Consider the following 144179-nt stretch of genomic DNA (forward strand, 5'->3'; position numbering starts at 1 on the left):
GATCAAAGGAATAAATACAGAAAAGGGAGGCGAGGTGCTGAGGGTTGGGGTAGGTCAGCCAGCCTGCCTCATCATCAGCAAGAGAAGAGAAATGTTCTCTAGAGCTGAGGGGGCTTAGCCATTAAAGGCACAGGCTGCCCTCCTAGATGACCTGAACTTGATTCCCAGCACCCACATGGTAGCTCACAACTGCCTATAGCTCTGGTTCTGGGGGATCTGACACCCTCTTCTGGCCTCCACAGGTACCAGGCATGCAAGTGGTGCACAGACCTACATGCAGGTAAAATACCTATAGACATATAATAATAAAATAACACAACTAAAAAAGATTAGTTTGTGGTTGGCATCCTCCAGTTACTGGGGCTTTGGGGATGGTGCTGATGAAAATGAGAATGTATGTTTTTCTAAGGTTTTATGTTGAGAGTGGTTGCTGGGACTCAGACCTATGCTTGCTCAGAGTAACGTGAGTTCTGTGTTCTCTCTGTCTCTCTGTCTCTTTCTCCCATTTTAACTGTTGAGTCACACCCTTCTATAAGTTTTTGATGTAATGCTTCTGAGGTATATTACAAGAATATTATATACCTTAATCGAGATTCATTATGTGAGGGGCAATAAAATGGTTTTCAGAATGAGAACAGTGGGAAACTGGAAATATTCAGGCCTAGACTAAAACAGCACTATCTCTCAAGCCCCCAATTTTGTTTTTGTTTACCCATCTTCCTTTTTCTTTGCTTTAATTTTTTTTTTCTTTTTTGAGACAAGTTTCCAGTGTAGACCAGACAGGCCTAGAACTCACAGAAATCCACCTGCTTCTGCTTCACTTGTTTTGGGACCACCATGCCTGGCAGTCTCATATTTTAATCTCTTATTGCTCCTGATTCATTAGAGATTTGGGGATCCTTTAGTAAACTGCAGTTCTCAAGAAACTGAGTGAAATTAAATTCATTGTCTTTCTCTGTGTCAAGTGGAGTATCTCAAGAACACAAGCCTAGGACACTGCGTCTGTATGGGGTTGCTAGGACAACAAAGCCCACAGACGAACAGTGGAGCAACTGAGTTGTGGTGTCTTCCATGTGACAGTCCTGGAAAGCCAGATGTGTTTTCAAGGAGAGCATCTATTGGGATAACTTTTGGCTCAAGTCACAGAATGCTTGACCGAGAATCAGGTAGGAACTTGCATTTCTGAGTAGACAGTGTATTCAGAGGCACATGTACAAGAAATGCCCTTTCATTTTTCTGCTTTGAAATTTTTAACATGATGGTGTATTGTCTGAAGGCCAAAAGATGGCTGCTACAGCTCTGACCATGACATCTCCATTCAAGGCAAAGTAAAGTAATGTCTGGCACTGTTTATGTTTCTGTCAGTAATGGGCAAGCTTCAGCAACCAGAACTGAATCAACCTTGCTTGCTACAAAGAAAGCTGGAGGGGACATGTGTATGTTATTTTTCCAGTCTTTAGGGAGGAGGTAGCTGGGAGAATGAGGTAGGAATAAACTTGCCTAAAAATGATGGCCACACCTTGCTAAAATACAGGCCCAGCACAGGGAAGCTATTAAAATCCAAAGGGAAGATCTTGTTTGTTTAACTTGGGCACTTTTACTGGGTTTTCTTATTTAAATGAAACTGCATGGCATGCCACAGCAGCCTCCAGAAAGTGTGGTGCAGCCTAGAGACCCAGAGAGTGACTCCAGTCCTTACGTGGGGCAGTGTATAGGCATGTTGAAAACAGTCTCCAAGAGTGAGTGCATTTACTTACTTCTCTGCTTGTGTTTCTCTGCTTATGCCTACCTTTTCCTAAAATAATTCCACGTGCACCATTACAGGGCGACACAAATTAAAATTAGAGCACAGGGTGTCAGCACAGCAAGGAACAGGCGGGACACAGGGGCCTGGCAGAGACGGATTCCTCCTTGAGGTGGCTAAGTACTGCAAGTGGGTACCCATTTGTCCTTGACAGGTCTCAGCACTTTCACCCACAGTTCTGGGGACCAGGAAGAAAACCAGAAGTGCGGGGAAGAAACAGGCTCCTTACACCATTTGGTTCACTTCCTTAGCTACCTCTTTCCCTTTTCTTTTGCCTGAAGGTTTTTCTGAAGGAGATTTTGTTCTGTTCCTCCAGCTGTCGTAGGACTATGCTTTTCTTGGGCCTGGAGCAAAGCATAGGGCCTAGCAGGCATCAATCCACAGGTGGCAGATCTCTACAGCTGCCTGGCTACTAGGAGCCTCACTTTCTACACAATGCTTCCGCTGCTAAGGGACATACACATATCTATTATTATCATCATTAATTATTATTCACTTAATTAACAGTTTCATGTTGCTTTCTTGGACTAAAGAAAAAGAAAACACACATTTATTGAGAATATATATCAGACATTGGCCCCGTGTTGGCCAGTGGTATTTGATCTGGCTGGGATGGAAAAAGGAGCATATTGCAGTTGGGTTAAACTATGTGTCCAGGGCTGGAGGGAATCAATGGCAGGGGTGGGATCAGCGCTTGAAGGAATTTGACACAATTGTAAAATGGAGGCTAAGCCATTTCGATTCTTTCTGCTTCCCAGCCAGTTTCTCTGGAAAAACACAGGAAGACTCCTAGGCTAGGTATGAGTTCCAAAGCTTGTTCATGACACCGTACTGTTTTACTCCTAACTGTGTAACTATGCTTCCCTTGAGGTTGCTCAAAGCCCAGAATACTCACCTGTAGAGCAGGGCAGTGACTATGACCCCAATAGCTTCACAGTAATAATGGTATTGACATGAGGAATTATGCCACAGTCAAATTATTTACCTTTTTTGTAAAGTGCTTTGGAAAAAATAATATAAGCTTTCATTATATTCAACACATTACTTTTTATTACTGTGATCTCAAGATGTAAAAGAATTCTTCTCCTTTGGATTTCATCCATGGAATCACTTTTGAAGGAAAATCTGGCTGTCTTGGAGGAAAGTGTAGATAAATGCTTCTTGACTTAGAAATCTTGCAAAGCTGAGTGTGGACTCCATAGCACTCCTATCTTTAGAGTGATAAGTATAGTGGATAAAGAAGCAGCTGTTAACATCTGCCTTCTTGTGAGACCCGGGGAGGCTACTTTTAATGAAAGCTGTGTTCCAAGCCTCCACCATGGGACTAGATATAGATCATGATAAATTTGGGGAATTTTAATGTTGAGAAGGCACTTGCAGTTCATTTAGACAACTGGAGTGGCTTTTATCCTAGCAGATACCTCCTGTCTGGTATTGAGATGAGGTAGCTGTGGGTGTCAGAGGTAAATGGTTTTCAAGTCAGACATCTCCTGAGGCCAAGTCTACAGAAGGACTTAGGGTAGAGAAGGAAGCAAAGGAATTGTGTGATACAATAGGTCTCAACTGACAGCGTTCAGTCCCTCTGGAAGGAAGAGAAGATTTGCTCACATGCAACTCATACACTCACATCTGTCTCTAAGGCTCATGGGCTCTTCTGCATTACACAGACCCTCTACTCACAGTCATCTCCGGGGGCTCGTGGGTTTGACTATATGATACAGTTCCATGACTCAGGCACTCACATCTGTCTCTGGGAGCTCATGGGCTCAACTGCATTACACAGACCAGCGACTCACAGGCTCACATTTGTCTCTAGGATCATGACACTTAGCTGGCATTTCAGTTCTTCAGGAAGAGGACAATTGTGAGAGTCATCTAACTCTCACACGGGTCTCACTTTTGTCCTTTAGACATTCATGGGGATGCTAGCTGTCACTCAGTTATCCAGGTTGTGTTTATTTGCCACTCCACATAGCTTCTTGGCCTTCTGTCTCATATAATTTCAAAGTCTTAAAAGTAAATGAGTAAGTAGAGATCTTCCTTCCTTTCTCCCCCACCTCATCCCCTCTTTCTCTCCTCTCTTCTTGTGCAGTTGTGAACCAAACTTGGCTTATATATGGAATCTAAGGACAAACACATTCTTAGCTGTGACTACATGGGAATAAGAAAATTGAAGCAAGGTTCTCCAGGTATGATATCCTAACTACTAAATAGTATAGGGTAACGTACCTGCACAAGAGCAAGAGTACTAGACTGAGTATCAAAAGGAGAATGAAAACATCCAACTAAGACAGTAGGAAAACACCTTTGGACTATTTAAACAATTAAGCAATGGAATAAATTACTTAGGGGTACATTTGTGGCTCCTTAAATCAAGGTGTTTAGGAGAAAGAAAAGTGAGATGGAACACATCCTCTGGTTAAGCAGCATTTATTGAGCGTGGACAGGGTATGAGGGAGCTCCAAAAGGCTTAGACACACCATTCCCATGGAATGATGCAGGAACATCAGTGTATGGCAGCACCATGACTCTAGAAGACCCTGATGGGCTCTCAACCTTTGGCAACTCCAAGGCATGTTTCCAAACATGGAGATGCTCTATGCTCAGAAAATTCACTCAGGCTCATGAATACAACATTGTTATTGCTAGTGTGATTATTCGTGGTAACTAATAATACATTAAATTCACACTTTAATGTATTGCTTTACTTGTTCCCATTTTAGCTAATTATAAATCAGACCCACATCCCGTCTCATGGGTGTTTGATACAGAATAAAGTGATGAGAATGGACAGGTAAACACATTTGTGGTCAACAGAGAATAGTTATGAGTAGTAGGATGAGCTGGAAAGGTTGTATGGGAGACAGAAAAGATGGTAGGAAAGGCCAAGTAGGCCCTTCTTATCTGAATCTCACTGTCTATTGCATTGTGAAAATGCTCCATATCCATCTCTTATACATATTTTTCTTAGAACTGCTCCAAGGACAGAAACTAGAGACACATTTTAATTGCTTTATTCTTTCACGGTGAAGCCATCTTCCTGATTCCCTTTTTTGGTTATTTTCAACCACTGGTGGAAAGCAGAAGTTCTCTGAGAAGCTGCATCTGTATTAAAGGTCCCACTGACTCCTTGGTCTTGGCTGACTACAACATCCCAATATGGAGAGGTGGAATCTTGCAGGTCAAGAGTCAAATTATCTTGAGCTGTCTCAACCCTAGTATAGTTACTTGCAACCTGTGTCTGACTTACCATCCCCATGACTATTAAGTCACTCTGTCACAATGCACTGCAGAGTTTACATTGTGGGCCTGGATGGATTATCATCTTTGCTGTGAGGTAATGTCTGAGACTATAAGAAAAATTTCCCTGCTTTGCTGTAGTATTGCCACATGCCCCTGGCAACATATTTAATAAATATTAACTTATGATATCCTTTCCATGTGGCTATAAAAGGTCATGAGACCTCTTGCATGATAGCATAGACCAATCACGGACACTTGCATATGTGTTTCTGGATAGTCACTCAAACTTAGCTAAGAATGGACCATTTTCTTTTTCTTAAAGCAGAGTTGTTACTTTTTTAGCCCAATTCAACAGATAATTAAGTCAAGCATTTGTTGAAAATTTTCATTAACTGGTGTGCTGGTTCCTACTTGGCCAACCCATATTCAACCCACAAAATAAAACAGCATCTTTCATCTGACAGGAAAGGAAAACATTTTGGGTTAATTTTTATTAACAATTACTGAAACATACTTAGACCTTTTCAATCTATACATTCTGCTATTTCTTTTAGCTTAAGAAAGTTTTCTTGTAATTGGACAGACTTCCTGTCCAATTTTTAGTGTGATATTCAACTTTTTGAACCCACGATGCCAAATTCTCTATTTCTTCTTTCATACTTTCCTCCATTTTCCCATTGTTCATCTCTGGGTATGTCTCTTTCCTGAAAAGATGATGATAATGCTGCTGTTGCAGGTTTGTTTATTCAGTTTGCTCTTATGGATGTCAGCCATATTCTATGACATGTGAAAGTTAGCAAAATGTATAAATCATACACTATGTTATGTGTATAAATTTATGTGTTGGGATTAAGAGTTTGACCATTGAAGGTTAGTGGTGAGTGTTTTTAAGACATTATTTCTAAGGTCAACAAAATTGACACTGTAACTTAAATTCTAACAGAACTGTGTTGAGATTTATGCCCATTATATAAAGAGAAACCATGGATTAATCAGTTCAATGGTGTCTTGGGGCCTCCTCAATACATGTGGGGCCAGGATCTACATTACATCTCTTCATTCCTGGTTCAGAAAGCTATGGTTATGATGGGAATTGGTCCTTTCTGCTCTGATTTAATGTAAGGAAGCTTCTATAATAAAAATGGGAGAAAAAAAGAAAACAGGTTAGAGAGTTGGTTCTGTTGAGATAAATGCCTCTTTATGCCTCAGGATCAGGGTAGTGCCTACATTTAATCAGAAGCCTCCCTTAGATCCTCTTAACTACCTTGTGGTCCATAACAAAAGAAATCTTTCATTAGTAATTGATTCTGATATTTTAGGGTTCTTATGATAATAGCAGACAGTCTTATAGGCACAAAGATTAAGATTCAGAGAAGTAAATCAATTCAGATGGTAAATTTCCTAACATCCAGATATAGAGGAGAGAAAGCAGACCAGGCCTCAAGCAAAAAGCACCCACTCTACTCACAGGACATGTGCCAGCTGTGCAACAGGCACAGTCCACCCCAAATCAGGAGCCACTATAACAGCACCAGGCCTGAGGAAAACCAGAGGTATAGCAGCTGAACAAACAGTTCAATGGTGTGGAAACACAAAGAAATTTCTCAAGGTCAGAAACAGGACTTATTCTCTCCCCTCTAAAATGTTTTAGAACAAATGAAGCCCAAAGACAGAAGGGGACTTTGGACTTATATTTTCAGTTTGTAAGAACATTTGTATTATTCTCTAGGTTAAAAAAAAAGTAGAGGAGATAGATGACAGAATTGAAGTCCCAGGACTCAGAGTAAAGATACAGAAAATGTGAGAGAAAAAGAACATCAGAGACATTAATCCAGAAGATTCAATAACTAATTAGTTAACAGTTGTGATCTATGGTGAACAATGCACCTCCACATGGTAATGGTTATTGTTTCTCATTTATTTTAATAAAATTAATCACTAATGTATGCCAAGGTTTTCATTATGGCAGAACACGAGCAAAGCCACAGGACCTTGTTCTACTATCTATTACATTTTTTTGTGGAGCAGAGAGCCTATATCATAGAAATAATGAGCAGGGGAATGGGCACAGCACTCTTCTTAATTGCACTTAGTAGTAGGGAAGAGAAAACAGTCAAAGTCACAGTGGGGTGGACGCTAATGGGGACTGAAGTTCAAAAGTAGCAATTGAAGAAGTTGATATATTACATTAAAATAGCCTAAAGGGAACTACTGGGTAGTCACAATATGGGTGTTTATAAGGATGAGTTAGAAATCAGTACCTACTGAACCCATAAAGTAGGGATAGTGTCTCAAAAAGAGTTTGAATGTAGACTGAGAAGAGAAGAAAGATGATCCTAGCAGAGAGGGAAAAGGAGCTCCCAAAGACACCACGGACCAGAACATCAAGACAGTCCGGACACAAGGGCAGTTTGGGAGGGGGGCCGAGGGAAGAAACACATCCGCTGAAATTTTCTAAGTGGCAGACTCCTGCTACTATTTGTGAGAACAGTTTTAATGGCTTTCCAGAGACAAGGCAAATTGCTGCTGAAAATTGAACAAGGAGTCAATTCAAAGTCTTCATCTACCTCCTGCCTAAAATGGATCAGAGACATCTATGTAAGGTTGCTGGTGTAGGATTAAAGGACCAAGTACATGCATTCTAGTCTCCATATTATCTTTTTCCCCATATGAATAGTAGACAGTCGAGACTTGCCTCAAGTGCTTCTTCATGGCACAGTCTTCCTAAATCTGAAAATGGCAGTGATGGTCATTTGACATAGGGAACAGAGTGAGGATGATGGATTGGACAGGGTTAAGAGAGGTGCAGGATGCGGGTGGTAAGCCATAACTCACCTCCCAGAAAAGACTAGCAAGAGACTGGACAATGCCCAGAGACAGCAGCTAGGCCATAGTCCCTGTGGACCTGTGCCACTAGAGACACTGGAATCTTAGCACCAGCCAGTGGGCACGTTGGGGAATTTTAGAAGACAGGCTTTCTTTTGGCCAATACTCAGAATACTTTGGGCTGACAAAAGGAAAAAGTATAACCAAAATTTGACTTTTTGCTCACTTGTATGGGTTTGAGGTTTTAAAAAAGCCATTTGTCTTGCGTGTAAGTGTGGATTTTGAAAAATCAGATCGTTACCATCTACCAAGCAATACTCAAAAATTTTCTCCCTGTTGCTTAATTTTGCTCATTATTTGTATATGTACCTATTATAGTTACTAGAATTTAAAAAATAAAAAATCATAGTTATGAATGAGGAACAACCTAGCTGTGATCTGCATAGAGCAACCCAGAAGATATCTTGGTGGAAACATATAAAAGATGACAACAGTTCATCACTCTCCCCATCCCATCAAGACTGAAGAAACTCAACAAGTTCACTCTAAACTCCTAACCCAGGATTTAGGTGGAAGGGAACAGTTGGAGATTTTAGACAGAGTGAAATTTATGTACTGGGTTAAGGAAGATTGAGTTCTAAAGTCACTAACCCTAATTACCTGTGTATGTATATTAAAATTTGTTCTTATTGTCATGCCAGTGCTTTTGTTGACATGTTATCATTGTAGGAATTGGTATGACAATCAAGTTGAAGGTATCATGCTAATGAAGCTCTTCTAAATTTAATTTTCATTTTTAGTATTCTTTTTATATCTATTAGTATATACAAAATAGCATTATATATATACATATGTGTGTGTGTGTGTGTATTTACAGACACACACACATATTTCAGTGTGAAATTGTAAGAACAACTAATGTTTGCTTGTCAGTCTTTAACACCATCCCAATTCAAGGCCTTTTTAGAATCTGCTTTTCCAAGGATTCCTTCCAATAGGTCTAGGCCCTCAACCTTCCTCTGCTCTTTGCACCATCCCTAACACTCCCACTTGTTCCAGCGCCAGTGAACTGTGATTCATTTTCAGCTTTCACCCTGAATTCTTGGTCCACTATCATCTTTCCTGACACTGGATCCCCAGTATATAGTATTTCCTCAAGTCAAGCAGCTTCCCAGATATGGGACACATAGGTGAGCATAAGATCAGAGCCACTAAAGGCTTTTGCCACTGCCACTATGAGATGGCTTATTTACTGAAATCATAGTTCAATTACACCTTTAGTGCATGTACTGGGGACAAGTTCTTTGGCTTTTCTAAGCCTAAGTGGCTTTATCTATAAATGGCATCAATGAGCAAACCTGCTTCAGAAGGTTGCTCCGTGGATGAAAAGGGATTGCACATATATCAAATGTTTCACACGGTGTCTACAGATCATTGGTAACAACAATGATAACACCCACATTGTGTTCCTGCTCACTCACGAGGACAAATTTAGGACTTTGGCTATCATCCTGTACATCTTGGGTGCCTCCTACACACTCTATAAGTTTGATTCATTCCACTTTCCTTTACTTGTCTTTGAATTCCTTAATATCAAGGACTTTCATACCTACCCCATATAAGAAACCCATTCCCTAACCACATCCTGCATGGATCAGCTCTTCATTACCACTTCCCTTTGGCATTTTGTCATTCAATAGGCTCTTTGGAAGCTTCATGCTTCCTAGCTCTCTGTGTCTTCCTCCAGGCAGAGTTAAACTTCATTCCTGTGTCTATCTCCTGTGTTCTTACATAATGATATTTGCACAAACCATTGGTTGCATTCTGGTTTCCTGTCTTTCTTTTACCTCAGTAATAAATTTATCCGTTTTCCATCGACCTTTTTTTGTTTTCCTACCCCAGATAAGTCTTGCTATGTAGCGCAGTCTGGCTTAAAATATTTAGTGCTCCTATCTGAGCCCTTCTACCTGAGTCTTCCTACCAGAGCCAACCTACTTGGGCCCTGAGCACTAGGCTTATAGATATGTGCTGCCCTGCCAGGTTTTTACCTCCTCTGTTGTGCTGTGGGGGCCCTCATCCTACCAGACCGTCTTCAGATGCCTCTACATGCACCACTATGAAACAATCACAATGGCCACACTCTGAAGTGGAAGAAGCACATGCCGTCCACAGCTAGTTTATTGCACAGCATGGGGTGTGGGATATTTTCATCATGGTAGAGTGGACTTCAAGACAATAGTGCTTTATTGAAACAATCAGTTTCTCTCTTGTACACTTTGAGCTAAAAACAAACAAACAAACAAACAAACAAACAAACAAACTAGGCAACACACAAGTAAGTGATTTGATGCCACTGGGAACTTCAGTTGCATTTAATGTCACTGGACTCTAATGGCACTTGGAGCATCCTGACTTTACCTGTGGCAGTCAGCTTTCTATCACTGTGACAAAACACCAAACACATAACAGCTTCATAGGGTGGGGAGGTTGATTTTTTGACCCAGGCTTCAGAGGTTTCATTTCATAATTATGTGGTTCCATTATCTGAGGGCCTGCGGAGAGGAAAAAAGTCTCAGAGGAACATGTGGTGAATAAGATTCTCACCTCACAGCTTCCGGGCAATGAGGTGCTCTGGCCACAAGTCTGCTTCAAAGGTAAGGCTTCCGAAATTCAACTACCTTCGACCAGATCCTGTCTGCTTCAACTGGCAGCAATTTCGGTATTGTCCCCCCTCCAGACAATTTGTACCTTCATTGGCTGACCTGTGTGTCACCTGATACTTCCAAACTTTCTTCTTGGCTTCCTGGAAGGTGATCTGCCCTTAGTTTTCTTCCCCCACCCTGACTACTGTGCCAAATTCTGCACCTTCTACTTTGCCAAATTCCTACACCTTCCTCTTAAATATGCGGCTCTCAGGACTCTTGTCTTTTAGATCGCTTTCATCTCAGTCTCTGCTGCCTCCTGGGAAGGCATTCACTGCTATAAGAAATAGATCTGCAAATGATGATGTCTCAAAATCAGCAATGACAGGAAATAAATGTTCCTGGTTTGTTGTATTTAAAGACTGACATCCTAACTCAGGATCCCATTACGGAAGTCAAACAGTTATCAGAGGCTCGGCTTGGTGGTGTACACCCGCAGTCCCAGCTATTCAGTACAGAACGGGATTCCAAGTTCAAGGCTTGTCTGGGCTATATAATGAGTGCAAGCCTAGCCTGGGAAATATAATGAGACTGTCTCATGGTAAAAAGTAAAAGGGAGCTGGCAATGTAACTTAGTGGTGGAGTGCTTGCTCAGTGAGCATGAGGCTCTGGATTCAATACCCAGCATTAAAAAAACAAAAACAACCCAAACAAAAACAAACAAATAAACAACAACAACAACAAGAAGAAAACAAAACAAATGCCCAACTATCAGAGACACCAGAGTAGGGAATAGTAAGATATTTGAGGACAGATCATTAAAACTACCTATGAGGGCTGTGATACTGAATAGATGAAAGGATTTTTTTTAAGATGCTTTAAGAAGTATCACCCGCCATGACAATCTTTGCATTTTTTTCTTCCTCCTTCTGGAATTCACTCCTAAATACAAAGAAGAGTCATTTTCCGTATGAGTGTTGAGTTGACCTTCAGCTGGATTAGGGTGCAGTGGTGCACCTGCTGAAGTTGGGGGCTCCCTGCATATTCTTGACTCATCAAAAAAAATAATAAATTGGTTCCTGGGCAAGGTAGAGGGGGAAAAGAAGATGGCATTTTTATAAAAAAGATGTACTATTAAAAAAAAATGAGTCACAGGATGTGGGAGAGATTGCTCAGTGGCTAAAGGTGAGAACTTGCAGAGGGTCTAGTTCAGTTCCTAGCACCCATGTTAGGTGGCTCACAAAAGCCTGTACCTACAGCTCCAGGGGGATCTGACACCTCTGACCTCCTTGGGCACTCTTAATGAACACACCACAACCCTAATTTCAATACATACAATAAATCTTAAACAGTTGAATCACCAGGAAAGGAACAAAATGGCATACATTATGCAACTAATAGAAAAGGAGTCAGCAAAACAGAAAAGGCAAAGTGGACCTTTAAAACCTAAAGACTTTTCAAACCAACAATTTACTTATATGTTGAAGAAAATTGTGGAAACAAACAAAAACACTTGTCAAAAATGCAATAGAAGAAGACATTTTAAAAATCAATAGGGTTTTTATAAGCAAAAAAATCTACTTAAATTAAAAATAAATGCTATTTAATGATTTATCACTATTAAATTACAAATTTTAAGTAAGGACAGATATGGAAGGCCAGAGTTTACTTGCTATGAAGCTCTTGGTCTTCATGGCAAATGCATTTTGGATATTCAGGATTGAAGAATAAAATGTAAAAAGGGAAATTTAGAAGAAAACACAGGTGAATGTAAATTGGACTTCCTGATAGAAAAATTTCAACATACATGGAGAAGGCAAGAATGGTCTGCATATATTTAAGTACTCTTTTGTCTGAAATACTGTAAACAAAATTAAACGATAAAGAATTAACATGGGAGAAGTCACGACAATAGGTAACAGAAAGTAAGATGCAGTCTTGGCTATCAAGATTCCTTAGTAATAGTAGAATATGCTTATATTACATTGTACATAATTAAGCTTTATTTGAAATGTGTTGTTTAATCTTAATGAGTAACTTAAAATCTAAATTTAAAGAAAATGTACAATAGATTTATCTAGGAGGATTGGAACTAAGCTAAGACCCAGGCTGAAACACAGGGAAGGGGCCATGCTCTTACACTATTAGAACTTGTAAGAGGGCAACTTCGTAACATGTATGGAGATATTAAATATGTCCACATTAATGGGCCCAATAATTCATTTTCTATGAATTTATCTTAAGAAAGTAATAAGAGATGAAGTAAAAACATTTAAAAAATGCCTACAAAAGTTTGGAACTGACTACACGCTGTTAGTTGGCTGGATTTAAAATAAAGGAATTTATTTGATTTATTATCCTTCACACATTACTTTTCCAAGAAATATGGCCATTGAAAATAGTCAGCATATAATGAATGAGGGATGAAAAATATCAGTTTATCCAATTATTCATTTCCAATTTAGTGAGGATTCTGGGAAGGAAGGTCACACATGATTCACATTTTTTTATATTTGCATGCATTTTCATATTCTGTATAGAGAATATATGTTGCTTTTAAATTCAGGATGAGTGTCATTTGAAAAGCAATCGCCTGGGAGTGGGCCTATCAGCTACCTTCTAAAATTTCTTTCTATGCTAATGCACCAGAAGAGGGCGCTGTTGTCTCTTTCCAAGGGAGTAATAGCTCAATCACCTGGTAAATCTGGAACATTCTCCCAAGTCCAGATTTGATTTTTTTGTTGGTTATGGGTTTTTTTTTTTGTTGTTGTTCTTTTTTTTTTCTGCCTCAGAAAATCTCATAAGAGTTCCAAGTGGCCCCGTGGGAACTTCCTCTAATCACAGTATTAACAAACACAGTGCACATGATTTGTATTTGGTGCACCTTTGCAGGGCATCTTCTGTAACTCAGGAGTATCCCTTCACTGAAAGAGGAGTAAAGTACAGCATAAATTTAGCCATAGAAAGGTTGAAAACTGCCACATGCACGGTTCTCACCTAAGGAGTTTGAATCAGCAACCAATTACCTGGTTGACCCTGTGCCTTCCTGTCGTGGCATTCTTTGCTTAAGAAGCTTCTGATCTGGAGATCTTAGAGTTGCTGGGTTGATTTATCATGTAACATAGTCTGGCATGTCCTTCCTGGAGTAGCCTATCATTCTGAAAGCCTATCCATCTCCTAGGAGACTGCTCATGATTTAATACTGAGCCAGAAAAGGCCCAAGTAGTAAGGTATCTCACCTGATAATTGCATTTGGCAATTGCTGAGTCAATTCTACCATTATCCAAAGCCCCCAGGATTCTAGCCATCTCTTCTGTTCTACCATACATCTCTCATGTGTGTCCAACTAAACTTTAGTTGATTCTTTGGCTCCTTAAAATAACCTCAGGTTAGAACTACAAGAAAGGGAGTGAGTGAGGGCTTCTACAAAGTAACATCTGCTAGATGCCAGTTTATGAGCTTGAAGACAACTCAGATCATGATAAAACATTTTTTCCTGGTGTATGGAATGTGTGTGTGTGTGTGTGTGTGTGTGTGTGTGTGTGTGTGTGTGTGGTGTGCACATCATCATGGGAACAGTCAGTTTTTGTATGGTCAAAAGAAAAGAGGTTGGATGTGGGAGTACATTCCTATAATCCAAGAACTTGGGAGGTGGAGGCAGGAGGATTGCAAGGTCAAGCTCTATCTCCTCTGGCTGTCAGACCTTGTCTAAGGATAAAAAAAAGAAAAAAGAAAAAAGAAAGAGAGGAAAACAAGAACAGAAAATGTGACAGAAACATGATGTAGTGTTCTTGGCAGTTTTTGAGCTAAAGTGGTCTTCCTTCCCTTTCAGTCACCTACCTCTTCAGTTGCTGAAGTTCTCCATTGGGTACGTAGGAATGCATGAGGAACTGGACCACACAAATGTGGGCTGGCTTGTCACTTTCAAGCTAGTATTGAAGTTGAGCATGCAGCTGGGTTTCCCTTTTCCTAACCTACCCTGGTCAGTTACAGAATGTGTGTGTGTGTGTGTCTTTCCAGTGTTCAATGTAGAAGAACAGAGAAGGCTCATTTTAGCCAGTGAAGCTTTTTGAGGAAAAGAAAAAAAAAATACCACCATCGGCTACGTGGCCTACAAAAGAATCATGTTCTATGTGCTGGGCTTTAGTGGTGCCTTCATCTTGAATGCATGATTGTTATTTGTGGAGGACATACATTGTGACGGGTGCTCACTAGTCAGGGGAACCGCACTACTGACAACAGTGATTCCTTCAGAAGTCCTCAAGTCTGAAAACGATGAATGTAACCCCCTGTAGTCTAACTTCAAGACCCATATGGCTATTCATTAACTTTTGCCAGTCTCCCAACGGGATTTTTCACATTTTTGGAGCTCAGTTGTGCACAATCCAAGGCCTAGGTCACCATGAAGACATACCAGAACTGCCTTCTGCAATTGGATGCTGCCACCAGGGTTCGAGTGAAGCAAAGGTCATGTGGAATGCTATCCTTTCAGAGATGGCCTCCATCTGCAGCCCAGAAAGAAGCTGTTCTGGGGATGTTCTTTCCTGGAATAAAGACCCTTAGTGAGACTTGGCTCTTTTGTACCTCCATCTGAAAAACCAACTCTTCTCTGGGAGTCTGAGTTGAAGGTCAGAGATGACTGCTGAGAGGGGGAAAGTGTGAAATGGTAATCACTTTCATATGACACTTGAGAAATGTTATAATAAAGCTGAGTAAATTGGAGCATGAGTTAGCCAGTCCTTTGCCTAATGATGTCACTCACTTTGTGCTTCCTCCAGCCTATGATTAATAAAAGGGGGTTATTACAGTAACTCACTCCTAGTGGGCAGCAGTGACGTCAGCAGCAGCTGAGCAAACTGACTACATTTAGTCGTGCGTGTGTATGTGGGCATTTTTTTTTTCCCTGTGACTAACATGAAGTTAACAGCATCTAATAAAACAAAAGCTCCTTGAGAGTTGAGGAAGTTATTGGTGAACTCTTCTCTACCGGGAGCGCCATTTTAATTGTTCTCATTTCATAGCTAAATGATGTTAGAGTTGGCCAAAATGATATTATTGGCTTTCTAGTCGTTTCATTAAAATGATCACAAATGGTCTGTGAGAGATGAGATTTTTTTTTTCTTTAATACAACGACTGTTCTTCCATTCATCATTTTAGTCCATCTTTCAGGAGGAGTAAGTGTTAAGACAAGGGACTATGGCCATAAATTTAGTGAATTTAGTGACCCAGCTAAACTACACAAGATTATTATACTTTCTTACATGTTGCTTCCCCAAACTGATCAATGCTGACAGAGTCCTGCTTGCTAGTCCACCTTTCCAAACCTGACCTTCCTGAGATTAGAGTAGGACACCTGGAAATAGTTATTGACCAGGCCAGGGTGCTGCCAGGGAGCACTGCCAGAGCATGCATAGGAGAGGTCACAGTGCAGTGAAGAACAGCACCCAAGCCACTGTGGCTTAGACGTGCCTGGGAGCTGCTCCCACAGAAGGACGCAACCTTTGGACTTTATCAGGACATGCAGGAGGCAGCTATTCACTGGTCTAACACACACACACACACACACACACACACACACACACACACACACACACACGAGAGAGAGAGAGAGAGAGAGAGAGAGAGAGAGAGAACAGCGTCAAGCTTTTGATTGGTTTTTACCAAGATCCAAGCTTTTGGATCTATAATTGGAGAACAAATTGTAGAATTATCTTTGTGGATAAGCAAAACTGGATTAGGATAAAAGTCTCTTGTCATTCTAATGGAACCTATACGTTGAATCTCTGTGTCTTCAACCCAGGAACATGGGACTTGTTATCTTAGGGGATCCAGGTAAGGAAAAGAATGGTAACGCTCTGTTCTATGTTCCTTTGAGAATGTTTCCCGTTATCTTTTAGGGGAAATAAATCAATTTATGTAGCAGATGTTTCCTGATTGGGTTTAAACTGAGTTATGATAATTTATGGACATTATGTGTGTTGGTCAGAATTTTTGAGAAGGTATATTTGTGTGGTTTCTCTATAGGTTACAAGTGATTATTGAGTTTCTGCATGTACTAGCCATCCTTGGGAAGAAATCCAGGCATTTATGAATCATTTGGGAGTTGATTGAAGCTTTTGGTTCTAAAATGACCATTTACCTGAGTAGACTATGATTCACATCTTGGAGGAGATGACATGGAGTCATGATGTCTAAGACACTCCCCTTATGGCTCTGTCCATTGACAGATGAACTTTGACTTACCTTCTTCTTTCTGGCTGACCTGAGCCACCCAGAAGCTAAGCCATGAACTTGGGATGTTGGGCCTCATCTTGAACAGTATCCACACCCATGCTAGCTTGTTGTAGGCTGCTTCTGTGTGCGATGTGCATCATTTGTTGGTGATGACGCTTTTTCTGTATCTTTCACAATCACGTCTGGGGCCTCTCAGAGGAGCAGCACCTGGAGGGCCACGGCCTTCCTTTAACAGCCTTACTTCCTTTTAAGAAGGGTGTTTGCAGGACATTATGTTGCTTGGAATGTACATTTGGATTTCAGCAAGAACTCTGCTTTGTTTCTTTGGGAATTTATTGTATGTAATTCTCTTAAGGTACAAGATAATAAAATGAAACTATTTTTTCCTTTTTTTTTTTTAAAGTTAAGATAAGACGAGCACAGCTATCTTATATTTGTAAAATTACTTTTGGGGAATTCTCTGTTGCATTGACTGAGCTGTTACTAAAGAGCTAAAGTCAGGATGCCAGTTCTTCATTTCATTTCTTTTCATTTCTTTTTTTTTCTTTTCTTTTCTTTTCTTTTCTTTTTTTTTTTTTGTGAATCTGTTGTCTTTGAACACTTTGGATATGAATCAGTTCACCTAGATTTGCTGCTTGCCACCAAAACTGCCCTTGGTTTTACCCAAAAACTGGCAGGAAATGTCGTGAGAGAACATGAGAAGATAGGTGGGGACAAGGTTGCCCATGTCAGTTATCTATTGCCTCATGTGAGTTACTAGCCATCGAGTATCGCACACGCATGAGGAAGCAGGGTCACGTCAATCACTAATACTTTGCATAAGTGGATTATTTTCCAGTGTTATAGTCTGGGTTTCCAAGTCCTCTTGGACCATGGATGGAAAAGGAATTGGGTGAAAGCTTAAAACCACGACTCTAACTCGGGGCCTCTCCGCTGTATACTCATTGCTAATTTCTCTAGCGTGGGCACCATCCTGTGCTGCGCATTGTAGGAGGGCTCTCCGCATCCTTGGCCTCTGTTCAATAGAAGCCAGTGGCACCTCCTTCCTGGTTGTGACAGTTGGAAACAGTGTCAGATGTCCCAGGGAGCAAAATTGCTTCATCTGAGAACCGCTGCTCTGGAATGAAGAAGAACAGTTTACTTTTTCCCCCTTCTTTCTCTTTTCCCCCTGTAGCTCTAACATCTGGGCGCGCTGTCCAGTTGACAGTCTTCAATACTCTGAAAGCAGACCCTCTTAGACAGCATGAGGCCTGGAGGGATATCCAGGTAGTTCTGAGAAAAATGTGAATCTTAGAGATCAGGGAGTGTTGGGGTTAACTATTTCTGATTTGTTGTTTTTGATACATCTCAGAGGAATTTCAATGCTCCCCTTCCCACCTCTGTTTTGAAGTATTCATTCTTGATCTAACTTAGAAGCACAGCCTCCCCGCCCCCCCATCCCCAGCTTGATTTTGACTGAAAAGTGTGGCTATAGCTCTGGCCCAAATCCTTGCATCTAACATTTGGCCCAAACTGGCTGCAGGCTGTGGCTGGTAGGAAACAGACAGGTCTGCCAAACCCATACTCGATTGAAGCCATTTGACGGGATGCTTAACCAGGGACTCCCACAATCGACTGCAGCAAATACCACTTAGAATCGTGTCCATGTTTTCTGGACTGCTGAGATGCCTCTTGGGGGAGGCGGGTAACTGCTCATAAAGAGGCAAGGTTTTCCTTCCTATACCCAGAATAATACTCAGCTGCTGGGAACACCCCAAAAGTCATTTTCATTCCCATAGTCACGTTTCATGTTCCCTTTCTCAGTGGGGATGAGGCAGAAATCATGATTTTTTGGAAACAGATTTTTCATGGGAAGGAACCAAACACCCTGAGTTTTCTGTCAGCAGCTTGTCGGTGCCTCAGAACCAGCAGCCTCCTGTCATCCAGTTGAATCAGAGGACACTACTCAGTCACCTGCTGAGGGTGTCCATAGCCCCTGTTTGGCATGTTTGACTGAATCATAGGATGTGTGTGAGCAGCAGCTAACCTCAGAGTCCTGGACACTGGCCCCCTTCCCAAGCCCGTCTCCTCGATTCAGGAATAGTGAGGGAAGAGCGATCAATAGTCTGGATGAATGCTTAAGGACATACGGTTTGCTTGAGAGGAAAAGTGAATATTCTCACTTCTTGATCTCTGCCAACTTCATATGGGCCCAGCTGCTGCGCAGGGCAAACACGCTAGTCCAGAGTTAGCTGTGCCCCTCAGATATGTGTCACCCCAAGCCACAGGCCAGCACCAAAATGCAGGTCTCCCCATCCACACAAAGGAGCTCTATCCTCAAAGGAACTGTGTGTCTTGACCAGCTCACTAATTGTGATTGAAAACACCAGCTCCCCAGCAATGCTCACGCATTCGAGTTAGCAGAAACAAGACAGGCCCTAATTGCTCCATTTACATAAAAGTAGAAACATACAACTTCTAAATATAAATCTCTGGCACATCGCTTCTTTTGCAATTACAGTAAAATAAGGTACCAGTTTCCCTCCGGGCTCCTCCTCACAGCAAGCTGCTCCCCGGGTTCGCTAGTGGCTGCTGCTCCAGGCGAGCACAGGGCCAGCGTGGAGTTGGAGCTTTGTGAAGTAGCCAGTAAATCAGAACGCCTCCGCTAGGTGCAGAGCGCGGTGGCAGCGGGCCACTCTGCCAGTGCGGTAGTCGGTGGGACCGAACTCCACACTCGGGAAGGGGCAGTCTGCGGGCGCCAGGCCTGTGCTGCCGCTCACATCGGCCGGCCCGGAGACCGCCAGCCCCACTGCAGGTCCCGGTCCCTGACATTCCCTGGCACCAAGGGCTGGGATCAGAGATTCCCAGCTGCACTCACTGAACAGTGATTTTTTTTTTTTTCCTTCTTCTTCTTCTTCCCCTCCCTGAATTCTTTAGCTGCCAAAGGGGGGAAAAAATCAAGAGCTGCGCTTTTAAACGAAGTTGCCCTTGCTGGTGTTCAGGGTAAAAATAGAGGCGGCCGCTTGGACCGGCTTGGCCCTGAGTCCAGGCGTCCCGCGAGCCGGGCTGGAGCTGCGCATTCGGGAGTGATCCCTGGAAACTGCCAGCAGGTGCTGCTCAAGGTACGGTGGCAGGCTGAGAAGGGACAGGGCCTGGGTGCAGGGAGTCTCCGCGGGGGGGGCTGGGGGGGCAGGAAGTGAAAGAGAAACCAACCCCGTTCAGAGCTGGGCTGACCAGCGCACGCCCTGGGCCCTGGAATTCAGCAGGGAAACGCTGATCTTGAGCCCAGAATATTCCAAAGAAGCTATTTTAACCTGCCTGCTTCCTCCACCACCCCCAACTTGATTTCCACGGAGAGAGAGGAGGCTTTCCTAGTGTAGTTCAGCTCTGAGGCTGGGGGATCCAGCTACATCATGTCATAGCTGATAGACTGGCTTAGCAGGTGGGCACTTCCGTGGTGTCAAAGGCCAACAGGGTCTCCGAGTGACCGGTGTGAGGTGGCCTCTGCAGTTAGGTTCCTGAACATTCCCATGACACACATGCTTAAGAAACTTACCAGTATGCCCAGAAATAACATTCTTTGTGACCACTGAGTTTTGACCCTGAGATTATAGATCCCATTTTATAGATGGGAACACTGAGGCTTGAGTTTAAATAATGAGGGAACCTCAGAGCTGGGGTCTGATCCAGGCACTTGTCTGTGCCACCCACACTACATTCAGGTGCAAGTGGTACTTTCCCTGAAATCATGTTGAGGCAGGAGGTGAGTTTAGCTGCTTGGAGGTTTTTCTCAAACAATATGGAAGTGCCTGTCTCCCAAGTGTTTATGTTCATCCTGGGTTGGGCATGGGGTTGACCATCTCTGATTTTCTTTATGTCTTTGCCACTCATATTCCTTTCTTGCCCTGCAACTTCGTTTCCTACTTCAGTTCTCTAATGCAGTTCTTAGAATGCTCCTCTCCCCTCCTCCCCGACATATAGCCAGCACCCACACTTTGTAGTCAAGAGATACCCTTGCACAGACAGCTCCTGGTGTCCTAAAGGAACCTTCCCCCACTACACATCAGGAGACCAGAGCCTCTATATTTTGCTTGTGGGCACAGTGAAAAGTTTATTTTATGCATGTTAAATCCGGCACACAAAACAACATATCTGGTCATATGGCTTTCATTAGCTCCCAATTTTGCACATTTTATCCAACTTGTCATGAGAACCTGGCCAGTACTTCAGCTGTGCTCCTTCCTGAGAACAAGGCCAGTCTTTACTGGGCTTATCGGAGTGTACCTCCCCTCTATGTTATCTCCCTGCCAGTGTGATCCCCCCAAAAGAGAACCCCAAAACTAACTTTACTTCTGTTTCAAGAAGAGTTCACTTATTTTCATCACATTCATATTTATAATGTTTGTAAATTATAGGACTTGAAGTTCTAGTATAAAAAAAAGATGTGTGTCTTTTTTGGTGTGTTTTTGTGGTTGTGTTTTTGCTAGTTGGGATGGGACTCTAAAGATCTAGGCAGGGTACTTAGGAAGTTCACTTGCAAAGAAGGACCATTTCCCAAGTCTGGGGTGATAAATGATGTATGAAGCAGGCATTCAATTTCAAGGTGTAAATTAATAGTGTGAGTCAAGGCAGGGAGACCATCAGAACATGGACATACAGATTTTCCTATGTTTTTCCTCAAGAAAATAGCTTATTTTAATCATAATTATCAAATCAGACTTCCTATAAAGAACACTATGACTTTTCTTTGCTGTGGAAAAAGTGCTTTGCAAATAGAGGCAACTTTACGAAGTAACAGATGTTCTTTGTACAGACATAAAACTGAATCTGAATATAACAAGAAGGGAAAGGGTGAGTAGTAGAAAGTCAAGGCTGGACACTCCTGGAGATGTATATGCCTGTATTTGGTTCTCTTAGTTTTTGTAAAGGGTGAACTATTCCTAGCCACAGGCTTTACTGGCTCAGTACATCACCCAGGTAGTGTCTCAGAAGCCAAGAGGGATTTCCATTGGATAATGAATTATGAAATGTCTCACCCTGGAAAAACTAGTCATCTGCTGATGTCATGCTGATTCTAACCAATCCAAACAAAGCCCCAGCCCTCCTCTTTGCGAGGTACCAATGTGTGAGTGTACAACTAAGTACTACAGTATAAAACTTCACAGTGCCAATACCATGAAGAGGAACTCAGACAGCTCTGACCTCATGATACAAGAGCCGGCTGGCAAAGCAGAAGGGACCCGAAAGGTAATGCTTTTAAATTCTTGCTTATGAGCTCTATACACATTAAAAGTCACTATGGCTAAGAGGACTTTTACAACTTTTTGGCACCTCCATAGGCATTGTAATTTGTATCGTTTTCTATTGTGCAGGCAGGTTAATACTGTTTTTAATAGTTCTAGAGCATGCAAATAGATTATGTGTTTATACAACCCACTCAGCACACATATACAAGTACATATGCCAAAGAGAAAGCTATTTTTAAGAGTTCCATTTGCAAACAGTAAATTCAGGGAACACACACATATTCACATGCAGAGAGAATCCAAACATTGATAAGTTGCTCTTATCCAAATGCTACTATTAGGACTCTCCAGTTGTTTAGAGTCATTAAACTTTTAGCTCTGTGTTAGTCTGTCTTGTAAAACTTAACTGCACCACAAAATGCTCCGGGTTCTGTATCTGTGACTCCAAATAGGTGGGTGATGTTATTATAATACAAAGATGTTTTATTGAACCATTATAATACCCATTGCCCTACTTCCCTTATCTTTTTACCACCCCCCTTTTAAAAATGGGAGTTTTAGGTAATGTGGACAGTCTTATCAATAACAGCAGAGCTCTCCTACCCCTACAAGGGTGTCAGAAGGTTTGGAACCAAGCAAGTTCTGAAAAAGGTAGCATTTGTATGGTTGAGAAAAGCATTGTTACCTGTCAAAACTGGAAGTTTAACTGAGTGTTAGGATTTTATCAAGCTCTTCTCCTTGTATGTAGACCTTATGCTTGTAGTTCTGACACCTAGTAACTGTCCTCCTGACCTGCTTTGCTAGACTAGAATGCTATGAACAGGGTAAGTGTCAGGTAGAAGCCGGGTGTCTCTACAGAAACTAAGAGGGCTTACGTGTAGGGAAGAAACTGAGAGAAAGGGGCAGCTTTAACAGATGGATGCTTTAAAGATACTTCTGCAAGATAAAAGCAATAAGACAGAAAATGAAAAGGGGGTGTGCAGGACTTTAAAAAAAGCCCCAGAAAAGCATTGTTTTAAATTGCACATTTGTTTTATTCTGTGAGCACTGTAATCCTCCATGATTTTAGCTGTGCTGTTACTTTGAAGAGAAAGGAAGCAGCCAAGCAGGGTGCCATGAATGATATGGTCAAGACTGGGTGGTGGTGGTGGTGATGTGTGCGCACAGAAAACAAAACAAAACTGGCACATGCCAGAGAAAAATAATTTGACAAATATATTTTAGAGATTCTTTCCCCATAGGCCAGTTATTCACATGGTAAGAGTACACTCTTTTTATGAAAAAATGTGAGAAAGGCCAAATTAATTCTGTGCTTTATCTGTGAAGCCAGGACAAGGGACAGTAGGCTATAATTTGTGAATATGCGTGCATCCAGGGGAGAGAGAGAGAGAGAGAGAGAGAGAGAGAGAGAGAGAGAGAGAGAGAGAGAGAAAGAGAGAGAGAGAGAGAGAAAAGTGAGTACCTTCTCTGATTAGGGCATGTAAAATGCTGCTTGCCCAAGGGAGCTTCCAATGCCCTGCTGTGGTGCCCAGTTGGCAAAAGCAGAGTGTATTAGATGACCCCAGACAAAAGTTCTGCTGCGCTCCAGGTCCCATTGGATCCCCTGCTGGCATGAGGACCCTGGACATTTAAATATGAATGAATGGCAGAAAGGAATGGTTCTGGATTCTGTCAGGCAGAACAACCAGCTGTCTTAGGCAGCTCCTCTGCCCCAGGCCCAGTCCCCTGACCTGTGAGATCTACTGAGGACTTCCCTCAGCCCCATATCAAGGCCAGGTGGGTGCTTACTCCAGAGTAGTGCGAGGTCATGGGAGAGGACTTCGGGGGCACACTTTCCAATCAAGTTATCTCAGTGAATGGAGACAGTGCATTTAGTTGGTTTGGGTTTTCCCTTCCAAAGAAGGAAGGTGAAACGGACAGAGCAGAGAAAGATGAAAAGAAGTTAAAAAAAAAAAAAAAAGTAGAAGAAAAAGAACGAAACCCCTAGACCAAAAGTGAACAGAATTAGGAGCATTTATTGTAGAAAGGACTGAAGAATCACCCCCCCACCCCCACCCCCAGAGAATGGCAGGATTTGAAGAGAGGTGTGCGCGAGGGAGCGAGGAGCAGAAGGAAGGCAGCCTGTCAGAAACGGGCTGTCCCTCCTCCCCAGTCACAGCTCTTACTCACAGCCGCCCGCCCTCCCTCTCCCATTCACTCACTCACTTAGGGCCAATCCGTCTCTCTCTCTCTCTCTCTCTCTCTCTCTCTCTCTCTCTCTCTCTCTCTCTCTCTCTCTCTCTCTCTCTCTCTCTCTCCCCCTCTCCCTCTCCCTCTCTCTCCCTCCCTTCCCTCCCCTCCCCCTCCCTTGCTCTCCCTCTCTTTCTCCCCCTCTCCCTCTGTCTTCTCTCCCCCTCTCTCCTTTCTCCCTGTCTCTCTCCCTCCCATCCTCTCTCAGTCTCTGTCTCCCCCCCACCCTGTCTCTTCCTTCCTCCCTCCCTCTCTCCCTCCCTCTCTCCCTCCCTCCTTCCTTCTCTTTTACTCGGAGACAGTCAGAACTCTCCTCCCTGACAGCCACAAACCTACAGCACTGACTGCATTCAGAGAGGGAACCTGCAAACAAAACTTCACAGAAAACTTTTTGCTCTTGTTCCAGAGAATTTGCTGAAGAGGAGAAGGAAAAAAAAAAAGTCAAAAAAAAAAAAATAACAACCCTGTGCGTGAGGGTGGGAGAAAAAGCAGGGCCTTTAAAGAAGGCAACCTTACGACTTTTGCTGCCAGGATGCCCTTGCTTTGGCTGAGAGGATTTCTGTTGGCAAGTTGCTGGATTATAGTGAGGAGTTCCCCCACCCCAGGACCCGAGGGGCACGGCGCAGCCCCGGACTGCCCGTCCTGTGCGCTGGCCACCCTTCCGAAGGATGGACCTAACTCTCAGCCAGAGATGGTAGAGGCTGTCAAGAAACACATCCTAAACATGCTGCACTTGAAGAAGAGACCCGATGTCACCCAGCCGGTGCCCAAGGCGGCGCTTCTCAACGCGATCAGAAAGCTTCATGTGGGCAAAGTGGGGGAGAACGGGTATGTGGAGATAGAGGACGACATTGGCAGGAGGGCCGAAATGAATGAACTCATGGAGCAGACCTCGGAGATCATCACCTTTGCCGAGTCAGGTGGGTGCTGGCGTTGGGGGTGGGGGCGGGGGCAGGGAAATGTATTTCTCGTTGACAGTCCTAGCAGGAACTTCTTCCCCTCCCGCTAGCGACCGCCGGGAAGGTTATTAGTTATTAGGTGATGGTGGCGCCGGAGAGGCAGAGGAGGGGGAGAGGACTTCTTTGCCAGGGAGCCCTGCCCCGCGATGGCTAGCTTACACTTGCTAAATAAATTCAGCGGTTACCCAGAGAGGAAGCTCTTGGGCCAGTCTGAAGCTGGAAGGCAGTCTGCATGGAGCTCCCTAGCTGCCCTGCCTAGGAAACCAGATCTGAGCAGCCAGATGAAAGCAGGGCACTTGGGGGTTTGGGGGTGCAGAGGCAGCATCTGGACCCCATCCAAAGTTTTTCTGGGGTAGGAGTGAGAGTGCCTGGGGGCCGGGTGCAAAGGCACGGATGAAGCCACTGTCTGAAAACAAATCTCCTTTAAATGTCTGATCTGGGGCCACATTGGAGCCAGTCTCGGGGCATATTTATTAGTGACAATCATTTTCACCTCTGGAAAGCCTGCCTCTGTGCACAATCCACCCAAGACAGAAAAGAGCAACTCCCAGGGCAGTTAGCATTGAATTAGAGATTACTTTCGGAATAGCGTTGCTTTCGGAATAAAAACAAAATAAAAACAAAAGCAACAGCATCAAAAGCCAAAGAACCTCACCCCCAACCCAGTTTCGTTCTTTGTAAAGTTACTAAGAACTTTTTGCCAAGGAATGCAACCTTGACAGTGTGCTCTCAGGCACTATGATGAACGACTCAAACCTTAAGACTTAAGACTTGAATAGATTCTGATCATTGGCTCAGCAACACAGAAACTAACCTGTTGCTGTGTAGAAAGTACCTGTCTAAAGACAAGGCCCTAGACTTGGAACTGGCTGTTCATACCATCAGGAGGACACAGATCTTACTACAAGTCTGTAAGTCTGTGGGAGCTGGCATACAGATGGGTTAATAATACCTTTTCACTTTCATGGTAAATGCCAGGCTAAGGAATAGGATCCCTTGCCAAAGCCATTTGAAAGGAATGCCATTGTTTTGTTTGGTATAGCATATGGCTAGTAAAGTATGTGCAGGGACTCCCAGCATTTTGTTTAAAAGTTTGCTGCAGCAGTATAAACAATTAAGGCAACACTCAAAATTTCCAATCCTGAAAACCTGTTGAGTCAGATGTTCTGTTTTCAAGAAAGCCATGCAAGACCTGGGCATCCTCGGGGGGTGGGTAGGGTGGGATTCCACAGGCTGCTGCCTTGGTGAGTTCCTCCTTGGGAGAAGCCTCACTATCCCAGCAGTTTCCTAGGCAGGTTAGCTCTGTCCATGCCCTTACGTTCTTGCCTACCAGGTCCTTCTTGATACAGTTCCCCAAACCTTGGTTATGGTGACTTTGTTTTCTGAACCTTACTGAACAAAAAGACAGGTTGGACCTTTCAGGTTGCCACTTCATTTTCTTCAGCTTTCATAAAATGAAGGTGCAAGAGAATCACATTGGCTGGTGTGCATGGGATGGGTTCTGTGCTGTAGAAGATTGGTCCTGGTCCTCACATGTGTTTCTATACAACCTTCACCTATATTGGCCCCAGCTGCAGTTTCTACTAACTGGTTTTAACTGTATCATGTGACTACACATATGACTTCCACCGTGTTTAACTGCATAGTGGATGCCAGCACTCTGTCCTACCCTCTGTCTTACTGGGCTTCTACAGAAAATTCATCGCTTGGCAGTTAGAGATTTGGCAAAGAATAGGCCATTTACACTCTTTCTTACTTATGGCCTTCTCAATGCTAATGACTCCCTCAGTTAAATAGGATCTTGTCATTTTTGCCTCTCTGTTGTTTAGTTTGAGAGAAAATGAGTTACTATTTACAACGGTGATTCACTGGACTCACGCACTGAGTGTAAAATTTGTAAGTGGAAACTCCTTCTAGTCCAGGAACATGGTGTGTTTGTTACAGTTACTTACTTCTCATGTGAGAAGAAGCACACATTGACTTCAAGTTGATTTATTATAATTTCATAGATGTAAATAAGGATCATAGTATAAACAATCTATTCTCTAAATAGTGTAGAGTATGATATAAGCATTTTGCCTATGTAGGAAACATATTTATCATCTGATTAATTAGAGAAAATACATGAAAATGAATGGCAAAGATCTGTCTTGTTGCTTTTGGAGTAGTTCTACTTTTCTATGTAGTACATGAACATATTTCAAGAATAGAAAAGAGCATGTGTTTTTTTTTTCTTTTTGTAACTATTTGTACAACATAGAGTACAGTCATGGAATGTCATCTGTAAGCCCACTATAGATGTGCCTTTTAATATCAAGATTCCTGTTATTGGATGTTTTTGTTTCCCCCCCTTTGGCCTCTTCGCTCAAGATTATTCGATAAAGCTGACAAAAAAACATAAAAATAAAGAGACTGCCAGGCGACAGTACCTTGAGCTTTTAACTGAATCTGCCCTACTGTGTTCAGGTAGGAGGTAGTTCAGCTTTGTGGAGTTGATTTGGATTGCATTGACTAAGCAGCAGATAGTCACTCCCAAGCTCTCTGAAATCTGTTCCGATAAATAAAACTGATTTTATTTTTATAGGTGTCACCCAAGAGTGCTTCCCAAAGTTAGCATCTGGCTGGCCCCAAACTTTCAGTACTCCCTTTTCTTCAAAGGAACGGCAGTGTGGTTGAGTAAAGCCAATCCAACTATGACTTAAATTCTCAATGAAATTGAGATCAGAGAGAGGACTTCTTGGCCGATTCACTGTGTCTTACCTACTTTTGCTTTGTTATAGTAGTTGTACGGTAACAGCCTACCACTGAGTCTGCATAATTAGTCTGCCATGGTTAGTTGCTGATTTTCACAATTATCTTACTGGAGTGCCTGCTACATAGGATAGAGAAACAAAAAAAGTGATGCCTGAATAAATACTGCCCAGATGTTGTCTAAAGTAGCATACCTCTCCCCTCTTGGAAGACACCAGGTACAGAAGATCTGAGTTAGACATGAGATCACCTGAAGAGGGTTTCTCTACACCCCAAGAAAGCCATCTGAAAATGGAGCAAACTCCCAGAGCTCCATTCCCTGCCTTTCTTTTGACCTGTCTTGTGAACTACACCTCAGTGAACCTCTGAACCTTTAAGGTTTCACACTTATCTGAATTTTGGAAAAGATTGGCCACAAGAGGGCGCATCCCTGAATCTTCATCTCTGTATCAGCTAATCTGGAAAAAGCAGTTTTGTGCCCGCTTGAAGCCCCCGATGTGGCACCTTAATCTGGAAGCTTATCAGTTACTTCCTCCCCACAATCCCATCTTCCCCACGAGTTAAGATCTCATGGGCTGGGAGGTGCACAAGTACCTGTGATACATTAAGTGAGACAGAGACACAGCAGTAGGAACGCTGTGGTCCACGTGAATATCCCACAGCTCCATCGGCCACAGAGGAGTGATACATTTCAAAAACAAACAAAACAGGGCTTGGGATGTGTGTGAATCATCAGCCACACTGATGTGAGCACAGTCTCTCCCTAATACGGTCGCCTGGGTTTTACAAAAACATCTTCCATCTCCCCCAATTCTGCTTCCTAGTTTGCCTGCCTTATCAATGCTTTTCACAAGGGACAAAAATGACAAGTGACTTCCAACAGGGAGAGAAAAAAAAAAAAGACTATTTATTTAACGCCTGGTAGGAACATGGAGTTCAGCTGCTGAGGACGCATTTGTTTCCTAGCTGAGAGTGTGGAGAGAAACCGTGGGGGAAGGATGTGCAAAGAGATGAGCACTGGTTTTTTTTTTTTTTGCCTGTGGAGTGGGTGGAGTGTAGTAAGGATAGGAGATGGCAGGGGAGAGATGCAGTTTTCACATGGAGAGAAGGAGTACCTTCCCACTTTTCATGAAAATACTTATTTGCCTTGGCCCTTCTGCTCTATCAAACTTGAGCATGATTTCTTCACTTTCTTTCAGAAGTCTCCATGCTTGACTGGTTCCTAGGTCCAAAATTAAAAGTGGAAAAGTTTTGAGGAACTCTGGGAAAACTTTCTGGGTTGAATCTTGAGAATTTTTATTTTTCTATGTATATTATGAAGTGAGATTCCTCTTTTTTCAAAGGTTTAATCCTTTTTTTGTAAATCATTATTTAAATGGATGATAAGTTACTCAGGCCCGAAGATTTACAATAATTCAAAAAATGGATCCCAAATGAGAGGTATTAAAGCCAAAAATTTAGACAGGATAATTCATAGAAGCAAGCTAATATGCCTGCTGTAAGCGAGATTCTCTATTGTAGGATGGGGGGGGGATAACCTTTCAGACCTCACTCTCTGCCTTCTGCAGAAACCCCTGGAAGCCATCCAGAGGCCGACTTAGTGCCTTAGAGAACACACAGGCTGTAATGCTGGCCCTTTATGCTATTGACTATGCTGTATCTAGGCACAGGGAAACTTGACGAAGAATGGAAAATTAGAGTAACACATATTTTACAGCAGAGCTGTGCTCCCCTCACGGTGAGTTTAAATGTGCACCATGAATAGCATGGCTTTCCATATTAACAGAGATGTCATTATTACCCATTTGTAAAAGGGCAGCATATTTGCCCAGGATGCTGGTGAGGAAAACTGGGCTAAAGTCAGCTGAAACCTGTGTGTATATTGATTATTTAATGAAAATGGTCTTATACTCACAAATCTGATACCTGGACTTTTGTGTATGTGGCATTTACACGCTAATGTTGGGGAAGGGAACAAAGAGCCTGCTTCCTTAAGCCCTGGCATACCTCTGTGACCAAGCTAGTGAAAAATCCTGAAAGCAAAAGAGAATTGCTACAAACACTCTTCCTTTAGGCTGACGTAGACTTTCTTTCTGTCCCGCCCTTCCCCCAGGCAGCATTTCAAAGGTATTCCCTATAAGGTACAAAATGTATCCCTACGGAATGTTCTGCCCATTTTCTTCTGCTTTGCTGTGTGTCCACCAAGCTCACAGGGGCTTAAGTGATGAGGTATTATCACCCACATGGGTTTGCGTGGGACTTTCTTAGTGAATTACTCAGACAGAGCAGGCTGTGATACAAGCCTTGCTCACAAGCCTCAGGACAGAAAATAGCACAGAGGAGGAAAAGAACGTTACAGGGAGTAGTTAATGAAAGGTTAGAGAGCCAGCGGCTTTAACTGAGGAGCTGCGGCCTGGTGGAAGAACCCGTCACACACCTGGACACAGGACTGCCATACTTGCTTACGCAGCATTATGGGAAGGCATTTATTTCAGGATTTTACAGCACCAGATATGTAAGTCAGGCCTGATATGGATGGGAAGTTGATCCTAAACACCTCAGCCTTAGATATCTTTCTTTCCTTTTCCAAATCATTACATGTTCAGCTTGGGGCCTCCTGGAAGCGTCTCTGCAATATAGCAATTTCTCTCATGTAATAGAAATAAAGGGAGTATAACATTTGCTAATTATATTTTTTCATCCTTATGTAACTAACCTGAGAGCTGTAATATATTTCTGAAACCAACAGGTCTGATAAACAGTCAATCCACTTCAGCTTCCATCCATCTCGCTCTCCCCACACCCTTCTACAATGAAAGCTAAGGTAAAAAAAAAAAAATGCACTGCTTAACAAGTCAGAATACAATAGAACTTGTAAAATGTACCTGCGCGTGAGGTAGACGGAGGAAGGCTTGACTCTCTCCTCCCCCGTCCTCCTGGGCATACGGCAACAGCATTTTCATGAAATTGGACCTCAGTTTTATTTTTTCCCTGATAAAATATCATGCAATACACAAATAGCAGTTCCAGAAATGGACACCAGGAGAAGGAGGGGACAGGCATGTCAATTAGTAGGGGAAAATCCAAATGTCAGAAATATGGGGGAGAGATGAAGCAAGCTGGAGAGGAAACAAATACAGGAGCAGAGGTTTTCGGCTGGGTAATTAAACTGCGGCATAAATCAGCACCCTTGCCTCCCGGTGACACACAGGCAGTGGCTTGCAGTTAATTGTCAGCCAAGACCAGCCTGAGAGTCGCTGGATGATGACTCTCTGAGCCTAATGTAACAGCACCTGACAGACTGAGCCCCCTCTAATGAGCACTCTCTTTGTACGATCCTCCTGCAGGAACACTAAATCATTTGCTTCCAAGTACAGCCGCCTGTGAAGAAGGGGCGGAGCTACCCCAGGCATTAGAAACTTGTTCCCATGAAATAAGGGGCCATCCTGCAGGCTGTGTGACTGGGAGCACATGGCCTCAGCCTTGCTGGCCATGATAGAAAGCAATTCGTATGCACAGTCACTTATTCTAGCATGCCAAGTAAGCCTCTCCTGCCCCCTTCCCCAGCACCTGCAATCAGCCCAGGACTGTTTATGGGAAACCTAGGTTGAGCAGGTCCGCACTGCTGTCAGCCTCTTTACCCTCACACCCACGCCAAGCGTGGATGGGGACAGAACAGAGTTGGGGAGAAGGTTGCCTTACTTGAGACCTAGTGAACCTTTGCCAGTCAGGAGCTGTTTCCTAGAGAAAGAAGGCAGACTCTTCTAACTTCTCAAATTTAGCTGCTACGTTTATTCTCTCTCTCTGTGAACTGACACCCTGCACAGCTCAGAATTTCAGAAAGTGTTCTGCTTGGAGGCAGGAAGGAAAACGACAGGTAGGTAGTTAATATTTTCCAAAGGAATAGCAGTCGTGCCCCTTCAGTGGAAGAGCATGTTCTTTCCCAGGCCCCCTGTACCCTATTCTTCCTTTACCCCAACCTTTCTGGGCCTCTCTACCCTCATGTGCCCTAACAACCTCATGATGTTCTGCAATTTCCATCTTAGATTTTGCTTCCTAGAGCCTTTACTTTCTTATAAAAATAATCAGCAACAAACTCACTGAGCAAAGGGTGAAGCAGAATTCACTTGAAAAACTGTCACCATGTCTTCCTTTCTCACTGTTCCGTGCTCTTATATACTATGGAATCAAAATCTAAATTAATTATTTATTTTGACTCCTAACTGAAATGTGAAGTCACTCAGAGGAATGCCTCTGCTACCCCATCTTCCTGGCAAACTTCTAGGCAGATGCCAGAGGTCTCTCCATGCCTTAGTCAGTGCTCCCTGGCCCTTGCCTTTGTGAACTTACCAGTTATTGTAGTCACAGTGTACAGTGTGTTAGATTGAGTTTGGAATCTACAGTGTACTATGCACAGAAAAGCTTGCCTTCTGCTGCAGCGCACTTGAGACTGTGCTGAAATTTACGGTACCATAAACATCTGAAGGTCTCTACTGACGAGTAGAGCTGGATTTCTGTTAAGTATGGAAGCTAGTTAGGGAGATCCTCCTAGGGAACTGTGATGTCATAGATGAACCTCTTGAAGATTGTTCCCAGATTGTACATGTGATACGTGTTCAGCAGACAGCTATGAGTAGGGACATGATCAGGTAAAAGAGAGCATGCTTTTATATGCCTCCCGATGGTAACGTGGAAGCGAAGGGAAATATATACTCAATCAAAGAATTCTAGTCTGGACACGTGTTTCTTATCATAAATGAGACTGCATAATAAATCTACAAGTGTCTGTGAGAAGAGAAGGAAGGAGCAAGGTTCTGGCTCTACATCTAGGTAGATCTGAGTGGTTTCTGGGATTTCTCCTTTTTTAAAGGCAAATAGAAAGTCAAGTATATCTTTGGTATTTATTTGGTGTATTCTAAATGAACAGAGGCAAAAATAAGGGATTCAGAGATAGGAATTGCTTTCTTAATTTAAGGCAACTCAATGCTAATATGCCCCCATTTGTTAATTAGTAATCTAGTAATTACCCACCCTTTGCTGCATAGTACAGCATGGCAGTGAATAAGATAGATATGACCTAAGCTGGTTTCCTAAACGAAATTGGCGTGAGGGGGGTAGTAACTGAGGAGAAGGGAGGCAGTGCAAAGTGGCGTCCAGTTGAATTAGCAGAAGCATTGTTTTGGTTGACCTGGGGTGACACAGGAACAGCCAGTGTCACTGCCACAGGTGGGTTGAGTACAGAGTTCACAAGGGGTTAAAGAGCTGGACCATAGGGACATGGACTTACATGAGGTGCATAGTCCAAAGTCATGGGGGGTTTGTTAGACACTGAAAACAAAAAGTCACAACCGGAGGGACAGCTGTGAGCAGACCCACTTTTAGGGAAGATTTCTTTAACTGCTTAGTGGAGAAATGACTTGAGAGAGGCCTGACTCAGCTTCGGGGGGGGGGCATTTAGTGAAAACCCTGCTGCTGTAACCCAGCACACGTTGACAGACAGATTAGGTCAGGGAGTGACAGAAAAAAAATACTGTCTCAGAGAACCTGGCCCACACTGACCCACACATAGATGCTAGGGACAGGGTTTTTGGATTTTTGTGGGAAAATAGTTCCACAACTTACTAAGGCTTCCAGGGTTTTTCATTTATGTGACTCCGTTAGATCCTGTCAAGCCTGTGAAATCATCTGCCAAACGTCTCTACATCATTCCCATTTCATAGATTAAACTAAAATTCATGAGAGAATGAAATAGATGCAGAAGTTCAGGTTTCCTTCATCACAGAGCAAGGCCTACATACTTGTCTCTGTTAGTGTTTCCCATAACTACTCAATTCTGCGTAAGTAAAGCATGGTCACAGGCAACATATAAAGAAACACACAGATCTGTGTTCTAATAAAACTGCTTTTACAGGCACTAAAGTTTACCTTTCAGGTAAGTTTCACATGTAAAAAATTACTATTTTTCTTCAATCATTTCAAAGCTGTAAAACCACTTTCAACTCAGTGGCCACATGGAAACAGGTTTATCTCATGTATGGGCTCTAAATTGCTGACTGAGCATTGTGTGTCATAGTGGATAACAAGATTCTTACTGCCTGAAGTTACTGATAGATGTACAATTTTCAGTTAACATGCGTTCTTTTTTTTCTCTCTCATTTTGTTTTATCTTCAGGTACAGCCAGGAAGACACTGCATTTCGAGATTTCCAAGGAAGGCAGTGACCTGTCAGTAGTGGAGCGTGCAGAAGTCTGGCTCTTTCTGAAAGTCCCCAAGGCCAACAGAACCAGGACCAAAGTCACCATTCGTCTGTTTCAGCAGCAGAAGCACCCACAGGGCAGCTTGGACATGGGGGATGAGGCTGAGGAAATGGGCTTAAAGGGGGAGAGGAGTGAACTGTTGCTATCAGAGAAAGTGGTTGACGCTCGGAAGAGTACCTGGCACATCTTCCCAGTGTCTAGCAGCATCCAGCGCCTGCTGGACCAGGGAAAGAGTTCCCTTGATGTGCGGATTGCTTGTGAGCAGTGCCAGGAGAGTGGTGCCAGCCTAGTGCTCCTGGGCAAGAAGAAGAAGAAAGAAGTGGATGGAGATGGGAAGAAGAAAGATGGAAGTGATGGAGCAGTGGAAGAGGAAAAGGAACAATCACATAGACCTTTCCTCATGCTGCAGGCTAGGCAGTCCGAAGACCATCCTCATCGCAGGCGTAGGCGGGGCTTGGAGTGTGATGGCAAGGTCAACATCTGCTGTAAGAAACAATTCTTTGTCAGCTTCAAGGACATTGGCTGGAATGACTGGATCATTGCTCCCTCTGGCTATCATGCCAACTATTGTGAGGGTGAGTGCCCAAGCCACATAGCAGGCACCTCTGGGTCCTCCCTCTCTTTTCACTCAACAGTCATCAACCACTACCGCATGAGGGGTCATAGCCCCTTTGCCAACCTTAAGTCATGTTGTGTGCCCACCAAGCTGAGACCCATGTCCATGCTATATTATGATGATGGTCAAAACATCATCAAAAAGGACATTCAGAACATGATTGTGGAGGAATGTGGCTGCTCCTAGAGTTGCCAGGTCCCAGAGGAAATGGATCTAGAAAGTCCAGAGAAGACAGTGGCAAAATGAAGAAAAATATAAGATACCTGAATTAAACAAAACAACCAGAAAAATAGAAATAAAAAAAAAACCCAACAAAAACTAGACTGAAAACAAAACCTTATGAAACAGATGAAGGATGTTGCGGAAAAATATCCTAAGCCAGGGCTCAGAGATGAAGCAGTGAAGGAAACAGGGATTGGGAGGAAAAGGGAGAATGGTGTACCCTTCATTTCTTCCAAAACCAAACTGATGGGATCAGTTTTATCCAAACTGGGTATTGTCCTCTCTCCTGCCTCTTGCGGTTCCCTTGTGAGCCTGGAAGTCTACTTGTCTATTCTGCAGTAATGTGGGCTAGCACAACCCAAATAATGTCTAGAAAGCCATGAGTTTTAAAGGGCCAGTCCCACCCAGATACCCAGGTCATAAGTATGTCTATGTGACACTATCTCTGTGTATTTCAGCGTGCACACACACACACACACACACATGCACACACACGCACATGCAAACACACACACACACACACACACACACACACGCACGCACGCACGCACGCATGCATGCATGCATGCATACACGACACACAGAGGTATTTCCACACACCACATGCATACACATACTGGTAAAAGAATAATTCTGTGCAGGTGGTCACATTTTCTTTTCTGTACCACTTTTGCCACAAGACAAAAATCAACATAAAACATTGAGAACAGGAATGGAAAGAGTGAAAGATCAAGGAAAAAAGAATACCAAGTTACATTTCGTTAAGGTGCTTATGATCTTAGAACTATGCAACCTAATAGGTTTGAAACTGTTTACCTGAAAGAGGACAAAAAGAGAGACTTTTTTGTATTGGGAGTAACCTGATTAATTTTTATTTTCTTCAAGGAGAGATACTTGAAAGGAATATGTTTGTCCATCTGTTGGATTCAAACATTTCTATATTTTGTAAATGTTGTTTTTTTATCGTTTACTATTTGCACTACAATGGTGTTTGACCTGTCTAATCCTTATTTAACAAGTATTTTCTTTGGGTGGGGGTGGGGGTGGGGTTTAAGAGCTGCACTTCATGTGAGCTATAAAAGAACTGCTACAGCACACAAAATAGCTATTTTTATTATTATAATTATAATTATTATTATTATTTTGTACCTTAAAAATAGACACATACACCAAAGACATTTGTGTGAGCCTTTAAACAGTCTGTCTGTGGTTGGTATTGTTCACCATCAATGAGTCAGGGGTCAAGATTTAAGGTCGAGTTAGGTGGGTTGGGTTCAGGCTTAAGAGACCTGAGAGGTTGGGTTTTGACTCTTTTTACATCCATGAAACAGGACATTTCATACTGGATGTACAGTAGTGTACACTGTTGGATTATCAAGTTCAAATTCATGAGACTACATGCTTGTATGTGTATATATACATTGCTTGTGCATACGCATACCTGTGTGTATATATACATGTATTGTACCATGTCCATACACATTTTAAGCACTTCAGGCTGTCATTTTTTAAATGTTCTTAAAACAATGAATGTTTGTGTGCAAAACACAGTATTTTTAAGAAGGATAAGTGATAGATTTTTCTTGCTTTTACTCTGTATTAGGTGGGTACATTTCAAATATTTGGATGGGAAAAAGCCTGAAAATCCCAGTGAGTATCCAGCGAGGCCCTCTTTAAATGTACAAGAAAAAAATCCCCTCTTTCTCACCCCTGCTCCCTACAAGTTATCCCCTGTGGGGAAAATGGGATGTTAATAAAAACAGTGGGCTGAGTTTTTTTCGACTTATATTTATTATTTATTGGAATCAATCTTAAATCAGAAACTTTTTCGGAAAAAATATCTCTAGGCTAGAATAAAAGTTCTTTTTTTTTTTTTTGAATAGTGTTGTTACTACTTAAATAATAAAACAAGCAGGAAAGTATTTAAGACAGTGGAAGTTAAGGGAGACAGTACTTAGGAGCCAGGGAGTAGGGTAGTTGTTCAAATCTCTAATATTTTATTTTACAGCCAAAAATCTTGATGTGTAAGTTTGTATTTTTCAGAGGCAAAACTGAAAAGATTGTCTTATAAATATCAAATACATGCTTAAACCCAAGTTTCTAATTTAGTCCAGTGTTTTGCTTGTCTAAAACAGCTAATAAATTATTCATTTATGTATTTAAAATACAGAGCCTTATTTTTACGGACTTGTTTGAAGTTTGAAAACTTTATAAAAATGAAAAACTCTAATTGAGAAAAACTATATTCCTCAGTATTTTATAAAATATTAAAACTTTTAGCATTAATTCAGTCCATAGATTAAAGTCATTGTAGGAAAATGAAATAAAAGTGAGAAATTAAATCTTACAAAAGCTGGTTTAACTCTAAAAAAAACCCTAAGTCAATATATATTATATATACTAAGTCAATATACATTATCATATTAGGCTGTATGTAGGCAATCTACTTTAGTCTTGTTACTGGGCAAACATACTCACTGTGTTCCAGGGGCCCTCCCTGTCTTATGCAGGAAATGCATGTACTGCATAAGAAATGAATTATAGTTAAGGTCCATTGACCTTGGAGATCTTGCATGTGGGGACAGATGGCATGGTGTGGAAAATTGAGGGGAAGTAGATGGCCAGGTTCAACTTTGCCAATTTTTATGAAAAACTTTAGAGCCCTCTGAACTGTTTCCTTGGTACTGGAGCTAATACTGGGACCTATAGAAATAGTGTGGAGAGGTCTACTGTGCCATATCAGAAACTATCTAGACCATGGGAAGAGCAGGATTTATGAAACTACTAATTATAGTTCTTGTTCATCTGAGATGAATGTGTAATCTTTCAAAGCCCTTTAAATTCTAGATGTACTGGGGGTAAGCTCGTGTTTAATTAGTAACCATAGTAATTAAATCTAGAAAAAAATGAATTCCACAGGACAGTGTATTAATTGGGGATCAAGTGACTTGGTTGTCACATACCAATAAACTACATCTGAGCTCATCAAATTTGTATGGCCTTGCAATAGAATTTAAATTGTTAACATCTTTAAGCATATTAGATATTATTTTGCTATAGTTAGCACTCTCAGAAAACACAAAGTCTTGTGAACAACTGGTCCTTTCAAATGGCTACTCAGTCCAAAATCAAAAAGCTTTTACTGTCTAGCATTTTAGTTTCTGCGTGGTGTACTTTACCTAGCATCAGAGTGGCTCTTTCTAGTCTCCTCAGTTTCTCTAGGATAATTGTTAAGTACCTGCCCACATGAATTCCAGAAGTTATGAAGAGCATCTGTGCTCAGTATCTCTTTAAAAATTAAATACTTTGTGAGCTTAATTGACATTCCCCCCACTAAAAGTAAGGCAAATTCCTGCACAATGACTGAGATTTTCTTATCCTACAAGACCAGCCAATTTCATCTTCATTTAAGATTGATTCCACACTCCTTTGTCAAGGAGGCCTTGCATTTTCCTAAATGGCAGAATAAGCAAAATTGTTTCACATTTGCGGGACTGAACTCAAGAGGTGACTTAAAAAAAAAAAATAAATAAACATGCCTCAGTTGTAGTAAACATAAATTTAAATGATTGTGGTCACTTGAAAAATATGATTTCCTGTGGGCCTTTTGGCAATTTCTCTTTCCAATGTAGAGAAAAGCTCAATCACCCCCAAAGCCCACATAAGTGAAACTTGTAGATGTGGGCAGGAGATTTGGGGATGAACGCTGTATGTGTTTCAATTAAACCCTGTAACACGGAGAAGTTATTGGAAGGCTCAGAGATAATGAATGCTAAGATGCTGTTCACATCTTCAAGAGCAGAATCACATGTCTCAGCTATATTATTATTTATTTTTATGCATAAAGTGAATCATTTCTTCTGTATTAATTTTCAGTGGGTTTTACCCTCTATTTAAATGCTTTGAAAAACAGTGCATTGACAATGGGTTGATATTTTTCTTTAAAAGAAAAATATAATTATTAAGCCAAGATAATCTGAAACCTGTTTTGTTCTAAAACTTTTTATGTTACGTGGTTGATGTTTGTTTGTTTTTATTTTTATTTTGTGAGTTCTTTTGCATACTATATGCAATTCTTTAACCAATGTCTGTTTGGCTAATGTAATTAAAGTTGTTAATTTATATGAGTGCATTTCAACTATGTCAATGGTTTCTTAATATTTATTTTGTAGAAGTACTGGTAATTTTTTATTTACAATATGTTTAAAGAGATAACAGTTGGATATGTTTTCATGTGTTTATAGCAGAAGTTATTTATTTCTATTCCATTCCAGCGGATATTCTGGTGTTTGCGAGGCATGCAGTCAATATTTTGTACAGTTAGTAGGCAGTATTCAGCAATGCCTGATAGCTTCTTTGGCCTTATGTTAAATAAAAAGACCTGTTTGGGATGTATTTTTTATTTTTGTTATTTGTCTACTTGTTTTTCAAGATCAACTGTCATACATTTCACTACACATTTGCTAGGTGGTGATTTTGTTTCTACTGTAATTTTCCAGAGATGAGAAATGGGCTGATAATGGGATGGAGTGCAAACTATTGACTGAGAGAAGTCAAGTAGAGGAGTAGCTATCTATATTGCCATTGCAGAAGCTAACACTAGGCTACAATATTTAGCTTGTACTTATTTTATTATTATTTTCTTCTCCAACAGTAGTGTCAATCAATTATAAAGTAGATACTCTTTAGCATTCTTCCCACTCTTTTTTTCTGTTTTCTTTCCTTTCCTTTTTGGTCTAGAGCGCTTAAAGCCAGAGAACAATATGCATGTAAAAAAAGCAAACTTTATTCTAGTACCAGAACTAACAAAAGCAAGTTGTGGCCAATTGTAAACCAAAGACTTAGTTAATAATTTAATCTTTCTTTCTATAGTTTCCATCTGGTTTGTTATCCCTCCTGGGTGTGTTTCTTACCTCATTTTGGTCCTAGTTTAATTTAATTTCTGTTGCTGTGATAAAAAAAAAAAAAACCTGACAAAAAGCAGCATAGAAATGTGTTTATTTCAGCTTACAATTCTAGGGTAAAGTCCATCATTGTGTGGAAGTCACAGTTCAACACTACCCCCCAGCCCATGGCCTAGGAAATCACAAAACAAATTCAAAATGCCAATGACTTATAAATGAGTTAGGATCGTGAATTTTACATAGATACTATCCCAATCTAGAGAAAAACACTGAAGTTCAAAAGGAAATATTGGTAATTAGCAAATACACACATTTGGGGAGAGAGAATGTGCCATCATTTTACACCCAAACCCGTGTCCATTGTGGTTTAGGCTTTTGTCAGAAAACAATTGTGTTAGGAGGCACTGTCAGCTTGGGATAGAATAGTGCCTATATCCCTTCTCCAGTTGAAAGAACTCTGCTATTTCTGCATGGCTGCAGCTCTGAGTGTTCTCTTTGCCTGTGAAAAGAAAGGGTTAGTTCCAGAGTCTCTATGACGCCCTCTCGCCCCTTTCTTAATTGTCATGCAATTAGTGACTACAGTAAGAAGAATAGGAAAAGTGAATTGTTTACCCACAAGCCAAGTACCACTGAGCAGTCTCAAGACTGTTTGGAAATGTACAATTGCCTCACTCGATGATGTCTAATTTCATAAAAGCTTGTGTTCCAGAGAGTTTAGACTCATCAAGTACACACCAGAGAAATATTTTTCTTATAGAAGGTATGGCAGCTAAGATCTAGAGGCGATTGGGGAAATATTAGGCCTACTGACTGAACACACATGATGAAGAACCCTCTTTTTTGGTCCCCTCAGGAAGAAGTCAGAGGAAGTGCTAGTTACTGTTCAGTTTCTGTCAGGAAGGAGCAGAAAAGTCATGCCTGGCCAGAGCTAATTTGCTGCTGTATTTCTTCCTGTCATGATGCTGGTCTGCCTGCATCATTGTGATGTGGGGCACACAATGTTCTGACACAAATACCATAATGTGGCAACAAAGGCTCCCACAGAATCCGCCTTTCATTAATGAAGTTGTCTTAACATGGAGTATCAAGGCTAAGCTGTGTGTAAAGCTCTGTTCTCGTGGGATAGAAATGGTCATTAAGGCAAAACTCTTCCATTGTGAAAGAATGAAAAAAAGAAAGAAAGAAAGAAAGGAAAAAAAAGACAAGCTTTGCTAATCTATGCCAGAAGCAGGCAGGCCTAAGGCAGGGGATGACAAAGCACCCCGCTTCAAAGTGTGTATTGTGCTAGTGCTGCCGAGTCCTTTGAAGACAGGCATCAAACTCTTCTAAATGGAACCAGAGAGGCTTCTGCCATTGATCTCAACAACAAATGTTTGTGTTTCATGGTCAATTTGTTTATCCCTCAAAGACTTTTAGTAATGCTGTCATTAAATAGGACAGTCTCTTGATGATAAAACTAATTTTCCATATGAGTAATCATATCCTAAACATTACAGAATCACCACCTAGATGTGATGGCTGGAGGCTACACTGTACCTTTAGTAGCTGGCTATCATTATTCAAAGTGTTATGGGGCTCACAAGTCGGAAATCAAGCGGTGGTAACATAACACTCAAAATAATGAATATACACCAGTCTTTACACGATCGCGGGATAGCTAGTACTATCAGAAAGTCGCTGGCAGGATATACGTATGTGCTTTGCTAATGGAGATCTCTATAAAGATTTTTTTTTGACAGTTTGGTTCAGTATAAGAAGTGATGCCAGTCCCAGTATCTATCAGTTCATGGAAGAGACAACTTGGTAACTACAAGCCAGGCTTGGAAACAGTTCTTAGACAAGGGAAGCTGAGGAAGCCTATTGCCCATGGCTGAGGCTGCATCTCTCTCTCTCTCTCTCTCTCTCTCTCTCTCTCTCTCTCTCTCTCTCTCTCTCTCTCTCTCTCTCTCTCGTTCTCTCTCTCTCGTTCTCTCTCTCTCTCTCGTTCTCTCTCTCTCTCTCTCTCTCTCTCTCTCTCTCTCTCTCTCTCTCTCTCTCTCTCTCTCTCTCTCTCTCTCACACACACACACACACACACACCCCTACCCAAAAAGTCCTTTACACTTTCAAGTCATATAAAATTATAGCTCCTCTGGAAGAGAAGAATATGTAGACTTACGGCAGACACTGGATAAAGCTCCATTTGCATTGGAAATAAACAGGTGACGACTCTCGATTTTCCAAGCATCAAGGAAATTTTGCTTTTGTCTCATTTGCCAATTGAGAAAATGCAAATGGTGTGTTCATTAAGATGTTCTGTAAGAAAATAATAAAAACACCCTTTCATAGAAAAAAAATTATAGCTCTACTTTCTCAAATGTGAACCTTGGTTACCATTTGACAGATGAGGAAATTATGACAGAATCTGAAATTACCTAATATGAAATATGCAGGATGCGATGGAGCTGGGGGTGGAACCCAGCAAGGCTGCACCTTTCCTGTTCTCTATTCCCTCTCCAACAATTTCGTGGCTGTTGCTTCTCTTTGGGTGAGTCCACAAAACAAATTCTTGTCTTCCTTCTGCTTCTACATACACTTCATATGTTTACAAGTGCTGCAGCCAGCTATTTATTGAGCTGCAGTTACCAAGCGGCACTGTGTCGAGAAGGGAAAAGTGGGGGACCTACATGCAGGAATGAAGGATATCTTGGCTCAATCAGCAAGTCGCTCTGCCATATCAGATTACACTGACATCTGTGGGTCTCAATGTCCACATCTGCAGAAAGGGCCAGGTTAGTATCCATAAAGTATCTCATCCTATGGATGCTAAAACATAAAAGTAGTTAGGCAGAGGCTAAAAACATCTTCTAGCTTAGATTATTGTCTGTTTTTTTTTTTCTTTTTTCTTTTGAGACAGGGTTTTTCTATGTAGTCTTGGCTGTCCTGACACTCATTGTATAGACCAGGCTGGCCTTGAACTCACAGAGATCCACCTGCCTCTGCCTCCCAAGTGCTGGGATTAAAGGTGTGGGTCACTGTCATCCTGCTGTTATTTTGTTTTTTATGCCTCCCGGTATTTTCTAAATAGTGTCAACACCACTAAACTATTTCATTTAATTATTTGTTGTAGAAAAAAAAAAACAATTGTGCAGGCCACTCAAAAAAGTTGACTGATGGATTGATTCAGAATTACTTTCCTAAAATTACTTTTTTAAAATTAAAGTTTAAAAGTTAAAATATAGTTATACATCAGTTTCCCCATTTCCTTTCCTCCTTCCAATCCTTCCTGTGTACCCATGCTTGAAATGATGACCTCATTTTCTTTGATTGTTATTGTTACATATATATATGTAATATGTATATAGCTTTGTTACATATATATGTAACAATAATATAGCACATACGTATAACAATAACAAACATTTATATATGTCTAAATATATAAATATAACCTGATCAGTCCATTTAGTGTTACCTGTTTGAATATGATTTCAGGGCTGACTGCTTTGTATTAGATAACCAATTATGGTCCTCATTTCTGGGGTGACTATTTGTCTCACTCTCAGCATTCCTTAGTTGCCTGTAGTTCTTTTTTAGGGATGGGGCGCCATGAGATTCCGCCTTTCTTGTTAGCATATCTGTTGGCGTTGTCTTTGTTCCGATCTTGTTTAGGCAGTTATATTGTTGAAGTACCATGGGTGTTTTCATTTCTTTTCTTATTTTTAAATCAATTTATTTATTTTACATCCTAACCACAGCCTCCCCTCCCACCTTTCCCCCCACTTCCTCCACCTTTCTGCCCATTCCCCCCTCAATCTACCCCTACTCCGAGTTTGCTCAGAAAGGGACAGGCCACCCATGGATATCAGCAAAAAATGGCATATCAAGCTATCATAAGACCAAGCACCTCCCCCTGTATTCAGGCTGGGCAAGGCAATCCAATGTGAGGAATTGGTTCCCAAGAGCCAGCCAAAGCACCAGGGACAGGGTGCTGTCATTTCTATGAGACACAACTTCACAATAGATTCCCTGGTCTTCTGGCTCTAACAGTCTTTCTGTTCCCCTCTTCCCCAGTGTTTCCTGAATCATAAGTGCTGGAGCTGTTTTGTAGATGTATCCATTGTGGATGGGTACCCCACAATCCTTTGTTATCTGAGTTTTGACCAGCTGTGATTTTCTGTAATGGTCTCTGGCTGATGTAAAGAAAATTTTCTTTGATGAGGGATGAGAGCTACAGTTACCTGTGGGTATAGGACCTGCCTCTACTGAATGTACCAGGCTCTGCTGACTCCCTATAGGAGGCATTACCTTCTTGTAGGAGGAAGTGAGGGGGGTGGGTTGGGAGGAAGGCTGGAGAGGTGGGAAGAGGGAAGAGGGGGATCTGTGATTTTTTATGTAAAATGAATAAACAATTTCTTAATAAAAAATCACAAACAAGAATATTTAAAATGTAGTTAGGCCGAAAAACCAAAAAAAAAAAAAAAAAAAAGCCGGGCGGTGGTGGCGCACGCCTTTAATCCCAGCACTTGGGAGGCAGAGCCAGGCGGATCTCTATGAGTTCGAGGCCAGCCTGGTCTACCAAGTGAGCTCCAGGAAAGGCGCAAAGCTACACAGAGAAACCCTGTCTCGAAAAACCAAAAAAAAAAAAAAAAAAAAAAAAAAATGTAGTTAGGCATTACACTGGTTTAGTAAAGCGACAGTAGTAGGTCCTCTTCTAAGTTACAAGACCTCACTAGCCATGGGTGGCTGGTTAGGTTTCTGGTACTAGGCATGATTTTCCTTCTGGCAAGTAGGTCTTCATACAGCTGTTGGTTACTGCTAACATAGAAGGGCCCTTAGGGTTATCATGCCATGCTGGTCATTGTTGTGGTTCATAGGGATGGCATTGCAGCTGGGAAAGACTGTTGGTTGCTTTGCCCACTTGGAAGTTTGCATAGCACCTTGCAGCACTAAGAAAGCTAGTCCCCAGGGAGGAGGCTTTCAGGTCAGACCCAGCTCAGATCTTCTGGGCTATGTGTCAGGGTGCACAGTGACTTCAGCAACAGGGACTTACCTTCAACCTGTAGAAGAAAACCAGGGGCAATAGCAATAGCCTATATTGTTTCGAGAGTCTCTTGGACTTCCTTGATCAACAATTCAAAACATTGTTTTTCATGCTTGGTATTGGGGTTATTGTTAGAGAGTCTATGGCTCTTGGGAGGAGTATTGTAAGCCTAAGTGGGATGGCATTGTTTATATTATATGTATATGTGTGCATATGGAATAATTATATATATGATATGTAATTTTAAGTGAATAAATAATAATTTGATTCCTTATGTCCCTTGAGACATTCTTAGAGTTATTTTTCCATCCTCTTTTTCCCTTCTGTATTGACATACTTCTCCCTTCCCAAATTAAAATCTTCCATTTCGCAGGGCGGTGGTGGCACATGCCTTTAATCCCAGCACTCAGGAGGCAGAGCCAGGCAGATCTCTGTGAGTTTGAGGCCAGCCTGGTCTACAGAGCAAGATCTAGGACAGGCACCAAAACTACACAAAGAAACCCTGTCTCAAAACAAACAAACAAACAAACAAAAAAACCAGCAACAACAACAACAAAACAAAACAAAACAAAAAAATCTTTCATTTCAGTTTACCTATATTGCTTTTTATTTTTATTTTAATTAAAAAAATTTTTTGGCTTTTCAAGACAGGGTTTTTCTGTGTAGTTTTGGTGCCTGTCCAGGATCTAGCTCTGTAGACTGGGCTGGCCTCGAACCCACAGAGATCCACCTGGCTCTGCCTTCCAAGTGCTGGGATTAAAGGCATGCGCCACCACTGCCCTGCCATATTGCTTTTTAAAAAGGAGGTTGATACTAACAGGAAAGATTTGGAAACATGCAATGTATCTTAATTCTCATTAAGGTTAGAAAAATATGTTAATATTCATTTTTTTAATCTCTAAATTTGCCCATTCTAGCTATGTTCATACATTTCTTTTAAAAAGGTTTTATTTTTAAAAATTTATGTGTATGAGTGTTTTACACATATGTCTGTGTACTGTGTGCATGTCTGGTGCCTGTGGATGCCAGAAAAGGGCATGTGATCCTCTGAAACTGTAGTTATAGGTGGTTATAAAGAACTACATTGATTCTGAGACCCAAGACTCAGCCCTCTGAAAGCACAGCCAGTCTTCTCATCCACTGAGCCGTCTCCTGAGCCCTGCACACATTTGTTGTTGTAGATCTGTGTTTCACTGCAGGTTATTCAATTCACACCCGTTTTGTTCCCCTGCACACTATGAGATTGTGGGTTTCTTCCTTCTGTTGTTATGTTCTATCACTCTTTACATTCCTACTGAAAATTCTTTTTTAATCTGAAAGCCAAGAGAGAAGGTCACTAAGGCTAAACCAATTAGGTTGGAAAAGTTTCAAACGGAGCTTCGTGCCCTGCATCAGACATTTCTGATGTCAGTATTCATAATCACCTATAAGTGTCTCTAAATAGGTTTGAAGTAACATGTTCACAGTGAGACCTGGAAATATTTATTTTGTGACATTTCTGGGACAGTGGCTCCATGTTTTACACTTTGAAAAATTTTTTAACAAGCCAATATAGTGGACAAGCACTGTGAATTGGAGTTTTTTTTTTTTTTTTTTTTTTTTTTTTAATAAGACTATGAAGATAGACCACACAGAAAACTGACACCTGTCTTAGCCTATTAGTGACTCCGAATTCTTTGAAATGGAAACTGCTAAAAGAAGTCACACTGCTGCCTATGTCTGGGTATTTCTTTGCTCAGATTGGTTTCTTTGACTCGTGGGTAGTATGTTAATCAGCATGCACTGGCAGTGGGTTGAATGGCACACCTTTAACACAAAGGCCCAGGTGTTAAAGGCTTGTGTCCCCAGCCTGTAGTTCTACCCTTAAATAGTAAGGCTTATCAAGAGACCATCAGGATCCTATGGACATGTGGTTGAAGGGGACATTGAGATCCTGGATCTCTCTCTCTCTCTCTCTCTCTCTCTCTCTCTCTCTCTCTCTCTCTCTCTCTCTCTTTGCTTTCTAACCACTATGAGGTGAACAGGTCATTCCACCAACTGCCGCTGCCAAGACACCCTGCTGTCCCACAGGGCCTAAAGCAGTGAGTTCAACTAACAATGGATAGGAACTTCCAAGACCTTGAGGCCAGAGCAGTCTTCCCTCTTCTTGACTTGATTACCACAGTCGTTTGGTTGCAGTGATGCACAGCTACCCGCACAGTTAACCTTCTACTGTTATCATAATATACCAGAGGCAATTTGTAAAAAGACAAGATTTATATTTGCTCACAGTTTGGAGGTTTTAGTCAGCATTTGGGACCCATAGGCAAGCAGCACATCTTGGTGGGAACACTAGATGGAGCCAAATAACTCACCTCATCTTCCAGAAAGCCAAAGACAAGAAGTTGAGGCGGAAGGTCCATAGATTTTCCAACAAATATATATACTCAGCTTCTGAGTAAGATGGCAGACAGACTGGAAACCTCATCACTGAAACTGAGTGAGAGGAAACAGTAAAGATAAGATACAAAAAACTCTTACCCAACAAGAGTCAAGTAAGTGAACTTGCTAAGCTAGAGGAGACCTCTGTGGAGAGGCAGAGAAGAAAGACAATAGGGCTAGCCCAGCAGGAAGCCCTCTCCACATCAGCCTGCCTGCCTACCAAACAAAGCTGCCCAGCACACAGCAGCTGAACTTAGGTAAGTGCTGCCCTCACATATACCCTAACTATAGGTCTAGAAGGGGCCACACACAGAGTAGTGCAGGGGTGCCAGGGAGCTATCACACCAGAACTCCAAGAACACAGAGGAAGCAGAGGCCAATGGTCTCCATTAGTCCCTCCAGCACACAGTGCCACATGGAACTTGCTAGAGCCAGAGGGATCTGAGGATGTCACCTTTGACCCAGGACAGCTGTGCCAGCTATTCCCTTCATATGTGTTCCTTCTACTCCTTATCTTTCTGCGACTCAGTGTCCACTTTTGCATATATGTTTCATGATGGTTTTCCCTTTGTGTATTGTTCAGTTAAGTCTTAGGAATGTTTATCTTTCTTTACTCAGTTTACTAGAAGCCACATCTCATATATGCACCTCTTATTTCTGTGTTTTCTTCAAGCTCCCATCCTTTTTCCCTCCTGGTTTTTCTTCTTAATTATAACCTTCCATAGCTTCGACTGCCTCTAGAATCTATGGAGTCTAACAATATCCCAACTTTCCCTTTCTAGCTAGGTTATGCATCTCAGTTTTTTTTTTCAAAGTTGATATAATATTCAGTACTTATCCTTACTGTGCCCCTCACACTTCCCTTCCACTCCTAATCTTACTAAAATCTGAGTATACTACACACCATCTCCGGATATTTATCCTTCAACAATGACTGAAGTTAACAGAGCAACTGTTATTAATTAGCTAGAATGATGTATGCATAGTGATAAATATTAAGGAGCTATGGTTGTTCTTGCAGGAAATAATATAGAGTTTACACCTAACACTCTGAGCTTCTGGACTCAGGAACTATTTTCTAAACTACACACTCAACTCTACAACATTCAGTTTCCATACGAACATTGCAAATATGTCAACTGAAAGAACATAGCTGATAAGCAACAACAATAAAAAACACAGTCTGCTATGAGAGTGTCTCCAGTACATGACAGGGAAGCTGAAGCTGTGAACTCTCACCAATTTGGCTGTCAGAACAATACCAGCTTAATTATAATACAAGTTGACATGCCAATTGTAGGCAGGGGAGATTCCACATGGTCCAATTCCTACATGATGAGCTACAGGTAGTTAATGTTTGCTAAGAGTGGGAGAATCCATCTCCTCCAGCGATAAGCTCTCACATATGTTGACAACACAAAGTGGTCAGCCCTGGACACATGTATATGCACACAAAATTAAGTAGACTCAAAAGACCATATATACACATGTGTATAGATACAAATATATGTATATATGTACTCATATATATGTACATACACACACATATATACATGTAACAATAATAACCAAAGATAATATCATGAATTTGGGCGGGGGACTTGGGAGGATTTGAAGGGGAATAAGGAAGGCACAAGAGTGGTATAGATGCAGTGATCATGTATGAATTTCTAAAAAATAATTATTAAATAAAAAAATTAAACCAAGCAAAGAAATAACATCAGATGGATAAATCCCAACAAAGTAATGTAAGAAACACATAAAATACCAACACAACACAATTCCTGCAAAAATTATTAACTATATAGTAACATCATCAAGTGAGATTGAGTTAGATGAAATCATAGAGAACCCAACAGAATTGTTATAAGTATTTTCAAAGAAATTAAAAATGAACAAGCTCCTGATTGAGAACACACATAGATGAAATAAGGAAAGTGAAACAAGACACTGGAAGAAGAATTCCACAAAGACACAATGATGAAAAATTGCAGTTAAATGCTGCTTCAAAGCCATGCCTGTCTACCTGCAGCCTCACTCCTGACATGATGGTCAGGGACTCACCCTCTGAAACAAGAAACAATCCCCCATTTAGGTGCTTCCTTATATAAGTTTTCTTGGTCATGGTGTCTCTTCACAGAAATAGAACAGTAACCTAAACTTGTGTCTTCCCAGGCAAGCCAATAAAGTTCCTTCCGACCCAGAATAAAAAAATGATAGAAATGAATACAACACAATGAATCAATTAAAAAGCTTTATGGAAAGACTAATAGAATGGACCAAGGAGAGGACAGAATATCTGAGCTAGAAGACAAGGTAGAGGAAGTAGAGCAAACAGACAAGGACAATGGCAAAATAAGATGAAAGTACCAGTGAGAATCCCAAGACATGTGTGGTACTATGGATCTAGAAAAAATCATCCTGAGTGAGGTAACCCAGACTCAGAAAGACAAACATGGTATGTACTCACTCATAGGAGGATACAGGATGTAAAACAAAGATGACTAGACTGCTACTCACAACTCCAGGGAGGCTACCTAGAAAACAGGACCCCAAGAAAGACACAGGGATTGCCCAAATGACAGAGAAATGGATGAGATCTACATGAACAACATGGATGTGAGTGGGGGTAATGAAGGGAAAGGGTTGAGGGAAAGAGAGCTTAGGGGAGCGGGAGATCCCAGCTGGATCAAGAACAGAGGGGGAGAACAAGGAATAAAAGACAATGATAAATGAACACCACATGAGAATAGGAAGAAGCAAAGTGCTAGAGAGGCCCACAGAAATCCACAAAGATACTTCCACAATAGACGACTGACAGTGGTCGAGAGACAGCCCGAACTGACCTACTCTGATGATGGGATGACCAAACACCATAATAGTCTTGCTAGAAACCCCATCCAATGACTGAGGGAACCAGATGCAGAGATCCATGGACAGGCCCCAGGTGGAGCTCCAGGAGTCCAACTGGCAAGAAAGAGGAGGGTTTGTATGAGCAAGAATTGTTGAGACCAAGGTTGGATAAAGCACAGGGACAAATAGCCAAATGAATGGAAACACATGAACTATGAACAAAAAGCTGAGGAGCCCCCAACTGGATCAGGCCCTCTGGATAAGTGAGACAGTTGATTAGCTTGATCTGTTTGGGAGGCAACTAGGCAGTGGGACCAGGTCCTGTACTCAATGTATGAGTTGGCTGTTTGAAACCTGGGGCTTATACAGGGACACTTGGCTCAGCCTGGGAGGAGGGGACTGGACCTGCCTGGACTAAATCTACCAGGTTGAACTCAATCCTCAGGGGAGTCTTTGCCCTGGAGGAGATGGGAATGGGGAGTGGGCAGGGGGCAGGTGGGGGAAGGGAGCAGGAAGGGGGAGAACAAGGGAATCTGTGGCTGATATGTAAAATTAAATAAATTTATAAAATAAAAAAGAAAAGGTAAAGCCTACACATAATAGGCATGTAGAAACAAACTCATTGGTAAATTGAATAGAACTGAGGACGCACATATAAACCCACACTCCTACAGTCACTTGATTTTTAACAAAGAATCCAATAATACACATTGTAGAAAAAACAGCATTTTCAACAAATGATGGTGGTCAAACTGGCCAGTTAACATGTAGAAGAATAAAACAAGATCCTCACTTATCTTGAACAAAACCTAGCTCCCTATGATCAAGGTCCTCAATATAAGAACTGATAGCTTGACTTTAATAGAGGAGAAAATGTTGGATATGCCTGAACTCACTGGCACGCTAAAGGGCTTTCTGAACAGGACCCTGATGCTACAGGTATTAAGACTGACAATAAGTGGGCTCCCATGAAACTGAAAACTCCTGTCCAGAAAAGGACACCACCACTGGAGTAAAGAAGAAGCTACATAGTGGAAAAAAATATTTATCAATGATAATTCTGACAGAGGGTTAGTATCTAGAATATAGAAAGAACTTTTAAAGAAATAATTTGGAGCCCTGCGGTGGTGGCTAACGCCTTTAATCCCAGCACTCGGGAGGCAGAGGCAGGTAGATCTCTGTGAGTTCGAGGGTAACCTGGGCTACAGAGTGAGTTCCAGGACAGGCTCCAAAGCCACACAAAGAAACCCTGTCTCAAAAAACAAAAACAACAACAACAAAAAATAATTTGGAGAAAATTCCGTGGGCTGCTGAGAAACATGAGCATCCTGTAGCATTTGGATGGAATTGTGTTGATATTTTAATTGTACTGAAATGTGATTTTATTTGTATGCTAATAAATAAAGTTGCCTGGGGGTCAGAGCTAATAGCAAGCCATAGCAGAAACTGGGAGGTGGTGGTGCATAGCTTTATTCCAAGCTCTTGGGAGGCAGAGCTGGGCAGATCTCTATATGTTCAAGGATACAGCCAACATGGAGACACACGCCTTTAATCTCAATTCCAACCATAGAAGACCTGGAGGTCTGTACAGACAGGCAGTGACGAGGGGGTCATGTGGTTGAGTTTACAACCAATGAGAAGGCAGAATAGAAAGTCAATAAAAAAGACAGACAGGAAGTAGGTCTCTTGCTGAGAAGGACAGAAGCGACAGTGAAGGGTAAGGTTTTTAGCTTTTAGCTATTGCTCTGACCTCTTGGGCTTTCATCTTTGCATTGGCTCTGTGTTTCTTATCTAATAAGATGGTTACACCTACATGGAATGGTCAGGATGAAAATTTGACACAAGAAAATCATTAGCTTGCTCATATACCAATGACAAACTGAAAAAAGAAATAAAGGAAATAATGTCATTCACAATAGCCTTAAAAATACCTTGCAATTAGCCTAGTGAAAGAGGAAGATCTCTATAAAGAAAACTTTAAAAGACTGAAGAAAGAAATTGAGTGACTTATTAGAAAAATGGGAAAATTTTCCATGACTGCAAAAAGACAATATTGCTCCCACTCATGTCCAGGCTGTTCATGTAGATCTCAGCCATTTCTCCATCATTGGGCGATCCCCGTGTCTTTCTTGGGGTCCTGTTTTCCAGGTAGCCTCACTGGTAATGTGAGTAGCAGTCCAGTCATCATTGTTCCACATCTAGTATCCTCCTATGAGTGAGTACATACCATATTTGCCTTTCTGAGTCTGGGTTACCTCACTCAGGATGATTTTTTTCTAGATCCATCCATTTGCCTGCAAACCTCATGATGTCATTGTTTTTCTCTGCTGAGTAGTATTCCATTGTGTATATGTGCCACATTTTATTTATCCATTCTTCAGTTGAAGGGCATCTAGGTTGTTTCCAGGTTTTGGCTATTACAAACAATGCTGATATGAACATAGCTGAGCAAGTGCTCTTGTGGTATGATTGAGCATTTCTTGGGTATATGCCCAAGAGTGGTATAGCTGAATCTTGGGGGAGATTGATTCCTAATTTTCTAAGAAAGTGCCATATTGATTTCCAAAGTGTTGTACAAGCTTGCATTCCCACCAGCAGTGGAGAAGAGTTCCCCTAGTTCCACATCCTCTCCAGCATAAGGTGTCTTCAGTGTTTTTTATCTTAGCCATTTCTGACAGGCATAAGATGGTATCTCAGAGTTGTTTTGATTTACATTTCCCTGATGATTAGGGATGTTGAGCAATTCCTTAAATGTCTTTCAGCCATTTGAGTTTCCTCTGTTAAGAATTCTCTGTTTAGTTCTATAGCCCATTTCTTAATTGGACTGTTGGTCGTTTTGATGTCTAATTTCTGGACATGAGTGGGAGTAATGAAGGGCGAGGGTCGAGGGAAAGAGAGCTTGTGGGAGCAGGAGATCACAGCTGGATCAAGAACAGAGAGGGAGAACAAGGAATAGGAGACCATGGTAAATGAAGACCACATGAGAAAAGGAAGAAACAAAGTGCTAGAGAGGCCCACAGAAATCCACAAAGATACCCCCACAATAGACTGCTGGCAATGGTCAAGAGACAGCCTGAACTGACCTACTCTGATGATGGGATGACCAAACACCCTAAAAGTCGTGATAGAAACCCCATCCAATGACTAAGGGAACCAGATGCAGAGATCCATGGACAGGCCCCAGGTGGAGCTCCAAGAGTCCAATTGGCAAGAAAGAGGAGGGTTTGTATAAGCAAGAATTGTTGAGACCAAGGTTGGATAAAGCACAGGGACAAATAGCCAAATGAATGGAAACACATGAACTATGAACCAAAGGCTGAGGGGCCCCCAACTGGATCAGGCCCTCTGGATAAGTGAGACAGTTGATTGGCTTGATCTGTTTGGGAGGCATCCAGGCAGTGGGTCTGGGTCCTGTGCTCAGTACATGAGCTGGCTGTCTGAAACCTGGGGCTTATGCAGGGACGCTTGGCTCAGTCTGGGAGGAGGGGACTGGACCTGCCTGGACTGAGTCTACCAGGTTGATCTCAGTCCTCGGGGGAGGCTTTGCCCTGGAGTGGGGAGAACAAGGGAATCCATGGCTGATATGTAGAACTGAATGGTATTGTAAAATAAGATAAAAGGGAAAAAAAAGACAATATTGTAAAAATGTGTATTTTACCAAAAGCAATCTACAGAGTCAATGCAATACAAATACAGATTGTAGTGATGTTTTTTCCCATATATAAAAAAAAATTCTTAAAGTTCATCTATGGAAGCACAAAAGACCATAGGTAGCTAAAGAAATCCTGAAAAAAAAAAAAGAAGAATATTGCTAGAGGTATCACCATATTTGATTTCAAGTTATACTACAAAGCCACAGTGATAAAAGTGAGGTACTTGCACAAAAACAGACACATGGGTCATGTAATAGAATAGCAGATGTAGCTATAAATACTATAGAAATCCTTGTTTTCACAAAGATTCCAAAAAACTCACACTGGAGAGAAAATTTCAGCAAATGATGCTGGGAAAACTGGTCAAGAAATTAACTTCTTATTTCTTACCTTGCCAAAAAAAAAAAAAGCCAAAAAAAAAAAAAAAACAAACCCCAAAACCAACAACTCCAAATAGATCAAGAACCTTAACATAAGTACTGGACCAATGAAATTGCTAGAAGAAAAGGTAGGGGTACACATGAAGATATATATACATAAAGATAAGATATGAATAAATAAGATTTGGACCACTAAGGAAATAAAGCTAATAATCAACAATAGTATATTATGAGACTGGAAAGCTTTTTTTTTTTTTTATGTTGAAAGAAACTGTCAGTCAAATGAAGAGACAGTCTATAGAATGCAAAGAAAATATTTTCTGACTCTATATCCAACAGATGATATGTAGAATATATAGAATATACAAAGTATATAGACTATGCAAATAACTAAAAACTAAACATCAAGAAAACACGTTCCTAATAAAAATGGGCCATGAAACTGAGTAGAGAATTGTCAAAAGAAGAAATACAAATGGCTAAAAAGAAATCACTTTAAAAAGCAATCAGTGTTATTAGCCATTAGGGAGATGCAAATTAAAACCTTTGAGAGTCCATTTCACCATGGTCAGAATAGATATCATCAAGAAAACAAATGACAGCAAATACTAGTGAGAATGTGGGGGAAGAGAATACTTGGAGTATAAACTAGTGTGGCCACTAAAAAGTAAAGTAAAACCACCATATGATGCAGCTCTGCTGCTCCTAGACACATACCCAAAGGGCTCTACATCCTCTTATAGAGACATATGTGCATATGTTTTCATTGATGCTATTGACAATAGCTAGGAAATGGTAATCAGCCTAGATATCCATCAGCTGATGGATGGATAATAAAATGTGGTTCACATGCACAATGGAATTTTATTCAACTGTAAAGAGAAATGAAGTCTGTAGGAAAAGGAATGGAACTGAAAAATATACTAAATGAGGTAACCCGGGCCCAGGAAGAGAAACACCATATGCTTTCTCTAATATGCGGATCTTAGCTTTGAATTTTAGATTTGTGTGTTTAATTTGGAGTGTCTGTTGAGGTCGGGAAGCTAGAAATAGCCCATGAGAGGGGAGGGAAAGACTCTACAGAGTATGGGAGAATAGTAGACCAGATGTGATATGAGATTGCAGCGGGAGATACTTGGGGTTAAAAGTTTAATCAGGAGTAGGGTGGAGGGGGCAGAATGTAGAAGAGGTTATGATTGGGGCTAGAAAAACTCAAAAATAGTACAAAAACTCCCATGGAAATCCACTATTTTGCAAGTTAATTAAAATACAATTTAAAAAATTTGATATCTGTACCCACATGGGTGGACAATGCTTGCTCCAGAAAACATGGGTAACTAAATGAAAATTTCAGTGCCACTTATGAGATAGTTCTATATGAGTTATTGGTCAGGGAAGCCCTACAAGTCTCCAAAACTACACAAACTGTTGTCACATTTCTTGGTTACTCATCATAAATAGATGATAAGACCCTATTTCTGAAGACACAGTACATTTTGTCTGCATGACATAGAGAACTCAAGTTGGGACTGGCCTGGAATCTTCCTCCCTTCTGGCTCATTTTCAAACTGCAGGCTGCTGGGGGAAAAATCATCACTGGTATCACTCAACTTGTGACTCCTTCATACTACAATACTGATCTGCTGGGGAAGATGTGCCTACTGGTGCCATAGAGGTATGACAGTTACAGGGGGTAACCCACTGCTTTATGATTAGATTGGAGACCTGCTCTATAGAAGGGAATTCAAGACTATTATCATGAACATATTCAAAAAACCAATTTTAAAAACCCAGTGCTCAAGAGGTCCTAGAGGTGAACTTACTACTGGTTTGCTAAATGTACATGCTATCTAACTGCATCTTAAATGTTATGTTTATAGCCAGAAATTGTACCCATGCTGTCTGTTATTCTTGGCCAAAGAAACTTTATCTGCAGTGGATGGCAATTAAAAAGAAACTCGTAACTGATCAAGTGGTGAGCACTGGTGGGTTCTCAGCCCTAAATGGGACATATGTATCATTGTCTATAGTGCTCAGCGAATACCATGGACACGGTGACAGAAGACTTAAAGCTGGAGGATGTGGAACTCTGCTGTGAAGTACTGTGGTGGCTGCACTCAGGTCCTCACTGCAGTCATGGTTGCCTGCAAGACTTTAATAAGATCAAGCCGATAATATCAGCCAGTATTCCAATAATTGGTCTCAATGATTTGTAAATAAATAATGAGAGAACATGAAGGTAGAAAGGGGATGTGTTGGGGAAATGTCCAGGGCACTTAGGAAGGGGAAGTTGGGAATGGGTATGAACAAAATATGCTCTTTACATGTATGAAATCATCAAAGAACATATCACACATAAAAAGAAATACACACTCTACATAAGAAGCTCAGAAATAATTGCCTCCTTACTCTATTAGCTAAGCGCTCTTGGATACACATGTTCTGAAAAAGATAGCTACAGCTAGAAGGGAGAAGAAAGTCAAAGACTCAGTTATCCAAAATGCATTAGCACTTTCCACAATGTCATAGGACCTTCCTAAAAGTCACTAGTACCTTTCAATGGTGCCACCATAGGTCTATGGCAATATCACATGGCCTTTTTGAGTAATTCGGGATCTAAATTAGAACAGACAGGAACTGGGAAGATTTGCCTTATGACTGCAAAAGTATTTACTCTCTTCAAAAGATTATTAAGCATGGTGTAATTAGAGACGGATGTACTGTTTTAGCTGATCATATAGGCCTTGTGGCATATTCTCATCTCTTCCTCTATAAATTTAAATATGAATTAATATTTTCAGATTTTTTTATTCTTATGTGTATGATTATTTTCCCTGCTTGAATGTATGTACACCACATGTGTGCCTGGTGCCTGTGGAAGTAAGAACTAGAACTGAAGTTGTGGATGGTTGTGAGCCAGGTTCTCTACAAAATCAGTAACTGTTCTTAATCACTGAGCCATCTCTCTGGCCAATGAAGCAGTCTTAGTTATGAAATTAACTCATCTCTGAGACATTTGAAGTTAATTTCATTTGTATGGTTAGTGTGTAGCATTAAGCTTAATAGTAATGTCCAAACTGGACTGAGATCTGGAGTAAGTACTAAACATATTTGGTTTGGGCTGTCCTTTTACAGCCCAGTGAATTACAATCCAGTGATGGAATTTTTGTTTGTTTGTTTGAATGGTTTGGACTTTATGGATATCCTCCTGCTTCTCCCTTCAGAATGCTGGAGATACAGATTTATGAGACTCTACTCGGCTAGATGTTTTGTTGACTAAGGTATTTTAATTCTAGAAATAGTCTTAGGGTTGAACAAATATAACTCTTAAGCTATGTCTCTGGATGATGAGGGTGAGCACATATTAAACTACTTTAAGGGTTAAGGAATCATAAGTACAGTCTCCCAGGCCATTAATTTATTTCTAATCTTTGTTTGGACCTAATGGATTTAATTGTGTGTACCAGCTACTAAGAGACCAAATTATAAAAACAAATATCTATCTACGCTTTTGATGAGCACTTAATAAAGATAGATAGTAACTGTGAGGCACAATCTTGCTCAAGTTGCATTTATGATAGTATCTTCTTAAGGATGAACACTGCCTCCCCACCAGTGTTCAAATAAAGCCAATCTTCACATGTCTTTGAATTTCTGTGTTGTACATATACTATTTTTCATAATGTAAAATCATTGAGATGTGTTTCTTGCAGACCCATCTCCCTCTAAAGATGTACAGTACAAAAAGAATCTATCTAAAATGGTTACTAGCGCCTCTCCTGGTGAGTGAATGATACTCTTAGAATGAGTGCAGGTAAGTGGACTTCATAGGGGAAAACATTGGGAGATGTTCATAATCATTGTAATTTTACGAAACCTGTAATACTTGGTTCACAAGCTTTTCTTTTTGCCTTAGCCTGTGAATTTTTTTTAAATAAAATAAAATAAAATATCTTACAATGGTGAATAAAGTAGTTTCCAGTTTAGAAAAGACAGATTTTTTATGCTGGGCACTTAGTAGCTCTATGGCATAGGAAACTTTCTTTAAACCAGACAACAATTTTTCCATATCTTCTTAAAATTGAGGATAAAACAATTTCAATCTGGTAGGGCTATCTGAAAAATAGCAAGTGGAAAGACCCTGAAATAGCAGAGCTCAGTGTCTACTTTTGTGTGCTCTCCACCAACTCCAAGGGGAAGTATGTACATGTCTGCTTTTTCCAAGGATTATCAGCAACAATCTCCCTCCTCATACTTAGTCCAGGACGTTAACACTGAAAGTGGTACCATCTCTCTTCCTCACATCCTGGGCCTATCCTCCAGGCTTTGGGCTATGACAGTTCGTCACTCTCTTAGAAGGGTTGCTATGAATAGTGCCTTCCCTCCTCATGCCCTGGTCCCATGCACTGCAGGACTTGATCTCTGACAGTGCCATTTGCTTACGAGTGGATATAGTTGTTGCTTGGTTGTCATCAATCGCTGAAGCTTATATTTTTTATCCAAATAGCTTTCTTTAATAACTCTGTTAAAACTACTCATCTAGTCTTAATCCATTCCTTGGGTAACAAGGTATACTAATGTATCATATAAATTAAATCAGCATTTAAACATGAACACGAAAGCAATGAAAGCATCTCATGCAAAGAACATATTTTGCCCATAAATGAAGAAAAAGCTTCTAAATACTGGAAAAGCAATATGAATGGTATTGGTTTGGGTATATGAAGTAGAACTGCAGTCAGAAAGGAGTGAATAAGAACACTTGTTGCTTGTATAATAGAAGGCCACACTTTCAGGTAAAATACAGTGATGGCACCAGCTGCATTTTCTAATCATTCCAAATAAGTTTTTTGACTTGCCATCAGTCAATGGTCATAAGGCCTTTACAAAAAGTCTGGGAAGTATTCATCTTCTCTTGCATTCATTTTCTCTCCTCTATACTGTTTCTCATGGCTTACGTTAAACAGGTAAGAAGTAATTATTAAAAAAACCACTCATATCTTATCTAATAATGATTTGATCTAAATCATCAGAGGTTAAACATGATGACTGGAGGCCAAGTTTATCTGAGATCAGTGGACAGAACTTCTGGACATGGGATCAGTTCCCTAAATGACAATGCTGCTAGATCATATAGATTTAACTAGGGTGAACAGTGAAGAATCATGCATCACTGCATTTTATTCTATTAAATAAACCCTTTCTTTGTGGTATTGAGGAATGGACCTTGGGAATCCAGGTGAATACTATGCCTCTGGGTTAAATCCCTGGCTTTCTAGGTTTTTAAAATTATTATTATGTCTTTTTTTAATTTTTCAAGACAGGGTTCCTCTGTGTAGTTTTGGTGCCTTTCCTGGATCTCGCTCTGTAGAACAGGCTGGCCTCGAACTCACAGAGATTTGCCCAGCTCGGCCTCCTGAGTGCTGGAATTAAAGGCGTGCACCACCACTGCCTGGCATGCCTGGCTTTCTAGATTGTATTTAAATTCACTTGATGGAGAAAGAGGGTCTCCACTCTTCACAGCCTGAAATGAACAACACTGAACGGAACTGATCCTTTTCACAGTCATACAAATGAAGATATGGTAAGCCTAGCAGCATCTACTTAAGTGGAAATAGTTCTTCTACTTCAGCTGAAATAGTTCTTATCTCTTTTTGAAATCTGTAGCCACATGGCAACTCTTCTACCTACTTTGTTATCACAGTACCTGTGAGGCTAATGATTTAAACTCTATACAAACAACCCCTCCCCAATGTTGCTTTCCTATGGGATGAAAGATCATAGAATATCTCTTATCAAGTCTATTTAATCAACTCTGGGATTGATAGATAATTCACATGTCCAGAATAAAGAGCAGTGTTCAGTGTTCTTGGCAGAATGAACACATGCAGTGAGTGGGCCATTTGTGTGTAGTTCCAGTGTTTTCAGCAAAGTGAACACATGCAGAAAGTGGGTCCATTGTGTGCAGTTTCAGTGTTCTCAGAAAAATGCATACATGTGCCTGGGTCACTGTGTGAATTTCCAGTGTTCTCCATGACTGTGGATATGCAGTGACTTTTTGCTCTCACTCTGCATTTGGGATGCACAGTGCTATGGATTCAGATGTATTTCTTTCTAAATCTTGTTATGCTGTTTGTGCTGTGCCACATGAAAACTTGTAATAGTATAAAACATGATCTATTAAAAAACTATTAAGTAAATTAAATAATTCTAAAAGTTAGTGGGAAATTATTTAAAACTTTGGTGGCTAAATTAGTCATGCCATTAGATGATGGTAAGAGTAAAGAACACACACACACACAATACAAAACAAAACTGAAACAAAAAACCAATATAGTAAAGGATAACATTCATAAAATATAGGAATACTTAAGTTCTTGTCTTTGATTTAAAGAATCTTGCACAGGAAATTGTAAAAGTCATACAAGAAACATGATGTCAACCTTTAATCAGAGATCCACTTTCAAAGAAAAGGCCCTGGCCCTGTATCAAAAGCTTGACGAATGAATCTACAGTGACATATTTTATGTTAAGACCAAATGTTATGGACATATGTCATTTTGTATAATTACCCTCTTCAACCAACTTCTTCTCCATTAACTAGCTCTCTTCATATCAGGCAGGAAGGCTTTTATGGCACATTAGAAAGATGAGGTAGTAGAAGCATAAATGTGTGAGTGAGTATGAATGTATGTGAGTAGGAGGTAGTGTTAGGGTATATGTTAAGATATTATACAATGCCTAAGTCAAGTGAGTTTAGATTTAATAGATGAAATACCCACATAAATGTTTATTTTTCAGGACTGGAGAATAACTGTTCAAAAAACTAGAAGCTTTCAAGAGCATTGGACTTTGATATTGGCACTGTTAACAATAGAAGGTGAAAGTGCATAGAGAAAGTGCACTGCTACTTTCATTGTACGTTTTCCCCTGAGATTTAAGGTAATTTTACTCTCTTAATATGAAAGTATCAATGGAGAACACTTATACATCTATATCCTTCTGGTTTGATAGTCAGCCTCCAGTCCAGTCCCACCCTAGCCTTGCTTTCTGAAACTTGCCCCTTGGGTGATCCTCCATCAGATCACACATTGCACTAGGATCACTGTGTGATCGATAGCACATCACAAAAATGATGGAAAATCCTTTCCAAGATTAGATTTTAAGGGATCTTTGGTTCTTCCCAGGCCTTTTTGTCTTTCTGTCTGTCCCTTTCCATTCATTCTGTGAAAAAGCAGTCGCCTATGCCATGAAAAAATCTTGGAGGAGCTCATGTACAGAATTGATACTCCTAACAAATTCTTCCAAGATCAGATTGACATTTTTTCTGGATATATTTCTGAGCTCTTTATTATATTTCATTAGTCTGTGTCCCTCTGTCAATGTCACACACCATGTAGCTTTGCCTACTATATAGCTATGTATTAAATCCTTTAAAATATTCATACAATGTATGTTTATTATAATCTTCCCCTCACCCAGCTTCTTCCAGATTCCCCTAACTTCCTTATCCACCCAACTTCATGTTCTCTCTCTCTCTCTTTCTCAAAATATGCAGTAAGTCTTAAAATTGTGCTATTTGATTCCTTCCAGATTTAAAAACCTCGCTTAGCTCCTGAGTGCTCATTCTTCACGGGACAGCTACATCATCCTCCCCAAGGCTCAGAGAATATACTGGGAGATGTAGTAGAAATAAGAGCCAGTGGATGGAAAGGAGAACTGTGACAAGTCGTCACCTGCACATGGCATAATAGTTGTACCTCTGAACCTACAGAGTAGTTGATCACTTCCAAACACCTGGACCCACCAATATTCTATTATGGATGAGGAGGTTCTAAGAAGAACCCACCCCTCCCCATAAGCTATTGTCAGTTAATAGTTGTTGGGGGAGGACCAGTAATATTCCTAAGTGGTGAAGACATTGGTAGATTGTCCTTCTTCCAATAAATAACTCTCATCCATGCTCATGTAGGCAATGGGTCACAAATAAACAAACAAAAGACCAGAAATTATTATTGGGATTCCTGGAAAGAAGCAGGGGTTCAGTGGGAGGAAGTATATGATAAGAAAGAAGATAATGGGAAGGAGTATTATAAAAGTATGATCTATATGTATGTGTGTGTGAAATTGTGAAAGAATGAATAAATAAGCTGTTCCAGATTCTTGCTTTTCATAAAAATTTTGGAATAATTCATATCTACAAAATATCATATATGAATTTTGATAAGTATAGTATTATATGCATTTCAATTTGTAGATAAATAACATCTTTGTTATCTTTATTGTTTCAATCCATAAATACTATATATCTCTGCATTATTCAGTTCTGCCTTGGCTTTCCTTATCTTGTAAGCTCTGTGCAGGTATGTTCAACTCACACCTAATTTCTTCTTTTTTTTAAAGGCATATTTTTATTTTCAGTATCTATGTGATCACTAATATGTATAGGAATACAACCAATTTTGAATGCCTTTCTTATACACTGTGGCTTGATGATAGCACTCATTTCTCCTAGAAATGTTTTGGCATATTTTATTTCAGTTATTAAAAGGGACAGTTTTGTTTCTTTCTTACATCTTTCTGTCATTTGTTTACTTTTCCTGCTTTATTCTGCTACTTGTAACTTCCAGGTTTATTTGCATTAGAGCTGAGTAAGAGAAGGCATCCTTATCCCATTGTTAACCTTAGGAGTAAAATACTGTATATTTTACAATTAAAGTTAGATAAGGATTTTGAAGACATTCTATCAAGTTAAAGAAGTTACACTCGTTTGATATAAATTTTTTACACTGTGATCAGATATTGATTGTCATGGGAGCTTTCAAATTTTGACACGATTCTCATACTTCGTCTATCATCTTGGTACTGTCATCTATTGATTATAATCTTTCATGTAGCTTCAGGTCTTCCTGGTCCTGGTACACAAATGTAGAACCTGGACCTGTTTACATTATGTTATGAGACTCTTGGTTTCAGTTAAACTTACTGCCACTTGGTTTCCAGTGGCACCCATAGTTGGCTGTAACACAGCTTTCATTCACTGGCAAGGCAGATCAACATAGTTTGTTTATTGCTCTGGCCTTTACTAAATAGGGTGTTAAGTAAAGGAGGAAAAATTATGACAAGTAGAGGTGAGTGATATGAGATGAAGAGTTGGAAAAAAAATCACTTAGTGTCCAAGCTCTCTTGATGTAAAGAAAATGCTGAGTAGGTTGTCTCTACCAGCAGAGGAGGGAAATACAGGCTTACAATGAGCCATGCACATGACTTCAAAGACATGAACACAGCAGTTGGCAATAAATATTTATAAATGAGACTGAGGTATTTAGACCATTAGCCTGCCACATATGCCTTCCACACAATGAAATATGAAGCCTAAATCATGATAAAGACAGGCAGAACAAATAATCGAGGAGCTAAATTTAGGCTTGGGTAAATGTTCAGATTCATTTTAAAATATGGATCTATGCACACGGGCATTTCAGGCAAAGTCAAGGTTTAAAATAGTCCCAGCTGCTTCATTATTCTTTTGTTTCTTCTATATTTCTCTCAACTCATACTCTCTTGTCTTATAATCCTCCACCATGTCAAATATAAGCAGAAGTATCTATATTTTGTCAGACTAAGTGATGCTTTTATTAAAATGAAGAAGGACATGGTTACAAGGAGTTTAGTTGTTTCATGCTGGCCAGATTTCAAACTTTGTTCAGAGTCAAGGCTAAAAATTTCCCATCTTCATGTGTTATTGTAGAGCTTTTGTCTTATAGTGGTCATTCTGAACATTTATCCATGATGGTCATGGACTGATGCATTTCAGAACAGAGTATAAGCTCTTAAGTTAAAAGAAGCATTTGGATGAAATATAGGTTTTATTCTAAATTCTGGAGTCAGAACTAAGACAGAGAGAAGCAGGAGCTAATGGGACCAAATAATTCACACTAAATAGTTAAGCCTGTTATCCCTTTCAAATGAAGTGGATAGATTTCCTAGGGACTCTGGATATAACTGTTGTAGAGAGTTACCATGTATTGATCTGGGGCACTAGCCAACTTCATTGTTTAGATGGAACACGATAAACCAACAAAGCCCCTAGAGTCATGATTATGTTATAGAGTATAATCTGTCTTAGTTAGGTTTCCATTGCTATAATGAACACCATGAACAAAAACAATTTGAGAAAGAAGAGTTTATGTTTTCTTACAGTTCATTATGAAGGAAAGTTAGGACATGAATTTAAGGAAGAAACCTGGAGGCAGGTACTGTAAAAAAAAAAAAGTCATGGAGAAAAATGCTGATTACTAACTCTCTTCATGGCTTGCTAGATTTGATTTCTTATATATCCTAGGACCACTTGCCTAGGGATGGCATCACTCACAGTGGTCTGGGCCCTTTCACACCAATCATCAATCAATAAAATGCTCCACAGGTTTCCTTACATATTGTTCTCATTGGAAAATTTCCTCAACAGAGATTCTCTCTTCTATAGGTTTATGTCAAGTTGATGAGAACCAACCAGCACAGTTGACCTATTGTTAACTTGACATACAAATATAGCACTATTAAACTGTAACCTCTCCTTTCTTGTTTGTCCCCCATCTCATATTAATATTACTATCACAATATAAAACATAAATATGTTTAAAAGTCCTACAGTCTTAAAAATTCAAATGCTTCAATATTTAAAGTTCAATCTCTTTGAAATATCCAAAGTCTCTTTAAAAGTTCAAAGTCTCTCAATTGTGGCTTTTTATAAAATAAATAAACTTTCTTATTCTAAGAGGGGAGATCCAGGGCAAAGCAACAATCAAATCAAATCAATCCCCAAATTTCACAGTATAAAAAGTTCAGTGTTTGACATATAGGACCCATTCATGATCCTTTGGCCTCCAAAGGGTCTAAGCATCTCCCCTTCTCCATCTTCAGTACACACAGCTTGCTTTGTAAGCTTATCCAGCTCCACCCCACAGTTGCCTATACTTGGCATTTGTATCACAGCACTTGAATCTTTCACATGCTGAGTTCTACACAGGTTACACCTTCACTACTGACCTCCTTGGCCTCTCTTTAGGTAATCCAATTCTGCTACATGGTGCATCAGCTTCTCCTCATGACCCCTTCATCCTGGGGTCTTCATAGCAACTATTGCTGCACCTTCACCAATGACCTCCCTTGGCCTCTCACAGTGCCAAGTCTCAGCTGCTCCCAATGACTCCTTCATAACCAAAACACCAGCACCATGTGAAAAACTTTTATACATTACCAAGTTCAGCTACCAGAATGAGTTTTAGCCTGGGCTCTTCTTGATTGCAGCTTCCTATGTACTGAATCTGAGAAAATACTCACGAAGAATTTTACCTCAATGATGTTAGTCTCTTCCTAATCACTGTTACTTTTTCAACTCCAGCTAATCCAGCACCAGTTGTCCCAATAAAGCAAAGGTTTCACTTTAGTGGCATTGGTGTTTTCTTAATCACTGCTGATTATTTAGCCCCAGTTGAGAGAGCCACAGATTCTTTATTATTATTATTAATTAAACTTATTCATTTATTTTACATCCTGACCACAGTTTTCCCTCCCTCCTCTCCTCCAATTACCCCTTCCTACAACCCACTCTTCCTCTGTTTCTGCTCAGAAAGGGGCAGGCATCCCATGGGTATCAAAAAAGCATGGAGAGCCACAGATTTTTAATTCAAAATGTCACATAAATGATGCAAATAGAGTCTTTAAAGAAGCCTTGAACTTCCTTCTGGAACTCTATAAGCCAGCCTTCCATTATCTGTATTATTCTCATTATTTTCCAAATTCTCACAACAGTTCATTAAGCTCTAAACACTCAGTGGATTTTCCAGCTTAAAGTTTTAAATTCCTTCCACAACCCTTGCCAAAACAGCATAGTCAGGTCTGTCACAGCAAATCTTGGTACCCATTTCAGTCTTAGTTAGGTTTCCATTGCTCTGTTAAACATCATGACCAAATACAAGTTGGGGAATAAAAGGTTTATTTCATCTCACAGTTTATAGTCGTCAGGGTAGGAACTTAAGGCAGGAACCTGGAGGCAGGACCTGAAGCAGAGACCAGGTTGGAATTCTGCTTACTGGTTTGCCTTTCCCAGATTGCTAGGTTTGATTTCTTATACATCCCTAGACACTTTGCCCAGGAATGTACCACACACAGTGGGCAAGCTTTTCCACATCAATCAATATAACACTGTACAAGCTTGCCTGCAGATTGTTCTGGTGTGTGTGTGGGGGCATTTCCTCAATAGAGATTCCTTCTTCTCAGACATTACCAAGTTTAGCTGCCAGAATTTTTTTTCAGAATTTTTAATTCTAGGTTTGTGTTAAGCTGACAAACAACAACAACAACAACAACAACAACAAAACAAAAACAAAAACACACTCATATGGTTTAGAGGTTTAGAGATAGTTTGAGATTAATTCTCACCTCCATGAGAATTAACTATTCTATTCCATGAGAATAACTTGTACCTGTTACTTGGAACTTAGGTATCTTTAAAATGAAAATAATATTGAGATTTCAGTGTTTTGTGAGGATTCATTGAAGAAGCTCTATGTACAACTAATGCTATGGTTACAGGTAGAGAGAGCTTCACCAATAGAAGCCTGAGTGACAGTAGCACATGCCTCAGTGTTGCCTTGAAAGAGATGGAAGATAAGCCATAAACAGATTTTCATGTTCACTTGTCTCTCCCACTATGATATCATTCAATAACATTTTAAGTTTTTTAAATATGGAGAAATGGGACCTTGTTGCTTTTTCTGGTCATGAACTCCTAGACTCACGTCAGCATCCTGACCCAGTCTCTTTAGTTATTGGAACTAGGGTAACTAATACCACACCTAGCTTTTCAAGGTCTTGAAGTACTGTTCTTCTTTTGTTTTACAGTTTTTATTTTTTTAATTAAAATATAGACACATCATTTTACCCCTTCCCTGTCCTCCCTCCAACCACCCCATATATTTACCCATTCTCTGCCTCAAATTTATATCCTCTTTACTTTGTTGCTGTTGCATATATAGTCCATTTAGCAACACTTATCTGTACAAATTATTTCAGGGCTGACAACTTTGTTTTAGACAACTAGTTAGGGAAATCATCCCTGAGGAAGGAGATTGCTCTAGCTCTCAGCATATCTTAGTTCCCTGTGGTTCTTAAACTATGGTCATCCTATAAGATGACCCTGTTTTATGTTAGCATAACTATTAGTGTACTTATTCATGTCTTGTGTAAACAGCAATATTATTGAGGTATCATGGGTGAAGCCTCTTGTCTATTTTAAGAGATACAATCTCACAGTAGATTTTCTGATTCTCTGGCTCTAACTATCTTTCTGTCTCCTCTTTTACAATATTCTCTGAGACTTAGATACAGAGTTGTATTGTAAATGTATTAATTAGGACTGGGCATTTTATGATCATTTCATTTGTTCTTTGAATTGTTGAGTGACTGTGTTTTTCAGTAATGGTTTCCATTGCAGGAAAAAGTATCTTTAATGAGGGGTGAGAAAAATAGTTATCTGTGGGGATAATATTTATCTAGGAGGATGAACTTTTGGAATATATTTAGGGAAATATAGTTACTGAAAGTGGCAGTAGTAGATTCTCCTTAAGATACATGGCCTCATTGGGCTAGGTTTCTAGTAGTAGGAATGATTTCCCTCCTACTAATTGTGCTTTATGCCAAATTAGACAGGTGTTGTTTAGTGCCAAGATATATGAGTGCCTCTATTGTACCCTTAGGGTTAGTATGCCATGATGGTGGTTATTGTGGTTCTCCCCCCAAATCACTTGGATTCTTCTGTTCTTTTTTCTAGTGCTTCTTCCTCGTCATGGTACCTTTTTACTTTTCTGGGTTCTGAAAGGACTACAGGCTTAAATCTGAATATTTGGAGCTAGGAACCACAGATGAGATAGAACATGTGGAATTTGTCCTTTGGGATCTGGATTGCCTTATTCTATATAATATTTTCTAGTAATATCCATTTACCTTCAACTTTCATTTTTTTTTTACTGTTAAAAAGTGTTACATAGCGTATATACTACACTTTCATTATACATTGGTCATTTGAAGAATATTTAGGTTGCTCCATTCTCTAGCCATTGTGAATAGCACAGCAATGAACATGACTGAGCAAATATCTGCCATGTGGGATGTGGAATCCTTTAGACATATGTCAAGGAGTGCTGTCTTAGTTAGGGTTTCTGTTGCTGTGACGACACATCATGACCACGGAAACTCTTATAAAGGAAAACATTTAATTGAGGTAGTGGCTTACAGTTTCAGATGTTCATTCCATTATCATCATGGTGAAACATGGTGACATGCAGGCAGACATGGTCCTGGAGTTCTGAGAGTAGCTGAGAGGTAGCTGATAGTTCTACATCTCACAGGCAGCAGGAAGTAGTCTGTCTCACTGGGAGTATCTTGAGCATAGGAGACCTCAAAGCCCACCCCCACAGTGACACACTTCCTCCAACAAAACAACACCTACTCAAACAAGGCCACACTTCCTAATAGCGCCACTCTCTTTGGGAGACATTTTCTTTCAAACCACCATAAGTGGTATATCTTGGTCATATGGTAGATTTATTTTTAGTATTTTGAGACTTCTCTACACTGATTTTCAGAGTGGCTGGATCAGTTTGGAATTTACCAACAATGGATGAGAGTTCCTTTCCTCCCATATTCTTTCAATCATTTGTGGCTGGTTGTTTTCTTGATCTCTGCCATTCTGACTGGGGAGAGATTAAATCTCAAAGTTGTTTTGACTTGCATTTCCCAGTTGCTAAAGATGGTAGAAGGGGTCTAATGCTGTCAAGCAGGATGTGTATCCTGACCAAAGCCTGGAGGTTGTAGATGCTGTGCAGGGATGTCCAGACTAGGAGAGGACATTAGATGTGCGACCCAGGCTAGAACTGGACATTAGAAATGGTATATGGTGAAGGGAAGGATCAGGAGGATTCACCAGGCTAGGCTCTGGAGCAGGATGTACATGGCTGGCTAGGCAGAAAATTAAATGTAGTGTGTAAGCAATGAGATCAAGGGATGGATGGGTATGTGTATTGAGAAGAGTTTCTTCTCTTTTTCAATGTATTTTTAAGCTGCCCAATGAGGTTAGTTAAATGAATTTTAACACTTCTCATGCAACAAAGTTTAAAAGAGGTGTCAAAGTCACACTGCTGTTTGTTTAGAACCAAGTCAGGGACTCTCTTTTTGATAATCTTTTTTTTTATATATATACCCTAGTTCAATTCAGTAGAATCATAAATCCTATTGGCAAAGCCCTTTGCAATCCAACAATAAAAGTTTAGAAATTTCCAGAAGTCTTTGATAGTGGTACACACTTAACCTTTTATAATCTTTATCTGAAGTAGATTTAATAGCATTTCTACACATTGACTTGGGTAATTTTGAAATCTTAAAAGTTTGTATTTTATATATAAATATGATGAAAAGTTCTTTTATAATTCTTCCTCTTAGTATATGAGCTCTCTCTACCAGTTAACAGATGAACGTATTGAAATAAGGAAGAGCTGGACTGCAACTTTAAGGAAAAAATGAGGGCAAAGGCACTTGGTTTTGAGCCTACCAACTTCAGCCACATCCCAAATTATTTTGTCTCCAGAGCCACAACTTCTTATATACATAAAGATGATGGTATTGAGAAGGAAGATGATAACTCCTTCACAGGGATATTATATAAAATAAGACATATTTCAAAATCACTAGCACACTATTGTACATATAATAAACACTCAATAAACATTTATTCCTTTATTTATAATTCTTCACACATATTGTTTTTAGTATGTTTTGGGGGCGTGGGAGGATGAAATCAATATTCTAAACTCTAGCTTTAATAGAAGCTTAGAAAAATCAGTCTTTTTAAATGGCCTTTTAAAACTAGAATTTATATCTTTAAAACTTGAATTAATAAATGCAGTGTAGCTAGGTGAAGAATTTAAAGCAATCATTTCTTAGGGAAAAACTTTTAAAAGGTATTTTGGGGTAACAATAACATGGATGATCTTTAGGAAAGAGAATTTTGGTTTGTTTGTTGCTTCATATTATAAAATACCAGTTTTTTCTTTTTCTTTTTTTTCCAAGATAAGGCTTCTTTGTGTTGCCCTTGGATCTACTGGAACTCACTCTGTAGACCAGGCTGGCCTTGAACTCACCTGCCTCTGCCTCACAAGTGCTGGGATTAAAGGCATGCACTACCACCACCCAGCTGCTATTTGCTTTTTTAAGGTTGTGGATGAAATTCAGGCATAGTCTTCTAGAGTCTACAGCAATTAAAATGGGAAAGCTGGACAACAGGTATTAGAAGATGTGATACCCAAATACTTCTAGTTTAAATAGCAAAGTAAAATAGCAAAATTTGCAAAGAAACAAGGATCTTCTAGAAAGTACTCCACAGAAATAGGCTCCTTGTGGAGAGCTCTCTGCTCCCAGAGTGAGGGAAAGAAGTAATTAGAGGCCCTAAAAATGAAAATGCTGAAGGAAAAAAAAAAAACCAAACTCAAATACTAGAAGTGAAAAGTTAAGTAAGTTAGTTGAAAATACTCCTTGGAAGTTTCTTCAATAAAATGAACCAAAGGGAAGGCAAAAATATTGGGGCTGAAGATAAGGTAGAGGAAGTTGTCAATGACAAAGATACATTAATGATTAAAAAAAAGTGATTTTGGAACATGTGAGGTGTAGCTAGAGTTTTCCTGCCTTGCCCACAGTCAAATCTCTGTCACTCGCCAGTCCCACAGCCACTCAGACCCAACCAAGTAAGCACAGAGACTTATATTGCTTACAAACTGTAAGGCCATGGCAGGCTTCTTGTTTACTGTTCTTATAGCTTAAATTATATTTTATTATTAATATTATTAAATTATTATTAAATTAAAATATAGCTTGTCATGGTGGAGGCTGGCAGTGACTCCCTCTGCCTTCCTGTTCTCTCAATTCTCCTCTCTGTTAGTCCTGCCTATACTTCCTGTCTGGCCACTGGCCAATCAGTGTTTTATTTATTGACCAATCAGAACAATTTGACATACAGACCATCCCACAGCAGTGAGGCCTATGGGGCATCATGGAAAGACCAGATCTTAATCAGAGGCACAGAAGACATAGAAGAATTTTACGCTAAAAGCATAGGGAACATTTTCAATAGAAAAAAAATTCCCAATCTATGAAAAGAGATACCTATCCAGGCACAGCAAGCATTCAGAAGACAAAATAGATAAGGCCAGAAATGAATCCACCCATACAACATTACAGTTAAAATACAAAATAATAGATCAAGGTAAGCTTATTGGAAGCCACAAAAAGGAATCATCATAAAGGTGAGCATATCAGAGTAATAGCTGTTCTTTTAAGAGAAACTTTAAAATGCAGAAGGGCTTGAAATGACAATTGTCAAATTTGACTACTACAATCACTGAGACTTTCCTATCTGAATGACAAAGAAAATCTATTCATGATAAAAGTAGGATAAAACAATTCATGACTAAGTCATTAAGTTTACATAATGTATTGGAATGAATTCTCCAGATTAAAGAGAAAGACAAATGCATCAGGAATGAATAAAGCATGATAGAATAGTAGTTAATCAAGAAAGGACTAGGGTAACACCAAACACTGCAAATAAAAAAAAATGACATGGATCAATATACACCTTTCGATAATAACTCTGAATATTATTAGTCTCCATTCTTGTATTCAAATTGACTATAGTGGAACAAAACTAGAAAATAACAGCAAGTGAAACTGTAGAAAATATATGAACTGGTAGAAATTGAAAAGCAGACAATTGAATAATGAGTAGGCCATTGACTATAACAAGAAAGAAAATTAAAAAACTCACACAGCATTGAATGAAAATGAAAGCACAGCATATCAAGACCTTTGAGACACAAATAGGGAAGTTTGGGAGAGAGGCTTGTCATTGCATCTGCTTACATTAAAACACAAGAGAGATTACCAAATAAATAGCTTAACAATTTCTTTGGGGTGTTAGAAAAACAAGAGCAAGATAAACCTTGTATATGTGCTACTGATTTTTGTATGTTCATCTTGTATTCTGTTACTTTTGATATATTATATCAATAGCAAACATTTTAGGACAAAATAAGGGAAACAATACCATTCACAAATGTCCCCAAATACCTTACAATAATCCATACCCAAAGATGTAAAAGACTTTGTAGTGAGAAATTTTAAATACTGTAGAAAGAAATCTATGGATGGGAAAAATTATTAATTGTTATTATTACTAATATTGTGAAAATTATCATATCAAAAGTAATCTACAGAGTCAATGAAATTTCAATAAACATTACAAGTCACCCATCACAAAACTAGAAAAAAAATCTTAAAGTTCTTGTGAAAGCACAGATGACCAGAGATACCCAAAGCAATTCTGAGCAATAAGAATATTTCTGGAGGTATCATATACCTGATTTCAAAGTATACTTCAGAGCCATAGTAACAGAAACAGCATTGTACATGCATACAAACAGATGTATAAGTCAGTAAAATAGTATAGAAAACTTAGATGTAAACCCACACAGCTATACTATAGCTTCTAGGATTTTTATAAAGGTGTCAAAAGTATGATGAAAAAAGATAGTATCTTCAACAAACATGTTTGGAAAATTAGATAAGTACATGCACAAGAATGAAACTAGATTCTTATCTCACCCAGTACATAAATAATGTAAAATGCTTCAAAAGCCTTAACCAAACAACTAAAACTCTGTAATTGTTAGATTAAAAATGGGACCTCATGAAATTAAAATCCTTTTATATAGCAAAGCAGATAGTATATCCAGTGAAAATAGAACCCACAGAAAAGCTATTTACCCAAAGGACACTAGGTCAACACATCACAGAGATACTTAAATATAGATATTTATTTCAGCACTATTCACAATATCTAAATTATGGAACAAACCTATGTGGCCAACTACAGAGAACCTGATAAAGGTAATAAGTTACACAGACATGATGGAATTTTATTTTTCAGCCATAAAGAAGAATGAAGTCATGTGGTTTGCAGGGAAATAGATGAAATGGAGACAGTCATCATAAGTGAGTTAAGCCAGTCTCAGAAAAACAAATATCATATGTTCCTAGATTATACACATATGTATGTATATAACCATACATATTGTGTATATGCTGCAAAAGTAGAGCTGCCTAGAAGGACAAAGGGAACTAACAGAATGTGCAAGAAGTTGGAGGGTAGGGAAGTGTGTGTGTGTGGGAGTATATTTAATGTACAATGTCTAGTTGTACAAAACTTAAAAATACATTTAATTATCTTAGAAAATAATTACAAATGAGCTTTATAAGGACAGCTGGAATACCCTGGAGGCAACCCAAGTGCAGGATAAGCAGAGCCACTAACATCTGACCTGGAATCCAAGTAATTAAACAGAATAGCTTGTCCAGTAAGAAATCAAGTGTGTCAGCATCTAGACTGGTAGTGGCCATGCACTTGGAGGGAAATGCTCATATCTCAGAAATAGCCAATGAGTCCATGTGAAAGGAAAATTAAACATTTATAGTTTTCTGCTTCCAAACCATGCTGTTCTCAAATACCTGCTGAGGATTATTTAAAAAAAAAAACACATGTGCAATAAAACATTTTATTCTGGCAATTGACAAGATTTTAGTAGGCACACATGTAATTAAATCCAGACAGTTTATGTATTACTTTTTACAACGGATGAAAACAAATTTAACTTCAGGCTCTAAAATCAAACAAAAACACTGAGTATACTTCACCTTGTAGATGGTATTACATTTATATAACAACTGCTACTTCTCTCCATGAAGATTTAGATGCTTAGATGCCTATCTAGTTATGACATGTGCTGGTAAAATAGCAAATTTGCCCCTTCAACAGAAGTTTAGATGATGTTGGGGCTGGAGGATAGTTTGGCATTTAAGAGCACTGACTTATCTTCCAAGGACTCAGGTTGTATTCCTAGCAACCCTGTGATAGCTTACAGCTGTTTATAAATCCAGTTCTAGGGGGACACAGTGGACTTTCTGGTGTCTACAGGCACCAGGAATGCATATGTTGTGCAGACACACATGCAGAAAAATATCTATGCAAATAAGATAAAATAATTTTTAAATGTTTACTGTGGCAACTTTTACTCTAGACTCAGGAGACACAGCATTGAGAAGACTTGGCACAGTATTTGCCTTTAAGAAATTTATATTTTATCAGAGGTGTGTGGTCCTATTAATATATACTGCACACAAGCTAACAGATTGAAATAGGAATATATAGTTCTTGTCAGACCTTAATGCAAGGCTTGAAAATAAGCAAAAGAGAACATGGATGTCCTTAAGGCATTATCTCAAAATGTACACAGAATTTAGTTTGGATTATTTTTCATTGATGAGGGTATATTATAACTCTGCAGAGATAGAATTTAAATTGTAGAAAATCCCTAGACATCACAAATGCAAATGAATTTTCCAAGTAAAGACTATAAATCTTATTGAACTAGTTTTAATATCTTACTAGCTCACTCATTTATCAACTAAAGGGGATTTGGGGTCACAATTAGAATTTGAGTTTCCAAAAACTCAGTCAAGTCTTTGCTTAACATGGGAAGCCCACAGTGCTGTGTGGAAGTTCTGAAGCCCCAAAAGGGAAGGATAGTGATTCCCAGTTGCACATGCCCAACTACTGGCCATCTCTAGTGGAGGTTTCCCTCAGGAGGAAGAATGGTCCTGGGCTCACATGGTACTAGGGCTGCTCTATAGGATATTCAGACTGCATCAGGTTGGGGAGGAAAAGAGACTTTTCATGATGCCCTTCTCCTGGTCCTTAAAGACAGCTATCAAGAAGAGGAGTGGGTGATGCTTGAAGTGACAAGGCCTGTTCACCATGGCTTACATTAGGGAAAGAAGGGAGAGAGAGCAGATTCATGACATATCAAACTTGAATGAATAAAAGTATCTCTACTGAGTAGAGAGTATAGTGGCTGGCATGGAAAAGACAACATACAAACAGGTGACAGATAAGGGGGCACCCTTCTGGGGAGGAAAAGGAGACAATGATAGGATTGTATTGGGCACAAGCTCTGAGAAGATTGAACATCAAAAGCTGGCTCTAGATGTTCTAGCCTGATTTCCTGGAAAGAAAGATGGGGGATTGCCATAGAGTGACATTAACTTTCAACAAGGTTTATGCTTTCTTTTCCTTTTCCTTTTGTTCAAGGGAGCCTTGAACTGGATAGTAAAGACTCCAAGAGATTCTTTTTTTTTTTCTTTTTTTTTTCCTTTTTTTTTTTCGAGACAGGGTTTCTCTGTGTAGCTTTGCGCCTTTCCTGGGACTCACTTGGTAGCCCAGGCTGGCCTCGAACTCACAGAGATCCACCTGGCTCTGCCTCCCGAGTGCTGGGATTAAAGGCGTGCGCAACCACCGCCCAGCATCCAAGAGATTATTTAAGGATATTTTCTTTTTATTTGGGATCAGTTTAGACACTGGAGTTTGGGGAAATTTTCCACTTGCAAAGAGGTACTGAGCCAATTCTAGATGATGGGAATATAGGATCCAGAGAGTCATATCACCGTCTTTGGTTTGGATTCCTGCAAACATGAGTCACAGTCAGAAGCTGTTTTCTAAACCTTCATTTTTCTGAGACTGATTCCAGTAAGGTATGTGGAAGACCAGAATTCAGTATTCACTTTCTTCACTCTTATATTGAAAGAGGCAATGGCTTGGTCTTAATCCTCAGACAAAATGCACAAAACAAACAAACAAACAAACAAACTATAATACCTTCTTGAAAGAGTCCAGGACTTCTGTAGAAGAGGTGACTTATCACATCTTCTCATGAGACGAAGTGAACATCTATTCAAAAATGTTGTCTCCTTTGATAAAAATTACAACAGAAGGTGACCACAGATCATTCTTGGAGATAGTGGTCTTGGCTTGAGCCTCAGTTTCCCATATTTTGTAGGAATGGCAATTGATACTATTGTCCCTCAGACATGAATTTTCATGTTATGAAGACATCTGAAATATGTCACAACTGATGGCAATTAGTGGAATATAACCTCAAATATGGCTGCTCCTGCATCCAGTATCTCAAAACACAGACAGAAGACAATCAAATGCATGGTGACTTGGTTGATGTCCTGGCTAGTTTTTGAAACAAGTTAGCGTCATCTGGGGAGATGGGATCTTAATTGAGAAAATTGCCTCCATCAAATTGGCCTGTAGACAAGTGTGTGTGGTTGTCTTCTTGGCTGATTGTGTAGGGGGGTCCAACACACTGTGAGTGGTGCCACTCCTGAGTAGGTAGCCCTAGGTGATGTAAGAAAGCAGAGTGAACACACTGTGAAGAGGAAACTAGGATTTTCCTCTTCTAAATTGAAAATTTACTCTCCGTGATTCTGATTTTGTTGTTTTTTATTTTGTTTTTTTTCTTTTCTAAAAATATCCATATATTTTCAAAATTTTTTGAACCACTTGAGAATAAGTCATGGACATTATAACATTTTATCCATATAGACTTAACGTATGATTTGATTAATGTAGTTTTTAATTAATTTTTTGAGAATTTTATTTCATACATACATACCTACAATGTATTTTGACCATATTCATGCCCACTCCTCCCTCTAATTGCTTCAACATCCAACCCTACCTCCCACCCCTTCTCAACTCATGCCCTCTTGTTTTTATAACCCACCTTGTCCAATTCTGTTGCAGATATACTCATGGGTGTAGGGCTGCCAACTGAAACATGGTCAACCTAACCAGAGGCATGTCTTTAAACAAAACTGACTTCTCCTTCCCCAGAAGCCATTAACCATCAATAGCTCTTCATGAGCTTCTCCTCCCCCCTTCATTCTAGGGTATTGATTAGCTTGATCTTGCACAGATTTCATGCAGACAATTATAGTTGCTATTAGTTGATGACCATAGCAATCCTTTCATGTCCAGAAGACTCAGTTGCATCCCTATTCACAAGTCGCATTACTTATCAACCTCTGAATTTTACAATCTTTTCACCCCTCTTCAATGATGATTCTTGAGTTTCAAGAGGTGAGGACATGAAATGCATGTCTCATTTAGGGCTGAGCACTCCATAGTGTCCTTTTCTCTGTACTTTGGCCAGTTGTAGGTCTCTGTATTATTTTCCACCTACTGCAAATAGAGCTTCTCTAATAAGGGTTGAGAGATGCACTAAACTATGGATATGTGATAAATCATTAAGAATCATATTAATACTGTGTTCTCCCCTATAGCCTATGATCTGTTTATCCACAGATTATTGGCCCTGATAACAGCACAATTGCACATATGATACCATAGAAGTTGTAACAGCAGGCAAAAGACCTAAACACAAAATCAGACAAAATACCAGCATAGAATGGGGAGACAGTCACTAAGTGCCACCTCTAGTTGAAGTGCTATTGGGAATTGATAACTGCCAGGAGAGTTAGTGTTTCTTAAGGATATGGTCTCTGGTAGGCTGCTGCTGCTGCTATGGAAGGCCACATATCCAGGAGTATACAGAATGTACAAATTGGACTTGGGTTAAAAAGAAGGCACAGGTAGGTGGTGGTGGTGGCGGTGGTGACGGCGGCAGCGGTGGCAGCGGTGGCACACACCTTTAGTCCCAGCACTCAGGAGGCAGAGGCAGGCAGATCTTTGTGAGTTCAAGGCCAGCCTGGTCTCCAGAGAGAGAGATCCAGGAAAGGCTTCAAAGCTACACAGATAAACACTGTCTCGGGGGGGGGGGGGAAGAAAAAAGAAGAGAGCACAAATTGGATACTATGAAATGAAGAATGGTCTGGGAGGCTTTGGGGGAGGGGTGAATATGATCAATATACAATGCATGAAATTCTCAATTAATAAAATATTTAAAAATAAAATAAAGAAAACAAAATAAAAAATTAAATGACATTATCAATGTGAATTTCAGGATGAAACACATTCCACTGGGTTCCAGGATAAAATGATGCACTATAAGTCCGATTTTCATTAAACACCTACATTTGAACCATCCAGGCCAATACAAATATTCTTTTTTCAGCGTAAAACAGAGGTATATATTGTGTTAAATATGAAAAAAGGGTGCTTACAAATCATGCCAAGTTCTGATTAGACATATATGCCATATTTTTGTATTTCCTATATTTTCCCAGTTGGAAATTCTTGAAATTGCCATGGAATCAAACAGATTGTCAGATGCAGCAGGTATCCAGAAAAGTCCTTTTGAAAGTAAATATGTTCTGGTAGAATGTCTTTGGTCTTTATACTCTGCACAGGATATATGAAAGCAATAGCATGTCAGGGCAGAGTGACAACACACTGCAGGTGGTTCTGCCTGAGATCTTGAAGAGATGGAAAGCCACAACCTGAATTTGAGAATAATGGAGGAGTCTATTACTTAAAATGGAAACATTACAGATAAATATAGCAATATGAATCTTCCGTTTTGAACAAGCTTTATTAATTATGTGAATTAGTAATGTCAGTCTTCAAGTGCACATCTATAACTTTCATTGGCCAAATGGTTTGTGGTCCCACTAGGAGATTTTAGCTCAAAATAAATTCATGTGTATGTCTGTGTGCTAACATATGCTCATCATTCAGACATGTGCAATGCACTCCTTCTTCTGCAAGAAATAACTTGTGAGTGGTTGAAATCTGAAACACATGTTGTTGCCATAATAAGAGAGGGTACCAAAGAAGGCTTTACTGGTGTGATTTCAGCAAAGGTCTAGGATTTTCTAAGCAATTGTCTATCATATGTTGATGTACTGGTACAAGGACATGAACACTGATGAATGGGTTTGACTTAGAAGTATAACACTCTCATTATGGTACAGAAGCAAGTCACAAATCTATTACAAATTGAAGATGGCATGATACACAGGATTTTTGTGCATCACAATTACACAAGGTATATTAGAAATACTATAGAAGATCCTGGTGACAGGAAAATGTCAAGCACTCACGCTTCCACTGATATGACACATTTCTAGCCAATATTATTGGCACTTGTATATTGATATAGGTCTAAGTTACACAGGAGAATGTTTTTGTTTGTAGTCAATTAATTGACTCTTTGTGGTAATGTCTCAAGTCTACCATGATAATACCAAAGAAAGATATCTATACATTGTCTTTAGAATTGAGATGACAAATGACTGCTTTTTTGGTGCTGTTTGGTGAAGTTTCCCTGGGGATTATAAAATCTGGAAGTTGGTAGTGAGGCACAATCAGACTCATGAAAAAGATGCATAGGCATTCTTTTTAGGAAGTGAGCTGAAGGCCGTAGCGAAGTTGTAACTCCAGGGCTGTAGATTTAATGGTTCATCTACTTTTCTCTGCAAAGCTGATGTAGCTAAAATAATTTCCACTGACAGTTTGTGGTTCTCCAAGATAAGCAAAGACACTGACACTGTGCTAGTTGCCTATGTTAATCTACTCTTGGAAGTGGGTTTTACAGGCGATGAGAGAGACAGGCTGATTGATGAATTAAGCATTCTAATTTTTTCACTTGACTTGATGGAATGCCAAGAAGACTCTACCGTAAGGCTCTGCTGCAGACAGCATCTGGAGAACTGCATAGCCACCAGAGAGTGTGCTAGTTTAGGTCATTTTCAAACTGACTTAAGTCCCAGAAGCCAAATAATTTCATGGGAACCACTGACATGTGCACTGAAAACTGTTCTGGGGGAGGCAGTGGATCCCTCGACCTTGAAACCAATTTCACTTTCCCTCACCTCAGCCCCATCTCCCTCAGGGTCCACTGAGGCAGACTTGTATGCTCCATGACACATTATTTGGGTTTGAAAGGCCGCTCATCTACCATGAAGATCTGGGGCATGCTGACTTAGACCCAGGAAATGATATCACATCCTACTTTTATCTTTTGTTCCTTTCTCATGTTTTCTTTCTTTTCAATGTTTTATCTCTGTCTCTTGACACTTGTTTTAAATGTTTGGTGTGTAATTTTCCCCTCAAATTACATAATCATAATATATCTGTTCTTCAGGTTAGCTCAGCCTTACTCTTGGGAGAAAGACATTCACATTTTGTATACACAATCACACTGGCTGAGAGGTTGCCTCATTGTCCATTATAATCTCTTTAACCCTTATTTTCCTCTGTAAAACTCCTCCTATGTAGTCTTTCCTGGAAGACTCTGTGATACGTGTGTGAGAGGTTATCTTTCCTTAGTCTTATTGAGAATGAAACTCCTTTTTAAAGATTTTTTTCCATGCACTTGCCTTTTTAAAATAGTTCTACTCACTCTCTGGAAGCACAGTGTTCATGAAGCTCTTTGGCCTGGAACAATGAGTTATCTGCACGGTCCATGGGCTCAGCAGAGTAAATTCTGACACTTAATGAAGTGAATATACTTCACAGGGTATAAACTGTGTGTCTGTCTAACCCAACTTGTTTAGGACATCTGTGTCCTAGAGGGAACATTCATTTTAGGAAAAGAATGTTGATGGAAGGGACTTCTCTGATTATGAAATTATGAGTAGGCACAATCTTTCTCTACCCCTTTCTCCTCCCTTCCCAACCTCTCCCTGTTACATTTGTTTTCACTGGTGATTGGTGTAAACAAGGTTCTTCAAATCCTCTTGGTTGTTACTCAGTATTAAAATCTTACCCTTTCAAAATTAAAATTCTTATAAGATGGAATAAGGTGAGTAGTGGTTGATAAATTTAACCTCGAATACATGTAACTTATTAAGTGGTGATATATCAGTCTGGTATTTTCCTTCATTGACTTCTTTTGGTCTCAGTCATAATATATAATAGAAAAATAAATGATGAAGCAGGTTATAGTATTTCTCCTCCTCTGCTTCCATAGAAAATTTGCCTGTAAAGCAAGCAGCTTGGGAGTAGTTTTCAGTATATTCTGCCATGTGTACCTGAGCTTTGACTGCTCAGCATATTTGGAAGCTAGCATCTGGGGAGCTGATCCATCACCAGGTTCTCATTGTGATCAGAGCCATCAATTACTGTGGTGTGGCCTCTTGTTATTATAGGAATCCCTGTAGACAGCGAAAACACACCTTGTGGCTTGTAGAGAATACAAACATCGTATTCTTCTGGGTTGCCTTCTTTTCCTCGTCTGTGAACATACCTGTGGAGTTGAAACTGCCATGGTGATTCTTTTCCTCCCACATCACAACCTGAGTGTGGTATGTTGTTGAGTAGGCACCCGTCAGGATTTTCACTTGAAAGATAAATCCTTGGGCAGGATTGCCTTTGCTTGTATGGCTTACTCTTTCTAATTTGTTTTCCCCACAGGAAAGAATGTGTAATGCTGGTGCTCCGTTGCATGTTTCTGGTCAAATGGAAGACCACAGTCTTTATCCATATTTAAGTCTGGGAGGAAAAATACTAAAACAAATCTAGTAAAAATTCTTCCCTAAACTCCTTAGATTTGTGGCTAGTGACCTCCTGGAAGAATAATGAAGTTGTTCATTAAGTGTTTGGTATGCTGCTAGGAACCAGCTCTGGTTCCATGGCATGGCTATGTGGGTAGAGAAAAAGCTACAGACCCCTGCCAGAAAACAGGCGTGACTGACCTTTCCCATGAGCAGATGTGCCAGCTGCTGACATCTCCGCCCAACTGTCTGCCCCAGTTTCAGAAATGACACCGTTCAAGCTAAATTCCTTTGGGTTTGGAAGGCCCTTTAGGCCACCAGCACTGTGTATTACCTTGTCTATGCCGTAACTGTTGTTATGCTGGCACCCATGTAATTACTGAGTTCATCACAAGCTAATGAATGATATTTAGCTTTCTGGAATTATGGATGAAGTGCTATTTGCTTTTTATGGTGATGATTCTGGGTTTGTTGTCATATAGTTATGCACAGATTTTGAAATACAGTTCACTACAGGGCATGGCATTAATTTTACTATTTGTTCAGAAGCCTTCATAAGAGTATCCATGGAGTGTTCTACAGTGGCTGTAGAACTCTACAAATGTAAGGCGATGCAGTGACTCCTAATTAGGAGTGTACACATGGAGCACACTAAGATCCCTGAAAATTATGGAGCTCATTCTAATTTGTAGAAACATTTGCCCAATTTTGTTTCACATGGTGAATTTTATTTCCAATTCAAATTAAAATGTTTGAACTTCTATCGACAGACTCCTGAGTGCCACCGCAATGCATAGATACATTAGAGAACCCTATAAAACAGAAACAATGAAATAAACAAAAATATCAGCTTCAAACGAAGTCTTTTTGTTGTTGTTAAGTTATTGATACAGGAGCAAAATCTAGTTTTGCTAGAGTATGGCTTTTGAGTATATTTTAATTCTCCAGTTTGGTTTCTGCTATTTGTTTGAAGTATATTGCATTCCTGCTGGGTGTTGTAGTAAAAAGTATAGACAACTAATCTTTGAAATGAGAAGATCTATCTTTCCTCCTTTTGTCCTTTTAGCAATGTTTTATGCTCCTATCCATTAGAGACTAGTTCTGGTGACCTACTTAGACATTTGGGATGTGTTATAGAATGAATGCCAACTGCCTTGCCGACAAAGCCAGAAGACGCACAAGTCCAAAGGACACTACTGGTGGGCATAAAAACTGGGCTTTGTGGAAGGGCACTCTCCAGAACAAGTGACTTGTGCGGATTCCCAGACTGTAAGACTGCTCTTTCTTGAATGTTATCTACAGTTCAGAGAAAATTCAGCTACAAATGAAACCCTGAGTTCACTCAGGAAATGTGGCAGTAAGATGTGAGACATGTTCCTGGTCCCCAGCCAGCTTCCTAGGCACTGTAACACCAGCAACTTAAAGGTTGGAAATGTGGTTTCCATAAGAATGTTCTCAAGGAAATATGTGTGTTGTGGATAATTGAAATCTATGCAGAGTCTTGAACAGACCTCTACAAAGCCCTAGAATAATATCTGAGCACTGCATAACATAAAAACAATGAATGTAGTCAAAATCCCATAGTTCTTTCTAGGCCGTTTCTTCTGTGCTCGTTGTCACAGACTGCCAAACAATGTGGTTCGCTGGAGTGGCTGCTTTTCTTGCCTTTTTTCTTTTTAACTTGAGAATTGAAATCAAAAAAATTATAATACAAATACTTTTAAGCAAGAATCATTATCTTTTTTAACTATTGAGTAGTTTTAAAATATACATAGATCATATATGCTCTTTTACATTCATACCTCACTTATAAAACAAAATCAACAAATAATCTTATTTGTTGTCAGTCTAAGTCTTCCTCAAGGAAGCAGAAATTTCTATATCCAGAAGATAATGTAGTGTAGTGGCTGCTTTAGTATGCACAGTTCTAATAAATACAAAACAGACAAAAATTAATAATTTAGGGTATATTTGCAAAGCAGAGAAAGTGGTACTTCCAGGTTGGGCCAGGTGCAGTGTGGGTTTTACCAGCTTGCTTGTCATTTCCTTTGATACATATGATTGCAGCACGAAGCCCTTTGTTGTTATTTGTAGGGGAGGGGGGAGGGTAATTTGATTGAAGCTGGAGTTTGGTGTCAGAACAATGAGATGTGTTGAACCTCAGAAAGCCTCAGACAGATTAGTTTCTCTATAAGTATTCAAAGGTTTATGGACATGAAGCTCATCTGAACTCTCTAAACCTGTGGAGTCCGCCAAGTTGGCTGGAAGAAATGACAAGTTTGGGCTTTTTCCCAAGCCTTCCATCACTTTCACTCTGATCCCTGCCAGAAGTCAAACAAGAAAAAGCCTTTCTTGTCGTGTTTTGACACCTCCTGCTCTAGCGCCTGCTGTAAACTCTACATCCAAACATTGCAGCAGATCAACTGAACATTGAGAATATACATGGGCAAAGGTTCAGAGGGTGGCTGAGAGTCTGACAAAGGGCCACTCAACCTCATGTAAATAATGTGCTCCTAGAGTAAATGAAAGAGTGACTGATCCAGTTTTAGCTGTGCTGGCAGGGCCATCTTCCGTGGGTTGGCTGTCTCCAGTAACACAGTTCTGTACATACTGACCACTTTAATAGGCATTCTCTGGGACCACCCAAAATGATACCTATAGCTGAAAATTTCCTTCTCGTGATGGAAAAGAAACGAAGATGCTCCTAGTAAATTGCTTGGATCTAAATGTGTATCTTCTTGTAGAATCTAAATTTAATTCTTTAATTCATTTTTTTTTGCATGTCCACATAGGATTTTTCTGTGTGCTACTCTTTCCTATTAAGTATTTCAGATTAGTTTGTCTCTTTTGATAACTTAATCTGTGGTATGTGCCTCAAAGGTCACTAAATAGGCGAGGCCAATATTACAAGCTGACTCCACCCCTAAGAATATTGCATATAATCTTAAAATTATTTCAATTATGGTAAAAATAACATCTCAGCCCTGCCCAAGCTACTCAGCACCAAGACTGATGCCATGTATATTTTGTCCAGATATTTTTCAGTGCTTTTAAAACTGCAGGTTATAAGTGATACACTCATAAAATCGGTAAACAACAACAACAACAATAAAAAACCCTACAGAGGGCTAGAAAATGTCAGTGATTTTATGCTGTACAAGTAGCTAGAGTTAAGTACATAATTTTGCTTTGTAAATGTGTCTATGCATGCATTTGAGTCAACATGTAAAATGTTTCTTTGCATTTGCATGGATTATATTAAAAAATAAGTTTGATGGTAGTCGATTTAGCCATGCACATGATAACTTTGAGATATCAATAAGTGGTGTTAGATGAGTAAGGTCTTCAGGGTGACACTTAATGTTGAGATTAACAGCTTTCTAAGAAGAAAAGAGTCCTACTTGCCCTCTTACCAAAGGAGAGCAGTCTTGCAAGTTATATCCCTGAGATCTTGAACATAACACCCTCAAGTACTACCAGCCAAATAAACTCTGTTCTTATAAAATTATAAACTTCTTAATCTATAGCAATCTGTCACAGCTACAGAAATGATATAGACACTCCCCATTTCCCCTTTGATACATGGAAACATCCTTGAAACTTTGGAGACAGAGAGACCAGCTGTGACAAGGACAAGAGAAATCACATCAAACTTCACCATGCACTATCTATTTGAAGTTGGACAATTTATTGTGCCTTAGTTTTCTCACCTTTACAGTGGGAGAGAGGATAGTTATGAACTGAAAATATGAAGCCTGGTGCTCCCATATGGCAATTGTGGAAATATGGAAGTCACTTTCTTCTCCCCTTGGGTACTGTGTGGACACTCCTACCAGCATTCACCTACTTTGGTCAATTTATTGTTTGCTTCTTATTTCCACTAACTGAAGTTCTTGAAGATCAGAACTGTCTTCCACCCATTTTTGTATTTGCAATACCCAACAGAGTTAGTTCTAATTCACATTAAATCAGAATAGAACCCTGGAGGTGATTTAATAATTGCATACAGGAATCACTTACTGAAGGCTATTAAACTACCCTTTGTATTCCTAACAACAATGCTGTGAGGCTTAGTTCTTACTGTCTCCTTCCCACCCACAGATGAGATAACCAATTCTCAGACTTTAATTAATTTGCCTGAAGGTACAAAGCTCTGAAAGAATAGAGCTGGACCCTGCAGCCAGTTAGTTCATTGAATAAGCTTCAAGCTATAGTCCACACCTATGACTGGAATTTTCTTATTTTGGGGTAAGTCCTTGGTCAATCCTGATGCTATTTCCATGGTTCCCCACTCTACATACAAAACAATCCTTCTGGACAGGCCCAAACATCTGGCCAATGGGAACTGGACAAGGCTCCATCTGGAAGCTATCAGCACCTCTCATGGGTCAGCTGCAAGGGATTTTATTTCAAATGACCCAATACATTTCCTCTGCTTCTCCTTCACAGACAAATTCGTTGGCTACGGTGTTTTGATAGATTAGGGGTAAAGGTCTATTTTAATGGCAACTTAATTTCAAATTAGTGGGTCCCCAAATGCCATTTACTATTGTCAATGATTGTGGTTCCCTTCTCTAGCCACCTCTCTTTCCGAGGCACTCAGGTTGCTTCTATGGACTCCAGATAGCTCACACTGGTCTTCACCACGCAAACACTCATTGCCTCATTAGAAACCACTATTCTACTTTAAAGAGTAAGAATTTGATGGTACATATTCACTCTGCTTCCTACAAACTGTCCATGGGACTGAATTGTAGAAGGCCAATGGCTGTCATGCTTCCTTGGTAAACCATGTTCCTTACATCCTCACATGTCACATCTTCTTAAAGGCTAAGCAAAGGGGGTAGGCTTAGGTACTGTCACAGTATATATTTTGATTCCTGTTTTTCTTTCACAACTCAAGGGTACCAGTTCAGTCAGACAATCTCAGCTGAGACCTTAGTAAAATGCTTTTAGATCTTTTCCTTGAAGATACAGAGACTTAAATAAAATCATCAGGGCTAGCAAGATGGGCTAAGGGGTAAAGGTACTTGCCATCAAGACTGGTGACCTGAGTTGGATTCCCAGAACCCACAAGGTAGAGGGAAGAATCTACTTTGATAAGATGTCCTCTGACCTCCACACCTCCACAGTTGTGCTTTGGCACATGACCTCCACACCTCCACAGTTGTGCTTTGGCACACACACACACACACACACACACACACACACACACACACACGCACACGCACTCGCACACACACGCATGTGAGTGCACACACACACACACAGAGATAGATAGATAGATAGATAGATAGATAGATAGATAGATAGATAGATAGATAGATAGATGGATGGATAGATAGATGATAGAAAGAAGCTGCACACACAATAAATGAACAAATTTGATTAAAAAGTACATCATTTTTTTGCTGCACTTTCAACAGCAATACTTACTTACCTTGATACTCACATTTCAGTATTCAGAAACAATACATTATTTTCAGAAGCCAGAATAATGGAATCAACAAATCAATAAACCAGACAACTTTTTTAAGCAGCCAAAGATAATCTTCAGAAATTTCCAAAAACTTTCTGATGTAATCAGGAAGGGGAAATACTTTAAGGACCAGGCATTCCATCCTTGTAGCAGCAGTTACAGTTTCAAAGAGTGATATTTTTTCCACATGCTTTTTTTTCTTAGCAAAGTATAAGGTAATTTTGAAAACTAAAATTTCCTAACTTTTGTATAATCCTTACATAAAAACATTTGGTTGGTCATCCAAATATCAAGTTCTAAATGTGGTTTATCTGACCAAGAGAACCACATAATTTAAAAATACATATTTATATGTAATTCAACTGGTCCTGGGAAATGCTGTACTAGTCTATACACACAATAAAGTCTACTTTAAATTTTCTTCTAATTTTTTTTAATTTATGTCTATGAATGCTTTGCCTGCATTTATGTCTGTGAACCACATGTGTGCAGAACCCATGGAGGTCAGAAGAGACATGGATCCTCTGGGACTGGAGTTACAGGCAGTTGTTTGTTTGTATTGTGTGGACGCTGGGAATTGAACCTGGATCCTTTGGAGGAGCAGCTAGTGCTCTTAACCCCTGAGCCAGATCTCTGCTCCCAAAGACTACTTTTAAAAAATTAAGAGAAATAGTCACATGGGTAAATTATATTCAGACAAAGTAATATTTGATGAGCATTTAATGTGTTCAGTTGCAATATATAAGGCAATGGTGTACAATTATCTTAACCTGCCACATAGAGTTTAATGAAGAGAGACATCTGTATTCCCTGCATCTTAGAAATAGGCTCAGTATGCACTGGTGTCACTAGTCCAGAGTGCAGATCTTGGCTGGCATTCAGAGGTGAGCCATATTCTTCAGTTATGATTTTCCTAAGCAGCTTATCTTATGGTTCCTGACAAAGTGTCTCCAGATTATTGAAACTTAACTAGACAAAGTCTCTTCTAGCAAAGTTTTTGCTGAGAAACAATTTTAGAAATATGCCTAATATATAAAATGTCTTGGTTGATCATTTAGTTCCTTAGACTTCAATAAAATGGTATCTTTCATTCCATCTACTCATTCATCTGTTAAGATTTATTGGGTGACTACTAGTTGTCAGATTCTTTGCTAGAAACTGAGTAGCCAGTGGTGAACTAAGAAAGTATTGCTGTCCTTAGGGAAACCACATCCAAGCAGCTGTGGGATCACAAATGTAACATTGCTGTTAAGTACTGTATATAACTAGAGGGCATATTAAAATAGCAAGGGGGGAAGGAATGCTTTCTCCCAGGAAGTGCCTTTTCATGGATGAACAAGTCACTAAATGAAATTGTTAACAGCTCCTTAAAAGTTTGACAGGTGGTCATCATGTAACCTAGTGTTGCTACTTTTAGGTGTATATACAGGAGAGATTAAGACATATAACCAACCACATAAGTACTCTGTCTGCATGGTTGCATGGCACTATTCTTGATTACTAAAAATAAATAACAATGAGTAGATATAGTATTTCCATACAACAGAGTTATTATTTGGCAGGAAGAAAAAAAATGAAGTCTTGCTATATGCTACATATGGACATAACTTGAAAACACTGTGCTAAGTGAGAAAAACCAGGCAGAAAAAGGTGCAGATAGTACAATTCCTTTTAATATTTGTCTGGAAATTGTAAGTTCATAAACACAGAAAGTAAATAGGTGGTTGCTTGGGCTATGGTTGGTAAGTTGGGAGAAATGAGTAATGACTCCTAATAGGTACAGTCTCTTCTGGAATGATGAAAATGTTCTAGAATCAATGGTGATGGCAGTTGCATAACTCTGTGAATATACTAAAAACATTGACTTATATACATTAAATGTCTGAATTATTTGGGATATGAATTGTATTTCAATAATACTTTTATATTAAAAGTGAAAAATAAAACCAAAAAATGTGGGGAATTCTGGGAAATTCAGTTATCAATCATGAATCCCTTAATCTAAGCCTGTGGAATAAGAAGGGAGTTGGTTTTCTACATCTTGTTTTCTTTGAAACTACTTTTCCTGTGGAAAAATGAGAATAAAGTTTATCAATTATTACAGTAGTCATGTTATTACACGTCATTTTACCTGCCCAAACACATAAAATTCTCAATCAGTGGGCCATATTTCTGCTATTTGTTTCTCAACTTCTTCTTCTGTAATAAGAGGAGATGAGGGAGGGGTTACATAACTTTAAAATGTAGTAAAATATAAACATTGGACAATAATTTACATCAGACTTTTGAAAGGCGTATAGTAACCTTAGGTTTTCATTGCACCTTCCCCCAGTTTCCACTGACCACTGTACAGTCATGGAAAGCAAGTTTCTGCTTTGCTATTTTGATTAAATCTTCAATAGTTTTTCTAAAGTTACAAATAAAAGGCCCTGAAGACACATTTATTATTCTCTTTTTAAAATTGCATTGAATTAATTAATTAATTAATTGTGTATGTATATGTATGTGCATTAGTATGAACTGTGGCATACATATGGGGATCAGAAGACAACTTCAGAGACTTGGTTCTGACCTTCCACAGTGTGAGTTCTGAGGATCTAATTCATGTTGTCAGGCTTAGAGGTCTGTGCCTTTATCTGATAAGCCATCTCACTGGCCCTATTAGCTCTTTTTGAAAACCAAAGTAGGATGTAGATCATGGACTCTTTAAGTCTCTGGCATGGAGTAGGAATTTGCTGAGGAGCTGAATCTGGATCTTGCCAAGAGTTCATAGGGATGTGCTCTGCATTTGAACTTAAAGTCAGATTCCCTTTGAACTACCTTAGGAGTTTTCCTTGTGCTGTTTTTTTTATAAGAAGAAAAATGTAAATTGATTTTCCTTATGCTTAAAAAAATTCATATAGTAGAAGAAATTCATACAAAAATTGAGACTGCAAATTATATAACCATAATTAAAGCATGTTCATCTATAGTTAATAACAACATGTTTTACAATGGAATTTTATTATCTGAGAAAAACTGTCCTTGAATTTTGCTAGGAGCATCGATTGCTTACTGCATTTTATTTTAAGACAGCATCTGGAATTCTAGTTGTTCTAGCGTACTGAGTCCTCATTTCGCTCATTATGTAATAAAGCAAATTAAAGTATAATCTCTAATTTGATTGACAAGAACAAAACAAATATGAAATGCGGGCTCTTGATGCCAAGATCATTCGTGGAGAAGAGTCCAACAGTGCAGGGGCTAGTTGTTCTTGTGTCTTAATAACTATGAAAAATTAATCAAGCAAAAACTATCACACTGAGAGAGTCATTGAGAAGTGGGAGACACAGAAAGGAGTGGAAACTAGGGGGATTCCTCTCTTGAGGGCTGAAAAACAGCAGCTTTGACTCAATGAGAGAGTACTAGGATAGCACTGTTTCCTTCCTCCTAAAGTAGGTGCTTAGTGGAGAAAGGTTGGTCTTTATTAGATGAATGCAAGAAGAGGTCAAGTGGAGGTAAGGGAAATGGGTAGAGCATGAGCCTGATTGTAGCTCTTTGTAAGTTTCTTCCTTGGATCCTTCCATGCAATGTTACAATGGTGGGTCTAGATGACTCCACATTTGACCACACCCGCAGAAGGAACATCACCAGGATGAAGCCAGTGCAGACTGCGGAGTACAGAGGATAATGTGTCAATGTGGGTTCAGCAGCTCTGTGGATTATGGATGACAGTATTTCAATGCTGGAGATGAAGCATTGGGAACCAAAGATTAATGGGGACTGTACATGAGTGTGGGGCAAGAAATAAACAGAAGCTTTCTGCTTGATGTTGCTGTGAGCCTAAAAGCTGTCCCCAAAACTGAAGTTTATTTAAATTTAAGAAAGAAAATGCTTCATTTCAATAGTTTGAGTGTGGTTTAATATAACGTATATTAGTTTCATTACTCACATACGAAAAACAGGTCAGTGGGAAAAAAAATCACGTTGTTCCAATAAGAATAGAAAAAAAATGCTGAAGTTGAAGGCATATTTACATTTTAAAAGAACTAGAAGATTCTTTGTTAAGTTCATTCAATTTTCTTAAAATCTATAATAAACATCTATTTTAATTAATGTGTGTTAGATACATATGCATGATTGCATGTGATGTGTGTGTGTGTGTTTATATGTACGTATGTGTGTGAGAGAGAGAAAGAGTGAATGAGTAAGTGAGCAGGGAGTATGGAGTCAGACTAGTAAGGTTACCTTCCTATTCACTCTTCCCCTGCACTCTAAAGACTCTGACTATAATCATAAGAAGTAAAAGGTAAGAGGCCTGAGGACTGAGAAAAAAGAGACAGCACTACCTTTTCTAGACAACACTCTCTTGTATATAAATCTCCAGTGCAATTAACACGGTTACAAGAAAAGAAAGCAAACAAGGTTAACATATAAAAATCACTAATAATAAATTGTGTAGAAATGATGCCCCTTCACAAATACTATAAAAATGCCTACTAAGTAACTTAAACAAATAACAGAGAATGTTTTAGAAATTGAGAAAAATACATAAACTCTGTCAAAAGACACCAAAGAAGAAAAACTGACTCTCAAGTTTCATCAAATATAAAAGGAAACTCCAGGTAAATTAATACCTAACAGAAGACAAAATACCAAGGTTAGTAGAAAAAAAATACCTTCATAATTTCTGGAAACATTTTTAAAATCAGATCCCCAAATTATAAAAATTAAAAAAATCAGACAAATTTCCAATTTTAAAATTTGTGCTTTCAGAGTTTTAGACAAATATAAACAAGGATAACAGATAAGAGAATATATTTACTATAAGTAAAAGATTAACACTATGATATAAAAGTAAATACCAACAAGAAAAAAAAAGAAAATTCCATGGCAGAGGGGATACAGTTAAGAATTTGCAATGCAAGGGAGAAAGCCAGGGCCCCAGGAAGCCACAGGCAGTCCTGTAACCACCAGCCTGCCAATGAAAAGGAGTAGCTTCCTAAGAACTTGCATCCTTCACAGAGGCTAAATTTGGAAAGTTGTGCAAAACCAAGTATCATTGCCTGTGTAAAATGCGACTCTTGATGCTCTGCCTAGGAAAATCCATAATTTATTTACATTCTGGAAGATTCCCTAGCAACACTTAATAAAATTGATTATGTGTCTTATATTTCAGAATCGCCTTCCTGGGAATAGAACTTTCAAAACCTTGGTTTATTAAAGGTTCTGTTCAGGCTTGCTTATTGCTTCCTTCTGGTAGCAGTGATTTGGAGAAATATGGAAATAGGTTAAAAAAAAAAACATAACCATGTGACAGAATGCTGTGTGGCTAACTAGAGCCACATAGGCAGAGAAAGTGTGAAGCATAGAAAAAGAATGATATACAGTATGGTATAATTGAGAAGCTACAACCATGTTCTAAAATCTATTTTTTTTTTCCAATGACACAGCAAAGCCGTGAGCAGGGGGAGCCATCCATCTTACCACTGTTTAAGGACACCACCCTTGATGGCAGCGGGTTTGCTGGTTTCAAATCTGGGCCCCATCAGTTACTAGTACCACTGAAGTGACTAAGTCTAGTCTCTGTGGGAGAGCACAGAAGCCCCGGTCCTAGCTGAGTGCAGAGATCACACACTAGCAATGCAGAGTTCTTAGCTCAGTTCTGCATGAAAGGCTCAGTGAACATTGTTTAAAATTAAAAAGAGGCTTCACCTGGCAATTACCAAGGTAAAAATAGTCACATATCATAGTTCACATTTTATTTATCAGTCTAAATGTTGTCTTCAGGACTCCTTCATACTTTTAAAAATGATTGAATTGTTTATATGCACACTACTTATCAACATATATCAAATTACAAGTTAAAGTTGAAACAGCTAATATAACAATGAAAAGCCAATTATATTCTAATAAAATGACACACTTTTATGAAAAATAAATTTTATGAGGCAAAATAAACAGCAGAAAGCATGGCTTTGTTTTAAACTTTTGCAAATCTCTTGACAGAAGGCAGCTGGAGTCTTCTGTCTGCTTAGGCATCTAACCTGTTACTGTAGATTTCATCTCAGTAAAGTAACTGTATGTGCTGATGCCACCTGCACAACTTAACTGAAACCCTTCAAGGATTGGAAGCTCTTCAGCTCATGGTATGTTTATAGTTTCCAAAATTATAATATTTTATTGCAGTCTAGAGTGTATCATTAGAAAATGCTGTAGGTAACTTCTTCCATATCAAAAGAATGAATTCTGAAATTCAGAAACACAGTTTTGGTGAAGGAAGACAGAACTCCCAGTCTTTTTATACTCAGGAAGCAACAGGACCTGCATCAATGGACCATCTTCTTTAAGACATTTATCCTTGTCATCCAAACTAAAGAAGACAGCAGTTAACCTTTAGTCCTTCCCTGCTGGCAGACCATTCTTCAAGTGCAATGTAAAGCACACCAGTAAAGAAGGGAGACACATGGAGAGTGATGAGCACTTTTTAAATGCTTCTACCTTAATTCCCACCTTAATTCAATATGCTGCTTAGGAAATTCTGACTGGGCACAGTTATCATCGCCAATTGTTTCTCTTATGAATGAGTGCTCATTGTTCAGGTTCAATACTCCACAGCTTCTTTATCTCATGAATATGTGTGTTGTGCCTCATGCTTATCTTGTTTTCATTCTGCTCTCACAGCCTTCCTTCTCACTTTCTCCATTCACCCTCATAATTATTGGCTGTTTGATGTGAGTTATAAATAATTTTTTATGGATACATCATCATAATTCTGCTAACATCTACTTTGCCACATTAACATTACATTGTACACCTCAAAGGGAGGATATGGGTCTCATGATTTTTAACAGATTTATTTCAAGGCCAGACAACAAGGACCATGAAACTTGTTCTTATGAAACCAAGATCAATGCATTCTATTATTCCAAAAATGTCACAATGCCATCTGAAACAGCAGCTGAAAGAGTAGGCTTTTAAGTTTAGGAGGTAATATCTTTCTAGTACTGAATAAGTATAAAACAAATACAAATAAATTCTTGTGTCTCTACCCCCTCACCCCATACATACATAATGAGAAAATGATGAGAGCCATTTTGACTTCTGTGGTAGTTTGAATAAAACTGGTCCTCATATTCTAATAGGGGGTAGCACTATTAGGAGATGTGGCACTGTTGGAGTGGATATGGATACTGCCTAGTGTCTCAGTTGACTCCCTGTTGCCTGTAAGATATAGGACTCTCAGCTACTAACCCAACACCATGTCTGCCATGCTCCCTATCATGATGATAATGGATTGAACCTCTGAAACTGCAAGTGAGCCACCCCAGTTAAATGTTGTCTTTGCAAGAGTTGCTGTGGGGGTTGGGGATTTATCTCAGTGGTAGAGCACTTGCCTAGCAAGTACAAGGCGCTGGGTTCAATCCTCAGCTCTGGGGGAAAAAAAAGAGTTGTTGTGGTCATGGTGTCTCTTCACAGCAATAGAAATCCAAAGTAAGATAGAAGTTGCTACTGTGAAGGAGCCCCAAAACAGCTTGACCACACAGCAGCCATGACAGGCTTAGGGGCCTAGACACAACTTCTGTGACAGGCTTACTGGCAGGCAACACCCAGATCCAGGGAAAGCCTTAAGCTGATTCCACCCAGGAATCCACTCAGGGGTGAGGAAGTACCTAACATCCTAAACATTCCAACCATGAGATAAGGCGGCCAGATGTCCTTGAGTTTAGCACACACCTATTTTTTGTTTTTCAGATACCCCTAGACAATTGTCAGCCAATCAGGGTCCTGGACCCTGGAAACCCCCTCACCTCAACCTCTGCTAAGATAAAAACTGTCCCACTTGAGCTCAGGGCTCTCTGCTCTCACTGCTGTGTCAGACAGACAGAGGGACCAAGCTCTGGAGCTTGAAATGAAGGCTCTTTGCTTTTACATGCAGGATTCAGTCTCCTTGGTGGTCTTTTAGGGGTCCCTGCAATCTGGACATAACACTACCAGGGATTTGAGTATTGCTGTGATGGGCCTGATAATGTTTTTGTTTGGAGGAATTTGGACTTTGGTACTTTGAATTAGGAAAGCAGTGGAATGCTTTAAGCACTGTTTAATGGAGCATACTAGTAGGAACATGGAAGACAATGGTGTTGATAATGATTGGAAATGTCAGGAGCAGGCTCAAGAGGTTTCAGAGGAGAAGCATTTTAGTATATTGCCTAGAAATCATTCTTGTAATATTTTGAAGAAAGTGGCTGCTTTTTGTCCTTTTCTGAAGTATCTGCCTGAGGCTAAAGTGAAGTGTTGGATTAATTCCATTGGCAGAAGAGATCTCAAAACAGTCTTGTACAGACTCTGTCTTGTGGTTACCAGTGTTAGCTCTAACAAAGATATGTAATGGAAAAGAGTAAGCTAAGCAAGGAAAAACACTTGAGAGAAAAAAAGCACCAGAAAGTGGAATGGAGATAAGTTCTGTTCAAGGAGATTAAGACATGGAATAAAGGGAGTGGTGACCTCAAGGTAAAATCCCACCCATTGTAGTTTTCAACTTGTGAAAAGGAACTAAGGGAAAGCTTAGAGCCAGGTGTGGTGGGGCACACCTTTAATCCCAGCACTGGGAAAGCAGAGGCTGGCAGATATCTGTGTTTGAGGCCAGCTTGGTCTAGAGATCCAATTTCAGGACAGCCAAGCTTAGGCAATGAAGGACAGAAAGCTGGTGAGGATGCAACTAAATGAGGAGGCCATGTTCCAGTCTGCATAAGCAGCAGAACTTGACAGGTTTGGCCATATCGTTCTTGCTTTAGAGTTAAGAATAGAAGAAAGAAGTTATGGAATAAAGCTGCTGAGGTCAGGCATGTGTTAAGGGTGTCCCTGAATGGAGGCATAGTAGAGAGGTCATTGCATGAAGCTGTGAAGGTGAAGCCTAGATTGTCTTGGAGAACCTAAGATGTTAGAAATGACAGAGTCATGGAATACCTGCTGAGGAGAGCTGCTAACAGGGAGTGGAACCAACCAAAGAGAAAGAAATGTATTACAGTCAACAAAGCTGAAAGGAGTTGAAGATCTGAAGAGCATTTTGACATCTGAACTGGAGATGAAGAGTTTTGAGTTTGCCCAGCTGGTTTTCAGTTTTGCTTTGGTCCAGTGTTTCCTCACTATGCTCCCTTCCCTGTGTTTTGGAATGATAATGTATATCTTGTGCCATTATATGTTAGAAGTATGTGATCCATTTTTTCACGTTGATTTTATAGGGGATTACAGTTAAGAGATTGAATGAATCTCAGAAGAGACTTTGAACTTTGGACTTTAAAACATTGTTGAGACTGTGATAGATCATGGGGACTTTTGAAGTTGGACTAAATGCATTTTGCATTATGATATTGTTACAGGCTTATGGTGTCCAGGGAGTGGAATGTGGTAGTTTGAATGTAATTGACCTCCTTAATCTTATAGGGAGTGGCACTACTAGGAGGTGTGGCTCTGTTGGCATGGATATGACTTTGTTGGAGGAAGTAGGCCACTGTGAGGGCAGGCTTGAAGGTTTCCTATGCTCAGTATACTGCCCAATATCTCAGTTGGCTTCCTCTTATCTGTAAGATGTAAGATTCTCAGCTACTACTCAAGTACCACATCTGCCTGCACACTGCCATACTCCCTGTCATGATGGTAATGAACTGAACCTCTGAAACTATAAGTGAGCCACCCAATTAAATGTTTTCTTTATAAGAGTTGTGTGGTCATGGTGTCTCTTCATAGTAATAGAAACCCAAACTAAGACAAATTTCATTTATGTTTTAACTGGAAATTTATAATTTGTACCTTCACTGCAACTTCAGACTTGACTCTGACATGAATCAAAGGCACATGCCAGTGGCACTGAAGTGGCCACCAAAAGACAGACATGGGAGAGATGCTAGAAATCTGTCTGGAAGGGTAGAGAAGTGGAATTTGAAGGAAAGTACTCCACAAATCATATTTGCAAATTTTGAGCTCAGAGTGAGTTTATCTGAGTGCATAAAAAGGCAGTGGACTAGTGGCTATACTCAGGGTCTATCCAGGAAATCCAGTAGAAGACTAGGGCAGAGGAAGCACCAACATTACCCTGTGCTGTTCAGCTTTAAAGAGTTAGCTCTTCTATAACCCAAAGAGTTAGCTTCTGTGAAATGGAGCACCTACTTGGAGAGTAGGTTGGAGAACACTTGAGAAGGGACTAGATGCCTGTGGGGAGTGCAGGTAAGGGATAATTCTCATCTTACCTTCCTCACCTCATGTCTCTGAAGGACAGCAGTGTGTGCACTCTGCCTGTTAGTGTTCTTCCTGCCAAGAATGGTGTATTGTATTAATATATTTAATGCATTATATAATTAATATACCTTATATAATATTGTCATATAAATATATATTACTTGTCCATTTGTTACAACTTTCCATGTGGCTTGCCATTTTTAAATTTAATTTTTTAGGTCTTGTTTGAATATTTGAAAATCTAATATTTTACCTTTCTGTACTTTTATATAATGAAAAACTGTCCATATTAATATCTTTTGTCATAAACATAAATTTTTTATTTTTACATTTGGAATTTTAAATCTATTTTTCTCATTAAAAATTGGGCTTGATATCTAAAATAATATTTTATCTGTTCTTTTCCAAATAATTATATTCCCTTCAAGAAAGTAGTAAATATTAATTTTTCCTCTTTATTTTGTGACCTTATTGTTTAAAAATACATGGATGAATGTGAGAAAACCTCTTTCCAACCTATTGATACCACTAGTTAACTGTTACAATAGGAAAAGCTCATTGAAGTATGATGGGAAATGATCCTCATCTTTGTCAGTCTTTGCATGTGGTTCCCATTCCTCTGAGTACAGATTGTCATGGATAAGAATTCTCAATTCTCTTTCTTGTGAAAACTACATTGCATTATTTGTTTCCTGGTCTTAGTTATTTCAAAGTGGAACTAAGGTTTTAGAACTTACAAACACTGACTGACCAGTGTCAGATCTTTCTGTATTTTCCATAATTTTTGTTTCACTGCCTTAATTTTGCCCAGACTTTTAAAGACTTTGTTTTGTGCATCTTCATCTCCCTTCACTACTCATGCTTGACATAGTAATAAAAGACAACATTGTTCACACAAAAGTTAGCTGCACGAAGGAAAACACCACTGTCTAGGGACATGCAATGCCATGAGGCTTGCATTCTCGGGTGGTTAATCCATTTATGTAATTAGTAGGTTAATGGATCAAAAGGTTAATGGGCATGTCAAGAGTGGTCTGCTACTGAAACTAATTGGGCAATGTTTCTGTGCACTTACTCTTGCTTTGTAACACCTTAAGTTTAGACCAGCGAGAAACCCACCATCTTCTGCTGCCTTCAACTTTGGGCCAGATTTCTACCGGAAATAAATCTCTTTATAAATTACTCAGTCTGTGATATCATGTTATTAGCAACAGAACATGAAATAAGTTGGCAGCAGAACACATACATTCACAAACACATGGGCACACACATAGGCATACAGAAATGCATGCATAAATAAACACACACATACACATAGGTGCATACATGCACAATCACAGTCATATATTTTCTCTACTTCTTGAGTATTCTGGATTCTGGGCACAGTGACTTTGCTTTATAAATGGAATGGGAAGTGTTGGACTATGTAAAATTGTTTAACATAGTTCTTTACCATATGTGTGTATATATACTTCAGTGTTGATACAGCCTCTTTGAGGCTAGAGATTATTCTAATAGTTTTTCAGTTTCCATATTAGTAAGTAGGGTTTAATTTTATTCTCATTTATACAGCCTTGTAGCAAGAACTACCACGTTACTTCCTAAAGGATTATAATGAACTTCAACTATAAAACTTATTGATGAATTTTAGGATAATTTAGGCTTTTGTATAGAAGTTTTATAAACTTCTAGTAAGAATGTCCTGATGAAACCTTGACTGTCTTTATATCAAGCCAATGCAGTACATAGCAAGCCGTGTGTCAGGCATATGCTGCTACCTGCTCCCTGGGGGCATCTCAGTCACACAGCAACAGCTCTGGAGAAGGTGAAACCTTGCTGCTTCCACAGATAGAACTGGTTGTCTTCAGCCCTGCCTAGTCCCTAGTCCCATCTTTCTCTAATTCCTGTCTCCTGCAGGCAATTTCCGTTGATGTTATCAAAAGTGTCACAGGGGCACAGCATAGTCATGGCCTTTCCACTGAACTCAGGCAGAAGGCTTCATGGTAATTAATGTCTTCAGCCTAATCCCTTTCTGGGATATTTTCATTGCAGTCACATTATTGAACACTAAGATATGTTCAGAACACTGATGGCATGGCTCTATGCTAAATTTGAAGTTGAAATATTAAGTTGGTTGAGAGGATAAGGTAATGGGCTGACTCAATATACTCAGCTCTTGATAACTTGGGGAGATGGATGTTTGTCTCTTAATGTCCTTTTCACTGAGTGTGAAACAGGAGAATTATGCTGCTTCAAGTGACTTTTTAGGTCTGGTACTTGCTGCCAACAGAAATCTCAGGCTACAAAACTCAGTCTCAGTATTCTGCCTTTATTCTTCAATTTCTGTTTTGTGTGTTCAATGTGCTGGCAGAGTCACCATTCATCTATGGTTTCCTCAACCTTTTCTCCTGGGTCAGGGTTTTCAGAAGCATTGGGTAGGTAGAAGGCGGCACACGAGGACTATGTACAAACTCCAAAAAGCTTCTACTTCTGGGAAAACAGCTGTTATTTTTCAACACTCTTTCTTTCTATCGATGTCAGCTTGACCCAGGGCCATAGAACAAGTAACCTAAGGCCTTATTTCTATCTCACACTGACCTTGGAAACTATGTACTGTAGGTAGCATATAGCATGCACTAACTGGGCCAGCACTGCCCTGTGGATTCTTGGTCCTTTCTTTAGAACCTGTTAGGGGAAGACTTGTGACAAGGATGGGGTCTTTCCCTTGGGAAAAGGCCCTGCTCTTCTATTTCATTAGTAGAGTCTGTAGGATGTGGTCAGAGCACAGAGACAGGGTGGTTTGCTCTGGTGTAGCTTCCCATACTTCTGAGTTCATCCAGAAAATAGCAGTCTAGGGAAGACATCTTCTCTGCAGTCTAAGCTATGTCCCGAAATTTGCCAGGGATTTCCTATCCTCTGTCCCCACAAAGGTGCTAGCTGACTAACTCTAAAAAATAAACGTGTCCATGTTTCCAAATGTATGCTTGCTAAATTCAGTTAAATTTTAATGACTGTGGCATGAATATCTATGGAATACCTGCCCCTACCTTTATAGTCAGCATCCAGGGATTGCTTGTGAAAAAGGTGGAATAAACACGTGGGGCTGATTATATGCTCATATATTATCAGTTTCAACCACAAGAAATTGATACTGTTGTATGGTAGCCATCTTATATGCTTCAACCTAAATAAAAATTTAAAGTGAATGAGGCAATATAGACATTTGAACTATGAATTTACAATTCTCTTTTATTTTTACATACTACTGTAAATGTTCTCTATTTGATAGAGATCACCTTGTGCATATTACCTCAGGGAACAATTGGGACAGAGCAGAGTTCTCGAACGACTTTGGTGTGGTTTTCAGCAGAAGTGAAAGCAGAAGGGAAGGCAGGAGGATTGACTGTGATAAATGGGGCATAGGGAGTGATACTGGTGTTCAGTGACTGGAGATCAGGAATGCTGTCAGATACCCTCTAGCACACAGAAGCATCTTCCATGGCAAAGAAGCATGTAGCCCCTAAGGCCAATACTGTCAAAGGTGAGAATTCCATCCTAGGTGAAGCAGTGAATTCGGGTGTTATATTAGTCACTGTTTCAGTTACTTTTTCTGTTGCTCAGTTGACATGAAGGAAGGGAGGAAGGCTTTATTTTGGCTCATGGTTCCAAGGTCTATCTATCACAGCAGAGGAAGAATGGCTGCAGAGTCTTGAAGCTGCTGGGCTCATGTGCACTCAGTCATCAGAGAGCCACAAATGCCTCTGCTTAACTACTTTCCTTCTTTTCAGACAGTTCAAGACACCGCCCTTCGGATGGGATGGCAACATGCACAGCAGGTGATTCTTCCCCAACTAGCAGAATCAAGGTAATACGCCACAGACAAGCCCTGAGGCCTGTCTCCCAGGTCATCATAGATCTCATCAAATTGATAATTGAAATTAACCATCACCGTTATTTTCCATTATTTTGCCCAACCTACTGATACTGACAACCCAAGAGAGGGGAGTTCTACTTGGGTTTACAGCTTCAGAGTGTGTGGTTCATGGTGCCAAAGGAGGCATAGTGGTCTAATTCAGTTAATGGTGGTCAGAGGCCATTTGGGAGGCTGCAACCAGAAAGTAGAAGGTGAGACAAGAAGCAAATAGGGAGAATATATAGGAAAGAGTCCCACCCCAGTTACTTCCCTCTTTTTTTCCTTTTATTTTATTTTACAATATCATTCAGTTCTACATATCAGTCACGGATTCCCTTGTTCTCCCCCCTCCTGTCCTCCTCCCCTTCCTCCCAGTTTACCCCCCATTCTCACCTCCTCCAGGGCAAAGCCTCCCCTGAGGTCTGAGATCAACCTGGTAGACTCAGTCCAGGCAGGTCCAGTCCCCTCCTCCCAGACTGAGCCAAGTGTCCCTGCATAAGCCCCAGATTTCAAACAGTCAAGTCATGCAATGAGCACAGGACCTGGTACCACTGCCTAGATGCCCCCCAAACAGATCAAGCCAATCAACTGTCTCACCTATTCAGAGGGCCTGATCCAGTTGGGGGCCCCTCAGTCATTGGTTCATAGTTCATGTGTTTCCATTCGTTTGGCTATTTGTCCCTGTGCTTTATCCAACCTTGGTTTCAACAATTCTCGCTCATATAAACCCTCATCTTTCTCACTAATTAGACTCCTGGAGCTCCACCCGGGGCCTAGTTGTGGATCTCTGCATCCAGATCCCTCAGTCGTTGGATGGGGTTTCTGGCAAGACTATTAGGGTGTTTGGTCATCCTATCACCAGAGTAGGTCAGTTCCGGCTGTCTCTCAACCATTGCCAGTAGTCTATTGTGGGGGTATCTTTGTGGATTTCTGTGGGCCTCTCTAGCACTTTGTTTCCTTCTTTTCTCATGTGTTCTTCATTTACCATGGTCTCCTAATCCTTGTCCTCCCTCTCTGTTCTTGATCCAGCTGTGATCTCCTGCTCCTACAGGCTCTCTTTCCCTCGACCCTCGCCTTTCATTACTCCCACTCATGTCCAGGTTGTTCATGTAGATCTCAGCTATTTCTCCATCATTGGGCAATCCTCGTGTCTTTTTTGGGGTCCTGTTTTCCAGGTAGCCTCCCTGGTGATGTGAGTAGCAATCCAGTCATCCTTGTTCCACATCTAGTATCCTCCTATGAGTGAGTACATACCATATTTGTCTTTCTGAGTCTGGGTTACCTCACTCAGGATGATTTTTTTCTAGATCCATCCATTTGCCTGCAAACTTCCCTCTTATAGCTAGACCATACCTCCCAGAGGTTACAGACCTCCCCAAATAGCACCACCTAGGGACCGACTATTAAAATCACCAGACTGTGAGATAGACTACATACTGAAACCATAGCAGGAGTAGCAATGTTTTAGAGAATTGTCCAGAAAGGGGAGGGTTTTTTTTTTTTTTTCACAATGGAAAATGCCACTTTGCCCATTAAGGCTAGGGACATACTGTGTGAGACTGCTATGGGAGTTGGCTTCTTCATTGCCTAAGAATTGATTCTGAATTGAAGTACAGTAAGTATTAGTGGAATTACACAAAGCTGCTGGACTAGTTTGTAAAATCTTTCTGAATAGAGTGTGTGGTTGATATATTATATACCTCAATAGACTTATCTGGGGGTCAGAGAACAGAATAGCCACTATATTAAACATAGAGGTAAGGCAGTGGTAGCACACACCTTTAATCCTAGCATTCTGGAGGCAGAGATCCACCAAGATCTCTGTGAGTTCAAGGCCACACTGGAAACAGCCAGGCATGATGACACACACCTTTAATCCCAGCACTTGAGATCTCATGTCTTGCTTGGGAAAGACACACACCTCTAATCCCAGGAAGTGATGGCAGGAAGCAGAAAGGTATATTAAGACGTGAGGACCAGGAACTAGAAGCTTTTTTTAAACTTTTAGGCTTTTGAACTTTTAGCTTTTTAGCAGCAGTTCAGTTGAATTCAATTCGGATAAGGACTCAGAGGCTTCCAGTTTGGATCTGCTGAGAAGCTGGCGAGGTGAGGTTAGTTGTGGCTTGTTCTGCATCTCTGATCTTTCAGAATTTACCCCAATACCTGGCTCCATGTATTTCATTTATAAGACCGTTTAGCAATTCATCTACAAGAGTGTGAAATTAGTATTTTAGTTCCATCTGTTCTCAGTGATTGCTTAGTCACTAATGACAAATAATTTCTGGAATGACACTTTGCATGAAACTTGGGTGCTGCTATGTGCAGTGAGGATCTAAGTAGCTGGGGTATCAACATCTCCTGCCTGTAGGAAGGGTCACAAACGTTTCAGCTCTGATTTAACCTGCACAGGTCCTTCAGCTGTTTATATTCTGACATGATCTCTTCTAGGGTATGGTGGTCATTGTTAACACAGTACTTCTAACTCAGAGTGTATCTAGCACTTTTCATTAATCATCTCCGTCTTCACAAGCAATGTCTGATAACTATTCTAGACAATTGCAAGTGCCTTACATTTCATTACTTATCTGAAAAGGACCTAAAAGTTATAAAGGTAAAAAAATTACAAACGCAAAAGTCCCATTTAATTTTAGTTATTAAAATAAACTTGTTTCTTAGCTATTTGCATAAACGTTTCTCAGTTGTTCTAATGTTTATATATTTTCTAACATTTAAAAACCATTCAGAAAGCATTAAGACCTGTTAAGTTGAACTGAAACAGTAGATTCTTTTTTTTCCTTTCCATTTGCTTTGTTTTAGATTTTGTGCAGAACTGCGGGGTGGGAAGAATGGAGAAACCAGAAGTGAGGCAGATGATCTCTAGAGGAAGCCAGTTCTTGTTTTCAGGGTAGGCTTCTATAGCTGTGAGCAAAGTCCAGTGTTAAATGCCACAGTTATCCAGTGGTGAACTAGGTATAACTCATTCAACTTCTTAAATGAGTTTTGCAAGTCACTTACTCAACACAGCTATCATTAAAAATTACATTATGTAAAATTATACAAATTATTTAAAGACAAAGATAATAAATACTCATAGCATATCACTGTCTAATTACATTATTAGACTTTGCTCTTTGCTTAATCCATGGAGGCTGTGTTTTCTAGAAATAAGCTATAGTATGTCTTATCTTGTGAAGACAGGGTGGCAGATAAAACTCTGCCATCTATATCACAAATATCAGCAAATACTGCCCACCGAGCTTCTTCCTACCCTAGTCTCAGCCTGTTCCTATTGGCACACCAATGATCACAGCCTTAATGAATACAGACCTAATATTATGTTTGGAAAGCAATCGAGACACCTTCTATGGTATCAGCTTGATTTCTCCATGTTTGATGACTCAAATATGAGGTATTTTCAGCCATGGAGTCTCACTACCATGTTCTGGCAGGTAACCAAGAGCCTTGGCAAAAAATATTTTGGGATTCATGGGAACTCACTGGTCAATAACTCCAAAAAGGGGAATGCATTCTTGGAATAGACTTTTTGTTAGCTTCTGGTGTCTATTAGGGATATTATTGCCTCATTGTAAACAACACACACACACACACACACACACACACACACACACACAGAGAGAGAGAGAGAGAGAGAGAGAGAGAGAGAGAGAGAGAGAGAGAGAGAGAGCAGGACTCTTCCACATTAGTAGGTTTCCATAGGACTTTTATAATAATTTTTTAGTGCTGTTTATCCCTCCCTACATTCCCTTTTATACCCTGCCCTCCACTCCCCCACTTCAATTTAATCCTTCTTGTTCCATAACTTACTTTAACCCTTTATTCTAGAGCACTCTATTTTTTCTCCCTTGGAAGGCCCTCCATATGGCTCATTAGTAATTTACTGACATCTATGGGTATTCCAAATGATACACACATATCTCAAGATTCATATCTAACATCTAACTAACATCCACAAATGAGGGAAAACATGCAACGTTTGTCTGGGTCAGGATCTGGGTTACCTCACTAATAATCGCTGTTTCCAGCTCCATCCATTTACCTGTGAATTTCATTTTTCTTAATAGCTGAGTAATATTTCATTGTGTAAATTACCATATTTTCATCATCCATTCATTAGTTGATGGACAGCAAGGCTGTTCTCCACAAGATGAAACCCATACCTGATACTATTATTGATCCAAGAACCTTTGGATAAACAGGTCATAGACCCTAGGAGAGAACCCTACTATTATTCTGCTAAATGGGCATAGTATTATATTGGCTCCTGCTGATGTATCACTATACCTATAGCTTAATGCATCAGAGAAGCTTCTATTTGCAGTTGATGGAGATTAATACAGAGATCCACAATAGGCTGCAGAGAATAAGAGACTGTAGAATTCTCAGTCCTAAATAGAAAATATATACTTCACCCACTCCTTCAAATGCTTAGGGATCACTGTAGAAGTGGGGGGGGGGAGGGGCAGAAGGAATGTAAAAGCCAGAAGTAATATATGGCTACAAGAAAACAATATTTTCTGGACATGGCAGGGCAGCTGCACATACAAACATACAGTGGTTGTGACAGCGTGTAAAAGACCTAATCCAGTACAAAACACAAGATAGCCAGCCTAAGCCAGAACAAATCCTAGCATGGAAGGGGCGGGAGGGCGGGGGCAGTGGTCAGGCATATCATCTCACCTTTAGCTGAGGAGTTATTGACAATTGCTAGCTGTTGGGAGAGGGAAGGTAGTTTTCACTAAATGTGTAGTCCCTGAAGAGTCAGCCAGAGTCAGCGGAAGACCAGATATTCAAGATTTAATTTTTGGGCAGCAAAAATTGCCTTTGAGGGAGGAATAGGACACAAAGTTGTGAGGTAAGATAGAAGGGTGTGAATCCGGGAAGAGTTAAGTGGGAGGTAAATATGATGGAAACATTTACAGAATTCTCACTCTGTGTGTGTGTGTGTGTGTGTGTGTGTGTGTGTGTGTGTCTCCAAAATGAAACACCAAATATTCTCCTGGTGTGATGTAAACATTCACTTTTGTCTTTTGTTCAGGTATAGTAGATTACATTGCACAGCAGTTCATAAATAAAATTAAGAGTAATTTTGAAACAGAAAACACTGACACTATTTAGTGTGGTTGCAGAAAATGTTATTGTGTTGGCTGCAGCTGGACACTTTACCTTTTGTGTCTGTCCTACCTTTTGATAACAAATGTATTCTGCTCAGGGATAGTCCAATCCTATCCACTTTGTCCCTATCATTGTCTTCATGTTGTATCATAAATCTTCGAGTGTCTATTATTCTTGTGTTTATGTTCTTATTTCCAAAGTATTTGAAGTTGAGACCTCTGAGTGGAAACCGAATTTAGATAAAGCTACAAAGCACTTCTCCAACGATGGGGCAACTTTTCCATGTGGAAGAGCAACGAGAAGATATCTTTCTCGCTCTTCACCACATAGAGTGAAGCCCTTACCTGGGAACTGGGTCAGCCAGCATTTTAAGCTTAGATTCCTACTGTCCCGTCTATTGTTTAAGATACTCAGTCCATGGTATTTTATTATAGCAACCTGAGTGGACTCAAACAGCACGTAATACCCATTTCTATAATAAATGTCATCTGTGATTCTCTGCCTAGAGGGTATCCCAAGGTGAAAACAATTTTCCCACTCATGCCCTTATTTACAATTAAAAATGTAAAGCAAAGCCCAATCTCGATGAACTGTGGACTCAGTACCAGTGAATGCAGGCACTAAGCCTCTGCTTGCATCCTGTCGCCAATGGGAAACACTGGGGCTTCTTGGCCTGAGGATTCTGCCTTAGCAAAATCCAAGTGAACTCAGGATACATTTTAAATTCACAGAAAGGTACAGTATTAAAAAAGAGTGATTTTCTTTTTTAGGTTACGCATGTAAAATATGGCATGATGACATTATTTTGAAAAGCAGGTATATGACTATACACATTGTGATCATATACTCCCTTCCCCCCTCTTTCTTTCAATTATATTTCTTTGAATATTGGAGAAGGACCATAGGCTCTAGCTCATACTAGGCAAGTGCTCTATTACTGAGCAATATTCTAGGCTTTTTTTTTTTTTTTCTTTGTGTTTTGAGACAGAGTTCCATGAAGTTCCTCGGGTTGGCCTCACCCTGTAGCCTAGGCCTTGAAATTGTGGTCCTCCCTGTTTCAGGCTTCTAGTAGCCCAAGTACTTGATAAATTTGAGCATTGTAAACAGTGCTCAAATCGTACCTTTGTTTCCTGCATCTTTCTTTCCCCAGGTACTGTGTTGTTCCCTGGACCGGCTTTCTCCTGGACCGGCTGTGTGACCCTCCGTGCGTGCAGAGACCCAAACTCCACACAGAAACTCCTGAGCTCATTTGTTAAGGGAAGCAAGATGATTCCCTCAGTAGCAGCCTCTTACAGGGAGAGAGGGGATACCGCCAAAGGGCCCTTCTTTCCTTTGAAGCTGATGCCGGAAAAGTTACTGTTAGGAGGCAAAATGACATCTTACCCAAGGATTGCTATGCCAAAGGTTTTGTGGTTTTCATTCTAATGAGACAAAAGTGTTTTGAATAATTATGTTCTATTAGGTCGCCAGGAATTTGGGAAGCCCTTCAGGTGGCTAGGAAGCAGGCCTGGAACTTTAAGCAACAAACGCTTGGATGAACTCAAGCTTTCTGAGTTTTCTTGCGCTTAATATGTTAGTTACATTGCTATGTTGATATGTAATGTCACAGATGGTAATATTAGTCATGAAAGAACAAAGAAGCCAAGTTCATAGCCAAATGAAAGTTAAAAGGCGAGGACGAAAAGTGAACTTACCCCACAGACAGGTTTTTCTTATTGAAAACATCTTAAGCACCATGGAACACCTTCCCAAGATCCATGTGTTGGCACGAACAGATGGGGAAGGTTGTAAATCTCAAAACTGGCATCATTCCCACTGAAGAACTAAAGCAAGGAGTGTGGTGAAATCAAATTCAGCAATGAATGGATGATCCTAATTTAACAATGGGCAGCCTTCCCACAAATTCTCATGCAAACCAGTGGTGGCTTCCTCTTTTTTTAATTAACTGCACAGCCTTTTCCAACCAGAAGATTTAAATGTTTACTTCTGTTTTTTTTTTCTTTGCATCATTTGCATTTCTTTCAATGCTAAAAGAAAATTAACCCCTTTAAACCTAGAAGGCCTCCGTTTTGACTAAACAAATCAAACATGATAGTGGGGTGTGTGGAGGGGAACAAAGATAAAGCTCTGTAAACAGTGAGCATTAAACTATTATTCCCTGCAAACAGTCATGCTTGGTTCATAATGTGGGTTTTGAATGCTAGCAACAGTGATTAGCTGATCTGCCATAGATGCTGTTCCTTGGAAAATAAGGAGGAATAGTGCAAGGTCTACAGGCAAATAATGCTATTTTGATCCGAAAATTCTTTAAATCCTGAGAAAGAAGAGCAGATCAGATGCTAACCACTGTGGAGCAATGTAAAAGGTGAACTCCTTTCTACTTGAAAAATGCAGAGAATTCTTCTCCCCCTCAACTTTCAGATGAAATGTAGGAGGGAAAAAGAAAAGAGGAGGGTTTCACCTACTCAGTGTTTCTATTGTTGATTCATTTTGACAGGTGCTTTCTACTCTTCTTAGGCACCTGGGCTATGACTAAGAGTGGATATGAGAGCTGACTCTAACTCCAAAAGCTATATTTGGAGGGTGTAGCAACAGAGAAGAAGGGCTGGCTTGGGTCTCTAAATGGTTGTAGTACAGGATAATTAGATGGAATTGTACACGGAAAAAAATTGTTAGAGTTACCAAAAATATTTCCTAACGAGAAGCCTGTTGTGCTCAAGTAGTCAAAGGGAGGCAATGAATATTTCATCTCTTGAAACACTTACCAGAGCAAGGGATGCAGGAATAGAAAGTATGTCTTAAAGCTGTGTGTGTGTGTGTGTGTGTGTGTGTGTGTGTGTGTGTGTGTGTGTAGTGGAGAGCTGGAGATCATGCATCTTCTTGGCCTTTGTTTCTGTCTCAACTACTAGAGCAGAGAGAGTGATGCCCAGAGCAGGCGTTTCTTAACAGGGAGGCCTGTATGTCACATCACTGGAAGAAAACAAGTCTTTGAATGCAAAGTAGAGGGGCTAAATCTTGCTCCTTTGCATTAACTGGTACAAAAGCAAATGTTTTCCATTCTTCTGCTCCTTAGTTTCCTTTAGCACCCAGTTCTTTAGTCTTTTTCAGTTTTGAAAAATTCACAGAAGTTGATAATGCACTGGTTTCAATCAGAGATCATTTATAGGAATAAAGGGATAACACTTTTGATATCTTTTGAGAAATAAAGTGATTAAGAGTATCTGTTGGAACCAGTGGAAGATTCATTAACTAAAGGAAGAGTTATCTTTCCAGAGGAAGTAAATAGGTATGTTTTGGAAAAAAGAAAGGGAGGAAAAGAGGAAGGGAAGAAGGAAGAAGGAAGCAGAGGGGAGGGGAGGGCAGAGGAGGAGTCGGTAGCAAATTCGAGATTATGTTTTGTATAGTACTAAAGCAAAAAGTTGATCAAATGAGAATTTAACATGCCTCCATTGATTCATTTCTGTTCTCTGTTCCACTTCCTAGATGGTTGTTCGGCAGTTATTTAACTTGCAGTAATAGACTAAGTCTCCCTAAAGAAACAAGTAGCTCAGCCATTATAGGATATGTTTTGTGACCGTTTTCCAATTTGAATTTTGCTAAATTCTGGCTCTGATTCAGCAGGCCTGGGTAGAGTCTGAAGGTCTGTAGCTTTCAGGTGACGCTGATGGGATCCTGTGAGATCACATTCTTGCTTTCTCAATCTAACGTTGTTCATAGGTAAAAATAGTTAAGAGGTATTCTTTTGTTTAATGTTCGTGGAATAGAAATTAAATAATATTGTATTTCATTTTCCTCTTATATCTCATAAGGCAATACTACATCTCTGATGATATTTCAAAAATCCCTTCAATCCATTGGTAACCCTTAGGAGAATCTTTGCAGACCCATAAGAGAAAAAGGGATCCTTAGAAAAATATGAATGCCCAGTCTTTATCCAAACCCACTTAGTAATCTCAGCAAATGAAGTCAAAGCATCACTTCCCCCACTGTATCCTCATTATAAAATTTCTCTTGTTTATAGAAGAGTTGAAAGAATGGTAGTAGATAACCATTATGCTTATTAGCAGTGAAGGAATAGCTTAAAAGTCACTCATGTACCCCTGTAGGAGATCCACCAATTCTTAATATTTTGCCAAATTTAAATTATTTAACTATACAATTTTGGTTTATCTAGAGCAGTAGTTCTCCACTAGAATAAGTTCTGGGGATTTTTAGCAATAACTGAAGACATTTATGGTTGTCACAATTAGACAGTAAGGGCCAGTTTGTGATGCTGGTGTCTAACATGTAGAGGCCAATGTTTTGTTAAGTCCCTACACTGAGTTCTTTAGTTCAAATTGTTTGTAATAAAGAGGTTGAGAAACTCTTAAATCTCCTGTTTAATACTGAACTATTTGAAGTTGCTTGAAGAAAATTTCAGTCTTGAATACTTTAGCACCTCTAAAATTAAGGATGTTCTCCCATGGAACCACAATGCTGAGAAGTGCGATCCGTGATTCCTTAACATCTGACAGTGAATTCACATTCAGCCTCTCTCAGATGTACTCTAGATGCTTTTAGAACTCTTTTTAATTTAAACTTTTTTATTCTTTTGAGAATTTCATACATGAGTACTGTATTTATATCGTTTCACTCCCCCCTCTTCCTCCTACAATTCCTCTCATGTCCCCTTCCATTCCCTCTCAAATTAATGACCTCTTCTCTAAATATTATTACTACTTATATGTGTGTATGCATCTGTGTGTATATGTATATATACTTATGCATGCATATATGCATATACATATGTATATATAAACATAGCTTGCTGAATTCATTTAGCATTGCTCATGTATGTATGTGTTTAGGGCTGACTGTCTCGGATTGAGTCACTGATCAGGGGCTCATGCCTGGAGAAGACTGATTTGCCACTCTCAACAACCACTTACTGTCTGTAGCACTTCATGATGGGAGGAGACCTTGTGAGATTGGCCCCACTAGCATGTCTACCTGTATCTTGTTTAGGTGACCACTATTTCACAGCAGAATCAAAATTTCTGGTGGCATTTTGGATAAATTTCATTTCTTTAGTATTTGAGAATTTTGGCAAATCCTTCAATCCCTTTCAAAAGCTATTAAAAATAATCTGATTATTTCATTACTGTGGTTTGATTTGATAGCTTCCTCTTATTTTGGATTTAACACATTTCAGTGTCCTTCATATTTCCTATTCCTATGAAATAAGCATTAAGTATATTAAAAGGCCTAACTAGATTCAAGTAAAATATTTCATCAGGAATATCTAAGATGGCCCTGTGTACTTTATATTGTGTGCCGGAAGGAGAGTTGTTAGTTTGGGTTCTCCTATAACTGTACCGCTGAATTTAGCCACATGGGCTATAAGATGATCTCTTACCATTTTCATAGCCAGTGTCTTTTTTCCTTTTAGCTGATCCTCTTTGAAGTGACTTCAAGATACCCATGCACATTCTAGTTGCCAATAGACTTCAGTCTCTGGCCTTAGCAGTTATAGGATTCCTTGCCTTAATCATTGGGAGTTGTAGAAATCATTATTTCTTAATTTATTAGTAATTTCAAGTTAGAATTATATATTTTTTTTCTCAAGGGGTAATGAACTGCAATTCCATTGGCTAGGTGAATGTTTAATTCTTTCATTTTGTCACCTATTTTCAGAATAGATTTCAGAACAAAGTTTACATTATAGGCACCTGCAAAGTAATTCTTTCTTTCAAAAATATATAAATATGTTACAAAATAGAAGGGAATGCCCTAAATTCCATAATTTGAGAAGAAAAGCCACATTTTTCCCTCTCAGAACATTAAGAAGATTGAAACATGGTACATTCAAGTGACTTTTGCTATATTTGGATGTGACTGATTTTGAAATTTTAGAAAGGATCTTGCCTTCTTAAAGATATATGTGAACATGAACCATTGGAAGGAAAACAGAGTGAATGTCATCAAGCTGAATTCAATTCCTTTATAGCATTTAATATGTTTGAACAGCCCTCTCAACTTCCTAAGCTCATGGATGATAAGTCATGTGTGAAATCCAGGCTCTTCTTAAACAATAGCTGAGCAAATACTCAGCTAGGTTTCTGAGAAAAAAAAAAACAAACAAACCAACAAAACACTGTTATGTTTGGAAGTCATCCTTTTCCATGAAGAAATGTGAACATGCCACAGGAAGCAACAGAACGGGATTTTCCTTCTCTCCCAAAGACTCAGGTTTGTCATTTCTCATTTCTTGAGTAAGGACAACTTTCAGTCCACTGGCGGTTTTGAATTCACTTGTATGTGGTGTCCCCAGAGGGCAGACCCACACCTGAGGAGATAAAAGTCAGTTCCTTTAATCTGCTTCTTTTAGGTCTAGCCATAAAGGAGAGCTCTGTCTTCAGTTTATAATGTGGTAAGTTCCTTTTTATGATGAATAAGGGCAGCACTTAGCACCACAAAGCTGCAGACACCATCCAGATGTTTCAGAACTTGAAGATGGTCACACGGAAACGAGGTTCCGTCAGCTGAATGCACACCCTGGAGAGAAGATGCATTTTTTTTTCAAGGTCTGGAAATTTTAACAGCATCTGGCAGCTACTTCATTTTTCAGAAAATCCTATGCTGTTCTTCTTGGTTCAAAGCAGAGCTGGAGTGGGGTCCACGGAGGGTGGTTTGGGGCTTGTGGAACTTTGGTGGAAGTGTTACGTTGGAGCTATGGAGCAGAAGGAATGGCTTTGTGGGAAGGAATCTGTCTTCTATACTGTTCCTCTTGCTCACCAAGGCTCACCAAGGCCCTACATAGTGTGGGTGTGATGATAGAGAGATGGAGGAAGAAAAAAGGAATGAGGAAATGTGGGCACAGAAGAAATTGGTTCATTTGCTCAGACTTTTACTTTTCAAACAATTGTTCTATGGGTCCTTAATCTTCAGCCAAGTGAGTCCCTAAGGACATAGTAATCCATTTTATCTTTTGAAGACTTGCCATAAAATCAAGCAATTCTAACGTTGTAACACCATCTTCTGTATCAATCGTGGCTTGGTCTTCAGGTCTTGATAAACTAGTTAGTTCTCTGTTTTTATAACCTGGCAGGGCTGTTTTCTAACTCCTTCCCATAATCCTTTGACATCAGTGGCTAAGAAGAAGCAGAAGGGGATAGATATATCTATCACTTCTGTGATCTATCTATCCATCCATCTATCTATCTATCTATCTATCTATCTATCTATCTATCTATCTATCTATCTATCTATCATCTATCTATCTATCTATCTATCTTCATCATCATTATCATCATAGATATAAATATAGCAAAAGGGCTATATCTATCACATAGCTGCTGTCTTAAAGACACACAAACACATAAGCAGTTGAGCAAGTGACTTTTAGGTTTCTGAGTGATTTCTTTCATTGTTTGTTATAGAGCATACAAATACAGAAATTGGAGAGCTGCTCCTGGGTAACTGCTGCAGCAAGAGACTATCCTGGCCTTTTTGGTGGTTCTGTTGTTTAACAATGCTTTGCTAACTTTACCATGTGTTTTAGTTAGGGTATCTGTTTCTGCAAAGAGACCCCATGACCACAACAACTTGTATAAAGGAAAACATTTAATTGAGGTGGTGGCTTACAGTTTCAGAGGTTTAGTCCATTATCAATCATCATGACAGGGAAGAAGGCAGCATGCCGGCAGACATGGTACTGGAGAAGGCATTGCTACATGCTGATATGCAGGCAACAGGAAGTAGATTGACTCACTGGGCATGGCTTGAGCATATATATGAGACTTCAAAGCCTGCCTCCACAGTGACATACTTCCTCCAACAAGACCACACTTACTACAACAAGGCCACACCTCCCATTAGTGCCACTTTGAGGGCCATTTTCTTTTTCTTTATTTTATTTTATTTGGTTTTTCGAGACGGGGTTTCTCTGTGTAGCTTTGTGCCTTTCTCGCTTTGGAGACCAGGCAGGCCATTTTCTTTTAAACCACCACACCATGGTTACTGAGCCATCAGAGACTACTAATTTAAATATGTTAATAGATGAAAATATGACAGAAGTCTTTTGGTTAGTAACAGAATTTCAGGATAGAATTTACATTTATTTATTTTTAGTGGTGTGTGTGTGTGTGTGTGTGTGTGTGTGTGTGTGTGTGTGTGTGTGTGTGTACAGTGCAGATATTAAGTTAGAGGACAGTTTGAGAAAAGTCTATTCTCTTTTGTCACCATCTAGATTTTGAGGATGAAACCCAAGCTGTTAGCTTTGGTAGAAAGCTAGTTTACACACTGATCCATCTCACTGACTCAGAACTGCAGTTTTGAAGCACCCTGTCTCTTAGAAAATAATTCACAGTTTTCAGAGAAATTAACATATTTTAAAAATATCAGGGTTAACGGGGCGGTGGTGGCGCACGCCTTTAATCCCAGCACTCGGGAGGCAGAGTCAGGCGGATCTCTGTGAGTTTGAGGCCAGCCTGGGCTACCAAGTGAGCTCCAGGAAAGGCGCAAAGCTACGCAGAGAAACCCTGCCTCGAAAAACAAAAAACAAACAAACAAACAAAAATCAGGGTTTTGGGCTGTCAAACTGGCCAATCATGCTTCCTATAACTTTATTATTTATTTTTATTTATTTGTGCACATGTGTGTGGGGGCTAGGGCAATGCTACTGCACAAATGTGGATACTGAGAAACAACTTTTGATTATGTGTATATGACTTATGCATATATTTAGTATATGCCATGTAATATATAAATGCTTGAGTTTAGGGCTGTACTGTACAAATGAAAGTAGTTACATTCCAAAGGAAAAAAATATGAAAAATGTAGTAAAACACAAAAGTTATGTGCAAGGACTAAGTTGATATTTTTTTTTCTGTAGGTTTCACAGTTGTCAGTAAGACTCATCAGAGGAAGCCGGGCGGTGGTGGCGCAAGCCGGGCGGTGGTGGCGCACGCCTTTAATCCCAGCACTCGGGAGGCAGAGCCAGGCGGATCTCTGTGAGTTCGAGGCCAGCCTGGGCTACCAAGTGAGCTCCAGGAAAGGCGCAAAGCTACGCAGAGAAACCCTGTCTCGAAAAACCAAAAAAAAAAAAAAAAAAAAAAAAAAAAAAAAAAAAAAAAAGACTCATCAGAGGAGACTAAGATTTTGAACAATTACACTGCTAAATAGTTATAAAGATTTTCAGGTGAGCCTTTCAATTTTTTTCCATCAGCCTTATTACTTTTTACTTAGTAGATTACATTACTAATTAATTCAAATATGTGTGCCTGGCATTTTACCATAATTTCAGTATAAAAAAAACCCTACAATGACAGCCTCCTGGAGAATTTCTGTCAGAAGGGGAAGACTGATGTGTGTATACACTAGTAAGGTTATAAATACACTGAAGGTTAAGGAGGTCAGAGAAGCAAGACTAAAAGAGAAGAAGTGGGGAAAGAAAGCAGGTAAAAGGAAAGAGAAAGTGCAAAACTAGACATGTATCTATGGGTGGTTGATGCTCAGGCAGAAAAGCATATTCTGGTCCTTCCTGAAAGTGGTTTAGGGAACATGGGAAGTGAAGTTCCAATTAGGTTGTTCTGAGAGAGTAGGAACAGCTGTTTATCATGTCCCCTCCTGCCTGCTCACAAGTGAAGCTCACAGGAGCCCATGTTATTGTATGTAGTTCTCTTGAACAAATATCGGTGTTCATAATTTCCTTGACAAGTTCTTGAAATAAAGGGAGGTGGTCAGAATCTCCATAAAAATGGGATATCATTAACAGAAGAACCTCTGTGACAGAATGTCTAAGTAGGTCAGCCCAAGTGACAGATGCCAGCAGGTAGGATGGGAGTTCTCTGAGGCTAAGGCAAAAAGACAGAAAAGACCCTTAAAAGTGAAGTAGATCAAAGTTAAGGATTATTTTAAGGAATTCAAGCTATAAGAATTAGAGTTACAGTGAAGAGACTTGCAATTTTACATTAAAGAAAAACAAAACAAAACAAACAAAACCCCCAAATCTATATACCTAGCCCCAAAGCAAGGCAAGGGTTTTCATTGCTGTGTGGACAAGGGAGTTTAGAGTCAGTGTGGGTAGTTTGACAAAGTTTGTTATGACTCCTCCTCAACTCAGCATTTTGTTAAAATAAAGAAATTCCTTTAAAAGGTGTTGAAACTCTACTCCAACAAAGGGACAGCAACAGTATGTTTGCAGGTCCTCAAATCTCCCATTAATGACCATACCCTTTAGTGTCATTGTATGCTTTAACCATTTGAAACCGTTTTGTAGAAGACATTAACCTGTCCCCATGAACAATGGAGCTAGTGTACTTTCAGGCTTAAACATTTATAATGAGTGTCCGTTCTCATATGACTTTCGGTTCTGGTGAAGTTTCCAAGCTTGTTTTAAATGATACTGGGGGCATAGTGACAACCACACCCATCACAGAGACCCCAAGGATTCCTGGAAATTCTTTCTGTGTGCTTGAGGAAGCTATAATTGAGTAATCAGCAAGGGACTTCTGATTCATTTCAATCAATAAGACATTGGCTTCCAATTGAGGGCATTGCAAGTGTTTATCTGTCTGAACCAATGTTTCTAGAGGAAACAATGCAGAGGGCAGACCTGGGTGATTCCTCCACTCTGTCTTTGGGCAGTTCTTGAGTACACAGGCATTGCTGTCTACCATTGCCTCCTTTTCATGTTGACAATGCTTTCTCTTCATCTTGTATCTTTTTCTTGGCTTCCTTTCCTCCCTTCTTCTCTTTTAATATTTATTTCCTGGATTCTTAATTCTTTCTCATGTACCAAACTAACTCATATTCATTACCCACTAAGGACAAAGGACAATGTAGTTACTTTATATGAACATTAAAAAATGAAAACACAGAACCCCTGAACAGATATAGGTCAAAACCTTTCTAAACTTCCAGTTACAGAATTGGCTTATGGGTTCATCATAAATAGACTAGAAATTCCATTTGAAGGCAAGGATTCCTATCCGGAAATAATAGCATTGATGAAACCATCCAACTTCCAACTTCATTAAACATAGTCAACAATAAATTATAAGAAAGCTGTCATGTTGACAACCTTTTATATTTTAACCATTTCTATCTAATCTGAGAAAAATATAGTCTGGTGATTAAAAAATGCCTGGGAACCCATGTCATTAGGTACCAGATTTGGTACCAAATGACCTTTAAAATGTCCCAAGAGATAAAATGAAGCAATAGTGACTCATATTCCAGTGCATGCTTTTCTACTTTTATTCATGACTGAAGGCCTAGTTCCTTTAGATCCAGCAGGTCAAACATTCTATAGGCTTCATATAAAAACCACTTAAAAGCCTCCTACTCCTTCTGCTAGTATTCTAATTTTGAAAATTCCTCTTGCCTGGATATTTCAGTAGTTTCCTGATAGCCCATTTCTACCCTCTTTTCTCATACTAAGGAAAGCCTCTTCTGAGGCCAGTGTCCTTTGTACACTGAAAGATAAGGATATGTTTTTATCTGAAACTGTTCCTGGATGATCCTTGTTCCCAGCCTGCTTCATAACTTCTGGAGTTCTTACTCCTCTTCAATAGCATAGATATTAAACTCATTTATTTATTAACTGCTTTTCCTTACTAGAATAATACCTCAAGGGTCAGAATTTATTTGCAGTTGTGCCATGAGACCTCAGGAGAGTGACCAGTACAGTCAGTCAACCAATATGTATTAAACAAGTGAAATAATTTTGCTACTTAAATATTTCTAAAGATTTCCTACTTTATTAAAAAACAAACAAACAAGCAAACACCACCAAAACAAAACCCTGCCAAGCAAAACAGCTCCCCAGAAACCCTGTTCTTCGTTTAGTGGCCTATGATGCCTTAGGTCTGGTTGAGGCATCCACCCTATACTTCTAGCATTCTGCTCTCTGTCTCCTTTGTTACTAAGCTTTAACATAGAGTCTTTACAAGCATTGGGCATGATAGGTAATCCAACCTCAAGCCCTGACTCATTTTCTCCCTTTTCCTCTGCTGTTGAATGTTTTCATGCTGACATCTGCCCACCAGTTTCCTACAGTTCCTGTAGGTTTCTTCTCAAATTATGGTATTAAAGCCCTTCTGATTACCTGGTATAAAATAATCCTTACCCTATACTACTTCTCTTTTGTTCACCAGCATCATCTCCCTATGCAGTATTATTTTGAACTTGCATATTGATCCTTTCCAGATTGCCTGGTTGATTGGCTTTTTACCTATACCAGCTTGTACCTTTAGAGTGTAAGAATGCAGGGAATAACTTTGTTCTGTTGACTACTGTATTCCAGTCTGGAACAGAATAGATGCTGAGACATATTATTAAGTGAAAAAATGTACAGACAGTAAATAAGTGGAAGAATAGACAAATGACTTTGTAATCATTAGTCTTTACCATTACATGTGTTAAAAATGTTCTTCCTAGTTTCCCACTTGATTTCTAATGTTTTGTATTATTTTTATGTAAATGTAGTTAATTTTAATTTTGTACATACACTTGTCTGTGAAATCTTTCATGACCCAAACACATATGAAAGACAGAGTGATGTTTTCTTCCATGCTATTATACTTTTTAATTTTAACATGTCTGTAATTGATTGTGTCAAATGTAAATAGATTATTTCCTAAAGAACAGTTCTCTGTACATAATTAAGATCTTTGACTAATTAAGCCAATATTTATTTTGTCTCTCTATATCTATTTATAGGTAATTCTGAATAATTTATTTTTGAAGTGTTTTTAGGATATTGTTTTGATAATTATTATTTTATGATATATTTTATAGTAGTAGATAGAAAAACATTCACATTTATTCAAATTTTCTTTCTAATTTTAAGGTGAATGTTAGGACAATATTATTAAGACTTTGACTTAAATGTACTGAACATCTTATTAATTAGAGAAACAGCACTCAGCACAGAATTTTAACACCTAGTGTAATATTATAAAGTGGTCATTTGGTGATGGCAAAAGTATGCTATTTTTTTCCACAGTATTTAGTAAGTAGGAGGGGAATGAAATGTTAGCACCTTGAAACTATTCTCCCCACATATCACTCAATGGCTTCTTGGCCATCAGTGAATCTTGCTACAAGCATCTTTACAGTGGAGTCCTGCTGGTGATTTCCCCTCATTTCTTCTGCACTCATTAATTATAATTTTTCAGTGAGGTGGTATGACCTTACTTTCCATTGCTTATTTAATTTTTCTCTGATGGCAAGGATTTGTGGGTGTTTGTTTTGGGAATTGCAATCTAACACTGTGCTGTATTAAGCTAATTCTGAATTATTCAATGTTGTTTATAAAGTTGAATTGTGTGGCTTTAGTTTCTTCCTCTGGATACCATTTTAGACTCTATACTGATTACATTTCTGTCTTTTTTTTTTTTGCTTTCTTTATTTTATTTTATTATATTTTTTTCGAGACAGGGTTTCTCTGTGTAGCTTTGTGCCTTTCCTGGAACTCACTTGGTAGCCCAGGCTGGCCTCGAACTCACAGAGATCCGCCTGGCTCTGCCTCCCAAGTGCTTGGATTAAAGGTGTGTGCCACCACCGCTCGGCTTACATTTCTGTCTTAAAGATCAATAGTATAGGGATTAGGGAATGACATTTTTTTGCATTGTGACCCCCTTTCTTTCTTCCTCTGCTCACCTTTTGATATAGAGTCTAATCACATGATTCAGGCTGGCCTTGGGCTGTCATCCTCTTCACTCATTCCTGAGTTCTGGGATTACAAGTGTGGACCACCATGACTGACTTGTTTGGGGTTCTTTAATAGATGCCTTTAGTAAAAATGAGTATGATGCTTAGAGATTTCTTTTAAACACTAATAATTGTATGAAAAGTCAGACCTCTGTTGCTTGTGTTTACACTGTGGAATTAGTTTCAAGATGCCTATCCCTTTAACTTCTTTCATCCATGCATATTCTGACAGTGCCAGAGACACTTTCCTAAACAAAGAATTATATAATACTCTAAAAAAATGGCACCGAAGTACTCCAGTGTTCTCACCTTGGAGATGCAGTTTACAGATTAGCCAACTGGAGCTGAGAGAAAAATGAGTCCCCTAGGCTTAGAGAGTGAGTCAATTGGAGGTAGGAGCAGAGTTGTCTTCTTTTAGCTTCAGCACAGTGTTGAAGGAGGTAGATTATGTAAGCCCCTAAAAGTCTAGGCTGAGTAAGTCAATGATTTTAACCTGAAATGGACAGAATGTAGATGTAACAACAGCCAAGGCAATTTTGTTAAAAATCAAAATAAATGACTTTGTTAAAAATCAGATAAATTTCTGCCGGGCGGTGGTGGCACACGCCTTTAATCCCAGCACTTGGGAGGCAGAGCCAGGCGGATCTCTGTGAGTTCGAGGCCAGCCTGGTCTACCAAGTGAGCTCCAGGAAAGGCGCAAAGCTACACAGAGAAACCCTGTCTCGAAAAACCAAAAAAAAAAAAAATCAGATAAATTTCATAAATATAAATATAACTTAGATCCAGTCCATAGATATTACAGATATTATAACTTGTTCATCTATTCCATACTTTATCACCAACCTTTTGTAGGGGGTGTGTTATTTTTTATTGAAAATAGATTTTTTCCACAAAATATATTTTGATTATAGTTTCCCCTCCTCCAGCTCCTTCCAGATTATCTCCTCCTCCCTACCCACCTAAATCAATACTCTTTCTTGTTCTGTCGTCGGAAAGTAAAGAGACTTGTATTACAAAAACTTTAAGACATTGAATAAGGAAATTGAAAAAGATATCAGAAGATAGAAAGATCTCCCATGCTCATGGTTCAGAAAGATTAATACATTAAAACTTACCACCCTACTAAAAATAATCTTCAGAGTCAATGCGATCCCCATCAAAATTCTAACACAATTCTTCACATGAATTAAAAGTACAATTTTTAGCTTCATATGGAAACACACAAAAACTAGGATAGCTAAAATAATCCTGAATAATAAAAGAACTACTGGAGGTATCACTATCATTGTTATCAAATTGTACTACAAAGATATAGAAATAAAAACAGCATAGTACTCGCATAAAAACAATCACATTGATCAATGAAAAAGAACTGAAGGCCTAGGCATAAATCCACATACCTGACTATGAACATGCAACTTTTTAAAAAGAAACCAGAAATACACACTATAAAAAAGACAACATCTTCAACAAATGGTGCTGGTCACACTGGGTGGCTGCATGTAGAAGGTAGCAAAGAGATCCAGACTTATCACCTTGCACGAAACTCAACTCCAAATGGATCAAAGATCATCCAAAGGCCAGACACATTGAACCTGATAGAAGAGAAAGTTCAGAATAATTTTGAACTCATTAGCACCAGAAATGACTTTCTGAATAGAACAGCATTAGGACAGGCACTAAGAACAACAATTAATAAATGGTGCCCCGTGAAAGTGAAAAGCTCCTGTGTGGCAAAGCTCAACATCATGCGGACAAAGAGGCAGGCTTTAGAATGCGAAAAAATTTTTACAATCCAATAGAGGAAAAATATTTAATATATAAGGATTTTGAGAAAAACACACCATCAAGAAAACAAATAACCTAATTAAAAATGAAGTACAGCTCTAAACAGAGAGTTCTTAAAAGAAAAAAACAGAAATGGCTGAGAAACACTTAAAGAAATGTTCAACATTCTTAGTCATTAGGAAACTGCATGCCACCGATGTTTTAAATGAAAGTTTTAGCTTGTTTTGAGAATTTCATACATGAACACTATATCTATATCACTTTTGCCCCTTCCTCTCCTCCTTCAACTCCTTTCTTTTCTCCAGCATTTATTATTTGTGTGTGTGTGTGTGTGTGTGTGTGTGTGTGTGTGTGTGTGTGTGTGTGTATGTATCTGCCCTATGGGGTCCATATAAGTGTTCAAATGTGCATGTGTCCATGCCTGAACACTTGGGACTACATGAGACAATCTGTGTAGGCGTTCATTGTTGGAGATAAATGATTCTCCTCCTCTCAGTAGCCATTGATCTCAGTAGCTCTTCATCTTGTGGTGAATTGTGTCACATTTCTCCTGCCCACAATGGCGTGGCAACTGGTGGTAGCATGACAGATATCCTGCTGTATTTGACAAACGGAAATTCTATTCTATCAGAAGCCAAGGCTCATTTGTACTGTTGATTATTAACATGAAGGCATTCCTCAGGATCTTATGGACACTTCTTAACATCCATTTGGTTGATAATCACAATTTCACTTCATAATCGTTTCTTCCATATGATCATGCCAAATCCGAACTAGTTTCACTATAGTAGTAAACAAGATTTTAAAATCCCACACTTTTAATTTAGCCCATCATCTATACAAGCTTCCAATGGCTTATTTTTAGACATACGTCTTCTGTTTAGCTCTTATGTTCTTTAAATAGTTAAAAAAAATAGATGCTAGTTCTATTCAAATATGAAATGTAATTTGTTTTGAATTAATTGGTGATAGTATGTAGGGCTCAAAGGTAAGCCTAATGAAATTGCATGGCCTTTTCACAGTAGAAGAAAGAGGCATGAGTGGAAATAAGGACCAGAGAGAACAATTTGAAGGTGTTATGCTTCTGTCTTTAATAGTGGAAGGAGAGAGCACAACCCAAGGAATGCAAGCAGCTCTAGAAACTGGGAATGGTAAAGATGTGGATTCCCCTGCATCCTTAGAAGGAATTCAGCCTTAACAACATTTTTTTTCACTCTAGCCTATTGTGACATATTTGGACTTCTAATTTAATGAGGTGTAAGATGGTAAATTTATAGTATTTTAAACCTCTGAGTTTAGGATGATGTGTTGTGGCAGAATCGGGTAATGGATGCAATTTTAAATAAATAATTCTTTTAATGCAAACAAGTGTATGCTAAGATGATTGCAAAAGAGTTTGAGGATTAATGAAATGAATGCTATTTAAAAATTTGAAATCCTCATTGGAGAATGTGTGTTATTCAAAGAAAGGAAGGGTATACTACAAAGTTTAGAAAGTAGAACTTCTAAAAGTTCAGTGAAAAGTGGTCCTTACTCCCTAACATGAAGTTTTGAAAGGAAATATAACTTTAGAAGGTTGGAAAGTTCTCAAAAGATGTAATTATGACTGTATAATCCTATAGATTGAATTGTATGAAGCCACAGAAGGCATGCTTATCAAATATGTAGATGGCATGAAGCCTGGCGAGAGAAGGAACACATTGTATGTCAGAACCAGAATTGAAACAACAAAAAAAATCTTGTCAGTCTGTAGCAATGGGATGAATCTCTAAAAAGATAAAAGTTAACAGGGATTAACATAAGATCCTACACTTTGGTCCAAAAACCCTACTGCCCAAATACAGTTGGAAGTAGTGTAGCGTAGTGGAATGTGATAAAATGACGGCTGAGTTTTAATAAACTGAAACGTTATAAAGATAAGATAACAAAATAATAGGAGCAATCAAAAGAGTTTTCTACCATCGTCTGCTGGTCAGATCATATATAGAATTGGCGAGTGCTGAATCTGTTAAAGCAAAGGAATTAGAAAGCCAAATGTACATTACACTAAGTAATAATGAAACATAACTGAAGAAAAGATAATTCCAAATTAAATATGAGGAGTGGAGTGAGATTCTCATCATGTATTTGGAGTGTTAGAAATCAAACATTCTAGGTTAATTGTAATTGGACCTGAATAGTAGAAAGAGTGCCAGTGGGTACCCAGGAAGACATATTACATGGCAACATCAAAGAGAAGTTGCAGTTGGAGTTGTCTAAAATTTAGGAGGACTTTAGAGTGGATTCCCTACCAGGAAAACTTCAGACACAAATTATACCACTGCTTTGTGCAGAATACTGTAAAAGATATTCAAACAGTAAAAGGAAATAGAGATCAGATTACAGCTCTGGTGTTGTGCTTGAGAATATGCTGAGAAATAATGAGCATAGCAGACTTGTTTCAATTAATTATTTAAAGAACAAGATTAATTTGTTAGGCAGTATGCCTATATCTTAGTAATAACAAACCATATTTTTTCAATGCCTTCCTAGAAAAAATAGAAAATATTGAGTTTCAAGAAAGTTTGACAGATTTAATTCCATGTTATGGCTCTTAATGATACTATAAAAATGGAGAGCTTGTAGGGAGCTGTGTGTTTAGGAGAGCCGACTAAAATCTCACTGATGGAGTTCCAGGGACAAGATGCCAACTAGTGGTCAATGCCCAATGAATGAATGAATGATCATTCTTTTAGAAATGCCAGGTTTTCTTTGTAGACTCACCAGCACTGCTTTTTCCATATGTGCCAGAGAGCGGCCCTCTGCAAGGCTGCTGCTCAGCTATGGAGGTTTTCAGTCTTTCAAAGTCTTCCCAAACTAGTGCATCCCAGGAAAGACTTTATTGACACTCTTAGATCTACACATCCTCTTTTGCCTTTCAAATCTCCTCTTAGGTCCTCTCAGAGTGAGTGCTTTTATCTTTCTTTTTCTAGCCACCCCGTTTTATTTCATCACTCTTCAGTTAAATTGCTAAAACTCTCCCACATCCCAAGTCACCATGCAAAGCTATATTTTTTGAAAATCAAAGAAAATTTGGGGTGAGGGATGAAAAAGGTGGACAGAAGAAGAAAGGATGCTTTGAATTTTTGATTCAAGGTCATTTGGAAAGGTTAGTTTGTACTACCTGAGAGGGCTTGAGAGAATTCATTGAAATCCAGCTAACAGAACTGAGCTTAGAGAGCGTACAATGTGAAGAAGAACGTAAACAGCTGAAAGGGGGGACACAAAATGGCATAGCTTGAAGGTGATTTTTTTCATGGGCACATCTTTTCTTTGCCATTACAATGGCTAATCATATTTATGTGTCAGATTGGCTACATTATAGGACCTAGTTTTCAATCAAGTGCATGTCTAGATGTGGTGGTATTGACATGGTTTAGATATAACTAACCCATAAGTCATCCAGTTTTAAGCAGAACATAATAACTATGATAGAAATGTGATTTACCAGTCAGTTGGAGCCTTTGCCTCTGAAGAAACTTATATGTCCATCTTTCCCTTTGTCTTGAGATGGCAGTCTCACCTCTTCTTTACTGTATCAACTGTGTTGGAAGAGAGGAACCCAGTAATAATTACCCAATGGAAGAATATTCTAGGTAATTATAATAGTAACTCATGTTGATTTATGCTCTATTATGTTTGGCTCCGGATTGCTTATGCAATGTGTTCCCAGTACTTCACCATGATCTTACCTTGCCTGTCCCCACAGTTAATGATCTGACTTCAAATCATTTTCTTAGAAGTCATTTACATCATGTTTATATCTACACTAACACAATATTTGCTCATTTGCTTCATTTCTCTAGAGGACCTTGACCAACACATAGCTATAAATTTCTTCAATTCTTTATCTCATATACCCCATTTCCCCTCAACTATTTCTACTATGGCAAATTTACCTTTCTCTGGTTTAAAACATAGCATGCCCCCTCAAACTTCCTGTAATTAAGTGATTTTAGTGTCTGTTTTCACTTGGTTTAATATCAGGAAACCTGAACTTTAGCACATTTTGAAGAAAAATTAACTCATAGATCTTTATATATGCCCAGAAAAGGAAACAATGAAAAACTCCATGAATGCTTCACCAAGATAAGGGTCACTTGAAATAATATATGCAAGGCAGAGTTTCAGGAAACCATCCCCACCCCCATACTAAATCTTGTTCTTTTTTTCTCAAATACATGTATGTATTATTTACCACACTTTGGTCTCCCTAGATCACAGATGATATAAAATATAAATCAACTTTGTGAACTCCAGCATGTATCTCTTAGAGCCTGCCATGTCAAGGTTGTTAGGCCACTCTTGAGTCTTCATACTATAGAAGTTACAGACTGATGAAGAAGACACATACAAACACTCTAGGCCTGGTAGAACTAGACAAATTACTGTGAAGAGTTTAAAAGAAATAGACATGCTATAGGATTATAATGTAAATAATTATTCCCGAGTAGGGAAGTCAGAATGGATATTTGAAAGTTGTAGAAATATGTGTTGAACCCTAAATGAAAGAGAGGGACCCAGCAAAATAATTATCTAATGGAAGAATATACTATGTAATTATTATAATAACTCATGTTGATTTATGCCTTATTATGTTTGGCTCCAAATTGCTTATTCAATGTGCTGGATATTGTTCTCAGCATTTCACCATGATCTTCCTGAACTCTATAAGAAGTGCACTATTAATATCACATTTTATAGAAGAAGAAATGGAGTCCTTAAGAGTAAATAATTCAAAGTTGTGTGCTTGGAGGGAAAATAATTTAATTCAGAATGTACAACTCCAAAGAACACATTCCTAGCTCTCAAACAGCAGTGAGTATCTTTTAACTCAAAAAGAATTAGTGGACTCAGTGACTGAAAGTAGGAAAATGTGAGATGAGTTTTTAATGTGACTAAAGAACAGCATGATTAGATACTAACATAAAGCAATATGGCAGACCAGATGTTCAGAAATACACCTCCTGGTGCAACACACCTAATACATTGGATTAAATACTGAAATTATTCAAATAGGCGGTTGAAGTCATTAGAAATAATGAAGAGATTTCCTCAGAGGACAGCAATCATGGATTTGCAAAAGCAAACAAGCTCAATATGGATGGCCTTGGCTGTGGGGATATCTGCCAATGCCGAGTAATCTAAAGACCCCATAGGTACTACTGGTCTATGTAAGTTATGGACAAGATACAAAGGTTTAGGCTATGCATGAATGATACAGATAAATAGTTCTACATCAAACTAAAAAACTGAAGGATGATTCTGTCAATAATATACCCAGACATACACACATATAAACACAGGCATACACATATGCATACATAAATAGGCATAGACATGCATACACATATATACACATATGTAAATACATATACAGAGGCAAGAACACATATTAGTAGGAGCATTGGCTCTGAATTGAATAAGAAAAGAAAAGCTAAATGTCTGTCTCAAGAACTTGCAATCATAAGCTCATAGTCATTGAATAAAAACTGAAATTAAAATATCTATGAAGAGTATGAACTCTAAAGAGTTGTGATAGGAAACAGTGACTCTGAGGCTCGAATTTGAGCAGAACTTCAGTAGTCTTAGGAGCTCACCAATGAGCTGAGACTGCAGATAGACTTCTCAGGCTTGGAAGTGAGAAACTCAGATGCTGGACTTTAGAGTGACTAGATTATGATTATCTTTCCCAATGAATAAAACATTCCAAATTAGTTTAACATCACATCACATGACACATGCAGTTAAAAGAATATTGTCTCTGGAGGGAAATTACATTTTCAAAAGTTATATCTATTGCAATAGTTGTCTTTCCATAACAAAAGTAGTTGCCATCAACACAGCTACAAACCTTGCAATCTACAATGGTGACCTGGTGCAATAGTGTCACAAATGTTGTAGGAATAACCAGTCACTCTCTAATTGGATTTAAGGTCCACTGCATGAAATGGAACCCACTGTTTGGATGGCCAAATATCTGAGACTACATAGGCCATATTTCTAGGGGAAAACCAAATAGTATTGTTCTGCTGAAGAAACAGCAATAAAATGACCCTTAATGACATTCTGCTATATCCATAGATCAGTGTCTTATTTAACCATCATCAGAGATTCCTCTTACTATAGTAGATGGGAACTAACATTGAGAACCACAACTGAACAATGTGCAAAGAGTAAGAGACTTTGTGATACTCAGTCCTAAATGGTATGTCTTCATCAAATCCCTCCTCAGGGCTCAGAGGTATATGTAGAAGAGGAGGCAGAAAGGTTGCAAGTGCCAGAGAGGATGGATGACACCAAGGAACCTGTCTTTCAGACACAACAGAACTGACACAATCATGAACTCACAGGATTGTAGCAGCATGAACAGGGCCTACACAGGTCCAAGCCAGGTTGGGTCTGATCACTGAAAGGAAGAAGGGGACAAAGGCTCCCATCCCTAACCAAGAAACCATCTCCAACTGACAGCTGATTGCCAAGGAAAAAAAGCAATCTTCTTGAATGAATTCTCATTGGGTATATAAACCACACATGAGGGCAGAACCTCTGCTCAGCAGTAGGTGGCCAAAACAAAATGAATCCAGTGGTATTTTTGGAGATATTTTTTTGTCTCATATTTCTTTGATGGACATTAATTTTTTTATTTTACCATACTGGTCTTTTGCTTATATATTATGGTCTCCAATTTTGTATTTTTATGTGTCTCTCTGTCCATATGTGTTTCTTGTGCTGTTTCTATGTTTTTGTTTTATTCTGTTTTTTTTTTTTAAATCTGTCTGTTTTCTAAAAAGAGGGAAAAAGAATACGTGAAGTTGGATGGATGGGGAGAAGGGAAGCATCTGGAAGGAAAGGAGGGGAAACTGATCAGAATATATTGTATGAAAAATTATTTTCAATAAAAGAAAAAATTGGAACTTTATATTACCATGCTAAGCTGTTATGATCAATGTCTGTATGATAATATAATATTTTAAATATAGAAATCATTGGGTGACTGTGGAGGTTAGAAGATGGACTAGCCAGTGCCTAATGATACACATATATGAAAATATCATAATGAAGCTCATTACTTTATCTGCTAACTTCAAACTTTAATTAAAATGAGTGTATAATAAAACTTTAGTTGTAAAAATGAATGAAAAAAACTCAGAAAAAATATAGCCAGGAAAATTAAACCCAAGATTAGTTGAGAAGCTGAAACTAATAGATTAAAGACTTTAAAATAATGATTATTAGGTGTTCCTAAATAGGTGGCAACGTTAACGGATAATTAGCTCTAAAGAAGCATTTAAAATATAAATTACTGTAGACAAACACAAATAAGAACTAAGCGGGCAAACTGATAGCAAAACAATGTTAGCACAATAGGGACTTAGAGGATTGAGACATACTCACTGAGAAATCAGCAGACTGAAGAACACAGTGGTGGTAAGCAAAGGGAACTAAAGACGGAAGGTCAGACTGAAGAAATCCAAACCAGCAGAAAAGCGTGGGGCTCAGCAGCAGTGCAGGCACAGTGCACGCACAACAACAGCAGGATTCCACTTTAAAATACCAGTGAAAAGAAATTTCCAAAGTTGATGAAAGACATTAAATTGCAGATTCGAATCGTGTTCAAAGCTTCGAATACAATACAAACAAAAGAACAAAGTTAGAAATAAAGCATTCCAAGTATACCATTGTAAAAGTCACTGAAATCAAAGAAAACAAAAATCACAGTAATTATTGGTAGCTGGGGAGGGGGGCACACATCACTTTTAATATTAAATACTTTCAAACACCTTTAAAGCCAAAAAATCAAAGAAACTAAGCTGTAATAATATGATGAGAGAAGCCAGAAGCTAGTCTAATGGATTCTCCAAAGTCCTGGCAGGAGATAGCTTCCATTTTTGTATTATATAGTGAGGAGAACGTTCTCTAAAGATAATTTAGAATCATGTACCTACAAATTATGTTTTTGTTTTAATAAATGTTTCATAAACATTTCACAAGACAGCCAGTGCTACATAGTGAGTCCCTGTCTCACAAAACAACAAAACAAAACAAAACAAATACTGAAACAGATAAATAATCACCATCATACACATAAGCAAAAGTGAAAAAGGGAAAAGGGAAAAATAAAGGCAATTATTTGGACAAAACAAACAAACAAAAACCCTTTCTTTCAGATGGGAAAAAAGAAGTCTTTATATGATAAAGTTTCCGTGTTAACTTTAATAGTGAAAAATAAGTAAATAGTGAAAAATAAGTGAAGTTCCCCTAATAAATGAACAGGAGCCCATAGCTGGGTCATTTAAAAAATTAGTTAATATAGAAAAAAGCAGTCAGACAACAGAAATGATGTATAGTGAAGATGTTGTACATCAAGCAGTAAAATGATAGACGAGTGTCCACATATGCAATTCATTAAAATATAAACATAACAAATATGTCAGTTTCAACATCAAGGCTATCAGTGGATGGAAAGGAAAACCAAGTGAGTGTGAAAAGTATGCAGTGCTGGATTGAACTCACAGCTCTTCTCACTGTCTGGGTAGATCAGGGTAGAGGAAGGAGAATGTTCTTCCATCTTCTGCATTTACCTCTTTACTCAGCCTAGGACCCCAGGGGTGGTCATCCTTTGCACATAAACCTCTGCTAAGGAAGTGTGTTGTTTGGGTTATTCCAAGTCCAGTCAGCAAAGATTAACCATCACTTTCCCTATGATGGTCTACAATTTCATAAACTGTAAGTTAAAACAAGTTCTTCCTTTGAGCAGTGTCTGTGGGGAGTTTGGTCACAATGGCATGGACGTTACTAACAATAGTAGGGAAGGTAAATAAGTTGATATATTGTACACTACTATGAGTTAACATAGAAATTTATATTTTTAGAGAGTAAGTTATAGAAGAGCAGACCAATTGCATAGAACTTTCTTTTTTTATTTTTCTTTATTAAGAAATTTTCTACTCACTCTACACACCTAACCCACAGATTCCCCCTCCTCCCATTCTCCAGCCCTCCCTCTCTAGCCACCCCACATCCCTACATCCCCCAAATCAAGGTCTCCCATGGGGAGTCAGCAGAACCAGGCACACTGAGCCTAGGCAGGTCCAAGCCCTCCCCACTGCACCAAGGCTGTGCAAGGTGTCACACCACAGTCACTGGGCTCCCAAAAGCCTGCCCATGTACCAGGGACGGATCCCGATCCCCCTGCCTGGGTACCCCGCAAACGGTTTGAGCCAAACAACTGTCTTCCATATCCAGAGGGCCTAGTTCAGTCCCATGGGGGCTCCACAGCCACTAGTCTACATTTCATGGGCTTCCACTAGTGTGGCCAGTCATTTCTGCACGTCTTCCCATCATGATCTCGATGTACCCTGCATAGAACTTTCAAATAAAAGATGAGTTAACCTAGGAAGCCTGAAGAAAATGATTAGATAGTTGTGGATATAGTCTTTAACATTTTTATATTACATTTGTTTTTATATTAAATTTTATATTACATTGTGTGTGTACATGCTATGACACTCTTGTGGAGATCAGATGACAAATTGCAGGAGTTGGTTCTCTCCTACCGTGTGGTTCCTGGGTATTGAACTCAAGTTGTCAGACTTAGTGGCAAGCACCTTTACATGTTGAGCCAGCCCAAGAATATATTCTTAAGACTTACATGAAAAACTATATGCTCACCAAAGCTTTAAGATATTTAAGTCAAATATTAACCAAAGTTAAAAAAAATTGAGCAACCTTCCTTATATAGAGAGATTTTAATATATTATTTTCAGTGTATCTTCTTGCAAAGAAGACCATGAAACACACATAAACAAGGTATACAAATGCATCATTACTGGTGGGTGAAATTTAAATAGCACAATTAACAAATTTGAACTAATTGAGATATTCTAAGCATTGTATTTCTCAAACTATTTCTTCTTTTTAAGCACAAATGCTTGAAAACATTCAGTGAAATTAACCCTGTGCTTTGAATCCCAATAGATATTAAGGAATCAGGAGCATAGAGAATTAATTATTTTAAAAATATTTTAGGAATCAGTAATTTAAAGATGACTTAGAAAAGCCCACATACTTACATGTTTTAAAGTGCTTGTTAATTATCTTGGAGCAAACAATGTATTAGAAAAAAATTTAAGTTACTTGATTCTTAATAATAATAAAATATTAAAACTCTAGGATTCAGATTAAATGAAATTTAGATATTTAAATTCATATTTAAAATTATTGGCATCCAGAAGAAATGTTAAAAGATAATAAAATCCTGGAGGATAATAACTTACACCTAGACTTAGTGGCTTTGGATTGGAAACACATCTTTCTCTCGAGAGTCAGCAGTTCAGTGTTTGGAGTTGGTGGTCCTAGCGAAGACCCTCTCCTAAATTCCTTGTAAAGGTGTTGGGGAAGGCTCTATGTCATGCAAAAGTTTTACTGGGAACTGAAGGATTCATTTCCAAATGTCTCATTCCTGTGGGCCATTCATGTTTCTTTTTGTTTGTTTGTTTTTTTTGTTGTTTTTGTTTTTTGAGACAGAGCTTCTCTGTGTAACAAACAGCTCAGGCTATCCTGGAACTCACTCTGTAGAGCGGACTGGCCTCAAAGACACACATTCACCTGCTTCTGCCTCCTGGAGAGCTGGGATTAAAGGGATGTACCACCACTGCCTGGCTCCCATTCATGTTTCTTGCTATTGAGCTTCTCTTAGGGTAATGGACCACCCTAATTATTCCAGGGCTGAAAGTTTATCATGGATGAAAGACCTTCAGTGCTAAAACTGAGAAAGTCCCCTACAAACCTGAACAGTTGTTCACCACAGCTTCTTCACAGTGCTACAATGTTATAAGACAGAACAAAGGGTGAGGCCACAGGGGCTGCTCTTAGAATTCACATTATATGAATTCTTATGACCTGTTCTTAGAATTCATATTAATGAAGACTATTGGGGTCCAGTCTCTTGATAGCCTTCTCCCAGGGTCCGTGGAAGAATCTACAACCAGCTAATAATCTAATCCTAGATGATACAAAATGATTCTACTTACACAAAGCTCTTTAGTCTATACACTTTATTCGTCTGAGTCAGTTATCTCTCTACACAGCTTCTATTCTGCTCTCTTATTTAGCTCCTTTCTTTCCTGATTTTTCTCTACATTTTTCTTCTGTTCCCTCTAAGTGCTATCGTAGTTCCTTCATCTAGTTCTGCCCCATCTAGGTTCTCATCCATCTAGTTCTTTCTCATCTTAGCTCCTCTCCTATATTCTTCTCTCTCACCTTGTTCTTCACCACCTGGCTCTTCCTCATCTTCAATCTTGTTCTTCTAGTTCTCTCTTCAAGTCCTCCAATCTAGTCCTCTCAAGTCTCTGAGGCTTACAGTTATATACTCATGCAATAGCAATGCTCTGGCTAAGGCAAGGCCACCAGCCTTGAAATTCCAAAGGGTCAAAAGGAGGGGCAATAAGATCTACACAAAAGAACAGTAGTTGCCAGCCATCATCTGCAACCCAAAAGGGAAGTGGCTAGTGGGGAATAAATCAACTGAGGGCTCAATTAGGGTAATAGATCTGAGAAAGAGAATGTATGTGCTTAAACTATATTCTTAGAAGTGGTTAGGTAAAGTGTTTCTATCAGTGACGAGTGAAAGTAAAACTGCCTTTTTTCCTTTGGTCCCTTATCTGTCCAAGCTATCTCAGCTGCTGCTGTTTTCTGGAAGGGCAGGGGAGTGCACTTGGTGGCTAGGCAGCCTGAGTCACAGCTTGATGTACCTGGTAAATAAAAACCCTTTAGTTCTGAGTTAATTGATGTAGAGAAGAGACAGCATTTGGAAAAAAGAAGGTTAAGCTTAATTAGCACATCTGCCAGGCCTTCTCAAACAGATAGTCTGGATGCTGAAGTCTGTTCTTAGAAAGTCTGGGAGGTATCTCAGATAAGATATTTTCATCCTGAGAAGCTCCTGGCTGGATGTTGCTAATGATGATAATTACAGAAAGGCCTGAAATTAGGGATCTTGACTGTGTCTGTTGTTAGCACAGTTGGAGAAAGTTATACACACACTTTAATTGTATAGGGGAAATTGTGCCCAATGAATGATCAAACATATTGTTTTTAGGAATGAAAAAGCTGCAAGAGCACATGAGAAATTCATTGCAGGAAAATGGCTTAATATTTAAGAACCAATATCATCAAGAGTCCTTGAGCCTTGGCTTTAACTCTGGAAAGCCCTTGGCTTCTTCTAGGTATTAGCTTTTGTCATAGTCAGCTGAATTCCCACTTCATATTTCTGTGACTCCCAGAATCACATATCATCAAGCTATTATAATCTATTAATGAAAAGCAATTTAGTAACTCTATTGACAATTAAAAGGATGATCTCATTTTTAAAAGGCATGTATTTAAGAATACATTTGTTGACACCTTTTAAAATTGTACTGTGGCATATACAACTGAAAATTATAAAAGATAAGTAGAAGAAAGGAGAATTTTAAAACTTAATTTTATTAATTTTACTTATGTGTATGAGTATTTTAAAAATATTGTTATTAATTTTTTAAGATTTATTTTACGTATCAACCACAATTTCCCCTCCCTCCTTTCCTCTTGCTCCCTCCCCCCACCACCTTCCTACCCACTGCCCCCATCCACTCCTCAGAAAGGGTAAAGCCTCCAATGGGAGTCAGCAACTCATGGCATGTCAAGTTGAGGCAGGACTAAACTCTTCCCCTCTGCATCAAGGCTGAGTAGGGCATCCCACCATAGGGAATAGGCTCCAAAAAGCCAGTTCATGTGCCAGGGACAGATCCTGGTCCCACTGCTAGGGGCCCCACAAACAGACCAAGCTGCACAACTGTCACTCACATGCAGAGGACCTAGCTGGGTCCCATGCAGGCTCCCCAGCTGTCGGTCTAGAGTCTGTGAGCTCCAGTGAGCTCGGGGTCAGCTGTTTCTGTGGGTTTCCCCATCATGATCTTGATGCCCCTGGCTTGTACAATTCCTTCTTCCTCTCTTCAAATGGACTCCCAGAGCTCCACCAAATGCTTGTTTGTGGATCTCTACATCTGCTTCCATCAGTTATTGGATGAAGGTTCTAGGATGACAATTTAGGGTAGTCACCAATCTGATTACAGAAGGCCAGTTCGGGCACCCTCTCTACTAGTGCTAGGAGTCTTAACTGGGATATGGGTGTTTTTTGTTTTTTCCTGCATGAATGTCTATGTACCATGCGTAGGTACCTGAGGAGGCCAGAAGAATGTCAGATTCCCTGGGATTGGTATTTAAGACAGTTGTAAGCTGCCAGGAAGGTGCTGGAAATTGAACCTAGGTCATCTGGAAGAGCAGCCAGTGCTCATATGTGGTGAGCCATCTCTCTAGATCCTTTACCTCCCTTTAAATCACACAGAAAATTGTAGGAAATCTTCTACTGGACCTTCAGTTCTTGGAGGCTTGGATCTTGTTATCTAGGTTTGATGCACACATGGAAAACCACAGCTCTTGGATTCTTCAATCTCCTCTTTGGAACCACATGGTCAGGGTTTGGGGAAATCCATTATGCAACTGCTTTCATGGAGTTGATACATCAAATTTTCCCTGAGATGTGCTCTGGATCTGTTGTGTGACTTTGATGAAATGGATTTCCCATCACCTATATATTCCTAAGAAAATCAAGTTCTAATGTATCTATTTATCTTTTTATTGCTCATGCTTTGTATTATATTTAATATCACTAAACACATAGATATTTACTTCTCTCTTTTTCCTTCTAAAAGTTCTAATTCTTACAATTAGGTCTCTGATTATATTAAGATTATTTCTGTGTATGCTGTGAATAATGTGAGGAACAGGCTTTGTTTTTGTTTTTTATTACATATAGATGTGTCTGCATCATTTGTTGAAAACCTCCGTTTTTTTTCTTTCTGTTGAATGACACCACATCCTTTCTGAAAGTCAGTTGACCACAGAGATATGAATTCTTGAGAGTAACCTCAGTTCTGTGCCTTAGCTTTTTCTATTCACCCATGTCAGTACTGCATTGTCTTGAATACCACTGCTTTGTATTTAGCTTGAAAGTCCAGAGTGGGCTCTCCTGCTATCTTTTCCTTTTTCAGATTGCCAGGAATTACACCAAGTTAAATACACTCAAAACTTGAAACTTTGGAAAACGATTTCAGGGTATCTCATAGATAAGGTAGGTTTTGCATATTTTTCCTCTCTGTTCCCTTACAGAGTGACCATGTTTAAGGGTTATGTTTTCTGCATTTGACTTATTTGTGCCCTTTGAGATTCTAATACCATATCTACTACAGTCATCGTGGAGATCAGTATATCTCAGAACTGGTATCTTCTTTAGTTGAAGCATATCCATTTATAATTTGCAAGTGCCATTCCTCTAAGGCAATAAACCAAGCAAATAAATGGTAAAAAGCTAGAAAATGAGGAAAACATTTCTAGTGGTGGGTGGTCTTCCCAGTGAGTCCTAGCTCTGATTCTCACATAAATAAGATTTGAATGGCAATGCTTTAAATATTTGGTCTTGTTTTTAAAACAATACTAGCATAGATAATATATATGAAAGTCTGATACTGCCTTAAGGCAAACAGTCTAAAATTTAAGTGTTCCATTAGACTGAGTGGGAATGAAGTGGAGGACTACCCAAAATCACATAATGTAACCAATTGGTGTTGGAATTTAGGAAGCACAGAAGCCTCATGTTGTGGAATAATCTTTTTGTATACGGTAAGGATTTGTCACTCAGACTGGTTTAATATAGAGCTGAATAGCCAATAGCTAGGTAGGATTTTGGGGGGCAGAGAGGACTGAGAAGAAGAAGGGTGGAGATTCTGGGAGTCACCACCCAGACAGAGAGGAAGCAGCATGGACAGTATGTCTAAAGGTAATAAAGCTACAAGACAAAAAATAGATTGATAAAAATGGGTCAATTTAAGTTCTAAGAGCTAGTTAGTAACAATCCTGAGCTATCAACTGAGCTTTCATAATTAATAAGAAATCTCCATCTGGTTATTTGGGACCTGGCGGTGGGACAGAAAAATCTGCCTACAGCTTCCCTTGAGTAAGATTATCAGAGAGGGTCTAAGGCTGTGATTGCTACTTCCTCTCATTAACTGAATCATGGCTGGTTATACACCAAGTTTGTTGGAAAGAGGGCAACTTCCATCCAGGGAGCCTGACAATAAAGAATTGTTATTGCTTATGTTTGGGATTAAAATGGCACATGTAGAACTGGATTCAAGGACAATAATTTACTTTTCTCCCTTTCCCAATCCTATTGCTGGACTGTGGCTGTAGCTGCCTCCCTTTATTATGAGATGGGAACCACATCCTCATGGTGCCATAGCACGAAGAAGGATTTTGTGTTCATGAGGACTTTGTGCAGCAAAACTGGAGCATCAGCAAAGATGCTTCCTGGACCAGATGCAGCACTCCTCTTTGGGTGACAAAAAGATGCATGCTTTTAACTTGCTTCAACCACCATTTTCTCCCCAGTCCTTTTAAACAGCCTCGATGTATACAATTAGTTTGAAATACATGGCTTTTTGAATTCATTGTCATCAGAATTATTTTTGAGTTTTGTGTCTGGGATGGCAGTTATACAAATAGCAAGCATTGTATGGACTTAGGAGAAATCACTCACTTTGTGCCTTTCCCTCTTACTCATAGAGAAATGCTCAGTACTGAGTTTTAATATGATTTAGCACTTTAAGCATGATTTTATCTTCTAGTTTTTTACCAGCTATCATATTCTAAGGGTATTACTTTAGTCCTTATACTTATTTGGTCTCTAAAAATTTTGATTCCATCCAGGTATTCTTTCTGTAACAACCTGCATTTTCTTTCTATCCATTCTGAGTATCTACAAATACTCCAATTTGACCACAAAATCATCATCAATTAAAGCTGAAGAGGCCATCTTTTTTCTCCTGAAAATGACTTCTGGTTAAGGAAATATATTCTGGAATTGGAGCTGTCTGTGCTTTCCAGAACTCTCTGAGCCAGCTCTGAATGGGGTTCCTCTGCAGTGACTGGTTTTGACAGCACTTCATTTCAAGAAAGGAAAAGTCTGCTGGCATCTAATTTTTCCATCATCAAAGGAGATGGACAGTACAGCGACTTTCACTAACTGAAGGGCAGCAGTGAATACCCTGCCAGAATCGGTCTTCTAAACGACTCTCATTCAGAAAATATGTAGTAACCAGACCTTGGTTTCTTGGCAGATACAGAGGTAGGGGCCAAGTAGCTACAATTTAAGTCCCAACATTTAGTTGTTAGCATCATCCTGTCTATTTAATAGTCTGGACTCAGATGATTGCTACCATTTTCCCCTGTAGGAAGAAATTAGGTATGATTCTCTTACTGGTTGTAAAGCTTGTGGTCATTTATGATTGAGTACATTATTTAGCTATTGCATCTAACATTGAGGTTGTAGATCAAGGCTTTTTATCAGATCCCTTATACACCAAATATCACAAATGCAAAAAAATAGTTTAATCAATAACTGCAATATCACCTATAAGGATTCCATGACATTTAAAAGACATTTTTGCTATGTATAATATGAATTGTTAAAAGATAATAAATATTTTGTGTGGAGATTTTTACAGAACTTACATTAAGGTACTGTACTATGAGCTAGAGTTGTTACATGGCATGGGAGGCTAAGGAGTTATTGATAGACTAGGCTTTTTGGTTCCCAGTCCACAAACAACTGTTATTTTCTTGCTTGTCCTTATACAGAAGAGAGAGGAAGCTCTGATGTGTCTCTCTCTCCTTATAAGGACACTGGATCCCATAGTGGAGGACTGAGTCTCATGACCTAAACTTAATTATTTCCCCAAAGCTGCACTTTATAACATTGTGCTGAGGTGGGGCAAAGTTGATATTTGAATTAGTGAGAGACATAAGTATTCAGTTCATGATGAATTTGTAGCCTATATGCTTTATAATCTCTGAATTGGAGAGACAGGGATATCTTATTTTGGTACTTTAAAGTTGAAATTAGATTTCCAGTCTTTATCCTATTTTCTGGAAGGAAAATGAATTCTCAGTTGTTACCAAGTATTTTTGTTTTATTTATATCACTGTGATAAAACACCATGATCAAAAGCAACGTGGAGACAAAAGGAGTTACTTGGTTTAAGGTTATAGTCCATTATCAAAGGACATCAAGATAGGAACTCTAAAGGCAAAAATTGAAGCAGGACCATGAAGGAATGCTGCTTACTGACTTGCTTCTCATGGCTTGCTCATCCTGTTTTCTTGTACAACCCAAGACCATCTTTTCAGGGATTGTACCATCTACAATGGGTTGGGCATTCCCACACCAATCATTAAATAAGAAATTCCCCCACAGACTTGCCTATAGGCCAGCTTGGTGGGAGGCAATTCCTCAGTTGAGATTCCCTCTTCCTAGATATGTCTATGTTTGCATCAAATTGAGAAAAATCATCAGCTCGTCTCCTTGTCAACTTAACAAACAAATACATAGATATTAAATTTTCCATTCTTCTTTGTGCCAAGATACCATGTTAATATTAATAATGCAATGTAAAATATAGTATAACTTGTAAAATTCCAGCTTTTAAAAAATTCAAACACCCTAAAAGTTCAGTTCATTAAAATATTCGAAATCCCCAAATCCAATCTCTTAACTGTAGGTTCCTTTAAAATTAAAATAAAAAAGAATTACTTCTTATTCCAAGAAGAAAGAACCAAAGCAGTCACAATAAAGTCAAAGCAAAGCCAAAATTGAAGAGTGTAGATGTTTAGGACTCAACATCTTAGACCCAGGGTGCCAAAGTACCTGAGCATCAGCTGTTGCTGTTCTTTGTAGCCATTCCTCAGTTCTGGTGCCTCCAGTCTCCCTGTGTCTATATTAAAATTTACAATGCACCTTCATCAATAGCCTTTCCTAAGCTTTCTTTTTGGTCAAGCCTCAAATTTTCTCCACAACCCCTTCAATTCTTGGCTTTGTACTATACCTGAGACTGCACCTTCACCAATGGCCTCTCCTAGTCTCTCATGGTGCTAAGCCTCATCTACTTTCCATGACGCCTTCATGTATCCAAAACTAGCATGATATGAAAGACTTTTTTACACATTACCAAGTTCATCTGCCCATATGAGATACAGCGTTGGTCCCCTCTGAACTACGGCAGAAGACTTCGCCTCAATAATGCTGGTCTCTTCTTAATCACAGCTATCTACGAGCCCTGGCCAACAAACTCAATTGTCCCAGTAACTGAAAGTTTCCCTTTCATAGTTTTCTCTTTTTAATCACAGCTGATTCTTCAGCTGACCAGACACCACAGATTCTTAATTTAAATATGTCACAGGAATGGCCCTGGTAGTCCAAAGGGCCTAAGAAACTACACAAGTCAGGCAATCATTTTCCACAGTTTTGCTCTCAGCATTAATCTTCCATGTTCCCACAATGACTCATTAAGGTTCTGTAGCCCAAAGCTTCAAATTTCTTCCATAATCCTCCCCCGAACATGATCAGGCTTGTCTCAGCAGTGGTCCATTTCTGGTGCCAATTTCTGTTTTAGTTTGCTTTCAGTCACTATGATGAAACATCACAACCAAGAGTAACTTTGTGAGGAACAGGGTTTGTTTGGCTTACAGGTTACAGTCCACCCTCAGTGGACTCTAAGACAGGAACACAAGGCAGGAATCTAGAGGGAGGGAGTGAAACAGAGAGCAAGAAGAAGTGCTGCTTCCTGGCTTAATCCTCAAGGCTTACTCAGCCTGTTTTCTTATACAGCCCAGAGCTACTTGCTCAGGGTTTGGGTCAATACCAATCATTAACTGAGAAAATTCCCTACAGAGTTGAATATAACCAATATTATGGAGGCAGTTTCTTAGTTGAGCTTCTCTATTCCTGGATATGTCTGGATTTGTGTCAAATTTACAAAACAAAAGAAAACAACAACAACAAAAAAAACCCCAAAAAACCAAAAAAAGCCAACACATCATGGTTGTCCTCTGGGGTAAAAGGCACCCCAAGTTCTCAGTTCTTAGCTTTTATTGATTGCTTCCGATATCTCAACTTGCCTAGAATTGAGCTTTCAGCAGCATACCTAGGTCTTGGGGGATACTTAGTGAGGCTCTTTGGCATAGCCTTCTTTAAACACCCTCTGAGGTTATACACAAAAGCATATAGATTGCTTTTCTTCTTCCAGCCTCCAGTTTTCTCTGATTGTAATATCCCTGTCATTATTCTCTAGTAATTTTGAAATCTCCTCTGAGAACTTGAGAATAAACAAGGACAAGAAGTATATTTTAACAGGATAACAGTTTTCCTCCATGCTGTGCAAAACCCTTGACTGAAGTGAAACCAGATTTTGGGAGTGTGGGAATGAATGTCCTGGAGAATCTGCAGGGAACAAAAACAAGTTAACATCTCATAAAATTAGTCTGTGACACAGTTTATGTAATCACTTATCATCCTAGAAAAGGTGTGCAAAGCCCCTCTAGCTTAGAAAGGTTGGGTTACTTCAGAAGCTCAGTGGACTTCTTAGCAGACTTGTCCTTCATCTGTCTTCAGACCTCTGACTGTTTCCAGTAGGCTACACTGCCTTCCCACTAATTCCTTCTTCTATTGCTAAAGCAGCCTAGCTTCCCAAAGGAACTTTCTTTATTCTGTGTTTGAATAATCTTAGCTCCTAGTGGCTTAGGCTGTCAGCAGCAAAGACCTCATCTTCCCTTACATACAAACCAGATCCCAGGGGTAATTCCTGGCACAGAATCTTGGCTAGTGTGGTCATGGCCTGGACCAGAAGGGAAATACTCTAATTCTTATATGAAATTCATCAGCTGTTAAGTATGTCCAATTTTCCCCCTAATAGTCTCATTAGGGATCTGGAACCTGTCTTCAAAAACGCAGCATCATTCACTACTGGCTTTTTGAGGGATTACAGTATACATAGAATGGGAATGATAGCCAATTGTGGTCACATTCTTAATTTAAGGAGAAAAGAAGAAAACTAAGCCCTAGGCCTGTTTTCTTAAGATAAGGGAATTCTAAGAATTGGTTTACTTAATTATATTTTTTATGGTTCCAAATTCAACATTTACATTAACATAACAATTCAGAGTAAAGTCAAAACATTTAAATTACATTCCTATGTAATCCAGGAAGGTGTGCCAGGTATGCTGAAACAGAAAAGAGAATGAATGGAATGTTCTGGTGATTTCATCAGGTGCCTTTCTGACAGAGAGTTTGTAGGTATGATGATGATGCTAGGAAAATAGTTTGTAGTCAGATAAATTTTATCCTGTTAATACTGGAGATCCATTGATGAGGTAATGTTGTGGAGAGAATTTGAAGTCCTGAGTGCATGTGTTTTGTTGACATGAACATGGCCATGTCAAGGATTCCAGTGCCTCAGACCCATGGGAATAGCAAGGCCTTCCAAGGGTTAGGAATGTGAGAATGGCAAAACGATCCCCTGGTCCGATTGAATATGAATGTTCACAGCTTGTGCATAAAATACCAACTACAGCTTCCTCCTCTCAGACGACTTAAGCCTCACACTGCTCCCTCACAAAGGGCCCCTACCAAAATGAGTTAACCTGTCTCCTCCTTCAACTGTATATACTAAACAGCTGAGTTTCCAGGCTGCTGAGAAATTATTGGCTGCTGATGCATCTTCATCCAAGCCCATGTCCCCACTGGTCCCAGCTTTTTGTATGTGTGAATGTTCAGTTTTCATCCCCTGTTGCCCTAGTCAGGTCAGTCCCTAAGCTATGCAGGTTGCAGCATAATGTGATCTTTGTTTCTAAAAGAAGAAATAATAAATAAAATGTTTCTAGTGAAAGTATATGGGAAGGATGGAACTATAATCAAGATTGGAATCTAGTTAGAATAGGCAGTAATGTAGTTGAGAGATGAAGAGTTCCCAGTACATATTCAGTGCTCACTATGTATTCCATATCTCTGTATTTTCAGTCTTTATTGTGGCTAAACCAATCATGTAATTTATGTTGCTTCTATTGTTGCTTCTGACTGAGGCAGCAAAGAGCTAGCCAACTCCCTCCCCTTCTTTTCTTGCTTCAGCAAACACAGAGGCTATTAGCCTGAGAAGATGACAATGGCTATGCTGTTAGCCAGTGTGGATGGAAAAGATAGGAAGAAAGGAGAGGTGTTCAGTTTGTAGTGTCTGAAGAACAACAAATGGGGGAAGGGTCCATATCAAGGAGGCTTGGTAGCAAGCAACAGCAATGGTGGCTGGAGCAGAACACTTATTTTCTACAAGGCAACTATCAGCCATACACTGCCTGGTTGATGTTAGTATGGACATCATGATTTATGTGAATTCATGGTGACCTGAATTATGGGTGAGAGGTTACTCTGTACAGATCCATCCATTTATCTATTATCTGTCTGCCTTTTTATCATATCTATCTATCTATCTATCTATCTATCTATCTATCTATCTATCTATCTATGTCAATAATAATTGAAGAAAAGATTACAAATTTGAGAGGAAGTGGAGCAGGTCACATGAGGAGTTGGAGTTGGGGTTGAGTGGAATGGAAATGATGTGAGTACAGTACTCATTGTCAGTAGTATTCATAGTCAGCAGTTAGTTAGCACATAGGTAGAAATATGATTGCTTTTGATTTTAATATGTTGGTTTGGGAAGGTAGGAAATATAGTTTGGTCATAAATTGAAGTGGGAGATATGGACGGAATTATGAATTTATGAATCATTCTTCCTGAGCAAGTGGAGTGAGAGAAGAAGAGGGTCAAGAGAAAGGTGTAAGGGTAAAATGTGAGCAAATAAGGTTCTCCAAGCAAAGAGGAAAAGATGGGGATAAAGAGGAAATCAGGATGATGTAGGGATGATGTCAAGTGAAGGCAGAAATGAACTTGAGCCGGATGCAGTGCCATATGCTGAAAGTAGTGTTTCCCACAAGAGAAGTGTCAGACCTGATGACCTGATTGAGATTAGCAGTGGCTCATGACTGATGTAAATTAATTTGCTGGGATTTGTCTTACATAAAGAGTAAAGAAAAAAGTGATGTTTGATTATGGGGAATAAAGCTAGCCATTTAGTTTCTCATCACATGTTTTTGCTCAGACACTACCAGAAAACAAATCATTCTCCAGCCCATATTTTATAGACTTATCAGTTGTTTGTGGAAAAAAAAAACAAAACCAAAACTCTAATATTTGAAATTATCTTATCCAATCCTAAGTGGTCAGACCTAAACGTATTTACATACAAGTCACACTGAATGGACTCAGTAGGTTATATATGA

The 144179-nt window shown here is 39.3% G+C and overlaps 1 protein-coding gene and 1 long non-coding RNA gene across 4 annotated transcripts; one reads left to right on the forward strand and one right to left on the reverse strand.

The window, feature by feature from the left end:
- Window positions 1-3441: 3441 nt before the first annotated feature.
- LOC143273407 (uncharacterized) lies at window positions 3442-31056 on the reverse strand. Its single transcript, XR_013051500.1, has 4 exons — window positions 30800-31056; window positions 16760-17867; window positions 14930-15059; window positions 3442-10425 (listed from the first exon to the last, which is right to left on the reverse strand). It is a non-coding gene; the product is annotated as an uncharacterized LOC143273407 (long non-coding RNA).
- On the forward strand, window positions 16096-42249 carry Inhba (inhibin subunit beta A). Of its 3 annotated transcripts, none has more exons than XM_015998712.3 (5): window positions 16096-16348; window positions 19667-19851; window positions 21895-21976; window positions 24611-25124; window positions 34087-42249. In XM_015998712.3, the coding sequence occupies exons 4-5, from the start codon at window positions 24737-24739 to the stop codon at window positions 34971-34973; spliced, it is 1275 nt and encodes a 424-aa protein (XP_015854198.1). In that variant the 5' UTR covers window positions 16096-16348; window positions 19667-19851; window positions 21895-21976; window positions 24611-24736; the 3' UTR covers window positions 34974-42249. The 3 variants fall into 3 exon arrangements, with proteins under 3 accessions (XP_015854198.1, XP_076429061.1, XP_076429062.1); XM_076572947.1 differs by lacking the exon at window positions 16096-16348 and adding an exon at window positions 19418-19544; XM_076572946.1 differs by lacking the exon at window positions 21895-21976.
- The last annotated feature ends 101930 nt before the right edge of the window (window positions 42250-144179 follow it).

The sequence above is a fragment of the Peromyscus maniculatus genome, chromosome 5 (assembly GCF_049852395.1).
Source record: "Peromyscus maniculatus bairdii isolate BWxNUB_F1_BW_parent chromosome 5, HU_Pman_BW_mat_3.1, whole genome shotgun sequence".
Lineage (NCBI taxonomy): Eukaryota > Metazoa > Chordata > Mammalia > Rodentia > Cricetidae > Peromyscus > Peromyscus maniculatus.

Excerpts from the sequence above, each read along its gene's own strand:
- Inhba (XM_015998712.3), top strand. The coding sequence starts at position 24,737 with ATGCCCTTGCTTTGGCTGAGAGGATTTCTGTTGGCAAGTTGCTGGATT. Across the intron at positions 25,125-34,086 it reads CATCACCTTTGCCGAGTCAG|GTACAGCCAGGAAGACACTG; the intron begins GTGGGTGCTGGC and ends TTTTATCTTCAG.